This window comes from Cotesia glomerata, linkage group LG10, assembly GCF_020080835.1.
Source record: "Cotesia glomerata isolate CgM1 linkage group LG10, MPM_Cglom_v2.3, whole genome shotgun sequence".
Classification (NCBI taxonomy): Eukaryota; Metazoa; Arthropoda; class Insecta; order Hymenoptera; family Braconidae; genus Cotesia; species Cotesia glomerata.
In genome coordinates this window covers 7099791-7212700 of record NC_058167.1, presented here as the reverse complement: position 1 = coordinate 7212700, position 112910 = coordinate 7099791, and the positions used below count along the sequence as shown (strand labels likewise).

The 112910-nt window shown below is 28.2% G+C and overlaps 3 protein-coding genes and 1 pseudogene across 23 annotated transcripts; 3 read left to right on the top strand and 1 right to left on the bottom strand.

The window, feature by feature from the left end:
• The first annotated feature begins 1141 nt into the window (after positions 1-1141).
• LOC123273023 (hormone receptor 4-like) lies at positions 1142-68388 on the top strand. 13 transcript variants are annotated; one of them, XM_044740125.1, is made up of 13 exons: positions 1142-1379; positions 4214-4477; positions 60911-61015; positions 63437-64363; positions 64454-65009; positions 65099-65309; positions 65399-65839; positions 66890-67024; positions 67121-67384; positions 67462-67654; positions 67764-67772; positions 67845-67972; positions 68096-68388. In XM_044740125.1, exons 3-13 carry the CDS (start codon positions 60916-60918, stop codon positions 68174-68176), a joined length of 3045 nt encoding a protein of 1014 aa, XP_044596060.1. In that variant the 5' UTR covers positions 1142-1379; positions 4214-4477; positions 60911-60915; the 3' UTR covers positions 68177-68388. The 13 variants fall into 13 exon arrangements, with proteins under 13 accessions (XP_044596060.1, XP_044596065.1, XP_044596059.1 ...); XM_044740130.1 differs by lacking the exon at positions 1142-1379 and adding an exon at positions 1844-2035 and having other exon boundaries at positions 63524-64363; XM_044740124.1 differs by lacking the exon at positions 1142-1379 and adding an exon at positions 1844-2035.
• Positions 68389-77479: 9091 nt separating this feature from the next.
• LOC123273391 lies at positions 77480-78703 on the top strand (annotated as a pseudogene).
• A 3404-nt stretch (positions 78704-82107) lies between these two features.
• Positions 82108-84626, bottom strand: LOC123272649 (serine/threonine-protein phosphatase 6 catalytic subunit). The gene is made up of 7 exons (XM_044739589.1): positions 84505-84626; positions 84232-84327; positions 83895-84102; positions 83678-83757; positions 83501-83606; positions 83252-83413; positions 82108-82702 (listed from the first exon to the last, which is right to left on the bottom strand). The coding sequence occupies exons 1-7, from the start codon at positions 84571-84573 to the stop codon at positions 82512-82514; spliced, it is 912 nt and encodes a 303-aa protein (XP_044595524.1). The 5' UTR covers positions 84574-84626; the 3' UTR covers positions 82108-82511.
• Positions 84627-94314: 9688 nt separating this feature from the next.
• LOC123273174 (dynamin) lies at positions 94315-110081 on the top strand. Of its 9 annotated transcripts, XM_044740438.1 has the most exons (19): positions 94315-95026; positions 95706-95779; positions 96143-96292; positions 96370-96573; positions 96647-96839; positions 97063-97272; positions 97692-97891; positions 97997-98142; positions 98236-98393; positions 99234-99260; positions 99860-100031; positions 100095-100340; positions 100845-100856; positions 101144-101350; positions 101428-101603; positions 101740-101745; positions 101935-102123; positions 104599-104691; positions 109128-110081. In XM_044740438.1, the coding sequence occupies exons 1-19, from the start codon at positions 94854-94856 to the stop codon at positions 109189-109191; spliced, it is 2700 nt and encodes an 899-aa protein (XP_044596373.1). In that variant the 5' UTR covers positions 94315-94853; the 3' UTR covers positions 109192-110081. The 9 variants fall into 9 exon arrangements, with proteins under 9 accessions (XP_044596373.1, XP_044596375.1, XP_044596377.1 ...); XM_044740440.1 differs by lacking the exon at positions 100845-100856; XM_044740442.1 differs by lacking the exon at positions 99234-99260 and having other exon boundaries at positions 94317-95026.
• The last annotated feature ends 2829 nt before the right edge of the window (positions 110082-112910 follow it).

The window sequence follows — 112910 nt, the reverse complement described above, 5'->3', positions numbered from 1 at the left end:
CTATTTTGTAATGCGTTAGTAGTTAATAATTAATTTTTCAGTTTAAACATATAAGCTTAAAAAACCCTCAATATTTATTTAAAAATAATAATTAAAAATTGAAATTCATATTGAGCCAATAATTTTTTTAGAGCGTAAAAATAAAAAAAAAAAAGTAAATTGAACTAATGATCGGAAGTTGAACCTTCTAACAACAGCTATACATTCATTTAATTCCAACTAGAATAGAATGAAGAAACCTAAATAGATGGAGATATTTGCTAAAAATAAATGAATCGATTGCAGCAAGTAAACCAGTAGCTTATAGTATAGATGGCAATGGCTATAGCATAGGTCAGTTTACATCGACATGAACATCTATATAGATTAGACTATGTGCATGTAGAAAATCTGAAAGGGTGGTGAATACTTGTAGCAACGTGGGGTGATTGTCAACGTCAAAAAATTTAGTTATAATGGGTGTAAAGTGAGGAGTTGCGGATTAGTGAATATGAAAGAAAGAAAAGCGGTATAGTTAGTTCTGGGGGTGGATAGTGGTGTGGAATCAGGAAGAGAGCATTGCACCGCAAGAGTACACTGTACCAGTGAACCCACCGTTAGATTCCCCACTACACCCTGCGCAATAGCATCCCTCCGGGTCTTCGGGTCTACTATCGGCGTACATAACAGTAGCAGGGATGACGGATACGAGGGAGCGAAGGGATGAGACATATTGACTGGTGGGGGGAGGCGGGGGGTCGCCAGTTACAACGGGAGCAGTGACATCCAAGGGTGGGAGACAGGACCGTATCTTTATCTCTTATCACCCGGTCAATTTTTAAAAAACAAAATTCACCTATAAATTTTTACTATTAACTCATTTTTTTTTTTTTTTTTTTTACGTCAATAAATCCACGGATTGTTTCCACGGATGAAAAAATTTATCGAAATGTTTTTAGTGTAAATAAAAATCAGTTAATAAACGGCGTAAATTTAAGGGGATAAAGGGCTCGGGTGATTTTTAGGTATAAGCAGGACCGAGAGAGGGTAATGACGAGGATGTAGAAAGAGGGCGCTCCGCGGGTGGGTTTCACGAGGTGGGGCAGATGGTTATTTGGTAGAGTGGGGCGAGCCAGTGGAGGAGAGCTCGACGACGGCAAGGAGAGGTCATTGACCTGAGCGGCTCGCTGCCGGCTGCTAGAACGCTAGGCTGCTCGTTCCGCGTTCGTACCTCGTGTGCGTTTCTTATTAACTTGATACCGCGACAACTATCACAGTGTAATACACAGTACAGTACACGGTGTTATTTTTTAACTTTCCCACCCTGTAATTCTTCGGAGTTGTGTTAGATAGATGTTAGACGAAAGTCACTACGTGTCAGCACACAGCTTTCCCTCTAAGTAAGTTTGTAATAGTGAAATCTTTCTGACGTTGTCGTACGGTGAACAAGGTGATATAATAGTCACTCTCTTTTATTCTACCTTTTCCTTTTTTTGCACAAGGTACCCTGGAGGTGGCCAAGGTGCCTGTCTCTCATTAATGTGTTGTTAAATCTTTCACTGCTATTTCTCACTGCCATACAGCTCATACTCATTCTGATTACACTAGTTATGTTACACTAGTGAAAATCTCTGCTGATTAATCACTCCTTTTAATATCTTCTTATTATGTTAATGACATTCGTGGTGAACAAATATTTATCACACCGTTGATATGTCGACCTTCTTCATATCAATATCATTTTAAATAATTAAATAATTAAATCTGTGATCAGTTTTAACAATAATAAAATGATAACTCGATTATAAGTCAAAAATACTGTGAGGAAAATACCTTTTGCGTTAGTGATTTCATTTTTAAATGTTTTAAGTGTAAAAAAGTGAATTTAAATAATAAACAAACTTATGGGTGTTTAGTAGGTTTAGTGTTTAATGAAAATTAATGGATTAAATATAAACCAAATTGTTATGATACTTCTGGGGAATCTTTAAAAAATCTTTAACTGTTTTGCCAACTCTGCCGTTTTGCATGTCATCACCCAAGTGACGAAATTTAAGTATAAAACAATATATGTCTTATATTATTATTATTATTATTACTGCTTACTTTTCATTAATTTCTATTTTAGTTTTTTTATATACTTTAATAAAGTTTAGAACAGTAAACTCGAGTGCATGTAAATTCAGAAGCGATAAAGACACGCGTGATATATGCTCGCCGTCGTAATAGCCGCATTTCTTCGTGTAAATATATCCTTCTTGAGAATTATGTTCCGGCTTGTATTTAGTATTGGACGGCCGTGTTCTACCAACACTTTGCTCTGCATGACCCGAGGTTCAATGAAAAAGAGAGTCTAATAAATAATAAAAGGGGAAATAAAATACTGAATCTGATCATGATCATGACCACTTATATTTAACTTTATATATATATATATATATATAAACATTAACATTAGTGAAGCTGATTTATCCGTAGCCGATTGAGGCGGAAGCGGAAACGTATCTTACTCTAGTTCCACGCATCTAATATATATGTATAAATTACAGATTAATTTTCTAATTTTTATTTTTATTACACAAAAAATATGTTAACGACTATTAATTATATTCTACTTTTTTATATTCTAGTTTTAGTAGATTATTTATCATAAATCTTAAAATAAAAGTTATCGGGATGAATTGCTTTCCCTTTTGACATGTTTTTTTTTTTTTTTTTTTTTTCGCGGACGTGCATCGCGTACGTGATGACGTCTCGTACGTACATGTACTATATACTATAAAATAAGAAGTTGCGTATTAGAATAAGAAGTAATATGTAGAGTTAAAGGCGTCTCGTGAATGTACAAGAGAGAAGCCGGTTGCACGTGCCGTCCGAGAAAGCATGTTACCGTGACGGTACGCCAGCGAGTGGCTACGGTAACACTAACGGGAATGGGAACGGGAATGAACACGACCTAGACGGCAACCGAGAGTTGAGAGTGAGTGCAGGAAGAATTTAAAAGTGAAAACTGCGCATTATTTGTTTTTTTTCTTAGTTTATTTCCTTAATGACAGTTCTAATCATACTTGCCACATTCTATTCGAAAAATTTTCAACATTTACAATTAAATTTATTCATACTGATCGTTTTTTTTGGTTACAATGTCATCAGAATAAAAGTTTCAAAGAAAATGAACATATTTGATTTGTTTTGATGTTATGCAATTCATATCAAATTATCATTTTTCGTGAATTTAATACGCTAAATTATATGTTAAAAAACAAAGTAGTTATTAAAAATGTAATTAGCTTCTCTCCGATAGATGTCACTACTCCCAATGCTTCTCGCAAGTCCTTGTCATTGGCATAGGCTACTTAACCAGTCCAAATTTTATTAGGATCTATCTCTACTTTTGTAAACTTTTTTTTTCCTCAATCAAAACTCATATTGGTCAAATTACTTATAAATAAAATATTGCTTGTAAAAATAAGAATCAAGAATATTAAAAAATATCGTGTCCAAAATAAAAAATAATTATTAAATAATGAAATTTCAATGAAAAGACTTAAAAAAAATCATGATCTATAACATCTAATAAAGCTTTTTTTTAATATTAATAAATTTAAGTAGAATAAAATATATTATTACTGCCAGTAACTAAACCATGTACTAACCATTACTATTATTATTTATAAAAAAATAAGTAATTTAAATTTTTTGGTAAAAAACGTCAACCCGGCTTGTAAAGTAGAGACTTCGTTCAAGCAAATTGCCTCTAGGGCAGCCGCCAGTATTTTATCGGATACCCAAATATTAGAATTTCGTGACGGTACAATTGAATATCGATTGACTTTTTAAAAAAATCACCATAAGTAGTCGCAGCCTCAGTTCAATAAAAAATACTTTCAACGTAATAGTTTGACTTTTAATCCCTCATAAAAGCTATAAACCGGGTGAATATTAAGAATCAATGTCATAACAATTTTAGTCTATGTTCATATACATAAATGTACACTTAAAAAATAGATGGACGGCGATTACTGAATCACGGGTTTAGTTGTCAGAGTGTTAGTTAACCTTCGTAGGGCAAAGCGGGCTATTCCGACCCGTATAACCTTATTTTTAATATTTTTTTTTTTCATTTATATTTATATTTATATTTAATAGTTGCTATTACCATAAATTAAAAAAAAATATATTTTACATTGTTGTTTGAACAAGAGTATCACAAATATTTCGTTTCCTATTTTAGGCACGCAGGATGACGTTGTCAAGAAAAAAGTTAACCAGCCCGATAATCATTACAACTGTTAATCTTTTAACTGCTGTCAGTTGAGTGGTGGTTTTCAGTGTTGTGAACTAAAACACGTCTATTAATTAGTTAAAATAATAATAATAACCATTATCATTCTTTATCAACTTCCTACGTGTTAGCGGAAAAGCTACAACGTAGAACATTACTTCTTTTTTATCACTGACATTAGCATTGATGGCAGATTATCGATTACCTAAACATGTGAGTAAATTAATCCATTAATCGTTATTTAATTACAATTTGATTTTTAATCTATTATAAGAATATTAAAACGAAAGTTTTATTTAAAAAAAATAATTTTCCTATAAATTAGACTATCAGCGATGATCAATGTAACACGTTGCTTAAAATTTATGCAAACCAAAACTCTTAATGTTTTTTTATTTTTACATATTGTATTATATCGTGGAATTATGTATCTTTATTGGTTGCGTAGTGTAAGCGTAGAGCACACAAGTGTGTATACATATGTATGATAGTGATAGAACGGTATGATATGTATACACATTGTGTTAAATAGAGTGTAGACATAGAGAGTACGTATGAGAGTGTTAGAACGAACTAAAGACCAGGAACGCGCGGTCGTTGGAGGTCAATGGCCGCAAGTTCGAGTAGCTTCGTCAAGCTTCGTCTCACGTCGGCACTAGGTCAGTGATGGAGTCACTGGCCGCCGTAAGCGTCGAGGCAATGACACCGAGGAGAACGAACGAACGAACAGAACAGAACAGAACGTAGAATAGAACGAGCAGAGTCGACTCGAGCAAAGAGTACTGTATATAGTGTAGTATATAGTGGTGATCACTCCCTCTCTTTGCTTATTACTCTTTCTACCCCCACCGTACTACAACCTACACTTACACTACTATCTACCATATTACATACTACATACTACATACTACATACTACATACTAAAAGACTAACATGACGTCCGCCCTCATATCAACAAGAGACTTGTCTTCTTTTTCATTCTTCTTATTCCTTTTGCCTTTTTTATTTCATTTCATTCTTTCTGTTCTTCACTTCATACCATATATGAATTCTCTTTTTTTTTTTTAATTTCTCTTCCGTCTCTTTATATTGATCTTGAAAAATTTTATTTTATCAATTTATAAATATATATATTAAAGTTGATATTACGTTACAGTAAAGAAACTCTTTAAAATTATCAAGGTTTTATTTAATTTTTATTTCTACATGATGCATTAAGGTAATTGTTACACGCAAACGGTAGCGGTTTAAATACGAAATGGTTTATGATATTTATTACTCTTTTATATTATTGTTCAAAAATAATGTTAATTTTTAAATAACTCAATTTTAGTATCGATTTTTACTCAGAGAAGGTAAAGATTGTTGAAAATATGTAATACGGGACAGATCAAACCAGGATTTGAACCTGGATCTTCCGATCATATATTTAGTGTTCAACTACTTAAGTTAGATCTTCCTCGCAGTCTATAGCGTGCTAAATACAGTACGGTTTATACTACTTTTTACTCTCTAACTTACTATCTCTTATTCATTTTTACTCCTCAGTATTTTCAAATACTTTGATTTTTAATTATTTGTCAAAATCTTAGAAACTATTTTGTAACAATTAATTAAACCATTTTTTTTAATTTATCTGTTACTGTTAAATGTTAGTCTACTTTTTAATAACAATTTTATTTCCAAAATTGAATTGTTCATAAATTTTTTTTGACCTTTGTGCAAATTAAAAAAAATTGCATCTAGTGGAACAACCAGCTTAAATATAATGAGAAAAAATAATTTATATATGTTTTGAGTTACATATTATAAATAATAAAAATAAAGATAGTGAGCTTTAGTAAATAGTATGTGTAGCGGTATCATGAGTAAATCTACGGAGCGTACTAATAGTGTAGTCTCACTTGTAGGGTACAACGAGCGCCGCTATTTAGCTATGGATAGAATGACTCTTCCGTATTTCTTACTCTTTCTCTTTTCTTCTTCTTGGTATATTATCTTCTAGCTTCAGTTACATTACATTACATTAACTTGCTTGTACTAGACTTTCACCTCTTCGCGACTGTCGAGCAACCGTCCAACCGTTGCGCTTTCACTTCCATTACGCTTCAACTAAAGACTTTTATCCATTCATTGATTTTTCTATATTATAACTGGAGCATGTATTAAAGATTTATGAACGTCGCTCCATCAATAATAAACTTAGCTATTATTTTTGGCTTGTAAATTTTTAAATTAACAACATACAATAAATATTGTCAATGATTTATTGTTTTTACACAATTTATCTGTCGGAAATTTGTTTAGAAAAAAAAAAAAGAAAAGTAAAGAAAAATATTTTTTGAGCAGTTCTATAAATATAATCGACACAAGACTATTGTTAACTCAAGTAGTATTGGACTATAACTGAAATTCTGGTGTTGTACCGTTGGTTTACTTAAGTGTTGAGTATAAATTCCTTTTGTATCGAGACAGCTGTATATATTTAAATTAGGTTACGTTATATTATAACTAGAGACATTTGTGCATCTATTACGCCGTCACTATAAGAAACTTTCTCCTGATGTGGACGATGTACTCTTCTCGGCTAATACCCTTTACTTCTTTTGTATTCTTCCTTTCCTATTAACAAATCATGGCTTATATAAGAACTTATTGATCGTTATTTTTAATATTAAAGAAAATTTTTCAACAATGATGTCTTTTTTATTTTTCCGAATACTTAAAATAGTGTTTTCATTCATTTTTTTGGTGAAAATTTTTCTATAATTGTAATAAGATTCTTTTATTAAAAATTTTTACAGTAGAAAATAAAAAATTAAATTAACTTGATTCAAGAGAAAAAAATTTTTAATTAAGTAAATTATTTTGAGAAATTAGATAATTTTAAATGAAAAGAAAAATGCTTGAACTAATTTAAGTAAATTTCACTTAGTTCGAAAAATTTTTCGCTTGATTTAAGGTGATCTAATTTTTCAAAATGAGTTGAAGATTTTACTCTTTTGAATCAAGTTAATTTTTCTAATAGTATATAAAACTTATTTTTACTGAACACTAAAACACTATAAGTTAGTGGAAAATTTAAGAAATTACCTAAATGAATTTTGTAATTCAAAAGAAAAATATTTTAACGTTTCTGTTACACAATAATAAATTGCAGGCTTATATTATTTTGAATTTTTTTGCTTTTTTATATACGTATAACATCAATGATTACATATTAGGCAAAAAGAAAAAATTCTTCGCAAGAGAACCAATTTTCTTGAAGTAAAATTTTCTTGTCTCAATAAAATTTCTTCTTCTTACACAAAACAACTTAGGTATTCCCATAAATTTTGTTGGCCTCAATGAATCTTTTCACTACGAACATCGTAATAGTTATCTATAGATATTAGATGAAACTTTATTATATTTCCTGAATAAAATTTATAATTAATAATATGACATGCTTACAGTTCATTATTAAATTTAATGTTCGATCGTTACTATAGTAGTAAAATAAAGTGTAATACCGACAGTCAACGAATAAGGTTAAATCCAGGTTAGTACCCTATCAAAAAATAATATCGTCCAAGTTAGATCAAGTAGTTAGATTTTTTTTCTAGAATATCTGATTTTTTTATTAATATTATTAACATTCAGAATCTCTATATCATGGTTTTTTTTTTTAGAAAAATCATACAAAATCATTTTTCATACAAAATCAAAGATCATACAAAAAGATTCATTATTATTATTGTTATCTAATACTCTTATTTCGGATAAAATTTTTTTTAATAATAATAGTATTAAAAAGGAAAAAAACATGGTAATTTTGTGGTTCTTAATTTTTATGATACAGCACTGGATCTTCACGACGAGTAACATCTCTATTCGCTGTTAAAAATACGTTGTGGGAGTTGTGTCTCGACTGTAAAAATACATTGAAATGCAATAGTTTGTTTTTTTTTTTTTTTTTTTTTTTTCTATAGATTTGAAATCCCGTATAAGTGTATAATTAAAGATCAAATTAATCAAAAACTTTTTTTTTATCGATCTAATCATGAATATTGAGAAAAGATTGAAATAGTAATGTATGCTCAAAATCGATGATAAAATACGTAATAATCAATAGAAATGTTTGTACTTATGGTAAAGCGGAGGTCACTATAAATAAAATCAATGACGGGTGTATTTGACTTTTACATATTCGCATAAGCGATTCGTTCTATCATCAACTTCACTCTATTATAATACGCCTCTCGATATGATCCATGGCCCGTTGATCATCTCGTGCCCTATATATATCTATATCTATATATTTTGTATGTATATATGTATAGAGTGTATGGTATAATACTCATGACTCTCATCACACAAGATCCGCGCGCAAACTCGCAGGCATACGACATGGGCATGGAGCAGGGTCAATGACTGGAGCGGGAGAGAGACGACACGCTTCGTTCGTATTTACACGTATATAAATATATACATATATATAAATACGATATACATTGCTCTTTGACGCGTGGGAGTTATTAAAAGCCGAATGTTGAGTTTGAAAAAATTTACTGAGTTGTTTCCACTATTTGATTCTGTTTCTCTTCCTCGTTTTTTCGATTCTTCCATGACCTTTTTTTCGTGCATCATATATAAATAATTTTTTGTCATGCTAAGGTTATTAAATATTTACGTTTTTGTGATTTTTGATTTTCACTTTTTTTTAATTTTATAGATAACTTTTATAATCGTTTTCACATTGGAATTATGAATTTTTTATGAATCATACGCAAATTCTTTGCTGTTATTGAAATAATAAAAACTATTTATATCAATTTTAAAACTTCATTATTGCTTACAGAAATTATTTTAAAAATATTAGATGATTTCAAGGTAGCTGTTTCAATAGATTAATTTTCTTAGGGTTTTTTCAATTTACACAAATTATTTTTGAAGAATTCAGCGCGATCTGGTGAAAAATGAAATTTATGAATAACAGAAGTATAAAATATACCGTATTTATCATGCTATAATCTACGAGGAAAAGCTCACTTTTTTTTGCTTCTGAAAATGATTTTATTTTAAAAATTTTTACAGTCGACATAAATAAGTAATAATACCGTTAAATAAAAAACTTAATCCAAAATATTTTTAGTTTGAATTGACATCAATAATGTGCTTATCAATCTACTCTAATTGAAAAATAATTAAAAATTTTTCTTAAATATTGTTAGTTTTCTCTTATTTTAGTTAAATTACTAAATTTGGTGGTTGTATATTTGGCGCAGTGGAAAAATTTAAAATAATAAAAAACCATAGCTGCAAGGAAGAGCTAACTTAAGTAGTTGAACACTGAATATGTGATCAGGAGATCCAGGTTCGAATCCCGGTTAAAACCGTCCCCGTATTTTTTCAACAATTTTTACTTTCTCTGAGTGAAAATCAAAATCAAATTTGATTTATTTAAAAATTAACAGTACTTTTAAACAATAACATAAAAGAGTAATAAATATTATAAACTATTCCGTATTTAGTACGCCATAGTTTGTGTAGAACAATTTAAAATTACTCTAATGTAATATAAAATAAAAAATTGAAGAGAATACACACGTGACAATAAAATGACAAATGACATTTAGGCTCGTTATAGAAGACTTAAGTTTTAAAAATAAAAAAAGTGAGATGAAACATATAATATATGTATACGTCAATTATCATTACGGATGAAGGAAGCCTATTTTGCGGGAGTCACCGTAACAGCTAGTAGGTCAGCAGTGAAAGTGCCCAGAAGCAGCATGATTGCAGCTGCAAAACAAGTAAAGAGAAGAAGGGGCAACGCTGAACATTCTCGCACTTCCTGGTATATCATAACCAGCTTTATGATTACATAGAATTTACACCATCGAACCTAGAAGTATCTAAAATTAAAAAATACTATTCAATTAATTAAAAAAAATTCAAATCATCATACAATATATTTTATTTATTTAATTTTATTATTTAAACGCATTTATCTCAATATAGTTACACTCAATGTTTTCTTTTAGAATGTCTGTTTCTTTATTATTTTCTTTATCTTCGACGACTGTATCTTCTTCACCTTCGTCCTTTTATTTTTATTTCTTATATCTTTTCTTCCTTGAGTCCGGAGTTAAGGACGGGCATTGACCTCGACGGCATCGTATTGCACCGAAATACATCGTTGGTACTTGGACGCGCCGCTACTATACAGATATGTCATCTATATCACTCGGAAGAATTAAATTTATTAGACAAGAGCATCAATAACATTAATTCAATTCGAAACGCAATTGACAGCAACAATATATGTAAATAAATAAAAAAAATCATTTATTTTCGAAACAAATTTATTTAGACTTGAAAGCTCATGTACATATGAAAGACGTCAATAATGTAGCTTGAACAAATATAAAATCATCAACCGAAATTGATTGTGAGACGAGACGAATGATGAAAATTGAGTAAAAAGTTTTAATAAGAAAACAATTGAATGAAAATTCGGTACAACAATACCGACGATGATTGAACTTTATCGTACTGGAGTTGCCAAAAGGAGTTCAACAACCTCTGGATGCACTCCAAGACGCTTCTTCTCTCCCCTACCTCTAATACATCTCCCTCCATTTTCTCTCCGACAAGCCGATCGATAGTGCCTGACCGTGAAAATGCGGGAAATGTGCAGCAGCGCTCTCCTACGCTCTTATTGGATATCAAGTTTGATAAATATATATGTATATATAGATTTATATACATATATATGTATTTATATTTGTATAGGTTATCTATAAGCGTTTTATACAATCTAATTTCAATTACATACTCCCTCTGTTCCTCTTCCCCTTGGTATTCCCCTCAAATAATAACTTGATAATATTTGATAAAAAGTATTATTGAAAGAGCAATGTCGATGATAGGAAGGTCTTGGTTATTTTTTGTGCTTGTTATAGATGTAGAATTATCGTGATGGTGCCATCTTTTGTGCGCCACAGTGGCTTATCGTCTAGGCTAGGTTCTGAACCCAAAGCACACTCAGAGAGATCCAGCTCCATCTGATGGAGTGAACTTGTGTGTGTCTATGTGTGTGTGTGGGCGATATATACTTCAAGATATATGTGTCCATATGTGTGTGGATATCGCAACGTAGCAACACATTTCAAATTGTTGTCGTATTAGTGTAGAGTAGACGGGTTGTTGACCTCCGATTTGCTTTCCTTTACTATCTACACGTATTTCGATCTACACAAAATACATGTCATTATAATTTTACTCCTTTATTATAATCTATTTTGTTCTTAATGCCCTCATTCTCATTGTCTACATCTATGATACAATCACTTATTTTTTCTCTCAATTATGTTATATAGATATTGATAAACATTTTTTTTAATACTTTTACACCCTCTGCATGACAGTGTATACATTTTTTCCACTTGAAATCGTATGTTTCAGCTAAGAAGTTATTTTGAAGTTGTAGACTATTTTGAAGTAGATATATTTTATAGTTGCGTTTTATAAAATTAGGAAGACAGCATTGACGTGGAAGAAGACATTGATTTAAAACAATTTTTAGCCTTGATGTTTCACTTTATCATTAATACCTAGATAATCTTGAAGATTTTTAAAAACGTGATTGCTTAATAAAATCTACAATTTTTTCTACTCTAAAAAATTAAATAATTTATATAAATTAATGAATTGACTATTTCTAATATTTTACAATAAATTTTTTTCTTTTTTTTTTTTTTTTTTTATAAAAACAATAATCAAAGCAAATTCAAGTCATTTTATTACTGAAACGAGTAATTTCGATTTTTAATAACAATGATTTAAATAAAATAAAGTTGTTATAAAAACTGATGCAACATCTTTAAATGGTTGATGAAAGTTTTAGGACTTTATTTGAATCCAAAAATCTTTAAAAAATTCAATCTAATATATCGAATCAATTTCTATCATGATTCCGCTAATGAGCCAGACAAAATAAAAAAAAAAAAAAAAAAACAAGCACTGATAAAAATAATTAACTTGATTCAAGAAAATAAATATTGAACCAAGATCACTTCATAGGTTTCATTTATCCTGAATCAAGTAAAATTTACTTAAATCAAAAAAAAATTTTACGTTCAAGTTTTTGTTTGCTTGATTTAAGACAAAGACATTTTTCAAAATAATTTTCTTATGATAAGATATTTTTCTTAACTTAACTTTATTTTTTTAATAGTATCAATTTTTGATTTTTTTTGGCCAAAAATAGGTGGAGCCCTATCTTTATATAACTACAAAAAATTGAATCTATCCTTTGTATTTATTAATAAGTAGACAATTGGCATTTGTACCAATGATAAAAAAAAATTAAAAATATTTCATTTTGCCACTATAAAAATAACAAATAATGGTTTATAAAAATAATCTAATAAACTGATTTTTTGAAGTTATCGTCACCTTTCTAATAAATCAAACGATCATAGAAATCAATCAGCAAACAAATAATCATAATAATGTTAATAATATTAATATTATATGAACGTAAAAAAAGCTTTCATAAGTATGTAAACAAACGACAGGAGACTATAGTGGGGTAAGCTCGCGAGGTCACTGACCTCGGGCGTCAAGAGCGTCAGAGAGGGTACGGCAAGGTGGGGAACGAGAGGGTGCAACGAGAAGGGATGTTCAGTTGCATCGACCGGCTCAGCTGTACACAACCCCTTCTACTTTTCTCCTATGCTCCTTGATTATCGCCCCCTCTCTCTTCTCTGCTCCGTGCATCAGCTTTTTGCCCCTTTGGTGTGCCCGGACCTCGCGCAACCACCAAATCGACGCGTCGTTCTCCAAGGAGACACTACGGTACTGTGAACGTGACCCTCAAAACTACAACGCGTCGTCTATCGTCAACCTTTGATAATAACCTTTCGATCTTGTCATCTTAATAGATAAAGAAGACACCCATAATATATTTATTTTCTTCAAATTAAATTCATTTTTTATTCTCAGTTGATGTTAATAAAAATTTACACACACACATATATATATATATATATATATATATATATATATATATATATATATATATAGCATATATATATATATATATATATATATATATATATGTATAAACAATTATTTTATCTTTTAGTGGATCTTGTTATACATCATTAGAGACACCTGAGGCAAATTAAGACAAAATTTTTCTTAATATTCGAATATAATACTGTTTTTGTTATCCAATAGATAAAAAAAATTTTTCTATTAAAAATATTTATTCATAGCTTTCAAAAGAAGATAGAACAGGTTGATTACTTTGAGTATATTGACACATATGTGAATATTTACACACATGCACGACAGCATCTTTGAATCTTGAAATGTCTTTTAAGTGTCCGTACTGATAAAACGAAGAAACTTTATTTGAGAGAAGAAATTTTTAATCAAGTTCATTTTGAAGAATTTTATTATTTTAAACCTAAAGCAAAAAATTAAAAAACTAAGAAATTTCTTATAAGTTTAAACAAATTATAGTTGGTTCAAGAACTTTTCTATTTAATACCAGATCATCAAATTTTTCGGAATGATCTTGATAGTTCAAGATTATTTCTCCTAGATCAAGTTAATATCATTTTTAGTGAAGAATTTTTCTTCAGATATTTAAATATGTATTATAAGTTTCAATACAGCACAAATTTTTTCGAAAACTTGAGTTTCAGATATGAATCATACTTATATAAATTCAAAACAGCACTCAGAGGGTTTCACAAATTGTGCTAAGTCTTATAAATAAAAAAATTAGATAAATGGATATTTATTTGAATTAAATGTATTTGAGCTACCTCTCGCCACCTATCGACCGTCAGGAAACGATTTACCAAACTCATTTTCGAAATTAAAAAAAAAAGTACATTTTGATTCTCAATTAAGAATTGATTTGTTTATATTTTCTTAATTTTACTTATTATTAAATTTAAAATGATAATTCTGTAACACGGTCAAATAAAAAAAATTTATTTTATCTATTTATTTATAAACAATGTTTTTGAAATTTATTTGCTTAGTTGTAAATTATTCAATAAAAATAAATAAAAAAAAATTATTTTCTATGATTTTTGCAAAGCGTAACATCTATTATTGATGTAATTAATAATTTACAAGTTCTAGATTACTATCCTAAAGCTACTTATCAATTTCGAAATCAATGTAGTATATTGTTACTGAATTGTTAAAAAAATTTTTGAACGATTTTATATTTCTAGCCATTCGAGATCTACTTTGCCGATTGAATTTACGCTTTCACCAAGTATTAGTCTAGCTTTGAGATAGTGACCTTTCCCATTGTCGCACAGAGAGCACAGTATTGAGATAGAAAAAGTCGGTTGATTTATGAAATTTATAATACACATACTTAGCCTACACATAAGATATATTTGAATTTCATTTTAGAAATAGCAAAAAATAATCGAATTCATATAACTTTTAAAAATAAAACTTTATCAAGTATTGATTTTTTTTATTAATCCTCTGATGGTCTAGACAATTATTTAATAAAATAATTAAATCAAATTTATATTCTTCTTTTATTTTTTATTTTTGTCTTTTTTATTTATATGTATGTTCATTCATTTTCAATTCAGAAATAGAAAATCAAGTACTTAGACAGTGATTTTTCTTCTTAATAATTGGAAAAACCATTTCGTCATTGATTCAATTCTTAATAAATTTAAGTAGAATCTCTTCACATTCAAATTAAATTATGGTTGCTATTGAATTCATCAAATATCAAATTTTTTCATACAAATGTTGAAAACTACAAATACTATTTTTTCCATAAGTAAGATATCGATTATCATTACGGTGGTAACTCATAGAAAACATTTAAAAAAAAAGTCAACTAATTTATTAATTTTTTATATTCTAGGGTTTCATTGGATCAATTCGGTTACTTTGCCAGCTGGCAAGATGTCTGAGCCGAATAAGATCTATAATTTGCATTCTATGTTTTAAATTATGTAATACTACTTATCTATTTTTTATAACTTCAAATATTTTCAGATATTATGATTAAATTTAGCAAACTATTTCTGGTACATGATTCTATTTTTGAAATACTGCACAAAGTTTCCGTGTAATAGTACATTAAGATACGAGTGGCTTAAATGAGCGATTATGACACGGCGTGAATGATCGCTCATTTAAGCCACGAGTATCTTACACTATTTTGTAGCACCAGTGTCCTAAATTCGTCTCCAGTTTTATTCAAATTTAAATATAAAAATTAATTAAGGAAAAGCAAAAATAGTATATCATGCATAGCAGGACCGCAAGCATTCTAAATAAATAAAATTTAAAATGCTAAAATAAATAATTGCTTAAAAATAGTCTAATAGTATAATCTAATTGTAGTAATCGACAACGTCGCACGAGTTGCACATACTATTTTTTATGACAAATGCGGCGATATATGTGGGCCCAAAATCGGGGTCTAGGGGCAGAGCCCCGGTGGGGTCCAGGGGCGAAGCCCCCCCAGTCCTAAAAACAAATTAAAAGTTAAAAAAAAAGAAACAAATATATATCAAATAATAAATCCAAAGTGATTAATATTAATTAACAAAAAATAAATTTACACATTGAAACAATCAATACATAAAATTAAATAACATTAAATTTAGCTGTCACTTTATAATTTTTTAATTTTCTTAAAAATGTTAATTTCCACTTTTTATTTATTATTAAAATCATAAAATGTAAAATCTTAACGAATATTTATCTTTCTTCTGATTGAACTTCAATGGTGAAATGGCAGTTTTGGAATACCATACATTGAGACTCTTCAAATTTTTTCACGCACAAACCTAAGTCTTGATCATAAAATACTGTAGAACAGATAAATGAATGAGGAGTTTCACAATCGTCGAATTGAGAAGTTGAATTTTTCTTTCTTGCAACAGTATTTTCTTGCAAAGTAGATTAAAATTTTTTTTGATGGCGTAATGTATCAACTTTAACTTCATTTGATGCTGATGAACAAGGTTGGTCAAAGTTTGATGAAACATTATCTTTGGGTTTGGACATTGAGACTGCTTTTTTAATTAATTTTTCATTTAATACTGGTAAAACATTTGAAATTTTTGTAAAATTTTTTTTCGTCGAAACATCTGAATCGGTTGATTTATTCAAAACGGTAATGTTTGTAATTACAGGAGATAGTTTAGTAGATAGAGGAGTGGATCCAACAGTATTTGTTTTTTTATTCAAAACAATTCCATCGGTGATCATAGAATGAGTATGTTTTTTGTTGTTAACGGAATCGGCAATATAACCTTCAACTACTGTTGATGACTTCCAACCACCATGTCTCTTCATCACTGTCATATCACCTTCAGCATCAGCTAACAATGTGGCAGATGTTCGACGGAAACTATGTCCTGTGTATTTCTTTGCATTTTATAATTTTAAAAATTCAGCAATGGTTCTAGGCATTGAACCAAACTTGTTAATTCCTATGGGCTGACAAGTACAGCGACCATTTTGGTAATTAAAAAAAAATCTATCTGTTTCACAGGTTTGGGGCCTAGCATCCATATATTCTTTTGCGTAGTCGTAATATATATCATTAATGGTAAATGATCTTGGCTGATTATTTTTTGTTATCGGAACTTTAATAAATAAAGTGTTCTCATCAATTTTTTTGACATCTTCCAGTTTCATGTTCATGAATTCACTTCTTCTTAAAGTACCAGAAATTCCAAATATTCAAACAAACCTGCAACAGTAAGAATAAAATAAACAAATGCTTAGACTATACAGACATTTTCATACTAAACGTATCAATAAATATTTAATTACCTTTGCAGCAAGATATTTATTATCAGGGGCTTCATTTAGAAATTTTTCGATATTTTCTTTTGTAAAAACTTCAGATTTTTTAGCAACGTATTTAGTGTGCGCGGTTGCAAAATATTTTACTTTTAATGAAATTCGTAAAATCTATTTACTAGGACTTTAAAAAAATTTAAATACACAATGACGCACACCAAGTACGTTCCAAAATTTTTTTCTTAATTTTTAAATTTATAACACAATTTTTTTTAATTTCCGAAAATCATAAACAATCATATCGGTTACTTGGATTTTTTAATTTTTTTATTTTATATATTTTTGTAAAGAAAAAAACAAATTTTTTTTTCTTAATAGTCTTATGAACGTGGACTTGGCGCGATTTTTTACAGTGAAACTGTTTTTGTTCGGATTTTAGTATTTTTTGTAATTATAATAAAAATTTACAATTGGTACCAACTTAAATCTCGCGTTGGTTGCATTTTTTATAGCAAACTATCCCCTTGAAACTACAGTTTATGTAAAAATAATTCCAGCGCACCTTGGCGGGTGTTGATGCAAGCTGTGAAATATCTTTTTTTAACTGTAATTTCCCATCTAATGAAGGATTACTATGCATTCTCGAATTATTTAGTCTGTGGCAGATCACTTTGCCCATCGAAAAAAAAGTCAGGATCGAAATTTTTGCGTTGCTATAGTTTGTGCTGATTAAATTTAATAATTTCAATTAGATTAATTGTTATAAGTGAATATAATTAATTAATAACAGTCAAATAAAGTATGAATTATTGTTATAATATACAATTTAGGAAAAAAAAGTACCGTAGAATTAAATAAAATTTTGCAACCTCAAAATACCGTTCTGCTTACAGTAAACATAGTCGGTAGTCTGGCGCTCCGTTTACAGCAGATTTGAACGGAACTTGGCGCCAGATTCTACCGAATCTGTGGATTACATCTTCAGCAAAAGAATTTGATTTAACATTTTCTTTACGCCATACTTTAAAAGCATTATAAGTTGCCACATACATTCGTCTAGATTTTGTTGGCATTGATTGTAAAGCTATATTCTTCGCCTTTTCTTTTATCTCATCAGAAACAAAATCATTATAATCATCGTCTAAATCACTGTAATCACTGTCCATATTTATTACGGAATAAGATTGTTGTTAAATTAAATAATTTTCAGAAAATATTTCACACCAGAATAATGTTTACGACTGAGCGAAATCGTTAATAAAAAACATTTGAGAATCATTAATAGAGGTTTTAGCATACTTCAGACTGAATCATAACCGACAAAAAGATGTAATTTTAATCATTAATTATTTATTATTTTGTATTTTTTCGGGGCTTTGAATGTTTTTAAATATATTTTTTCGTTTTTTTTTTGCGGTGAAAGTCAAATTTTTAGAGCAGAAATGTATGAATTGATCGTAAATATGAGCCCGTAGCCTAAAAAATTCCTCTCTACTCGTTTCATAATTGTTTATTTAAGTCAACAGTTGAGTGAGTCCTAAATACGAATTTAGGACACGCAGTGCTATAAATTTATTTTTTTTAAACTAAAATAGAACCTAGTACAGAAAAAAAAAACAGAATTATTTCTAAAGTAAACAAATGACGACAAAATTTTAAATATTATATCTTAATACAAGAAGATAAAAAATAGTTTAGATACATTATTAATAGTTTTGAATTATATTTAAATTATGTTCAAAATAAGTCAAAATTATGGAAAAAAAAAAAATAAAACAAAATTGTACTTTCAGACTAGAATACTTTTTTAACACCTGTGATGATGGGAACGTTATAATCTGATTCAAGATCAAAAAATCATTTTGAGAAATTTCTTCGTCTTAAATTCAAGCAAGCAAATTCTTTAGCTAAATTTACTTGAGAAAAAAAAATCTTTTGGTAAGACAAAATTCTTTCTTGATTCAAATTAATGACCGAAATTTTTACAAAATCACATAAATAAAAGTTTACTTAAATCGAGAATATTTCGAGAAATACTTAATACAAATTGATTACAGCACAGGAAAATTTTACTCTAACTCAGACAGTCTTAGTTATCTCAAATATTTTCTTGAACCAACAATGTTTGTTTTATAACAAAGAATTTTTCTTTTCGTGTGATTTTTTTAGTTAAACATTTATTCTCTCGAAACAAACCAACTTCCCTATCAGTGTACGCGTGTAATGAAGTAATTAGTATAGATTAATAAAAAACATAGTAACAAATAAAACAAAGTTTGTATAGATAGTTAACATAAAAGTATTTATAAAAATAAAGTATATTTTCAAGGTATATACCTTCACATTACTTTCGATCTTTGCCTACTGGAGCGATAATTGGGACACGCGTCTATAGTTAAACGTTAACTCGTTATCTGGGACACGTATCTCATGCATCTAAGCTCATATAAATGTCCAAGGTTATCGTTTTATATTTATAGAATATTTATTAAAATTATTATATTAAATCGTCGAACATTACGCTTCTTAATTTTGTTTACTGATTTAAGATATTATGCAACAATTTGAGCTTTATCAAAAATGAGTAAAATTTTATGAATTTACAATATAGTCGTTGGTGATCATCTAGTTGATGATTCAATGTGGGTCAATTGTTTATTTGTTATAACAAATAATTATTGTTATTATAAAAAAAATAATAAAATGTTTGACAATGCGACAAAGTGAAGGGTGTACACACGAACACGGAAAAGAGAGGAGGATTAAAGTGACAGACGTAGTGAGTATAAGAGGGTGAAAGAGTCAGTATATACAAGAGGGGAGTGTTGTGTTTATTGAACCCGGAGCAGTATCGAGCCACTACCCCCCAACAGTGCTCGGACACGTCCAACTCTTTTTATCCATTAGTTTATATACATATAGTATAACGAGAGAATTCTCGTCCTGACCTGCCACAAGACGTTTCACTGTGCGCAGAACCAACGAGTATTTACAATTTTAACGCATGCGCAATTGTCACCCCTTGCAAACGTCATAGCTTCCCTCCCTCTTGTACTCGTGACGATTTTTAGAGCGGCGGGGATGCTAGAGGATAAATACATTTGTAGTGGGGCTTTACGACATACGAATGGTCATAGTAAGAGGCGGTGCAATGAGGTGCATTTCCAGGTGGGAGATTTTCTGCCTCTTCCACTTTTACATTTGCTATTACCGAACTATTTTTTTTTACTTTTTATTTTAGACTATTTTAATCTTTTATGTTATTTTTTTCCTACGAAATTATGCACTGCCCTTATGCTTTTTCGTATCAACGTAAACTATGTTTTTTAATTTTATGTAACTTTGAAATATTTCTATGAATACTTAGTAATATTTCTATGAATAAATCCAAAAATTAATGGAATTTTTAATATTCGAGGTAGTCCTTTGACTAGAAACAGATTTTTAGCATGTTTTAAATTTAAAGTCCGAATTTTTAAGACGCTTATAAGCATTGCGCTGTACGGGACACCGAAAAATTGTATATATAATCAACTTATCATAATTCAAAAATTATTTTCTAAGATTGTTATAAAGAACTAAACTAACACTAAATAACAACTGATAAATTATTTAAAAAGTTTGATTGATAGTGGCAACATACACTGAGAAAACAATTCATTTAAATGAAATGAGGCTCGTTAACTATAAATAAATCTCTTATTTAAATATCACCAGAAATATTTATTTGATACAAATAAATTTATTTATTTTAGACAAAGTTGTAGTATATTTAAATGAAATCCAGATTTGTTTATAGTTAACAAATATTTCTTTGGTGCTAACAATCGTATATTTCAACCAAATCAGATTTGTTAACTATAAATAAATGGTATGTTTGAATATACTCAAAGCAATGATTTTTAGTTTGAAGTTATAAAGTTGTAAAAGTGGACATATCGAACGTTTGGGGTAAAATGGGCACTTCTTTTGGAATTATTACTTATACTGAAATTAACAATGACAATAAAGTTAGCCGACATCTACAAATTTTAAGAATTTTTTTTATTGAAAAAAATTTTACAAAAAAATTTTTTTTTTAATTTCATTTGTAAAAAATTCGAAAAACTGTAAGTGTGCAATTAAAAAAAAATATTATTTAGTTCTAATTTAACACATTAAGCAAAATAAAAAAATAAAAAATGTCGACTAACTTATTTATTATAAATTAACAGACATCTGTAAATTTTTTCGACTTTCATAACAATAAAATTATTATGAAAAAATTTTAATTAAAAAATTTCACATGTTAAAATTAATAAAAATTATAAGTGTACATTTTTTAGGAGCATTTTTTTATTGTAATTGATTTGTTATTAAAATTTTTAAAATTGACAGCTGACGGCTAACTTCAGTATCATAGTAATCATAGTATTTTTATTAGTATTATAAGTAATAGATATATTTTTTTACGAAAATAAACTAATATTGTTATAAAATATACAAATTTTATATTCAATAACACATTTGAAAATTTTCTGTAAAAAAATTATTACTAAACGACACCGATTTTAGGTTAAGAAATTTTTTTTTTCGTTCCAATAACTGCATGAAATATAAAAAAAAAATTTAGTGAAAAAAAAAAATAGTAATTCACAAACGGAAAAAATAAAATTTCTTTAAGATCAATAGGTAAATTAATATTATAATAAAATAAATATAAAAGAAATAGTGGTTGGTCACAAAAAAGTCAAATGTAAACAATACTCTTGCATTCAAAAATAGCGACACCAAGCGTAATTTACTTGAAGCGAGATTTGTTAATAGTTAACAAATCTTTATTTGAATGAAATAAATGAGTCGATTCAATTAAATAAACCAAAACGAAGTAGTATTTGATTCAAAGTAATATATATTTAAATAAAAGAAATTTGTTAACATTAAATAAATATTTTTGATTCATTTCAAATAAATCTGCGTATTTGAGTCAAACAAACTGTTTTCTCAGTGTAGTTTCTAAGAAATTAATAATAAATAAATAAGGAAAGTGTTAGAAAATACTAATGAGTCAAAGTAAATAAGAGATTTAGTATAGTAGAGCGCCAACGAGTTTTTAAGAGATCCAGGTTCAAATCCTGGCTTGGATCCTACCGTATTTTTTTCAACAGTCTTTACTTTCACCGTAATTAAATTTGATTTATTTGATTTATTTGCGAACTAACATTAGTTTTAAATAATACACTTAGAAAAAAATTATTGTTCCTACAAAAATAAAAAGTATTGTGATATCAAAAATACCAGTATTTTGTTCAAAGCAATTCCAAGTTTAATAGTGATCATAATATACTACGTGGTGACACTGCACTGAAAGAAGGATTTATTAGTAATAAAAAATATTTGTTAATAGATAACAAATCATTTATTAGAGACCACTTTTTACTATTAAACAAATATTTTTAACTATAAACAAATCCTCCTATCAGTGTGTAGTTCAATTAAGTATTGAAATTAATAAATTAATTATTGTCCACAATTAATTAATATTGTAAGAATATGAATAAGAAACATTTATTATTTCACTGATTATTTTACTTTTTATCAATTTCAACAGTATACTTTTGAGCAGTATACGTATAATTCTGAGCAAAATACAATATATGTTGTTAGTAGAGCAATACTAATTTCTGTTGTTAGAACAAGAAATATTGTTAGTTGAAAAATACTGATTTTGAGTGTATCATAAACTATACTGTATTTCGAATTCTACAGTTTGTATGGAACAACTGTTTTAATGAGGATAAAAAAAGTTATGTATTTTTTATTGATTGCACGACTCGTGATGCGAAGCATTAAAGAGTGCTATAACATAAAAAAATTTCGTTTATTTCTTCCCCGCAACTACTTTTGTTATGCTATTGTTATCTTACGGAACCAAAATAATCAAGGTTAATTCTTTGATTTTTCAAAATTGAGTAAGTGTATAATAGAAACGAAAATAACATCAACATAAACCAAAACTTTTTTTCTGTCGAGTAATATAAAAAAGTTCGTAGTTTGAAAACACAATCATTTGAAAAAATATCCGCAGTTTAGGTAATTTTTTTTTTAATGATTTTTTAATACGGCATCGTTTAATTACAATTTTAAAAAAGTTTAGTAAGTAAAGAAAAAACCGCGAAATTTTAAAAATATTAAAGTTGAAGTCATTGTCGAGAAAAATATATAAAAAGTTGAAATAGAAATAACACAATAAATCGACACGATAATAAAATCTCTTTTTTTCCACTTAATAAAAATAAATAATATATTTTCTATTAAAAATTATATTAGGATTATAAGTGGTGGACTTTTTAATTTCTTAAACTCTTTTTATTCTTCGCTGTTTGTTTTATACACATTAAATTTTATTGCGAACAACAAGACTGGATTACGTAATAAGTGTCGGTATACAGCCCGATGACAACGCTAACTATACGACCTTCCTCTATGGAAAAGATAAATCCGAAATAGCAACGACCCGAATCTAGGTCAACGTGCATTTACACCGACTGTAAGCTTTTGTGTATTCGAAAAAAAAAAAATTATTATACATACTAGATAGTTGTTGAACAATTGAATATTTTAATATATTTTTTTATAAATAAGTATCGTTTGCTTGGATAAAAAAATAAAGTCGAAGCAAGGGTACGAAGTTAATATAAATAATATTTGGGGTAGGTCGGGCGAAAGCACTGCGCTTGGTTATCAAGTCGAGGACAGCTTGTGTCGAGTACAAAGAAAGAGAAAAAAGAAGGGAAATTGTTGATGAGGGAAAAAGAGACAAGTGATAGTCGGTACAGTACAGTGATAGAGAAACAAATACAAGTGTCGAGCGAGAAAGAGTTAGAGTGGGAGGGAGGACAGAACAGAAGGATGAGATAGAAGGGTAACGGAAGGCGGGAGTGCCAAGTGAGCTTGCAGCGTTCTTCAACCTTTGCCCTAGAATGCCCCGCTCTTATTATTATATTTATATATGTATACACTTGTGTATGCGCCGTTTATTCTAGTTACTATTATACGCCCTCTATACCTTTTACTCTCGTGTTTAAATTCCAATGTAACATAAAAGACAAGGATCAATTAAAAACTTTATTGCATACGAGTCGTTGTACTGCCACTACACGTTCAATTGCATCATCTGTCCTTGATTATATAACTAAAAAAATTAACAAAAAAAAAAAAACAGCAGCAATTTTTAATTTTTATTTAAAATATTATTTTTTACGACTAATATGAGAGAGATATTATCGATTTATTATAATTATGCAAGATTATTATGCTTTGTTCTGGGTGAAATTTTTAAGCACAACAAATATTTATTTATATAATACAATATATAGACACATGCACACATATGCTTTAATAGCAGTGTAGTATTATGTAGAAGAGGATTGGTCGGTGGGGCGAGGCAGCAAAGCGTGCCTAGGCGCTCTGTGACGACTGACCTAGTTACTCTGAGGAGGTAATGACCGATACTGCACCGAACCCTCCTGGAACATACAGCGCTCCGCCTCACTTCTACTCCCTACCGTTGTTATATTACCCTTCCTCTTCCTTCCTACTCGTCGCGTGATCAACAAGGTGAAGAAGCAATCCACTGCTCACTTTTTTTTTATCTTTAAATTATAACTTTCAACGTAATACATCAATTTTTTATTATTATTAATACGCAGTGCGCTCTTTTTATTTTATTATTTTACAATTAAATTTTATTTAATAATTATTAACAAATCTATTGTTAAAATATTAGTTATAGTGCATGTAACTATAATAAATGTTAAGTATATTGAATAGAAATATGACTAGACTGAAAATTACCAAGATCTGGGTCAAGTGATGTTTAGAATCCTTGAATCTGAGCGAGTGAGAAAAAATCATCTAACATATTTTATACACATATATATTTATTGTAAATAAAATCTTAAAGAAGTCACAAATGCATAAAATATTGTATGACCTCGATGATTCATGTATTATTATTAATATCATTATTGTTGTTATTATTAGACAATATCTTTATTTTTTGCAACTAATAATAATTCTAGCTAGAAACTGGCAAAGTTAAGTCAGCACAGAGTAGAGTTTAAGTTGAGCAGTAATTTAAAGATTTAAAGGACAGTCTTCACACGTTGCACTTGCAGTTTTATTTTGTAGGTCAGAGTCAAGTTTCCTCTATTGCGTCGCACTGTTGGCTTTTATTAACACTAACTAATGTATCACTCACCAATGTAATTTTTATTTATTATGTATATACATATTTAACATGCTAATGCAAATATTGACCATGTGTACAATTGTTTATTGCATCTGTAGCTGCATTTATCTATTTATTATGTGTGCTTATGCATACGCAAGCGCTTCAATTAAATGAAAACAAAAATGTTAATTTGCAGACGCAATGGCGAAACAAATAACCATAGTTGATTGTCAGTCATTATTGATAACAAACTAGGCCGACAAAAACTATTCGATAACTTCTATTATAACTGGGCGAAAAAATAGGCCTTGAAAGATTACAGAAAGAGCTTTGACTTTACTTATATTGTATTACACACATACAAGCATGCATACCACGCACTAGAGTGTATCAAAGAAATCGACGATTTTTTTTTCTAAATGATCTTGAACACGTTAAAAATAACAAATTACCCTTTCAGAATGTGAACCTTTAATATTGATGTTTAATCACAATTTTCCGACTTAGATTGAAGATGGAAAAAATTTTTTATTTTATATTTCATTTTTTAGGCAGCGTAACGGAAAGACCACTGCATCATTTTTTAGGAAATTATATGTTCTAAACAAAAGGTCTCTCATGATTTTTTGATAAATTTATCGGTCAAGATAAACATATGATTATAATAGTAATTTTTCCATTAAAATGTCTCCATGCTACCTGTTACTAGTGCAATTACTTTAGCATAATATGAATTATAAAAATAAATACTCGGAAACATGTACATATATATATATATATATATATATATATATATATATATATATATATATATATATATATATATATATATATATATATATCTGTATGAACAAATATACATGTTAACCATTCGTTAAACTACTACTTATAAACATCGAGTTTATGTATATAGCTGTCTTACAGGTCGATGTATTCTCGGTTGTTTATTTAGGCCACTCGTGGAGAATCAACGATTCATATATATATACACTCCAACCACCTAATCTACTCAAGGACTCGCGGCAACTCCTTGAATTTATACTTGTTGCAATACTTGTCATATATTTATACCTAAAAAAAATAATCGGCCTGGATATAGCGTATGATATGAACATATTATGTCTGGTGTCACGAACGTGACTTTGTATCATGAACTCTTTTTCAATCTCCGACAGCTATGTTACGTCGCCTACGCTTTCCGCGTTTCAACAAAAGACAAAAATACACACTTTTTAAATTTATTCACGCCTTTTGAATCGTCATAAGTCATCATATATAATTATTAAAAAATAAAAGTTAAAATTCATACAATAAATATAATATAAATTCAGTACATATAGCGTTTATGATTTATTGTATGCTTACGCACAATATGATATGTAGATGTTAAATAAAAAAACAGCAGCAAAGAAAAGGAGAAGGGGACTGGAGCTGCAGGGGAATGATTATGCAACTAGTGAAACTATCCTGATTGCGTTTACCTGCGTGTGAGTGTAAGTTTATTGCCAAAGTTTTCGAGCCCAATGACCGCATATAACCCTGTCCCTACATAATCAACGACACATAGAATATGGCTTTGCGCATGTGCGCCTGTATACATTTAAAGAATGCATGTATTTACATGTATTATGCTTAGTAACTTATAGATCCATAAAATACAAATACGATTATAACTAAGTAAAATTTTTAATATTTTACCTTTAAGGTATCAAACTGTACTGTGCTAAATACAGAATAGTTTATGATATTTATACTCTGTCATATTTTTATTTGAAACTCGTATTAATTTTTGAATAAATAAAATTTAATATTGATTTTTATTCAGTGAAAGTAAAGATCGTTGGATAAAATACGGGGACGGTTCAAGCCAGAATTCGAACCTGGTTCTCTCGACTACAAGTCGGATATTCTGCTACTTAAGCTAGTTCTTCCATGCAAACTACAGCATGTTAAAACTAATGCAGAATAGTTTACGCTATTTCTTACTATCTCTTATTCACTTTTACTCATTAGTATTTTTTAACGCTTTGCTTATTTATTTAATATTAATTTCTTAGAAATTGTGTAGCAATTATTAATTAAAAATTTTTGTTTTTATTTATTAGTTGTTGCTTAATGCTAATTTATCATATATTTCACTTTTCACTTTTCGACACAAAATTATTTAAACTGTATAAATGATAAAAAATTCTACAAAAATGCATTTGGAAAAAGATTTTACAAGTATCAGCTTGCATGGTGTTCATATAATATGTTATACGTCGGCTCATATGAAAGTAGGTGAGACAGTAAGCACGAAGGTGAATTAAAGAATCACTCGTACATTTACAGGCTGCTGACGTTATAGTGAGCGATATAACCAGTTAAAGAAAATAAAAGTAAATAAAAAATAAAAGAAGAAAATATTTGTGAAGCATAGCGAGTAGATACAGACAAACGTTGAATAATTATTTAATTGGGTTATGTACGAGGAAATGACCTATGCGTTTATATTTTAGTCTAATGCTAACGTACACTAATGTGTATCATACGATGTGTGATCATTTGTCCCATTCTAAATAGATTTCTATTACCGTCATCTTTTTCGTAAAGTCAAGACTCGTGGAAGGCACCGAGAATAGAGCGATCGTATTACCCAGGGTCTCAGCCAATTTCCCATCCGATTCGTGAGCTTCATGTCCAGGAAATGGCTCACAACCGCCAGTGAAAGTCTCAACATTTAGCTATATATACTCGTATTATAAATGAAACACCCAGACCGTCATTTAAACTATCATAATCATTATTACGTAATTTTTAATTAATTGAATATTTATTATAAAAAAAGTGAAAAGAATTTTTGACTGTGAGTCATCCTTTAAGTATATAAATAAATAAATAAATAAATATTTGCAATTTTTTTTTGATAAACAATATAATTAATTTTAGAATAAATTTGTAGGCACGCATGAGTACTGATGTCGACAGTCGACAGGCAGGTATCTATTTAAAGTGTATATCGCAGTTAGCTGTTGGTCTAGTCTAGTATATAAATTTCTATACATATGCCTACTTTCTATGTACTGAGTTGTCGAGGGCGAGGGCGAGGGCGCGCCGTAAAATCGTATAATATCGCTGTAGTGGGGACCTAGCTCGCCGTTTAGCAGCCTCGGTGCTTACTACACTAGGGGGTTTATAGATAGCAACTCATGGCCTAGAAACCATCATGCGGCCGCTTCGTGTTTTTGACCCTTCGCCTAGCTACCGCTTCTGGGCCATTGCAACACATTGCAACTCGACGCACTTATAGAATTATAATAATATTCAACTGTTAGGTTAAAGCTACATCTACATATGCATAAAATAAAATTACTAAATTATAAATATGTCATACTAGTAAAAAACTTATGATAATTTATTTATATGTACATATAAATATAGAGTTATGTATATGTATAAATTGTTGACGAGAAATCGAGAGTTTAATATTGTATACATAAACTGAGTGTCAGTGAAAGTGCCTTGATGTAAAGGTTGAAAACTTGTCTGACTACTATGCTCATGTACCGTTTATATTCTCATGACACCCACCAACCCGTTAGTTATTTTGCACTTCCGTTCCTCATTTTATTGATAAATTTTCATTTTCTATTTGACATTGAATATTTTTCTGTTTTCGAATTTCAATTGCAATTAATTACGGAGAACCATTCAATTTTTTTTTAACAATTATTAATTTTTTTTCCTGAAAATCCATAAAAAAAGAATAATTTAAAAGAAAAAAGTTTTTTTAAATGTCAATTTTTCGATTTGAAAATAAAATTTTATAAAAATTCGGAAAGTATACATTTTTTCAATTTTTAAATGTTAATTTTTTGGTTAAAAAAAACCAATTTTTTAAAAGCTATAAAATATTTTCGAAATTTTCTTTCCAAATTTTTTTTTTTCATACAAAAAAAATAAAATTCTATAAGGTAAAAGCCCCAATAGATGATCACGTACCAGTATATGATCACTCCATGTATTTGTATATCTATATTTACAAATATAAGTATACAAATACATGGAGTGATCATATACTGGTACATGATCATCTATTGGGGCTTTTACCTTAAATCACTTTAGTTATTTGGATAAATTTTATTTACAAAATTTCTAGTAAATATTTCATTGTTTTCACCATCAAAAACTTTAAAACTAATTGAAACATTTAATTTTTGATGATTATGTCTTTATAATTATTATTAAATACACTGTACAAAGAAATAATTAAAAAAAATGAAAATAAACAGAAATGTCAATTTTCCAATTTTTCATGGCCAAAAATAAAATGCTCCCTACTTCTAAACAATTACTTTTCATTACGACATAAAATAACATTAACAGTACTAAAATTTATTTATAATCTAGCAAACAACAATTGTATATGATTGAACATATTTATCTGCGTTTGGCATGTCAACATTATTTTATCTCGTTTATAATTTTAGATTATATAAAATAATTGATAATTGAAATCATCAATTTCATAAATTAAGTATATTTTTTTATGCAATCTTTATAATTGCAATTGCAATTGATACGATAAAAACAAATCGTATCCGAAAAATAAAAATAAAGTTAATGGTGTGTATATAAAAGTTAAATGAAAGAATAAAAATGGATTTTAGTGTTTTATGTTTTATTATTAATAGACTAGCAGTGGTTTATTATTGTGCGATAGTGTGTTATACAAAATCGTAAATTGTCGGTTGCGAGAAGCCAACAGAAACTTTCTCTCCTCTTCAGTGTCTCTCAACCTCGTTTCCTGTTTTATCCCTTATCTAATCCAATGATCGACCTTAATCTCTCTAGTCGTCTGTATGAATCGTTGCACTCTCTCAATAAATAGTTTAACTCTTACAATAAATATGTATTACACTAACTATGTAAAATATCAAATATTAATAGCTAACTAAACTCATCTGTCCATCACCCTTTAAATTATTAATATTGTCCTAGAGTAATAAACTTATAAAGTTTTCATTATATTACGGTGTGCTAGAGGTAAAAGTGATAACTAATTGCAATTTCCAATACTATGACCATCAGATTCTATCTTTGTGATAAGCATGGCAGTTCATGTATGTACATTCCATGTATTGCAATATTTAAGGAGTTTTTATTTAATTATTACTAAAGTAGTAGGTACAAATAAATAAGTTACTGTATATAACGTGAAAACCATCGTGGTGATGGTCGTCGACGTCGAATAGATCACGCTTTTACGTAACGCTAGAAACACGATCGTTAGCGGTGTACAGAGAAAAAACGATCGAGTGCGTTAACCTCGTGGTGCTGCGCAAGCGGTACAACTACAGCTAATCGTAGCTTTCTCTGTTGAATCGCGATGCGACACCAACGCATTTTTATCTGTTCCATCCTAATTTTATCATTTTCAGTAATATTTTACTAAATAACAAGCATTATTCAAACAATAAGACGTACTTATCAAAATCTCTGGATCGTTACATCACTGAAGCGATATAAGGAATATTATAAATAAAATAATTTTTATAATAATCAGAGGTTGTTTCGAACTAATGCTCAATTTTGATTCGATTTATCAATTATCGACAGTATAACAAAAAAAATATACATTTTCATAAATATATTCTCTATTAAAAATTTTTGCAATTCTGAAAAATGTGTAAAATAATGTTGAAATTGAATATGAGCTCTGATTTCGTAAAATTTTTGTAATACTGTTGTTTGACATAGAGCCAATATAAAATATGACTTCTAAATGAGAACGAGTTCTATTTATTTAAAAAGGTGTCAAATTTAATACTTTAAGACACAACTTTACTTCAAATAAATCCTGATTAATTTAAATTAATTTTAATCTTAATGGTTGGAAAAAACGACACTAAATTCTGATATCTTGATAGTGTAATTTTTTTGAGATAAAAAATTTTAATATCAATTCAAGTCTGGTAACCTTATTTATGTGTGAAGAAAATATATTGCTCTTTACAAAATAGAATTGTCTTAGGGCAAGCAATTCTTTTTTGATCAAAATTAAAGTAACTCCATTTTTTCAATTAAAAAAAGCGGTACTTAAATTCTTTCAATTTGGAAAATAACAAACTTTAATCTTGACATTAACAAACAAGATATTTTAATTAAAGTAATATTTCCAAATTCTAAAGTAAAAAATGTTAATTAATCAACTCAAGTTTAAAAACTGAATTGATTTATATCAGTTTTTTAATTATTCACGAATCGAAACTTCGAAAAATTTGATACTTATGGCTAAAAAATTTCAGTCTTTTTTCCTAATCCAAAAATTTTCTTTGAACCAAGTTAATTTATTGTCAGCCAATTTTTACATTATGAATTATCAACAAATATAAGTCATTTATGATAGTAAATTTTGAATTACAAATAAAATGTATTGCACAAGGAGTCGATTCAAAAGCTATTGGATTCTTCTACCATTTCATAAATGCAATTAATAAAAGTTGTAAAAATAAAGTTGAAAGAGCAAAACAAAATTTTTCTTAAGTTTAAAATTAAACTTCATTCAGTCTTTATTAAGAAAAAAAATTTTTTTTTTAGTTTGAATTTAAACCTCATTCAGCTCTTTATATGATAAATGAAAATTTCACACAATAAAAAACTCGTAATTTTAAATGTTTGAGGTCTTAATGAGACCTACTTAGAAAATAATGGTTGAGTTCAATAAGAGCAAAGTGAGGTCTAGATTCATTTTTAAGGCTTTTGGACTATATTTCTAGAAATTTAAAGTCTGGAATAAAATGTAGGTTCTCAAAGGCTTGAAGCAACTTTTTTAAAAAGGAAATTTGAAGTTCATAACAATCACTTTTATTATGAGTCAATTTTTAATTTAACCAAGTTATTGATAAAAAAATTCTTAATAATACATAAGACACAAACAAATTAAATTGTCTTTAACCATTAAAAAAAAATAATTTTAAGGAATCTACTCCTATGTATGGAACTTTTTCTAAATATTTGTCATTTCAACACAAAAAATTCAGCCCTATCTACGGGGTCATTGTCCTCATTTGACGAGACGGATAAAAAAAAAAAAGACAACACGAGGATACGGAATAGCAGGGGTGTGACATGAGGGTTTGGGAAGGACGCCCTTGCCCTTGGCATTGCCGCTCAATACGAGCATCCAGGGGTGTCCAAAACAATATAGGGCTTTCGTAACCTATTCTATAAAAATAGACGATAAAAACTGTTTCATCTAATTTAATCTAAATCATAAAAATTCAAACAGGTTCGATTGAGCAATGTTATACTTGATCTTAATTGAGAAAAACAATTAATTTACTAAAGTAGTAAATTTATAAAATAAGGATCCAAGACGATGGAGTGATGAAGAGATTGCGCAGAGAATGGGGCAGAAAGGAGACGTTTACGCATGCCCTCGGCCTTGCCCTTGGTCGATAGCCATCCCCCTCAAATCTACTGCTGGCCCTCCAGGCTTTTCTCGGGTTCGCCATACATATATACACCACGTGGTGAGACGCGATACCACGTGTTAAATTTTATGCGCAGGTGTAGACAGAGTAAAAATATAACGGTGGTATAGAAAATTGATTTTTGTAGCTATATTTTTGGGGGTCAATGCACTCATAAATGTAGGCTAAATGTCACATTTTTTACAGCTATATCTTATCTTATCTTTTCTCTCTTATTTTCATTATCATCATTTTTCATTGTTTTCGTTGTGATAAATGTTTGACATCCAAAATTTAGATTTTACGTGTTGTAAGGTAACAATTGTTATTCTAACATTATTTTATTTTATTTTTCTCTATTATTTCAAAAATTTGTGCACAGAAAAAAAATGTTCTTGAATCGAGTATATAATTTTGAAGAACTTCATCTTCTTGATTTGAGTAAAAAAATTCTTAAACTAAGAAATTTTTACTTGGTTTAAGTAAATTTTATTTGATTCAAGAATTTTTCGTCTTGATTCTAGAGAATTACCCTCTTCAAAATTATTTTCTTGGTTCAAGAATTTTTCTCTTTAATCAAGTTAATTTTTTTTTCAGTGTGGTACAACTATAATATAATCAAATTTATATAAGAGACAAAATTTTAAACCGAGAAAATTATTTTGAATTAAGTAGAAAAATTTTTTAAGTCAGACATTTTTCTATGAAATTGTTCTTGAACTAAGAAAAAAGTTCTTGAAATGATTCTCTTGGTTCGAAACATTTTTGTGAGTTAAGTTAATTTTTCATTACTGTAAAAAACAGTTTATATAAAATTAACAGTTATTTAAAAACAACATTCATCAATTGTACTTTATTAATTAAGCAACTGTTATTAATTATTATTATATCATTTTCTAACTTTGGTTAGTTACGCATTAAGAAACTTTTGACTTTTAAAAATCGAGATATTAATTGCGTCAATAAACCTTGGGCGTGTTTATTATATAGAAATAAAATTATTCATTGTTTATACTCGGATTTTCAAATACGCAGTTACTAACATGAAACCAAAAAAAATTAAATAATAATTTCTATTAAATCATAAAAGAGTCAATGGATAAAGACAAATACAAATTTTACATAGCGGAGAATACTTTAAAACATTAATTGATTATAAATGCTCGCGCTAATAATAAAAAAATTAACTTAACTCAAGAAAAAAAATCTTAAAGCAAGACGAATTCAAATAGTTCGAATAATTCGAATATTTCAAATAATTCAAACAGTCATCAGGATGGTAACTACTACAATTCAGATGGCTTACATAATTATTTAAATAATATTTACTACTATCGAATTCAGTTATTAGATTTTACCATAACTAGATAGTAAACTCTACTATAAAATTTTCTCCGTGTACTTGAAATAATATTTCTAGGCATTTGAGCTCTCCCAGCTCAAAAGTCTGATAGAAGTTTCATAGAACACTATTTTTGGAATTTTTAAACCGCAATAACTTTTGAATGGATCAACGAACTTTCACGCGGTTGGCGGCATTTGACGCAGTTTTATCATCCTCATAAGTTATTTTCAGGTTTTAATTGATCGAACCAAAAATTTCGGAGTGATCCCGAAAAAACGATTTTTTCGGTTTTCTTTCGTTCACTATATCTGTCGAACAAATCAACCGATTTTGACCGGCTTGGTGGCGATCGACGTGGTTTTTCAAGCTTAAGGGCGAATTAGTTTTTGAAGTTGATTGATAAAGCCGTTTAAAAGTTATTCTAAAAAAACCACTTTCAAAAAAAATTTTTTTCTTATTTTTTTTGAGATTTTTCAAAATTTCTCAAAATCTATCGGTCCGAATCGGTTCAAATTCACAGGAAATCTAAGTTTGAGGGAACTCTTTAGAACGCCTTTTAGTAGATTCCGATCAGTTCAGTTGTTCAAAAGTTATAAGCGAGTCACATAGTCGCACACACACACACACACACACACACACACACACACACACACACACACACACACACACACACACACACACACACACACACACACACACACACACACATAGTGATAACCTCGCGGGGATAGTCAGGGAAGCTTCCTGTGACCTTCAAACGTCGAGATCTGATGAAAACTTTATTTTTGCAAAACGGGGTGAAAATAATAACATCCCGATTTTTGAAAATCTTCGATTTTCTTAGCGGGATGTTAAAAAACTGAGTTGTGATATATGTTTCTCACAGGGTGAACGACCCTTCACGGAAGCGAGTGAGAAAGAATTATATAGAAGTTGTGGCTGTGGAGTAAAGACGTTAAAGAGTTAGAGTAAGTGAGGGATGGAAAGGCAAAAAAGTAAATTCGAAAGAGATGTTTGAGTGGCAAGAAAAAAATAAAAAATAAAAATGAGTGTCACGGCAACCGAGAAGTTCATCACATTTTTCTTTTTATTTCATTCAATATATAAATATATAAATATTTAAGTTTTAGATGAAATAAATTTTTATGAATTAATAAAATTCAGTGTTTGCTCGACCCGTTAGTAAAATATTAACAGAAAAATAATGTCGAAAGAAGTCAACAAACCACTAACAAATATTGCGCATTAAAAATATTTACACTTCAATGTATATTATATATACGAATATCTATATATATATATATAGGAGACTTTCTATAGATATAGATAGTCACTCATCACGATATCTCTGGAACTATAAGACCTAGAGACTTGAAATTTGGCAGGAATATTCCTTTTGCCAAGTAGAGGTCAGCTAAGAACGGATTTCACGAAATTCCACCCACAAGGGGGGTTGCGGGGGTGTTCACGAAAAAAAATTCATATTTTTCAATTATGGCGTTTAATAGTTCAAAACTTGGTCAGAATGTTTCAAATTACATTTAGAAATTTTTTAAAAATGAATTCTGTGACATTCCACCCCCCCTGGCGTGCCCGTGCGTGGGCGTCAAATTAAGAAAAAATTCGTAAATTTCAATCTATAGCTATTAATACTTTGAAACATGGCCAGAATGCTTTTTTGGCGTTTTTGAGCTGTTAAGAATAAATTTCATTAAATTCTACCCCCACATGTCCGTGCGTGGGCGTAAAACTAAAAGAAATTGTACCTTTTAATCTATAGCAGCTAAAGGATTGAAACTTGGCCAGATTGATTTTTTTGGAGTTTTTGAGCTGTAAAGAATGAATTTTATGAAATGCCGCCCTCACAAATCCTTGCGTGGGCGTTAATTAAAAAATTATAAAATTCAATTCCTAAAGGATAATAAGAAGGCATTAAATATAAAAAAAATTAAAAATTTTTATATAAGGTAAAAGCCCTAATAGATGATCATGTACCATTATATGATCACTCTATGTATTTGTATACCTATATTTGTGAATCATCAACTGGTACGTGATCATCTATCGGAGCTTTTACCTTAATAGCTTAGAACATATTTTGTTGTTACATTTATAAAAAATACAGATCCCAATATTCTTTGTTTTTTGATCAAGATTATTATTATTAAAAAAAAATTCAAATCTTTATAGAATTACACAATTAAATTGAATTGATATTTTTAATAATTATGATTTTAACTTTTTCCATTTTATTTGCAATTCTTGCTGCTTTGCAAGCCTCTTTAATTTTTCTTCATTTAATTTTTCAATTATGTCCTGAAATTCTTTAAAAAATTTAAATGTGTCGTGAAGTGCTCGGAGGAAAGATCCCTATAATGAAGATAAAAAAAGTTAGTGTATGTAAAATTCATATTTGTATATTATACTGTAAAAAATATTTAAATAAAAAAATGACAATTACATTTCGCGCATCATCGTACGCTGCAGCGAATGATTCTTGATGAGATTCTTTAAACCCAATGGCTTCGTGAATTCGCCCATCTCTTAAAAAAACTTTAGTTATGGTTGTGCAGCCAACAATGTAGATCCCATTGACTTGGTCGACGTAGTCTATAAAAAAAAAAATAATAAATTATGATTGATGATCACAAGTTTTTTTAACTAACTAAAAAAATAGAAAATAAAAATTTTAATAAAATAATATAATTATGTTTACATTAATTAATTATTTTTTGCTTACCAATTATCTGTTTCTTCACTTCGTGAGACCAATTGTCTGGATGAAAAGCTTTATTTCCATGTATAATTAACACTTCTAAATTTAAATTATTTATGTTCATATTTTAAATCAATTCTTTTTAAAAAAATTTTTTTTTAAATATATAATGATTTTAATGGGTGAACATATATTTAATTACTAGCCGTTACCCGCCCGCTTCGCGTGGCGTACAATATACGCCAGGCGCGAAAAATATTAATTTTGTTATCTAACTACGTAAGTAGTTATATCATAAATGAATTTTATGAAATTTACACACTCAGATAATAAATTAGGGCATTATAAATTTATATGAGTTAAAAATAATGATTGACACAGCTTTCCACATCACCATGGAGGTACTGTGTCATGCGATGCGTCCCCGTTATTTTACATGGCGAGATCCCCAGTAGGCCTACACCATGGATAGATGTGAGCATGAATGTCAGGGTTTGAAATATGTTATTCATATTCTATTTATAAAAATATAGATTAAATATGAAAAATTCAAACTCAGGCTATCATGTTCACGTCTATGAAAATTAATTTAGCAGATGTTTAATAATTTTAATAGCTTTTTAACAAATAAATTATGGCAAAAAAAATTATTAAAAAAAATTAACATCTATAAATTTTAACAAATTAAAAATGCAGTTTTTTAAAAATAACTTTTTGGAATAAATTTGGCGGGTAACGGCTAGTATATAATAAAATAGACTGACACGGTCTGAGTATTCATGCGTTGCATGCTTTTGAATTAGGAGTCTAGGTCGGTCATTCACCCCAATAACATCCCTCGACAGAGAGCAAGCTCCCCTATTTTGACGATGACGATTCAAGAAATGTCTTCTGCAACGGTTTTCCCATAAACTAGGGTCGCTTGAATACACAATACATTTGTGTTTTTCAATTATTCTTTTTCCTCTCTGCTGCTCAATCAATTGCTCGTCACACTCCCCTATTTTATCTAATACTAGAGAAATTACGCCAGTTAAAGAGTGTCATCCAAACTAGATGCATCGTTATGTTTTTTTTTTTATTATACAGTTAAAATTTAATAATTGAAAAAAAAAAAAAATCTATTTTTTTATTGTTTCATTTTCATATTAATTATTATTTAATGACGTTTTTTTCTAACTGTATACGGTGTATTATATAAAGTGTAATAGATATAGAGTCAATGGACTTTTGTCTCGGTTAAGTGAAAACGAAGGGAAATTTACAGTTACGTGTGCCGATTACGTGCGTTCTAGTTTTGTTCTTATCGTTGAAATATAATCATGTGCATGATAGGGTTTTCCGCGTTCAAATATGAAGTTTTTATGTGTACTTTATTTTATTTATTTATTTATTTTTTTCATTATCACATTTATAATTGATAGTTATGGTCTTGTTAAATATTTAATAAGTAATTCATTGATAATTTACTTTTAAAAACCTATAAAATATTCTTATTAAAAAAATTTTGTGGAGTCAACCGTGATTTCACAAAATTTTCAAAATAATTAAAAATTTAATTTTTCTTTTCAATTCTCATTCTCGATATTTTATTTTTTTTTTTAATTCTAAATTGTTTATATCCCAAAAATTTCAAGTGGATATTTTGATTTCCAGAAGTCGCTTAAGAATTTTTTACCTTCGAAATTAGTGTACTTTGGATGTTCTCATGTGACATTAGTTCAAGGTAGGACTTTGGATTGAGTGCTTGCTTTAAAAAAAATTTTAGAGGGATCGAAAAAGAAATGATCATAAAGTTATCAAGTAGCATGGGATGATTAAATAAATAGTTTTCAATTAAAATACAATAAAAATAATTGTATTTCACTGATAAAAACATTAACTTAGTTCAAAAGAAAAAATGATGAACCAATAAGATTACTTAAAAAAATTAGATCACATGAATTCAGTAGAAAAGTCTTAAACTAACAACATTTTTTTGGCTTAAATTAATTTTACTTAATTTAAGATCTGTTTAAAATGATTTTTTTTTTATTTAAAATTCTTTTTTTTTTAATCAAGTTAACTTTTCACCAAAGTATTTTTTATTTGTGTCTTAAGATTTATTTCTATACTTTAATAAGTACACTTTAAGTAAAAAAATTAAAAAATAATTTGATACTCGTGCTCACACAGTGAAAAGATTTCCACCAAATTCAACAACAATTTATGTTGACTTTTTTTACACAAACTCAGTGTTAATTCAACAAAATCTGTGTGTAACGACAAAGAAACACAACTCTGTACTTAAAGTTATACAGCTTTGAATTAATGTACACGGAGAGAAATTTATAGGAACCTTTCCAAAACATTATGGGAATGGTTCCTATAAAATTATGGGAATGACGCACATAATAATAGAAAAATTTTTATTTTCAATCTCTTCAAAAGTATAAAGTAATTATTATATATTTTTTGCTAATAAATTTTGTTTTGTGAATGAAACTTGATCTTTTACTAGAGTGAAAAAATTTCTTTTTCATAATTTTAATTCACGTGTGTACTTAATCTTAAATCGTTTATTCCAACTCAGTTATAATTGTGTTAGTTAATATTGAAAAATATTGTAGCAATTCTAAAGTTTTTCTAATAAAAGGAATATTTTCTCACTATACAATTACAGGAGCAAAATAGATATGGAGATTCATTGTTTATTTTGACAATTTCATTTTATTTTTAAAACAAATTATTTATTTACAATACATACGTTGAAAATTAATTAAATCCACTTTTTAGGTATGTAACTTTTATTGCTTATATGAAGAATATCGACAGTCTAATTAGCAATTGGTCTAACTTCTTATTTTGTAGAGGGTGATTTTTTAACATTTAAATGTAGCAATAGTGATTTTTTAACATTTTAATGTAGCAATAGTCCAATTATAAATTATTTGAATGATCCAAACCAAAATATTATACCTCTATTAGATATTAAATGGTTTTTTTAAGTGATAATAACTTTTTCACAAATTGTTTCTTCGAACAAATGGAAGATTTTCTAAAATGGAGTTAGACAATTTGCTAATTAGAACGTCGATATTAGTTATTTTACATATTTCAAATGATGTTATTGGGAAGCAAGTAAAATTATTGAAATTACTAATAATTTCAAATGCTTCAAACTGGTCAAAATTAGTCGAATGATCAATAAAATATTTATTACGAGTGTAATAACATTAAATTTTCAACGTCACAGAAAGTATCGTTTTTCTATAGATTAGAAAAGTGATCCTTGTACTTTTGTGTGAAAAAATATTACTTCAATATTATAGGCATCATCACTATAATATTATGGGAATGGTTCCCATGATATTATAGGAATGGTTCCTATAATATACGGGAATTGCTTCTATAATATCTAGCGTTTATTCCTATAATTATGGAAACCATTCCTATAATAAATAGGATATTATAGAAACTATTCCTATATATTGTGGGAACCATTCCTATATATTGTGGGAATCATGCCGACAATATGACAGCTATAAGTATAGGTATCGTTCTTATAATTATAGGAACCATTTCCATAATTATAAAAACATTTCCCAAAAATTATGGGTAGAATTCCCATAATCTAAGTAATCGCTCCTAAAATGGTATAGGAAAACACTTCATTAAAATTATAGGAACGATTTCTACATTTTTCTTTCCGTGTGACATTGAAAAAGTGTTACTTAAGTATCGAATAATATTTGTGTATATTAAAAATCGGATCGATCGAACAACACAATTGTGTTAACTCAACGCACTAAAATGTTAAATATTCAACATTAAAATTTTTACACTTTACACCATGATGAAAAATTTTTTACTGTGTAAAGTTCACTACTTTGAAAATAAAAAAAAGTTGTACAACTTCTATAAATCAAACTATCGAGACGAAATTGTCAGAAAATAGATAATTTTTTTTTTAAATAATGAAAAAAAAATTAAAAACAAAATTTGATTTCATTTTCGATGACTTTACAAATTAAAAAAAAATCATGTGTGAACCTTAGAAATTTTTGAATTAAGGTAATTTTTGGAAAATTCTCTTGAAACATAATGAACTAATATATTTTTATATACGAGACCACATAAAAAAAAAAAAAAAATGACTCAAGAAATAAAAAATATACTTATAGGATATCAATATTTTCAATAATCGTAGTTCTACTGTAAAATAAAATAAGAGAAAGATTTCATTACAATATACATAGCAAGATCCTTCCAACTTGCATCAGTTATGTTTCGAATCTTACTAAGAGAAAGTTTCTGACCTCGTGGTCGTGGACATTCTTTATTGGGTTCTCAAACTACAGAATCCTATCAAGGATGCCATCATAAGTAAAATGACGATTTGCTTCCTCGTAAAACAATCATTTTTTATATAATCAGAATCCTATTGTTTGAATTATTTTCTATCGTGTGAGAGTCACTGTAAAGACAAGGCTACAACAAAGTTGAATGCATCCACCGTTTAAATTGTACAATCTTACTTATATTATCTACTTTATTATTTTTTTCATTTATTATTATTACTGCTATAAAAATTAGAATAAAAGTAATTAATGCTGTTTTTTTTTTTTTTTTTAATTTTAATTGTTGTTTAAAAATAATACACACTTGGCATGTGTACTGGAAGATAAAAATAAAAAGATGTACAGTAGCCCTTGACCTTCCGGGCGATCAAAGTGTCTGATGGCGTGCAGTTAAGAAAAGATTTGCGCAAAGCGTATATATAAGAGTTGAGAGTGAAAGGCTCTGCGCGAACCTCCCGTGAAAACGAAAGGATATTATTTAGTGTTACCAGTAGAGAACTATATAGTCTCGTTCATTTGCTTCCGCGCGACTTTCACCATTGTTAAAAAAATGCCGACTCGTCAGTGACCGTCAGGTCAATGAACTTTTAGCTATTCTTACAGTTTACTCTTCTGTCAAGTATAAAATTATTTATAGATTTTTATTCGGTTGAAAGGGTATAATAACTACCGATTGCTAAAAAAAAAAAAAAAAAAATCAAAATCTTATAGCTTATTCATTAACTACATCCTACCTATAGGTTCACGGAAAAAAAAAGTTTATTTGAACTAAGAAAATTTTCAGGAAGACCTAAGTTGTTTTAAATTAAAGCAAGATAAAATTTTTCTTAAGAAAATAAAATCATATTTTAACGCAAGTAATTTTTATCCTCTACAATGTTTTGTTGGTTTAAGAAAATTTGTTCTATAAAAGAATTTTTTCTTTCTACGCAATATTTCTTTAGACATACATAATTTAATTAAGATTGTACTTTACTTTCGTCATATTATATTTACTGATATAAATTTTTTCTAAAAATTTAACAGAAAAATTAATTATTTGTTACTTATGTAATAAGACTTTATGTTTTATACAGAGGCTTCTGAAATTTTAGAAGCGCTTTGAAAAATACTTATAAGAGCATACTGCAAATTATTGCAGTGCCCTTAAAAGTGGAAAATATACACTTACAATGGTAAATATTAATATTTATTTAATAACTACAAATATTAATATAAAATTTGATTATCTGGAAGACAAAAATGATTACTAAATAACTAATACAAAGTAAGTACTATAAAATGATATCTTTTGAAGATGCTTTTACTAGAATTCTCTTAGTGATTTCTTTTAAAGTTTGATTTTAAATTTATTTAACAAATATCGATACTGAAAGCTAAAATTTTTGTCCTTTTGAATAAAAAGAAAGTCCTATTTTTTCACATGAGAATACACTGACAGGTGCATTAACAATACGAAAATTACAAACTTTCAATTGCAGCCCTGATGAAAGGAAAGATTTACACTGCACAGAAAAATAAAACACAGTAGAACTTTCATAAATTTGAGTTTCTCAAATTTGACTTTGAGAGAGAGAAAGAGAAAGTTTTTACTGGCTTATGGTTCAAACTACACAGTAAAAAATTTTGCGTCCTTGCGTCAAAAAAATTTGTACTAAAAATTTTTATGTTAAATAAAGTTCATAAGAAATAACAATAAAAGAAAAGAAATATACGTAAGAGAAAAAGAGAAAAGTAATATCGAATGAGGAAGTAGTTAGTTTCTATAATAAACTTGAACGCGCTTTCTTGTATGCTCTATCTTAACTGTTGAAATGTCGTACAGAGTAAGTACTCAAAGCTTTTAAATGGAACGCGACGGCGTTTAGCTAAGCGAAAACAAATTCACTTTTTTACGTTTATACAGACGCCGTGAACAGTATAGGAGCGATCAACCCCTGCTCCCTAGGGAAAGCGTGTCGACATTAATTTTCCGGGCAATGATTTTATTGAAATATTCGACGTCTTTAGTCTTTGAGTTAGTCTGATCATACCAGATTTGTCTACTTGAATTTAAAATGTGTCAACGACAACTATTATATCTATCACCTGTAATTATACACTAGAAAAATTATACTTGATACTACATGGTAGATTGCGTTTTATCTGTTGTAAGGTAGTGAGAAGATAAAGAAATTTCACTTAGTCTTAAAATGATAATAACCTTGATATATAATCATAAAAAAATTTTAATTTAATTTAAAAGAGAATGTTCGACTTATCAGCATGAAGGAAATTAATCAAACCCATGGAAAAAATTTCAAAACTTTAATATTTTTACGTTAAAATATGGATGATGTTTATTGAATTAATTTAACGGATATGGGTACAATCTAAGCGCAGTGTACAAGAAAAAAAATTATATGAATTTTAGAAAAATATATTCTACAAAAGTTCACTCTTTCAAAATACTCAATTTTCTTCATTTAAAAAATAAACTTTTGAAACAATCAACTAAAACTTTTAGATAAAGAAAAAAAGTTAATCATTAAAGAATTATACCCTTAACTAAATTTTTTCAAACAAGATACACATATATTTCGTCCAAAAATTTTTTTCTCATAGATTATGTTAAGGGGACCCCGGTGGTCTAGCGGCCTAAAATTTAAGCTATTTTAAAAAATGATATTTCTATATGAGGGTAATGACTAATGCTTTCAAATTTTTTTACACTTATTTTATTACTTATCAACCACACTGATAAAACGGTTTGTTTGACTCAAATGCACAGATTTATTTGAAATGAATCAAAAATATTTATTTAATGTTAACAAATTTCTTTTATTTGAATATATATTACTTTGAATCAAATCCTACTTCGTTTTGGTTTATTTAATTGAATCGACTCATTTATTTCATTCAAATAAAGATTTGTTAACTATTAACAAATCTCGCTTCAAGTAAATTACGCTCGGTGTCACTATTTTTGAATGTAAGAGTATTGTTTACATTTGACTTTTTTTGTGACCAACCACTATTTCTTTTATATTTATTTTATTATAATATCAATTCACCTATTGATCTTAATTACAATAAAAAAATGCTTCTAAAAATTTTCACTTATAATTTTTATTAATTTTAACATGTGAAATTTTTTAATTAAAATTTTTTCATAATAATTTTATTGTTATAAAAGTCGAAAAAATTTACAGATGTCTGTTAATTTATAATAATAAAGTTAGTCCAAAGAAACAAAAAAAGGGGTGAACGAGGAGGAAAGAAAATATTTGGAAAAGTGGGACATGTTGGTAGAGGAAGAAGAGATCGAAAGAGAATTATGTACGAAATTAAAAGGCGAAATAGACGAGACTTTCTGCGAAATTTTCCGTAAAGTCGAAAAATTAATAAAAAGTAAGGCAGAAGCGGAAAAAATTGAAGAAGAAAGTGCAGAAGCGAAGCAGAGAATAGAGTGAGGAATGCTGAGGAGTAAAGAGAACGGCAATAAAAGGAGAAAAGGCAAAACCAAAGGATAAAATTAAGTGTTACAAACAAATAATATATTTAAATATATACGAGTTAAAATATCTTTTAATATTTTAAATATCCCAATAAAATAATATCTTTAATATCTATCTAATATTTATATAGTAAAAAAAAAAAACCTTTATATAAAACTTTGTAGAATTATGCAAATAAAAGACCATATATATATATATATATATATATATATATATATATATATATATATATATATATATATATATATATATATATATATATATAATAAAGTTAGTCGACATTTTTTATTTTTTTATTTTGCTTAATGTGTTAAATTAGAACTAAATAATATTTTTTTTTTTAATTGCACTTACAGTTTTTTGAATTTTTTACAAATGAAATTAAAAAAAAAATTTTTTTCAATAAAAAAAATTATAAAAATTTTTAGATGTCGGCTATATTTATTGTCATTGTTCATTTCAGTATAATTAATAATTCCAAAAGAAGTGCCCATTTTACCCCAAACGTTCGATATGACCACTTTTACAACTTTCCTAACCTAAAACTAAAAATCATTGCTTTGAGTATATTCAAACATACCATTTATTTATAGTTAACAAATCGGATTTGGTTGAAATATACGATTGTTAGTACCAAAGAAATATTTTTAACTATAAACAAATCTGGATTTCATTCAAATATACTATAACTTTGTCTTAAATAAATAAATTTATTTGTATCCAAATAAATATTTCTGATGATATTTAAATAAGAAATTTATTTATAGTTAATGAGCCTCATTTCATTTAAATGAATTGTTTTCTCAGTGTACACAAAAATGAAAATTAAGACAAAAAAAAAATTTTTTTTTAAATTAGAAAAATGGTGCTGAAGTCCCCCTCTCCAAAAAAATGGACCTGACTGGGGTGGTGATTTATCTCTCCCTCTGATATGAAATAAAAAAAAAAGACGGATTTTCAATTAGCATAAGTTTAGTTATCGCAGGAACTAGAATAAAAAAAAAAATTTTTACAAAATGGCGCGTAGTTAAAAGTCCATTTTTAACCCCCATTTTTTATTTTTTTTGGAGAGAGGGACTTCAGCGCCATTTTTCTAATTTGAAAAAAAATTTTTTTTTGTCTTAATTTTCATTTTTGTGTAGTTGATAAGTAATAAAATAAATGTAAAAAAAAATTTGAAAACATTAGTCATTACCATCATATGGAAATAACATTTTTTAAAATATCTAAAATTTTAGGCCTCTAGACCACCGGGTCCCTTAAGTGATAATAGTAATACTTCAAAAGACTTCTTCAAATGATTTAAAACCCGAGTAAAAACATAAAATAGCCGCAACAGCGCCGTACGGAGTCTAAGTGCCCGCAACAGTGCCGCATCATAGCCGCAACAAATCTGTGATAAAATAAAAAAATTATAATTGCCGCAACACCACCGCAACACGGCTGCACTATAATAAATATTTCTAAAATATTTCTTAAATCCCGCAACACCGCCGAAACACAGCTGCAACAAATCTATGACGAAATAATAAAATTGTGATTGTCGCAACACTTCCGCAACATCACCGCAACACGGCTGCACTGTCTCGAGTAAAAATTAAATTATTATTTTCTACTAGAAAATAATAAATTTCGATCGACCGCCGCAACACCGCTGCACTACCTTCGTTTGGTGGTATACATTGAAATGAAATATTTGTTCATCATTCAAATAGCTAAACTACATTCTTTTAGTTAACTACGACTTGCAGCGCAGTTGGTAATGTTCGAGACTTTCATGCAGACGATCCAGGTTCGAATCCCATCGCAATTTAATCATTATATAAAATTTTTCCTGGGTATTTCCATAGGCGTGCCGCTTCTGTTCAACTCAGGGGACAAAATTAAAAATATACTTCAATAATACGACTAAAAAGAATCAATAATTTCGCGGTACTTTGGCCTGATTTAAAAATTTTTTTTGGTTTGAATATTAGGCATTTCAATAAAAGGAGATTAAACAATAGGTCTTACATTAAAATTTATGTTCAAGTTATTTATTCATTAATTATTGTGTGATGAATTAATTATGATGCCGTTTTTTGTGAAATTGTAGCTATGCTTTAGCATTGGGGTACAGCAGTGTTGCAGGGGTGTTGCGGCGATGTTGCGGCAACGATTTGAATAACATCAAGCAGCGTGCAGCTGTGTTGCGGCGGTGTTGCAGCGATGGTTTAGATTAAAATTAAGCAGCGTGCAGCTGTGTTGAGGTTATGCAAGTCGAGAATAAAGATTTCGTGTTGCAGCGATTTTGTCTTCTAAACGGCTGTAATGCAGCGGTGTTGCGGCAGTGGATAAAAATTTTATTTTTTAAAAATCAATTTTTATTTTTACTCGGGAATGTACCGCTGAAACCAAAAAATTGTTAAAAATGACTTCTTTTCTCTCTTAAATACTGTTCAGAGTTGGTTAAGAAGGGTTTATACTTTTTTCTCTCTCACCCTCTATTGGACAAACGGAAGTATCTCTGTCATACTTGTCCACCAAATGGAATTTTAAAACGCATTTTATGCATAAATAAATGAAAATTTTCCAAAAAAGCGCTTTGCTCTTCGATAGACAATTTAATTATCAATAGAAGAGCGAAGCGTTTTTTTTTTTAATTTTATCTTATTCATGAACAAAACACGTTTGAAAATTAACTATCAGCCGCTCTTAAAGCGAAAATTTTGTTTTCTTAAATCGATATTTTATTTTTTTTGGTTTTAACTGACAACACTTTGAATGAGAAACTACTGCCTAAAATAAAAGTACACTGAGAGAAAAATATGATCAACTGAACTAGGAAAATCTAGTTAAATAGCATCACCATTATTTAATTGCAGTTCTTGTACCTAACATTATTTATTATATTGAACCCCAATAGATAGTTACTTGAACTATTTTCAGTTATATATCAGCTTAATAGCCATCTTGATTAACTTTAACTCAGAAAACAGAAAAAATAATTCGGATAGCTCGGACCGGAAATCGAACTCGGATCTTTTAGTTACGCACTAAGGGCTCTTCCAGTTTAGCTATCTGAGACGTCGTCCGTAAACACCTTTCAGTCACCTAATAACTTTTTGTTTAACACGATAACAAAAACATATTTATTAAAATATAGTCAATATAACTATTTATCAATAGTTACTTAAACTAATGCATAGTTTGAGTAACTACAAAAAAAAAAGTTCAGAAAACTATATTTTCATAATTGTGATGTTATAATTCAGTTAACTATGCACTTTTTTCTCAGTGTATAGATAAAGTTGTAGATAATGTACTTTTGAATCAAGTATAGCATAGACTAATCTACATCATATTAACTACTTTATTAAATTTCTGTGTAGCGGTCACTTTTTCTGATGATTATATTTATATCTTATTAAACCTCGTTTCAATTCAGGTGATATTTTTACATGCATAAAAACACACTGCTGTTTGAAATATAGGCCATCTCTTGGATCGATTTTTCGATCACAATATCTATGTATAAATTTTTTTCATCGAAGCATATGAATAAAACTGAATGGCAATCGAAAATTGTCATTTTTTACATTTGTCTATTTTTTTCTATTAGTCGAGTTATGGAGTTTGAATGAAATTTCTTTCTTTGGAACTGAATGAGTTTTGAAAAAATATGATAAAGAGAAAAATTATATCATGGTCTACATCTGTACCGAAAACATACTAAACATTTGAAAAGTATGTTTGTCGAGTGCATGCTAGTTATTTCTATTATTCACTATATGAATCGATTTTTTGAATAAATTTTATTCAATGTAAAAAACTGGTGAATTTATTATTTTATTTTAGTTCTGTATGAATTACATTTGTTTATTGTAAACTCAAAATAACTAATGAAGTAAGTACCATGTAGACAGTTAAAAATTTTTAAAAGATGCACTATCGAGATGACATGAAATTTTTATACGTAATTTAACATTAATGTGTAACACGAAATGAATCACCACGAGACATGCTAGCTCTCGATTAGCTCAGACAGGCCAACACTCACCTTTACATGAGCTCGTGTTATTTTATCCCTCCTTAAAAAATATTTTTTTATTTCAATTTAATCCAGCATCAGCAATCACATTTATATTTAATTGATAAATTAGTTTTAATCCTTTAGCGGTCTACCAAAGTGATATATTGTTCAAGTAGCGTGAATGGAAAATTTGGTATCCATTAAAAATCGAGAAAATTTGTCTCATCTTTGTATTAGATCCATATTTGAATACTAATGAGCTTCAAGTATTGTAAATATCTGCTCGAATGTTAAATGAATAATAGTCACATTAAAAATTCATTGAAAGCAAAAAATAACTATGAAAAAATATGGGGATCAGAACCAAGATGGGAACCGAACTTGACCTACCTGATTTCATATCCGGAGCTTTGTATTTGATTGAAAATAGTAAGAGATTTTATTCTTAAGGATAATAGAGGCGATTGAAATTAGGAAAATTAATCGTGAAGATGAGAGTAATGCACAACTTCAAATGATTCGCACAGCATGTGAACGGTGTAAAAGTTATATTCAATAACAAAAATGTTTTATTATTTAGTGTAGATTAGCTGACGATTTTATATTGTATAAGATTTTAAAAAAAATTAATGAATATACAAGTTTTATTGACAAAATGTTTATGATAACCTTTTATATAGCACATGTTTCATTTCGTGAACTTTTCGGTGAGATAATTCTCAGTGGCTTTCGTGGTATAAATTAAAAATTATCTCGTATAAGTATATTTTATTTTTACAATTAAATAATGAGTACATAATAATTTTGTTATTATAAAGTTTCAGTTGAAAATAATATATTTTTCATTAAATTTTCAAAAATTTATTAGAAGAAATTAACGAAAGATGTGGTTACTACAAAACTAAAATTACATACAAAAAAAAACTATAATCAGTTATAATAATTAATCAAAGTAATGAGTATGTTTGTAGATGTCTATCGATTCATAAAATACTTTTGTAGAGAGACTTTTGAGACATGAGACCCATCCTTCTCCTTTGACGCGTTTTCCACCAGTTCTTAGTTTTTTCTTCGACTTTTTGTCTCATTTCTCGGATTGACTAAAAAAAAAAAATGCTTAAAGCTTAACAAGGTCAAGAATAATTTGATTATTAATATAATAACGTAATTATTTTACTGTTTCTATTGAAAATGCTGAAACGTGACAAATCACAGCTATACATCGTAATTTTGATGAATTTTGCAAGGGTTGTAGTAGTTTCAAATAAAATTTTCATTGGATACATGGTATTAAGAAATATTTTATGGATACGGCTATGCAAGTATGGTTGTGAACACCATATACTCTACAAATCTAATTCTTTGTGGAGCCCTTTACCCACATGTACTTAAAATAAGATAATCCTAAAAAACTTTATTAAAGTTGTTTATTTTATTAATTATAAATTTTTACAATTAACAATAAATAAAAAATCAAATTAATGTTATAAAAATTTTTTTTTGTATATTTTGTGACATTCCTAGTTTCATCTGTAATAGAGGCACAAATTAGCTGATATCAAAAAATTTCTTAACCATCTGTTAAGATAAATTTAAAGTATTATCTTCCTATACAATACTTTTGATGAAAATGATTATTGTTTATGCACTTAAAAAAAAATTATTTTGATTGAAGAGAAAAACTCTTGAACCAAGAAAATCATTTTGGAGAATTTTTTGTCGCAAATCAACTAGAAAAATGCTTGAATCAAATAAAATTTTTCAGTTCAATAATTCAGTTCAAATAAAAGTTTTCAAAATAATTTTCTTAATTCAAGAAATTTTTTTTTGAATACAGTTAATTTTTTAATGATTGGGCGATTTCAATCCCAAATTGATTAAATTAAAAGTATTAAACTAAAAATTAATATTTGAGGATGTATGTCATCTCTATAGCTAGTGTCAGGGCACGTGGCCCTGGTCTAATTGTCCACCATGTAATACCACAGAATAATATATCTATTATTGTTGAATTTTTGGTGGTGACGGTGGTTATGAATTCGCGAGGTCGCGGACGATAAATTACCGGATGAATATATATTTTGGAACCTAGAGAAAATAATTGAAGCATGTTGACTTGATTACCAGTAACTACAATTAAAAAGTGCAATGCTACACGGAAAAAAATTAACTGTTGCTGCAACAGGAGGCAGTCATGTTGCAGCAACAGGATTTTCCTGCAGCTGCAACATGACTGCCCCTGTTGCAGCAACAGGAAAAAATCCTGTTACAGCAACAGGATTTTCCTGTAGCTGCAACAGAAGGCAGCCATGTTGCAGCGACAGGATAAAGTCCTGTTGCAGCGACAGGATAAAGTCCTGTTGCAGCGACAGGATAAAGTCCTGTTGCAGCAACAGGATTACTACTGTTATTGCGACTTAATAGTAAAATATAGTTGGGTCATTCCATGTCAAATTAACCTACAGTTGTAATTGACCCCTTTTGATTTGGATAAATTTTGATCAGAAATTTTCTTTTATCATATAACGAACTTCTGCCAGACAAAAAAAAAAATTAAAAAATTTTATTCAAAAGATATGCAAATTCAAAATTTCGCTATTTTTTCAGTTTTGTTTTTGGAATATTTCGAACGTTATAATAGATACGGGAATGGCCTTTCGTTTGTTTGAAAAGGGACACTTGGTGCTATTGAAAAAAAAAAATATTTTGGAAAAAAATTTTGAAAAATGCCAAATTTGTCAAATTTTAAATTTTTGAAAATCGTCAAAAATCTCGATTGACATTAAAATTTTGGCTCAATGTGTTTTTGTTTAGTACCTTGTACTGATCTTAAAAGATCCTGAAATTTTTAGAACTGTGTGTTTTTTTTTAAACATGAATTTTTGAATTTCAAAAAAAAATTTTTTCTTGTTTTTTGCAACTTTTTAAATAAGGTAAAGTTATGCAGATACATGGTATTGTAATTTTGAGTATTAAAAAATTAAATGCACCACGTGGAAATATTAAATAATAAAATAATTTTAACTTTTTTTTATTTTTTTGAAGTAATCTTCGAGTCAGGGTTAACGCATGATATAATTGTTATTCGTCGTTTTTTTACTTCATTTAAATTTTTCGACGCCATTTATCGTCTTTTTAAGATGGAAATGATTTGAAATTTGAGATTGAGCAACATTAATGTGCAGAAATTTGTAAGTAAACAAGTATTCGAAAAAACAAAACAAAATTGATATTCTCATCACATGATTTCTGATTTTTATTGGAAATTTATATCTGTTTGAGTTATTTGACGTTAAAAACTGTTATTGAAGTGAAGAAACGGACAAAATATATCATGCGTTAAAAAAAATAAGAAACTATATCATGTGTTAAGCCTGACTTTAAAATTACTCCAAAAAAATAAAAAAAAAAAATTGAAATTAATTTATTAACAGAGTTTTTTCTGTTGCTGCAACATGACTGCCTCCTGTTGCAGCAACAGTTGATTTTTTTCCGTGTAGGAAAGCTAGAGGAGCTAGTTACTCTAGGAGTTGAGTTAGAGTAGAAGCCCCACGAGAAGGGCTCTATTTCCACTTCTACTGACAACAACTTTTCCACCACCTTTGCTAAAATCTATCCTCCGTCGTCTCTAGCCCCTTGCGCTGTATGCGCACCGTTTGCCCGTGGCCGCTGTCCCAGTCGTCGCCCTACTTTGTCCAAGCCAACTCTGCTCGGCCTGCCACTAGACACATAGACAGATAGACACAAGAGTAACTCTCGTTGGTTTTTAATTTAACCTCCTATCCCACGAATCCATCCAGTCTATTCACCACGGATGAGTGCTGAGTTACTCCCAAACTCAAACGCGGCCACGTGCGTTGGATAGCACGCCCACCGACTGAACATTTTAATTTTATTTGTTATAAACTTTTTTTTCTATTTTTATTTTATCTGTGTGATTTTACTATTTTATTTTTTAAATAATTATTTAACATATTTATTAGTGAAAAAAAATTTTTATATCGTTATTTAAAGTACGAGTATTAAGAAAAAAAAAAATAAACCAGTGTGTTCTAATTAAAAAAAAAAAAAAAAAAAAAAAAACTATTGTTAAAGAAAAGTGCCATTAGGTTAAATTCTCTGTTGATAAATGAATGAAGTGAAATTAAAAAATTTATTTTAATAAAAATAATAATAACTGCCACGAATAAAATTTAAGAAATTATACAGTCAACTGATTTTATTTTTATAATATAATTAATAATTACATAAAATAATTTATAAATAAAAGTACAACGTTTAATGTGTGAAGTAAATGTCCTGGTATACAAGGACATACTTGTTAGTGTAAATACAAACGACTCATGAAGATGAAGAAATAGTTAAAAGGCTGTTTTATTGCTTAAAACTTATCACTGCCACTCTGCTCAGTAGAAAAATTTATTTACTATCTACAATATATCTATATATATTTTGTTATTTAAAATTATTAAAAACTGTGTGATAATTTTAAATTATAGTTAAAAATACTATTAAATAAATTAAAATGATATTTATTTAAACAATAATAAGTATTGTGCACAAATAACAAAAAATTACCGGGATTTATATTCGCATTTATTTGCTATTTAAACTTAAAAATTACTATAGTCAAGAAATAATTCAGCTTTTCGATGTCTTAAGCAGAAAAAAAATGTAAGTTTTATTTTATTCAAACAAATAAAAATAATTATTTATTGAAACATTACAATTAACTTTTTTTTAATATTGTATATATTTAAAAATATATTTATATATTTTTTTAGCGCCAGTTGAGACGTTGACCTCATTGAATTTTCAAAATAAGAAACGTTAAAAGATTTTTTTGAGGTCAGTACAATTTGTAAGAATAAATTGTAAAGGTCTAGGTCAATATCTCCATTTTACTTATGTTAGTTTCCGGGTATTTATATGAACGAAAAATAACTGAACAGATAGAGATATAAAGATAAACAAAAGTATCCATTCAACAGTAATATAAATATTATATTCAAAATTATTATATCATATAGTCACAAAAGCTTTATATCTAACGCTACCAGTAAAATTGTAATGAATAGACTTAATTAGTACAATTAAATTATAACAATATTAAATTGTATTACGCAAGTGGATTGCAGGCGAATGTTGTAATGTAAATTGGACTATAACCACACAAAAATAATAATAATAATAACAATAATAATATTGTAAAAATTAAAATAAACGATGTACCTGATTTTGATGAATATCCGCGCGTCGGAGGCCACTCGATTTGTCGATTTGTTGCTATTGCGCATGCTCTTAGTGTCGTGTCTTCGTTCAAGTATTGAGATAGGTTAGGGAGCTTCACCTATACGCACGAGCTTGTAGACTATACATATTATATATATATATATATATATATATATATATATATATATATATATATATATATATATATATATATATATATATATATATATATATATATATATAATATGTATAATAATAATTAGAAGCGTGTAAATTTACCTACATGTAACAGATATTTATTTAATTAAACTAAATATATTTAAATTCTTGCTTTATATTAATTGATTAACAATCATCAATTATTAATTATTAATTTCACTAATAATTATTTATTGCTGCTTTATTATTTGTATTAGTATGAATTCAGCTTGGAGCTACTGACATTGGAAAAAAGCAAAAGAATTTTCTCGAGGTTCTTCCTTGATTGTTTTCATTTGAGTCCGATACCGTTCGGTGATCTCATACGTCCCTGACAGCTACTGTCTTTAGAGTATCATAACTACAATTATCTTTTGATTTATATACATATATATTGTAATGCACAATCTTGGTTATCGATTTAATCGTAATTGATATAATTCACTTTATCAGCAAAACTATTTTCAAAATCACGTGCCTTCTCTCCGGAAACTTTGGAGGTTTTTGAACGTTTCGAGGTTACTTACGTAATCTACTTGGAGCGTGTTAATGCTTTTGTGTGGTGGTTTTTTAGCTGTAGAATATGCATTTTAAATACACAAACCTTAACACTATGTTAATAAATATCAATACTCACGTATACAAAATTGTTAATAATAAGGATTTTTGCAAGTCATTTTGATTGTATGAAAATTATAAATAATAATAATTTGATTCATTTATATTAACGAGTTTTCGGATTATTTTTTTTTAATTTATACAAAAAATTTTTACAATTTTTTAAATAATATATTTAACATTTAAATCTATTAGTTTATACTTGTAGGACTTGTTAAAAAAAATGAACAATTTTTTATGAGCCTATGTTTAGAATTTGTGTTTATCATGTTCTAAACCCTATCTAGAAATCATTTTCAGTCATAAATTTTTCGGAGCTGTTTATGATTTCTGAAAACTTAAATCAATAAAAGTTAATTTTTTTTTATTTTTAAGTTTGTTTTGCTTATTCTACAATTTTTTGCGTTAAAAATCATTCATGTTCTTGAAATTTAGAGTCAATATTTTAATTTATAGAGGTTGCTAATATTTTTTAATTTTTATAGGAGTTAGATGTTTTCAAGCGACCTATAAACAGTTAATACATAGTAAAAAATTTTTCGTCATTTTGTAGAATGTTAAAATTTGTGTGCTGAATATTACACTCTAGTGTGTAGAATTTAACATTTTCATGTGGTGATTTAATGATTTAACACACTAGAATGTTAAATTCTACACACTAGAGTGTAATATTCAACACAAAAATTTTAACACTCTACAAAATGACGAAAAATTTTTTACTGTGTATAAATATGAAAATTATTTTCCAATTTTTTTCATAAATGTGACATATTAAATAATAGAAATAGAGTACAAAAAAGGATAAAAGACAGAAAGCTAATTATTACCACTGCATTTTTATCGATTAATTTTTATTCGATATTCTATACGAAATTGACTATTTCATATTTTATTTTTTGATTTTTGAAATTTTTCAAAGTCATTGCATTCAATTTAAAGAGCTACCTTGAATTGAGGTCACCCGAAAACATCTAAAGTACACTATTCTAAAAGTTCAAAAAATCTTGAACAGCTTCTAGGCGGAGAAAAATAAATTTTAATCTTTACTATTTCAAATAGTAATACTGAATCTAAGGTTTAACAGCTGAAGTAAAACAAACGCTTGTATTATTATTTTTAATATATTGAACAGTAATTTTCATTAAAATTTTTCGCAGTTGAATAAAAAAATCATGAATTAAATATTAAAACTACAATTTTAACATTTGAAATGATAATTTTTAATAATTAATTGTACTATGACTTATAAAACATAATTTTTTCTATGTAGAAATTAAAATACCAACTAATAACAGAAATTATTATTATTTAATTTTTCCAATTGAGGGATACATTTTATCTTTTCGTCTTCCCTATTTACTATATAAAAGAAATGTCAGGTATTTCCATGATATTTCGTTTTAATATTAGAAAAAAAACTTTCGATTATTTTTTATCATTTTTATTAACTTTAATTCATTTACGAATCAACACATGTAAAACCAAATTTAGTAATGAATCGTTTGACCTTTAAAACAGTCAAAGACCTATAAAAAACATAGATTTCTAACTTACCTAAACGTAAAATTCTACATGATTTATTTTCCCTACTTTTTAAAAATTTCAACTTTTAAAGAAGAAGATTCTCAATTAAACATACCTAAGTTTATATGTATAATGCGACAGAATGATAAATGATAAATAAAATGAAAATAAAAATAAAAAAAAGAAAGTGTTAGTTTGATCCAGATCTCCGGAAGTAAACGCTTTCTCCCCCATAGACTATAAAGAAGACTGACAAATTAAACAGACAAATTGTATTCGGCTCGCGAGAGGGTCAGAGGGTCGAGGACTTAGTAGAGTCGAGAGGCAAAAAAATGGGAGGGACGACTATTGCACGGTCAATGTAGCCACAAGCTTCGTATATGTTACCTGCAAGTAATATGTATCTGTGATATCATATGTATGTATGCGTGACTCTCTATCTCGATACATGAATGCCTGTACACCACCACAATGTTTAGCCTGTGTGATTGACATTAGTAAGTATGCCATGGCCGACCAGTCCGTAACGTGCAGCTACAGAATAAATGCAGTATAACGCCGGCTGCTGGGACCCACGATCGCTGTCTTATATTCTAAACGCTAGTTACTTTTATATCCAATTAAACTACTGTAATTAATTTTAAACAAATATCTGTACACTCGTAGAAAAAAAAATATTCTTTTAAATTTTCATGTCTTATATTTTTCATTAAAATAACTTTTCTTCTTCTCCATCTTCAATTAGATACGTCAAATTTTTCGAAGTATTCCAATGACTTTTACTTTTATAAAAAAAAAATCTTTTTATAATTATGACGTAGCTTGAACTTTCATCACATGTCTTATTGATTTCTTTTTTAGTTTACGTTGTTGAAAGTGAAACATTGAAAATAAAAAATAATTAATTATGAGATAATTTAGATTTATTTTTAAAAAGTTGGGAAGAAAAAAAATAAAACGTATATCGGGAGTTGTATTTTAAAATGGGTGTGTATGTATGTGTGCGTGTGTGTGTGTGGTGATAAATATATATATATATATATATATATATATATATACGGATGAAGGAAAAAAAAATTTTAAAATAGTTAAAAACTGAAAATTACGGAGAAAAGGAGAAGAGTGAAAGTTCTGGGCGGCGTTGAGTTTTTGGCATTGGGCACCTTCTTGAGATTGGGGGGACAACGGTATCGAGGTCACTGTTACCACCACTACTGACTGTACTTTTAGTGAGGCACCGTGATCGCGCGTGGTCCGCACGTAGTGTCCCAAAAACATTTGTGTTGGAAAGGCCCGTGCGTTGCACTCGAAAGATACAGTGATATCTCCAAAATAACTTGCTGAAAGTCGGATCAGGATAACATAAAAAAAATTGTTTATTTAAAAACCATGGAACTTAATCATAATTTTAATTTTAATATGTGTATAAAAAATAATAATAGTAACAATGAATGCCAAATTTTAATATACTTAAAAAATATCATCCATAACTGAATGCATAGGAGTAATAAGTTTATTTGTGTTTTATTTGACACTATTATTCCACTAGCGAATTCGTGTTACAGTGATTTTATACACTGTAAAGTTTTCGAGGATGCCTCCGCCTTTTATATGTGTCCTCGAGCCGATGGAGTTGGCTCGAGAATCCGTTTGACCTCCAACTATCTAGATTGCAATTGCCGTAATTTTGTGAATATTTATAAAAATAATAATTATTAAAGTATACTCTATCGCCGCTATTAAAAATAAATGAAACAAAACTGTGATATACATACGTAGATCTGTTGTTTTTTTATTTTTTTTGTTTTAAAAGTATTTTATTTATTTTTAAATATTGGAAGACAAAAATGTGCGCAAAGATGAGTGTTCTTCAGGGCCGACATTTAGGTATGATTCCGAATAATTTTATTGTAAATTATAATAAATAAAATTAAAAAATTATTAATAAAAGGTCTTTAACCCGTTACTCAATTGTATGATTTGATTACTACCACACATCATACAGCTATCACTCTACTCAAGTGAATGTTACGTAAAGCTGTTGAATTCTCACTTAAAACTCTTTATTTGCAGATCATAAATTTTTTTAACATCTGTTTTCACATAATGAACTAAAATTAATAGAATAATCTTTAAACAGTGATACGATACTGCTTTGTAATAATATTTCAATTTTAATAATAAAAATTCAAATATATAAATAAATAAGTTAAAAGTTTTAAGTGTGATTATTGTTAGTAAGTGAGAAAGGAAAAACTTCCTCGTCCTACTCCTAGTGACTTATGACACAACATAGCGATTCTTGCCGTAGGAAAAGTAAAGTAAGGCCAGTGGTATAATAGAAACTTTCACTGAAAGGTTCAATGTACTGAAGCCTAACTCTCACTGTCCGATTCTCACTCTCTACTATAAGAGTGATAAAAGAGGGGATCACATCACTTAATTGCGTTTTTCATAATAAATATAAATATACATTAATATTAACATATATGTTAATATACATCATTTTATTTTCTTTCATCTTACGGGTGAAGATTTTATTTACGTCTGAGCATCGATAGGTTTTACTACTGATTATTGACTGCGCTCGACTGAATCTCAACCCTTCTCCTGAAAATAACATCACTGTTATGAAAAATTATTTTCGTTAAGAAAATGAAAAAAAAAAGCAATCACGGAAGTTGAATAAAATCTAAATAATTCGTTGCAATTTTTCCGAGATAATTAAATAAAAGTTGTAAAAAAAAACTGAATCGTGGGAGAACAACTTTCACTATTGGCCGTGTGAGAATTCTAGATAAAGATTCTCTCAAGGATCGTTAAGATAATATATAGAATAAAAAGGAAAAGGAAAAAAGTGAAACAATCGATTATTTAAGTTGTTTAGAAAGGAAAGGAAGGTCTTTACCTTCTCTTCCAAGTACGAACATCTGAAAGAATAGAATATAATAAAGTAATAATATCTATATATACTAGAGTTTTATGCTAGTTTAATTCATCAACGAACGACAGTACAGCGACGATAGTTACAACAACAAGAGACAAGCCAGTAGAAGCGCGCGAGCGTGGCATGCATGCATGCATTGGTTACGCAAGAATAGCAGCGTGTGTGAGACTGGTGACCCACATACGGCACAGAGAGCAAGGACCTCACTGCACCATCTACGTCTCCGCCGACACCGACTTAACTACACACCACACACTAGCTCCCGGTGTATAATAGCCCGCGTAAACTACCGAGCCTTACCGAATATCCACGACGATTAAACCGATACAAACCGCCACAATCCTCACATCCAGACATGTGACCCGAGTATTACCGAAACACTCAACAGTTCTATTAATGACGTTAACATTAAATATAGATATTAGTAATATATAATACGGGCATTGCTCTGTTTTTCTGTTCCTCATTAAATTTAAATACCCGATTAATATAATAAGATAATATAAATAATACTAATCGATTTATACTGTGGGTTGAATTGAGAGTACTTGCAAAAAACGACACTGACATATTTTATTTAATCATTTTTTTTTCTATTACTTTGATGTTTTTGTTTTATTTGTAAGAGAAAAAAAAAAAATTTTTTTTTCAATGATATTGGAATCCACTGACATCCGATAATGTTTTGATATACTATTTAATTTAGCAGACATTTTCCAATTTTTATGTTGGTTTAAGCAAATAACTTATTTATGAAAATTTGCACTTATAGATTTTTCAACTTTCTACTTGTGCTAATTTTTAAAACATATTTACTCAAATAAATCATAACTAAGTTAATCTTTTTGAAACATTGCATTCATATTTCCTTTTGATTATCATTTATTAATTTAAAATAATTTTTTTACATTTTAGTTGTAGTTGTATTGCATAACTGTAATAACTTAATAATTTTTTCACACAAAAAGTATGTGTAATTAATGTTATATCGTACTCTCATTATAATATCTGACAATACAACGCAAATAAAAGTTAAATAAATCAATTCACTTGTAAACAATTGGAAACAGGTGATATTGAAATTGTAAAGCATTTGACAATTTTTAGGATTTTTTGTAACAAGTAAATTATTATTATTAAAAAAAGTTGGTAATGATTTCTGAGTTAGGTTCCCCCTATTTTTGGCAATAAAATATCGAAAAAGAGAAATTTTTCTTTTTTTTTTCTTTTAAATTATTCATTTTACAGTAGATTTTACGCGACCGTAAAATACACTTTTATTCGTCAGTGTTCAACCCTTTTATGTTTTCATATTAATAAAATTAACTCATTTTTATGTCGATCGAAAATCGTTATCATACTGTGTCTACTCAAGCCTAAAGATTTCTAGTATTTTTTACCAATAGTGTGAAAAAAAAAAAATTAATTAAAAAACATTTTTAAATGGAAAAATTGACCTTTATAAAAGATTGTTTCTTAATCCCATTTATAATGAAAAATAAAAAAAAATATATGTAATTGTTAAAAATAAATTTGAAATATTATTTTTATGACTTGAAATATTGTGGAGTATAACTTCCAATAACCATTTAAAAATTGAAAAAAAAAAAACTATAAAAACAAATTTCTCTAGTTCAAATAAATAAATTAAAAAAATGTATCTTAAATTTATTTGAAATATAATTAAAATTAAAAATCACAAATATGATTGACTAAAATTTTGTTTTAAATTTTTGATTTTAGGAATTATGACCCTTACGAGCAGCCCGTGTGAGCTAGACAACATGAGCTTGTTTCAAGACCTCAAGTTGAAAAGGAGAAAGGTCGACTCCCGATGTAGTAGCGACGGTAAGGTTTAAACTTATCTTTTATTAAATTGAAAAAAATAAAAATAAACCAGTAAAAGAGATGAAAATACTCGGAAATTTTGACCTTTCAACTCAAACGAGAAACTTGATATGTAATCGACGGTAGTAACAACTTACAAAAAAGCTAAAGCCAGTTGTTCCTTCTATTTCACTGGGGATGCTTTGAATTTATGAATATGCAGGAAATAAACAGACGGCATCGAAGTGGGAGACTCCAACGTGCGTGGGCTGACTAAGAAGGGGAATCACTACTGCCCACGCGGTTTGAACCCAGCTATGCACTGTACTGTTAGCTAGGGTAGTTTGACTGCGTCGTCATTCGCGCTTACACGTTCATGTTGTTATTTTGTTTGCTTATTATTGTTTTCCTTACACGGAAAAAACTAAATTATAGTAAATAATAATGGATTTATAATCATAAGTAATCAGTTGATAATAAATACTATTTCAAACAGTAATGAAAGCTATGTAAATGTCCAAAAAGTTTAAGTACAATAATTAATAATTCCATCTTCAATATTTATCATTTTAATGTAAAAATAATAAGAAAGGTTACTAAATTTCTTTAGTAAGAATTTCACATTTTAATTTAACCAAAATCATCATTTACAAGATACAATAGTCAATTTTAAATGCAACGGTAAAAACAATACTATATAATTATTGACTTGGCGCTTTTTACTGTTTAAAACGATTTTTTTTTTAAAGGTGAGAGTCGTTATTTACTATAGTAACCACTACAAATTACTTTTTTCGATATTAAATAATAAACGTTTAGTTGGCTTCTATACTTTTTTCATTGTGTTTGGTAATATTTAATGTTATGACATCCTGGAGTCTGATGTACCATTTAAAACATTATAAAGTAACCAGAATCTAAGTAAATTTTTATTTTACTATTTAGTTTTTTCTGTGTACTCATTCGCGGTAAAAATTCAAAAAACTATTTTTACGATTACATATCTAGTATTGTAGAATTGATGAATTGCGATACAAACAAAAAGAATAAACAATATAGTGCTAGTAACAACGCGGCGATAATTGTGCAACGACACTATACTTGGGAATCATTGATCTTTATAGACCACGTGAACGTCGGGCATTTGATGAACAGCGCAGTTACAATTTTTTTTATCAATTTATCTTTCTTCTTGATTATTGTCACATGATATAATTGAGTAATTAGAATTGAAGATGAATTTTAATACTATAAATATGATAATGAATCGGGGATTTTTTAATCCATATAATTGTCGGTATGATTTTAATTGCCGGTATCCTCAATTGTATGAAGAACCATTTGTTAGATTTCGTTATTTATATGACTGCTATCCTTTTTATCACAATTCTTATCTGCGGACCGATCATCATGTAATAAATTCACCACCATTTTGGGAAAAACGATATCAAGTTTTGTTAGGTTTCAAATCTATCTCTTTTAATGGTAATAAAAATTATACTATGAATATGAATATATTGATGGTAAATTCCATTTTTACGATAGCCAGTCTGATTTTTTAAAATAAATTAAATTGAACATTAATTTTTAATCAGTGAAAGTAAAAATTGTTGGAAAAAATACGCAACCATTCAAGCCAGGATTCGAACTTAGTTTATTCCACATTTTACTCTCTTATTTATTGTCTTATAATTACTTTTACTCATTATTATTTTCAAATAATTTACTTATTAATTAATTAATTAATAATACCTTAGAAACTTTTCAGTGTCCCAAATGAAACAAAGTTTGAGATTTTCAAAAACTCGAACCTTGAAATCTGTTTATAAATTTTATTTTTATTATTCGGTCCTAAGTTATTTAAATAATCGGTGAAAATAAAAAAAAATGTTAGAAAATGCATCTGGTGGAACAACTATCATAAATCATTACTTTCACTGCGTAAAAATCAATATTAAATTTGATTTCTTTAAAAACTAATATTAGTTTCAGTTAATAAGATAATCTAGCAAAGAAAAATAATAAACTAAAAAATTAGATCGACTATTGAAAAAAAAAAACTGAATTTCCTATCAACATGCTTATTCGACGTTCTAGTTAACAAATTGTCGAACTCCATTTTAGAGAATCTTCCATTTGTACGAAAATACAATTAATTTGAAATTAATTATCACTTTAAAAAACCATTTAATATTTAATAGAGGTATAATATTTTCGTTAGGATCGTTCAAATAATTTATAATTGGACTATTACTACATCAAAATGTTAAAAAATCACCCTCTAAAAAATAAGGAGTTAGACCAATTGCTAATTAGACCGTCGTTATATTGAATAAAAGTATATTGTAATAGATATTAATATAAATGCTGATTACAGCGATATTTGCGATATTTATCGAAAATAAAATCGAAGAGAAAGAAATGTAAAAAATCTTTTCTCAGACTCGCCAGTATCGTTTGGATCAGCAGGATCACCACTTGGGATCCAGCCAGCGGATGCACCTTCACCCATAACCTTTCCTGCTCCAGGGGAAAGTATTGCGGATACGTCGACCTTGTCACCAGATGTAAATATGCCCAGCTCGCCGGGCTGTCCTGTGGTCAAAGTAAAGAGCGAGTTTCTTCGAGGTAGTCCCAGTCCTCGAAGCCCCGGGCAGCGTAGTTCCGGAAGTGTGGTGATGAGTGGGACGAATCTTTCTTATCATCAGCACGATAATCTACGAGAGACTGCATCACCAGATTCGGTGTTCCCCGAGCCAGTGATGAGCTCAACGAGAGTAAATGAAGAAAATAGAGCCCATACCCCAACACCACTTTCGCCGTGCGTTGAAACGAGTCATGCGGTGTCTACAACCCCAATGAGCCAAGAAGAACAACAACCCGGCAGCAGATGCCAGACCCCAGAACGAGCCGGTGAATTATCTTCAGGTCAAACGAAATTAGACTCGGACAACTCAGTGTTTGATGGTGGAGGCGGAGGAGGAGGAACTGATAGAAATTCTCGAGTTGATATCTCGAGACAACCTAGTCCATCCTCCCAGTACAACATTAGCCAAGCACCCAGTCCGAGTAGTAATTCGTCTCACAGTTCTCAACAGCAGCCACCAACACCACCGAGGTCACGAGCTCCTTCAGTTCCAGCTCATCTCCTTGCTCACCATCAGTTTTGGTCCCAGAATTCCGGAGTCCAGGGTTTTGCTGCTCAGAGACTGCTCAATGGAGTTATCAGCAGTGTTGGGTACGGACAAAATCTCACTGGGAATCCCACTAGTACTGGCAGTCCGGCGGGAAATGGACTTGGATCTACTGGCAATGTCGGAAATAATCAAGGTACTAATTCTAACAATACAACATCTTCATTATCTGCGTGTAAGTATTATTCATAATCAGATTATTACTTATACTGATGAGTAACTGATAAATTGATATGTAAAAGTATTATTATTATTATATTTACAGCCGAAGGTATGAAGCCACCAGCCCAAAGACCAGCCCCCTCAGCTCCTCGACCTCCTCCCACTGTGATAATGGGTGAGGTTGGCGGTGTTAGAACAATGATTTGGTCAGCACCTGCCTTGGAACCCGTTCCACCACCTGCAGCTTCTTGGACGACGACAGCATCGTCTGCATCTTGTTCATCATCCGAAGAATCAGCGGCTCAGTTGCTGCTGAATCTCGGACAAGAGTCGCGGGGTAAACCGCCTTGTGTTTCGTATTCCTCTGGACCACCACTTAACATGGAGAGGTTATGGGCCGGGGATTTAAGTCAACTCCCTGCTGCACAACAGTTGCAGGCACTTAATCTAACAGCATCTGGCTCGAATCAGCCGTGGGTTAGAAATGGTGCTGCTGTTAAATCTGAAGCAGTAACGCAGTCAATGCACAGTCAATCACTTGCTACACCTACTGCAACGTTACCTTCTCAAGAGCATGAAGAAGACGAAACACCTATGATCTGCATGATTTGTGAAGACAAAGCCACTGGATTACATTATGGTATCATCACATGCGAAGGGTTAGTAGTTTTTCTTGTACTTATTTCGTAATTGTTGACTTAAAAAGTTGACTTAAAAAAGAGACTAAAATTAATTATTTATTTTACAGATGTAAAGGATTCTTCAAAAGGACAGTGCAAAATAGAAGGGTTTACACGTGTGTAGCCGAGGGTGGTTGTGAAATAACAAAAACTCAAAGAAATAGGTGTCAGTATTGTCGATTTAAAAAATGCATTGAACAGGGTATGGTACTTCAAGCAGTTCGGGAAGATCGAATGCCTGGTGGCAGAAATTCCGGAGCCGTTTATAACCTTTATAAGGTGATTTGAATTATTTTATTTTATGTTCTTTATTAATAATAATATATTTATTTCATTCATTTAATAATAATTAAAATAATAATATTTAGGTCAAGTATAAGAAACATAAAAAAACGAACAAATCAAGTGGTGTATGCGGTAACAATAACTCTAATAGTGGTGTAAACGGTTCAGGATCATTAGTTGGCAACAAGGGAACAAATGTTGCTACATCAATGTTAGATAAACATATGGCTGCTGCGGCTGCAACAACGATGCTTGATAAGCATATGGCAGCTGCAGCTGCAGCGGCTGCTGCTGCTCATCATAGCCAACAGCAACAGCACCAGCAACAACAACAGCAACAACAGCAGCAGCAACAGCAACAGCAGCAACATGCTCAACTTGCTGGATCATTTTTACATCATCATAAAATTTCATCGGATCAACACAATTCACAACCAACACCAAGTCATCCTAACCATCCCTCGCACACGGGGCATCTGGTTAATGGGACGATACTAAAAACAGCACTTACTAATCCCTCTGAAGTAAGTGTTTAATTCTTTAATTACTTTCGTTTTATCCATATTGCTAAAGACGATGTACGGTTGTTTTTATATTTTTATTGTTTATTGGGTGGAATATTGCGACATTGTATATAGTTAAGTCAGAGTAGAGGAACACGATGAGTGGAGAATTTGGTTAAAGGCCATTGCCAAAAGTGAAAACATCTACATCTGCGTTCTGATCACATACTTTTGTCTCTCATTTAAAGAGGTCACTTTCCCTCATACTCACAAACAGGGAGCATTCGTCATCAATCATCGGCGTAATAAATATCTAACAGTTGACGTATTTACATTTAAAGCAATAGTTTAAACAATATAAAGTGGAATGAAAAACGTAGATATAAAGTTGGAAAAACAACGTCAGGGACAATAGAAAATCAGCGGCAACCGGTGCCAAGGACGGGCAGTTCTCTAAGTCTTTCGTAACTCGTGAAAGTTTGCACAAGGGGACACTGACCTCCTCCTCTCATTTTATATTTCTCTCCCTCTCTCTCTCTCTTTCTCTCTCTCTCTCTCTGTTTCTGCTCTGCTGGTACTTTGGTACGAGTCACCATTACCATACTAGTGAATACTTGATATAAACTAAACGGTGTTTGGCTTGTTCAAAGTGCCGCGACGGTCACAACTTTCCCTGGCTACTTGAAGCTCACGTTCATACGAGACTTCGAGTCATGCACTTATACCAAGACTGAATCAGAGTCATGAATAGCTACGACCTAGGTATCAGCCTCAGAAAGGTCAGTGAAAGGCCTCACGTTTAAGATTTAACGTAGGAAGTAAGTTGGTCTTAAAATTTGCCCAGAAACTCGTCTACTAGTCTTGTCTACATCACCCGGTTGTGAAACATTGTTTAATGTTTCTTGGATAATTACACGCAAACGTGGGCATCCACTTTCACTGGTAGTCTCGCAATAAAAATATCCTTTTTTCTTTCATTCCCACCTGACTCACGATTATCCTAGCTATTGTATTATTCACATTACAATTATCATTATTATTTTATGATTGTATTTTGTTTTTGTCATTTAGGTCGTACATTTACGGCAAAGGCTAGACAATACTGTAAGCAGCTCGAGGGATCGTGCTTTCCCATTGGATGCAACACTCGCCATGATACAAACACTTATAGACTGTGACGAATTCCAAGATATCGCAACGTTAAGGGTAATATTTTAACGGATTTATGTTTTTATATTATTTTTTTTTCTTTATATCTATTGAATTGAAGTTAATTTGACAAGTTAATTTTTTTTTCTTCAGAACTTGGATGAACTGCTAGACCACAAATCAGACTTAAGTGAAAAACTGTGTCAAATAGGAGACAGTATAGTTTACAAGTTGGTGCAGTGGACCAAGAGATTACCGTTTTACCTTGAACTGCCGGTTGAAGTTCACACGAGACTTCTTACACATAAGTGGCATGAGTTGTTGGTTTTAACAACTTCGGCGTATCAAGCAATGCATGGTCAGCAAAAGTTTTCAAATGTTGGGCCAGATGGTACAAGTGCAGACTTTGTGCAAGAGGTAATTTTTTATCATTATTAGTAAAACTAAATTTATTCCACTGTTAAAAACTAAAAATAAATATTCACATTATTTAGGTATCAAATAACATGTATACATTACAAACGTGCCTAACGAGTATGATGGGACGAACCATAACCATGGACCAATTGAGGCAAGACGTCGGCCTCATGGTAGAAAAAATAACTTACGTTACACTTATGTTTCGACGGGTTAAATTACGGATGGAAGAGTACGTTTGTTTGAAAGTCATCACCATGTTATCACAAGGTAAATATTGTAGTTTTTTATTGTAATTTTTAAATGTAAGTACTTTCAAAAAAATATTGGTCATAAAAAAATTTTATAAAAATATTTTCATGATTTTTTGCTAACAAAGATACTAAATGTAAGTGTCATTATTATCAATGATAATAAAATCTATTATATTAAATATTCATTATATTTTTTTTATAACTAGCTCGAGGTAGTACGCCGGAATTAGAACAAATTCAAGATCGGTACATGACTTGTTTGAGGAGTTTTGTTGAACACAGCGCACCTCAACAACCTGGACGTTTCCATGATCTTCTCCATCGATTGCCCGAAGTAAGATATTATTTTTGATCGTTTATTTTATCGAAACGGTAAATTGTTCCTTGCCGATTTTTCGAATGTATAAAAAATAAAAAAATACATTGAAACTAAATTATTTATTTTTTATGATTTTAGGTGCAATCGGCAGCTACATTGCTACTCGAAAGTAAAATGTTTTACGTTCCTTTTTTATTAAATTCAGCGATTCAAAGATAGTAAAAACAAAATAAATGGTAATTATGCTAGGTTTATTTGAACACATATAATGCCCGACATATGTACAATGTTTATTTTATAATTTTCAAAATGAAAATTGTATAGAAACATTAGGATATCGAAGAAAATTACACTACTGAGTAATAGGAAAAAACAGTACGAATGAAGAATTAAAAATTAAGACAAATAGTGAATAATTTGTCGGAACGGAAATTAAAAAAAAAAAAAGCAAACAAAACAATTGACAAGAACTGAACTTTTATATCGAAACTAAAAAGACTATACGCAGTCGCGCAATTATTGTCATTGTGTGTTCACGTTGCATAATCCAATCGATAAAATAATAAGACTCTTGTACGCCCAACGCAGATCACTTTTTCGCCGTAAAAATTCAATTAATCGGCTAACCGACGTGATCAACTCACACTTGGATGTATACATATGATATATCAATAAATGACACGCGATTCATTCATAAATGAAAAAGAAAAAAAAATACAATCATTATTGCATTTTGATCTATTTCTTTAGTAATGCTTTTAACATTTATTTTTTATTTTTATATGGAAACAAACAAAATTATTTTTGACTTCTAACAAAAAACAAAAACATTTTTTGATATCGCGTATTATCCAACATAGCATTTTTTTATTGAAATATTGTTAATACTTTTTGGTTAAAAAAATTATTATAGAATATAATTATTTAAAAAGAATAAATTTTTAATACAGAGCCTTAAAAAAAATCATAAATGGCATTTTGTCATAAATTCGATTCTCTAAAGACTGCACGTCGGTACGTGAAAGTACACAAATAGATAAATTAATTCCTTAAGAGTGCGCACACACTTAGCCTCCTCCGATTGGCTCAATAAATTAAGGTACGAGATATTGTAATTATTATAATAATAACTAACAGTAAATTAAAAAAAAAATCAAGTTCAAAATACGGCTCATGCTAGTTAATCATAATTCAATATTATATTGCTTCTTACGTAAATTATTAGCAAGTGTTTTTTAAAAGAATGTATATTTTTTGTTTTTTAATTTTTTCTTTCATTTTATCTTGCCCGTAGAGATTAATGCATAAAACGAAAAATTTATTTTTATCACTGTATGCTTTAGAAAATATGAACAGGTAAATTATTAGTTATTATAATACTAATAAACAATTTTAATATAATAATATAAAATTTGGTTAATTATAGACATAACAAATATTTAATACTATCTGTTAAAATTAAACATTTTCAATCTAAAAAATCAATAAATTAATTTATAGCTTTTATAGAAAATTTTTATTACATTTATAAGAAATGTAACTAAAATAATGCAAATAACAAATTTAAATTATATTCCAGTTATTTTAAAGATATCCAATTATGGATTGTTAGAATAATTTATTAATAATTATATCGTTTTAAGTAAAATTCTATAAAAAGTTATATTAAATAATAAATATTAGATGTAATAAAACTGAAAATATATCAATTGGTTTAAAACCTAAGTGTAATTCGAAATGAAAGATATAATACATTTGTAAACATATTGAATAATTGGATCAATCATTATATGAATACTGACATCAACAAATTTTTGACAATAAATAATAATCAACAATTATTTAAGATGTTGTTGATGTAATTGGAAATTTTTAAACAAAATGAAATTAGATATCAAAACTTTTAATAAAACAAATGTTGATAAAATTAAAAATTTTTAATTATAAAACAAAATTGTTATTATTTGTTGATAAAAAATTGAAAGAAAAATGAATAAATATAAAAATTCGTTATGTTTACTTTGTTTAAATTTAAAAGCATACATTGATAAAAGAAAAATTTTTTTAATTATTCACATACACACTTACACACATATAACCTTTGGCTCATGAACCCAAGGGATACTTGTCCATTTTATAAGACTTAAGTATTCAATGGAATATACTTTATAATGCTGTTAAAGAAAAAAGAAAAAAGAAAAAAAAAGAAAAAGAAAAAAAAATGATGTATATTATTCGAAATCTTTGAGTGCAGTAAGGGCTACTGTATTACCCGATATCGCCGTACCCTCGTGTTCATTCGGACGGTCGGTATAAGGTGTAAATTTTATAATTTAATATATGTTCTACTCTAAAATTTTTTTTTAATTTTCTTTTCATTCATATATTTTTTTTTTCTCAAAATAATTGTCGGTAGTGATAATATTAATTTGTAAATAGTTCATTAGTCAGTACTCAATATTTTAATTGTTGATTTTAAAATAATTATTTATCTTATTATTTTATTTTATTTTTTTGTTTAAAATTGACTTTATTTCGTTATTTCTTTTTATCTAATTCTGTAAATACATAAAAATAAATTTTAAATAACAATGGTAAATAATAGTAATTATATTTATACTATTATTGATAATGATAAGAATAATAATAATTATAATAATAATAATACTGATAATAACGATTATTATAATAATTATGATTAGATAATGATAACATTAATAATAAAGTTAAATTAAATAAAAAGAAAAACACATTGGGCTGTCTTATGTGTATATTATAAATATGTACAAAGGTGTCTGGGAGTACAGCAGCCTTTCACAAGGTTGGCTAAAGCGTTGGATCAGCAAGACTTAGGGCATTATACTACCGAGAGTATTATTATGCCCAACCTTTAATATTTAAGTGAGAGTGAGAGTCTAAAGGAAAGTATGACTTTTGTTTCTGGGATTAACCTTGTGCATATTGTACAACAATTCAATAAATGATAAAATAATTATGTTGAAAGTACTAGTCCTATTTTAAATACTTTCGTCTATATTTTATAATTTTTATTTAAAGCTTATAAAGCGATAAATTTTATATTTTTTTAACAAAAATTAGAATTATTGATGATGATGATAATAAAAAAATAAAAAACAATTTTAAAATTAATCAAATGTATTTTCTTTATGTGAATAAATATATATTTTTAATATATTTATATTATTAAAAAAATTGAAGGACATTAATAAATACAATAATGGTAATACAAATGGTTAATCCAGGAACGACAGGCATATAGAAATGTGTTTCTGCTATAAAATATAATGGCATAAATAAATTGTCAATGCGTGAGTCAAAGTTACCAATATTTACCTACTACGTTTAGAAAGTATACTTTTATTATTCGTTTATATTAAAAAAAAATAAAAAAAAAAGAATACATGAAATGATTATTCCTTTTGTAAAATAAGATTGTGCACTTATAAAGAAGATATTATTCGCTTTGTCTATAAAGAAAAACACTTTATTTTTTTTTTATTTTATAAATTTTATCAAGTACTTTAATAAATTTCATTATCACAAAAAAGAAATTTTTTGAACAAACTAATGTCCAGTGACAAAAGCAGTATTAATGAAAAATAAGAAAATTAATTAAAGATAATTATAAAACAAAAAAATTGTTCTGTAACAAAAAAAAAAAAAAAAAACTTATTTGTATGAGTTTCTATGATAAATGTGCATTAATAATTTTATTTTCATTAAGATTTCATAATACTTTTTTTATTCTGTTGATACAAATAATTGATAAACGTAATTTATTAAGAAATAAAGCAAAATTCATAGACAATTATAATAGGAATCGACAGAGCGAATTGATTCTGACTAAAAGGTGTGTGAAAACCCCCTGTATTTTTATGGAATAAATAAGATATTTTAAAAAAAGTAAATCTGAAGTCTGGTTGGAGATGCCTTTAAATAGGGATTATAAATGTAGATAATATATTATACATATTGAACATAAATACACTATATTATTATATATTGATAGAATATTATATAAAAATAATATTATTACGAATAAACAAACTGATTAAATATTTATTATTGTTGATTATTTAATCCATACATGCTATAAAATGTCATTTTTTTTTCATTGAAGATTCTATATTATTTTAGGAATGAACAAAAATCTTGGTGTAGACCATACTTTCATCATAAAATAAATTATTTTACCAAATAAGTACCTTCGGAAATATTCAAATATCTTTAGGTGCTTATTCAAGTTTACTAAGCTTTCAGCTGGACTGAGTTTATATTAGTATACCTTGCATTGTTTTCTTATAGATATTCTTTAGAGAATGTAGACACTTTTAGTTTTTAGTATAAAATCTGCTAAGATCTGCCAAGAGCTTAATAAGCTTGAACGAGTCCATATTGTCATTCAAATTATAAGAATTTTATCTTACAGTAAATAGAATTGTTATTTATACTTAATTTGTCAAAGATAGACAAGCTCAAAAAATTTTTATTTCAAATGCAGGGTTGCAAAAAATAAATTTAATAAATTTAATTATTGTATAATTTAAAAACTTAAAAATTTTAACGAACATTTTTTTACACGCTTTATATTAGCTTCACTTGTATGTCAGTTTGTCAGTTTGTCAGTATGTCAGTATGTCAGTATGTAACTCTCCGTGGGTAATCTGCGCGCCTGCGGCCTTCCTTGGTTCTGGTAGCCGTTTCTCAGGCTCGCTCTCCGAAATCGAACTCTGATTCCCCGTATTTATAATATTTATAAATAATTATTTTTTATTAGCTTCACTTGTATGTCAGTATGTCAGTATGTCAGTATGTAACTCTCCGTGGGTAATTTGCGCGCCTGAATATTTTTGATAATCAACAAATAATAGTTTAAAAAAACTAAAAAATCACGCTTTTATAAATAAACCAAACTAAAAAGTAAAAAATAAATAATAGTTTAAAAAAACTAAAAACACGCTTTTTATAGAAAACCAAACTAAAAAATAGAAAATAAATTTAAATTAAGAATAGTGTTAAAAATTTCAATAAATATAAATTAATAATAGTGTAAATAAAAAAAATGTATTTTATTTTAAAAAAAGCGTGGGGTGCTTTTTAAGATATTATCAAAATGATAATCACTCTACTCATATCTGTCAATAAAATATTTATAACTATTGACACCATGCACCTCACGCTTTTTTTAAAATAAAATACATTTTTTTTATTTACACTATTATTAATTTATATTTATTGAAATTTTTAACACTATTCTTAATTTAAATTTATTTTATATTTTTTAGTTTGGTTTTCTATAAAAAGCGTGTTTTTAGTTTTTTTAAACTATTATTTATTTTTTTGAGAAATGATTAGATAACTTTAATTGGTGCTTTATTCAAATAATTGAAAATTAAAGATTCGCACAAGAAATAAAGTTTCGACTTTTGTACTGTTGGAACTAATATATGTGCAGTAGAACAATAACGAGTGGGAAAATGGAAAGTACCTGAAACTAATATGAATCATAGAACACAGCACAGTCGTTAAGTCCCGGTTGTCAGCATCGTATTTTCGTTTCGTGGTTTATTTACACAACTACTCCATGGTCATTAAAGGGAAACTATTTATTTAAAACGTTTGTAACTTATTTTTTAAAAAAATCCCATTAAAATATGACATATATCGATCGATGAGTCAAAGTTTCATGTAGCTCTATCCAAATTTGCTAATTGATAAAAAATTTTTGACAAGAAATATAAACAATAGATGATTTAAAAACGGGGTTTTTGGATCTTTGCTTTGGACTTTTATAAAATCATAAAATCAAATTTTTTATCACGGTAAAATTTTTGGTGATTAATTGAACCTTCTTAAACGTAATGATAAAAAAAATTGGTTTTTTCATAAATTATTATCGTAATTTATAAATAATGGTCATTTGCTATTATTTGATCTAATAGAGATAAAAATTTGTTTCAAATAGCATTTATAAAGGGTGAAATATTAAAATTACGTGTGAATTATGGAATTTGCCACTATCGAATCTTCTGATTTATTCAATAGTTCCCCGCCTGCTCCACTGGGCGTATAATGAAATTCGTTCTTGAAATCTAGACTTTAAACTTGACTGAAATATTTCTTTTACGTACTTCTATCAATTTTAAATGTACATGATATGTACATTTGAATATATTATATTTTCTGTACAATTGTGGACTGTATAGTAGCTAATGTTCTCCATCACTTTAAATGTGCAATTGTTATATCATCCCCGTTAGTTTTTTAAAAAAGTGAGTACTCATACTTAAAAAGGTCCTGATGATAAATCCATGTCACGTAAATATAAGGGCCTTATATACCTCCAGGGTAGATTTAAGGATGTTACATTCTGATGACGTAGGTTGACTAAAATTTTTTTACGGGTAAAGTCGTCCTTTCTCAAAAATTTATTCTGTACTAGCCATTATTCAGAATATGTCAAATTTTGACACCCAACGATTTTTTGAAAACTTCTCATAGATTTACTCAGTCTACATATTATGAAACAACTCGACCAAATTGTCAGACGGTAGAAATTATAACTCGAAAAATATCAATTTATTCTTTATACCACTCACCCTTTGCTGACAATATGCCGAATAATTTTTAACTCATTCGATTTAACAGTTCTAAAGACTGAGTGATAAATGCCTTATGAAATATTTTTCTTTCTGTTCAAGTATTTATAATAAAAAGAATAAAAGATATCGCAAAAGAACGTACAAGCAAATTTTCTTTTGCTGCAATTACTTTAGAAATGTTAGGGATGTAAAAATTCAATGAAAACATGAGAAATAAAGTTTTTTATTGAGACACGCCCTTTTGACCGTAAGAAAATAAAATTTTCAAATCCAAAAGATTGCATACAAAAAAAAAATCTGAAAAACAGTTGATCCTGCAGGCCATCCCCGGAACTCCACGCCATATTACACTATACAGACGCTCAAAAAATCCTTGTCTCAAAGTCTTGAGCTTTTGAAACTCAATAATATAGGAAAAATATATTTTTGAACTCAAAGAGATGTGCTTGAAAAATATATTTTTTCAAAATGTTGAATTGCAATACCTCTTTAATGCACTGAGAAAAAAAAATACTTTTATTAAGAAGATTTTCTTGATACAAGAATTTATGTTCTTGAAAATTTTTAAGAATATATATTCCTTAGCTCAAGAAATTGTTAAATTGCACGGAAAAAAGAAAACAGGAATAATTGCAGTATAAAATGTAAAATCGGTCCCGTCGTAATCAAAACTAGAAAAATTACAGTTTGAAATAACGTTTTTCTAAATTCAATTTTTGAATTTAATTTTCAGAGATTTCAATGTAAATATTACATTCTACAATGTAATTCTTATAAAATCTGTAATAGTTACAATCTGAAACTGTAATTTTTCCAGTTTTCATCACGAAGCGCCACGTTGCATTATAAACTATAATTTTTCGAGTTTTCTTTTTTCCATGTGATTGAAATAATTTTTACTTAATTTAAATAAAGCTATTCTTTTGTTTATCTATTATCCAAAGATAAATATTGATATTCTTCTCTTCAGAAATTAATAATTAATAATAATAGAATATTTGATCGTCAGCGAGTTTCTTGAGCCAAGAAATTGTTAATTGAGCAAAAGTATTTTTTTTCCCAGTGTGAATCAACCCATTCTCACGCGGTTTACATTATTCGATGCAGTTTTTTGGATAAAGAAAGATAACATTTTAATTCAAAAACGATGTGATGCAAAATTTCAAAGTTACGTAAAAAAACTCTAAAAAATAGCTGACCTTGTTAATAATCTTTAGAACTTTTCGCTATATTTGAACTCACTCCGACTGAAAAATTTTCTACAAAGTTTTGGGTTGTTCTAGCTTAAAAATACAATTTCTGTACATTTTCAAGTTCTTCTCATTTTTCTATAATGGACACATAACGTAGGAGATCTTTAAGAATTAATTCGTTTTTTTTGGTGATAGATCTATTGTTCTCGAAATACCCCGTTGATTGTTTCAGATCATATCAAAATTGGTTGATCCGTTCAAAAGCTATCAGTGTCAAAAAATTAAAGAAAGGTTTTTTTTTTTTTTTTTTTTTTTTTTTTAAATAACTTCGAAATTTATTTTCAGATCGTTTTTAATGTAATGGAGTTACTATTAGTGCGTAAACAAACTGAATCGTTTATTTGAGAAACCCCATAAGTCATATGGGGTTTTCATGGGGACATCAACCGACATCTATTTGACCAATTCTTTGATGACATCACGGGATTTTTATCTGAGTTTCAATGTCTACTTCTCATACTTGGTGACTTCAATGCTCCTGCCTTCTGCAACCGCTACAAGATTTCTGTTTGCGATCATAAATCCAACATTAGTAGAAACTGACAAGAACATTTTGGACTTAATCAGTTTAACTCTATTTTTAATATTAATCACAGATGTCTCGATTTAATCTTTTCGAATATTAATTGCCTTGTGGAAGGATCCTCTTGGCCCTTAGTTGACCCTGATAATCATCATCCTGTTCTTATTATCTCACTCAAACTAAATAATACTCATAATAGTAAAATATTTCCTGCTCCTAAACATGATATTAATTTTAATATACTTAACACTGATCTTCTCATTAATGAACTAGTTTCAATAGAGTGGAACCGGATCCTTCCACCAGGTGAACCTAATATTCTGTGTGCCTCTTTCTATGAAAAAATTAACTCTATTTTTAGATCATGTAGCCCTACTAAACGACTTAGTAATATAACTACTCGTACTTTTCCTCCCTGGTTCAATTCCAAAATCAAATCTGATCTGAAGCTCAAAGAATCGCACAGATTAAAGTTTAAATGTACTGGGTCTTCCTTTCATTTCCAGCAATTCTTAGAACTGAGAACTTCTATTAAGTCAGGCTCGGCTAGAATATATTAAATCCTCCGAGCTCAACTTTGACAAGCAGCCCTCTACATTTTGGTCTCTTATGAAAAAGCTTCGATCTGACAAAAATAACACGCAGTCTATTGTAATCAACAATCAATTAACCACTGATACAAGTCTTATTGCTGATAGCTTTGCTGATTACTTTGGATCTGTCTTTCTTCCGGCTTCAGATCCGTTCAATTCATGTTCATATTTAATGAATCACTTGGGCTCTGTGGAACTCCCCTTGTGTGAGGTTGTTTTAAATTCTATCCAAAAGCTTCCTGACAAATGGTCGGCTGGTATTAACGGTATTCCATGCAGTGTGGTTAAATCATATGCCGGCTTGTTAACTGAGCCGCTGACAATTATTTTTGGCTGTTGCCTTAAATCTGGTATATTCCCGGACTGCTGGAAAATCGCTAAAATCTATCCTATTCTGAAATCTGGTGATCCGTCAGACATAAAAAATTATAGACCGATTTCCATTTTATGTGCCTTCTCAAAAGTGTTTGAAATTTACCTATACTCAAAAATATTTTCTTATTTTAAACCTTTATTATCTCCGTATCAACATGGGTTCGTCCCTGGTAGATCCCTGGGTAGATCGACGGTTACTAACCTCTTATGTTTTACAAAATTTGTACATGAATCATTTTTAGCTGGTTTGCAAGTTGACACGTTATATACAGACTTCTCCAAGGCGTTTGATAAAGCCAATATCTCGAAGCTTTTGGAATCTCTTGCTGAATTTAATCTTCCTGGAGGCCTCATGTGTCTATTATATTCCTACCTATCTAACAGGAAAAACAGAGTTGTCTTTGGAATTCACTTATCTAAAATTTATCTTTCCACGTCGGGTGTTCCACAGGGCTCAAACCTAGGTCCATTGCTTTTTATTATTTTCCTAGATGCCATTTTAATTTCACTATGTAGTTTTAACTCGGATTGTTTATGTGATGCGTATGCAGATGACACTAAACTCTACTTAGCAATAAAATCCGTCCGTGACTGTTCGAAACTTCAGAGCTTCATCACGTTTTTTGAAAATTTATGTACTGATTATGACTTATTTCTGAATCTCGATAAATGTAAAATTATGTCTTTCTGTAGAAATGTGTCCGATACTATTTGATTATGAGATTGATGGTGTTTCTATCAAAAGAGTTATCTGTCACACAGACCTAGGCGCTACATTTGATAATAAACTCACCTTTCAGCCTCACATTAATAAAGTGGTGACTGGCTCTTGGAAGATGTTAGGGTTTGTCACACGTTCTAGTCGTAACTTACATACCACTAAGGCAATGAAAAGTATTTACTATTCACTAGTCAGATCTCGTTTAGAGTATGCATCGATTGTATGGTCTCCCATATATGATGTCTACTCTAATAAGATTGATAAAATCCAAAAAAAATTTCTTAAATTCCTCTCGTGGAGGATTGATGGAGTTTATCCTGACCCTGGGTCGGACCACGTTAACCTCTGCCGTAAATTCCGTGTACTTTCCTTGGGAGATCGTCGGCTATGTGCATCAGCCATGTTTGTTGCGCGTTTAGTTCAAGGATATATTGATTGCTCATGGCTTCTTAGTTTAATAATGTTTAAGGTGCCAGTGCTTAGACGTGGTCCACCTTTTCATCTTCCAATAGCCTACACCAACTTTGCCACTTCTGCGCCTACTTATCGTGTGATGGACGCATTTAATAAATTATATAATTCCAATAATAATTTGGATGTCTGGCTAATTCCTAATATAAGCACACTATGTTCTACTTTATCTGCGACTAATATGTAATACTGTTGAAGTTATGATTATCGATGTATTCTTGATTCTTTGTATTTGTATTGAACTCTACTATGTCAATAATTTACATTTGAAATTTAAGGAATCCTGTTAATGGCTCTGCTGTTGGGTTCAGTGTATGTTATAAATAAATAAATAAATAAATAAATATAACTTGTGGGGTTTCTCAAATAAACGATTCAACTGTATTGAATGTTGTCATTCGTCTGAATCGGTTGATTCGGCCGTGAGATATTTAGTTTTAAATAGGGTAGAAGTACCGTTTTTGGCTACCTTAGCACCGTTTTTGGTTAGTTAACGTTTAAATTAATTTGTAAAAAATTGTAACGATATAGCCATATTTTTTTTGAGTTTTAAAAAATTTATATTAAAACAAATTGAGTTTGTAATGGTTTATTAGTATAAATTCATTTCTATCGTTTATTTGAACAATAAATGGCCATAAACGGTACAGTGGCCACAAACGGTACTTCGACCCTAATTAAAAAAGAAAAGAACATGATTTTCAAATATATTTTTTCAATTCATGATCTGATCGGATTTCTTTCTGGGAATGTCCGTAAAGCTCTTTTAACCACGCTAAATGACGCCAATCACATAAAAAATGGTTGATTTATCTGAAAGTTATTGCAGTTCATATACTTATATTTAAAAAGTATTTTACTGGATACAGACTAGACTTTTAAGCTCGAAGAGCTCAAAAACGTCATAATAGGTAAAATTTAGAGTGCTTAGCATTTGAAATTCGCGGAAAGTTGCAAGAATGGCCTGTATGGTCAACCGTTTTGCTAATTTTCTTTAAATCAATAGTTAAAAAAAATGTATTTACAATATTTTTCAAAAGGTTGATACCTTAACAAATTTAGATATTGTCTTATCTTGATCATGAATAACCAATAAAATACATATCACCGAATTCCAAATTTATGGATGATGTAAATGATTACAACTATTTATTTTATTTTCTATGGAGAACATGAAAATGTTTCAATGAAATAATTTTCAAACTTGCACAGAATTTCAGAACTTTCAGTCTTATCTGTCGTATTACTTGATATATAATTAACTTTTTTTTAACAGATTTATGAAAAAAATGTAAAATCATTAAAATGTTTAGTTTTTTTTATACGTATTTTTATTAAAGTTCCATAACATACTTTCAAGGTACATGATTATAATTATTACAATGATTTTTCTACCTGTGAGATCTTTAAAAGTTATACGTAATTTTTCAATCCACTTATGTTATGAAGTAATTGATACTACGATGAAATTAAAGCAATCACAGTAAGAGCCACAGAGATGATAGTTGTGAATATTTTTATTGGCACAAAGGTTAATACTTTTTAATTAATTAAGTAAACTAAATTACCTTAGCCAAATTAACATTTCAAACTATCACCTCAATTGGTTATTTCTTTATTCATTTAATAAACTTGTCTTCTTTAATTTCGAAGCTGTCGAGAAAAAAAATTTTTCAAATTAAATCGTTATTTTACAGTTTTATCTACATTCAGGCACATATAAATTCAAGCAAAAAAGAGGAAAAAAGATATTTAACTTGGCAGCAAGTTTTATAAATATTATTATACTATAATACAGCAAACGGAAATTATGTGTTATCTTTGACTTTTTTTTTTTTAATTAATTAATTTAATGACTTTTGAGCTATTTTTTTTTTCTTAAGTGTTTTCACACCATTTAATATTAATTATTTACAATTACTGATAAAGATATGTTTTTCTAAAAGGGATCAAACTAATCAAGCAAATTTATTATTTTTGTATTTACTTTTTTAACGTACTTTTTACTATGTTAAAATGATTTTGTTAAACTGCGTTTATGTGACAGCATAATATTTGCTTTCAAATATTTTTTATTTTGAAAGATCACAAAATTTTAATTTCAAAGTAAAAAGGGTTTGAAGATTTTTTTTTAACCTTCTTAAGCTCTGAGAGTATCCATCTCAAGAAGACGACATTATCTATCCATCGACCGCTTATTTTTTTAATATTTATTTTTTGCATTTTTCATCGATATGAAGCTTTTAATTTTTATTTTTTTAGAGTAGACCGTCTTGTGGTAATAGGCTCCTAAAGGCACTGATCGAAGGATTTACAGCAAAATATTTCACTATTATTTTTTCACATTCCGGATAGTTCTTCATCACCGGAATTTTGTTCACTCATTTATTATTATTTCTTTTTCTTTTTATTTATCTCAATGAATTTTTTGATGGATTGAAAATACCTTCATTAGCTATATCACAAAGTTGAAATAAAAAGTATTTCAACCAGATAGACAATGTGTTTTTCTTAAATAGTCAATGTACTAATAAACTTTTAACACTGAAGTTATACACCTATGTCATCTATAATTTCAATTTGTTAACTTCAGTGGCTAAAAATTAAATTTATCTCAAAATTTTATAGGCTACATTAAAACCAATAATATTTAAATTTAGAGTAAAAAATGAATTTGAAAAAATTTCACTCAGTTTCTGTTTTTTTTTTCTTTTTCTTTTTTTTTTTATACAATTTGGTCTATATATGTATAAATTAGCTGTTGCCAATTATAATGTAGGCACATAATTCAGTATATTGTAAGTGTAATGTCAGTATTTTTATAAATTTGATTATTATAAATTGTCGATAAATCAAAAGTTGTTTCATTACCTAAATAAATGAACAAGATTAATTGGAAATAATTTTTTAGATATTAGGAAGACAATCAAAGGGATCTCTTTTTTATACTTTCTGTAAATTTCATTTTTTACATTAATATCTCATAGTGAAAACATATGAATATTTTTCAAAAACTCAATGTTGTAATGAACCAATCATAAAGATTCCACTAACGAAATTGTAACATACTTTCTCTTTTAATAAACTGTTGTAAGTCTTAGAATCATACAGAAGTCGACATAGTTATGTGAAAGATTTATCATACTTCAAATTATGTGTTCTTTTACAGTATAATCAATTATATTTGTGCAAATAAAGAGATGCAATTATTTCAATACGAAAATAATTAATAATTTATTGTGACCTTAACCCTTTGAAAATGACTGTACATATGAATATCACTAATTAAAATAAATCAAAATTTTTATTCCTTCGAGTGTTCATTCAGAGAAATACGTTGCACCACTTTGAAAATAAAATAAAACATCAGCATAAAAATACTTTAACTATGGTTCAAGTTCTCAGTCGACTCAAACTATCTAAAATGTGAGGGTCCTCTCAAAGTAATAATAATTAATAGAATGTACAATGGAATCTGAATTTAAAATACAATTCATAGTGAAAAAAGTAGGACTTATTCTTTACAGAGCCTTTTTAGTTGCCGGAATGTTTAATGAACAAATTATTTTTTTACTAATTTTTTTTTTTTTATTTTAAATAGTCGTTGCCGACAAACTATTAGTTATTTAAAAGCTCCGAGTATGAAATTTCAGGTTTATTACACTAGACAAAATTTATTGTACTGACGTCTGCATTAATCATAAATATATTATATAAATATTTTTTTAAATATCATGCCGGATGGATTTGTTGATTCGACTAAAAGCATATCATTATTTTATCTCTTTTTAATATAAAATAATGTAAAATTGGTGGAAATTGTTTACTATTATATTTATAATGATAAAAACGATCTTGCCTTATCTACTTCTTCATGATTGAAATCAACATTACAATTAGCAGAATTCATTGATCAGTAAGAGAATTGATAATGAATTAGATCATGATTCCAAGTACATTATTTTCTATTCCAAAAACCGATATTCTATAAATGATCACAAAAAATACGGAGTAATGGTTAAAGACGGTATAACTCTTTCTGAATCTGGCACAGCTTGAAATAATATTGTACTTCTTTGATCAACACTTGTAAAATTCAATATACTAGCTACATTTCCGCAACGATAACAATAATTAGGTGCTGACCATACTGTCACAAGTTTATCGTCAAACATGTACCTATATCCTGAAATGAAAACATAAATATTATTATTTATCTCAGCAAAAAAATTTTCAATTCTTCTCTCAATAACTAAACTTTCGAATATTGATTAACAATTTCAATATTTTTTTTTTTTAGTTCACTAATTTTTACATACTGTAATTCTATGATTAGTTGATAAATTACGATAAAACAGTGTCAAAATTGAAAAATAAGATTTTAAAAAATCAATCGATATCTCAAAGGAGAATGTTATTACAGTTACACAAGTTTTAAAATTAAGTGATAATAATTTTTATGAATAATATAAATTTTCCGTACATGCGTATTTTCGATATAAATGTAAACTTCTGAATTTTCAATTTATGTTAAAAAATTCTGAGTTTTAAATATTTTTAGATTTAACGAGTTGAAAAACAGAGGTCAAAAATAAAAAAAGTATGATAGATAAAAAATAATTTCGGAGTTAACACTAGTTTTGAGCAAATAATTATTTGAATTATTAAATCATAAGAAAATTAATACATAAATATTCAATCATTAATGTAAAGCTTAAAAATTTACGTAACTTACCTTCATGCACCAATTGATGAGCTCTGCATATAAGTTCTAAATCATTTATTTCCATAAATTTATGAGTTACTTTACTCCCAAATAACCAACCGGCACCACGTGGACTTACGGCCCATGCATCAACGTCTTCTGGATCCGACCATAATAAGTCACAAAAAGCTCCTTTAAAAAAAAAATAACAAATTAATAATCCTATACTTTTCGATGAGAAATTTTATGCTTAAAATGATAATTGATGCATTAGTTTACCTTTATGAGGAATTTCTTGATTCCTTTCAATCGTTCTAATTTGATCCAACGTTCGAATAGCTGGAGATAAACCACCATGTACACAAAGTACTCGTTCATCGATCAACTGTCAAAAATTTTATACAATGAAGATATTTTTATTTATACAATGATTAATAATATTTATTTTATACATACGGCAGCCACAGTAAGTAAATCAAATACTCTGCAACAATATTTCCATGGATTCGCATTGCCATACTTCATTTCACATTCATCTATTATTTAAAAAAAAATATTAATTAATGTTTCACCATATATTCTACAAAATAATAGATAACTGACTAAAAAATAATAATGTAATGAATGACAGTACTACAAAAACAAATCAAAAATTATAAATTAATGAAAATACCGTAAAATCCATAAACTTGTGTAATTTGTCGTGATTCATGATTTCCACGTAATAATGTTATTCTATCAGACCATTTAGCTTTGAGAGTTAACAGTCGTGTGAAGGTTTCTAAACTGTAGTATCCTCTGTCTACAAAATCTCCCATAAATATATAATTAGTGTCAGGCACTGGTCCTCCATTCCGGAATAACTCTTCCAAATCATAAAACTGTAAGACAAACAATAAAACATTAATACATTGCTAATAAATACAATCATAGTTAACACAGAACAAGAAAATATACTCGAAAAGTATTAAGAATAAAGATTTATGAAAAAAAATGTTTTCATTGTTTACCTGTCCATGAATATCACCACAAACAGTTACCGGAGTTGATACTGGCTGAATATTGGACTCCTCCAGCAATAAATCACACACAATGTCACAAAGTTTCTATAGATAATTATAAACAATGATAAAACAATTATTGCTATTCATCAAATAAAGCGTTATGATTCTAACCTCAACATAATAGCTATAATTAGTTAATTTCTACAAGAAATAATTAGTTTTATGAAAATAAGTCTTGGAGGTTAGTTGAAATATACTACAATTTAATTAATAAAATACCTTAAGATCATTTTCAGGCAAATATTTGCATTGTTTTGCTACGTCGATCCAGTTATCGATGTCTGACATTTTGGTGTAATAAAAACTACTCAAAGAAGAACTTGTGCTGCCATCGTCACTAACTATAGACAGAGAGAAAAAGAGAGTAGTATTATTTTATTGTTTTTTCTATTAAATAATATACAGAGGGCGACTCTAGCATGGCCTACTCTCTCTTCGATTACCATTACTATTATTATTTATTATAATTATTAATATTGTTAAAGTAGCCTACATTAAGAATGTTGTGTTCAACCCCGCGGATAACATACAAGTAAGCTGTAGCCGGTGTCAGGTGGTAAAAGAAATTAATGATATAATTTTACTATTCTTAAATAAAACTTTTTCAGAAAAGTCCTGGTTTAAAAAGTCCCAATAATGTTTAATTTATTTATAATTAAAAAAAAAAAAATACTTATGTATTTATATTTTTGTATGATAAATGCATTTGTATTTATATATTTATATGATAGTATATATTATGTTTTTAAATAAATTCTACAAATTAATTTGCAAGAAACTATGCAAAAACTCAAAAATGAATTGAGAAGACTTAAAAAATCAAGAAGATAAAGAAAACATATGGAATTATTGAAAATGAAAATTGAAATTTTATCATTTAAAAAGTTTAATTAAAATAAAAGAAAAAATTGACAAATGTAGTCTCCGATATCGAGTTAATAATATTTACAACTTTTGATAGGTCCTCTATTGTTGTATAAAAATAATTTTGGGTACTGAAATCGAGAAAAAAGAGAATGTTAATAAATTTATCTTACAACTGATACCACCAGATTCAAAAAAGGCGACAGTCTGAAAAGTGTACTTCAGCAATCTTTACTCAACAATAGGAAAAATCGATGTTAATCACTACGTCAAGCTAATGAAACATCGTTATATCTATAGCTGTGGATAGTTATCTTGTCTAAGCTTTGAAAATTTTATTAAACCACTATTCAATATATCTGAATTCTTTATTGTCATACTCAATAGGAGAAATTTGAGTTGGTTATTATGTTATCATTTAGGATTCAAAAAAACATTTGTATTGATAATCTACTGAATGCAAATCAGAACATCAACCCGAGTTGAAAAAACGAGCTTACATGAGCTTAAATCAATTGTTTTATGTACCGAATTAACCCATTTAAATTGATTTTATCGATTCAAGAATGTGATTAATTTAAATGATAAACTAAATTATATACCATCGTATATAAATCTCTTCACAATTTGGTTTTAAAAAATTTCAGAAAATACGAAGTAAATATAGCAGTTTTTATAGTGACTTCGTCAACAAGTTTATGAAATGAAGAAAACTACAATTTCTACTTTATGTATTGTAAATTTTCATATAATTTACTATTACTGACTCTTGAAAAATTAGCTCTTCGTTTAGGATAATTCAATGGCCATAAAATTTTGCAAGCTGAATTTTATTAAAAGTTTTTGATGTATGCTGAAATTATTCAGTATAAATTTAACAAAGTTATTCAATTAATGAAACTAAAAGGAAGTGTTTAATGATTGAGATTAAAATTTAAATTTATAATCATCTTCATTTAACTATCATAGAGCGAATATTTGATGTTTTCGGTGTTGAAGAATTGAAACTTTAGAGATACTAGGTAAAGAACCCGGGAAAAAGTAATCAAAATCAACAAAAATCTAATTAAATTCATATAGATAATGATGATAATGATGATGATTGTTGAGAGACTTGAATTATAATCTAATATCCGGGATTAAAAAAATATACCCTCATCTGTTAATTAGATGAAACAATTTTTATAGGCTGATTTCAATATTATGAATTTATAAAAACAACCTCTGCCACCGAAAGTCTGTTGAAACTATAATTCTTATACGCTGAAATTAATTATTTAAAAAAGAAGGTTTAAAATATTTGTTGTATTTATTACTATACAATTATTATAAACAAATGACAAATAGAAAATTAGTGTAATTAAATTAAATTAAATTAAATTAAAGTGTTGAAAATAATTGTAAGGCGAAAATCAAATTTTATTAACCTTTAATATTATTATTTTTGTTAAACTTATTTCATATTTTTAACTTCCCGCTAAGAAAATTGAAAATTTTCAAAAATCGGGAAGTTATTGTTTTCACCCCGTTTTTCGAAAATCGAGTTTTCATCAGATCTCGACGTTTTGAGATCCTATAAGAAGCTTCCCTGACTATTCCCGCGATGGTGTCTGTATGTCTGTATGTGTGTGTGTGTGTGTGTGTGTGTGTGTGTGTGTGTGTGTGTGTATGTATGTATGTATGTAAACCTCTCATAACTTTTGAACGGCTTGACCGATTTGATCGCAGTTGGTCCCATTCGAAAGGGTTCGACTAAACTTAGATTTTTAATACAAGTTGGACCGATTTGGACCGATAGATTTTGAGAAATCTTAAAAAAACTGCGAAAAAAAATTTTTCCAAATGTTTTTTTTTAATAACTTTCAAACGGCTCGATCGATCAATTCCAAAAACTAATCAGCTCTTAACATCAAAAAACCACGTCGATCGCCACCAATCTGGTCAAAATCGGTGGATTCGTTCGTGAGTTATCGTTGACGAAAGAAATCGAAAAAAAGTGTTTTTTTCGAATTACACCGAAACTTTCGGTCTTATCAATTTGTGTTTAAAAATGTATCATAGAATTTGAAAAACTGCGTCAAATGCCGCCAACCGCGTGAAAATCGTTTCATTGATTCAAAAGTTATTGCGGTTTGAAAATTAAAAAAATAGTGTTTCATTAAACTTCTATCAGACTTTTGAGGTCGGAGAGCTCAAAACTACACGAAAATTATATTTTTGAGCTCTTCGAGCTCAAAAACGTAATAGGTGCAATGTTGAGCGCTTAATTACGAAAGTAGCGGGAAGTTGCAGGGATGGCCTTCAGGGTCAACCGTTTTCCTAATTTTTTTTTTCTATTAAATTTCATATGCTATTGTTACAAAATACTCCGTACATATCTTTTGTATTATCTTTAGGCCGTTAGAGGACTTTGTCCTACGGTCTTTTCAATAAATTACATTACATTATTATTGCTTGTCACTTGTAAAATATCATCAATAAAATTGAGCTGTCTTGCCATGTTTCCCATTTATCGTATCTTGACAATAATTTTTATAACCGTGAAGAACTTTATCAATTAAATCAGGTAATTCCATATATAGCATCGTTTAAACCATAAAAGTGTCTTATCTGAAGTATATAGAAGATTTTCACAATGTTGAAACAACATCTCCGGACTTACGTTGCTTTCAGCTAAATATTGTTCCAAATGTATTATTTACAATACAGCCGATGTAAGGGGATGAATCCTTTTGCACAGATTAAAATGTTTGCTGTCCAAAAAACTATTCATCGAACCTGCAACTAAAACTTTTGTCTGAACGAGAATATCAACTAAACCACATGATTCAATGTATTTTCCGATGGCTTTAAAATATGCCATTTGCAAGTGTAGTGCTTCCAAATGGACAAAAATGTTATGAGATTGAGGGCTTCTGTTCTCTTGAATTTGCATAGCCATTTTTGCAATAGCCAAATCATAAGTTACAATCATCACTATACACAATTTTTTTTCGCAATGGACCAGTTGAAGCTTCAATAGTTATTCGATCACCAAAAATAGTTAAAATCTTCTTTTCCAAGTGTTCAGCTCTGTAAGATTCAAAATCAGCCAAACTAACCTTACCTTCTCCGAATTCTAGCAGTGAAGCTTTGTATCGCGATAATAACTGCGTTAAGTAAAACACTTTCTTCATTTTAATAATATTTTCCTCGATGAAGTTTCCTATTGCATTAAATGCTTTTTTATGAAGATCTCTGTTGTTATGCCATTCACTATCGTCAACACAGTCCGTAAATTGGCGCTTAAATTTAATTAGATATGTAGAAAAGCATACTGCATGATAAGTTATGATTTTTTGGTTGCGGAGTTTGGATTGCAATCGAATATCATTAAATACTTTAGACGCTTCAATCATATTATCAATATCAATAGTAGACTGGTCTCTTGAGTATATAACGTTCAGCTGTTTTTTACCACTCCTTTTGGTGTAACTTCCACAAAAAATGCACGCAGACTTTTTTTGTGGTGCAGGAACAGATGAATTATTACAATAGACATCATTTGTCTCTCCAATTTTTATCTGACTTACATCATGCAGTTGTAAACTTTCATCCACAATTGGTGAAACAGTCTCTGAAGTAACATCATGGGTATCCATATTTACATCTTGAGATTCTGATGTCGAAGATTGAATCTGCAACAAAAATTTTAACAATCAAATAAAAAAAATCAGAAATTCCGATTATTTTATTTTAATCATTGAGTTGGTAAAGTTACGTTTATTACCACATTTCGATGTTTTATCGAAACAAAATAAGTAATAATGATAATTATTAATGAATAATTATTTTTTAAGTAATAACAATGGGACACATAATTACTTTTTTAACAATTTTTAATTGGCCATCCCATCCATTTTCAACAATAATATTACACTGATGTTATAGTGAAAAATTTAATAGTGTAATTGGGAAAAAAATAAGTATTACAAATCAAACCCAAGAAAAAATATGGTTCAGGTCGGGATCCGGATCTCTTCATTACGCGTCAAGTATTATAACCATTGAACTACCGGACCCTCACCATACTTGAGAGGGAGTATTAAAAATTGTTACAACGATAATTATTAATATTATAATAAAAATATTTGTTATATAAAACAGCTACTTTGAAAATCTCCATAGGAATTGTGCCTGTTGTGAGATTGTCCTGAAGTTGTTGTGGCGTAGAAGCGATAGCTTCTCTTTCCTAAAATATTTAACAAATTTATAAAATAAATGTTGAAATGTTTAGTATATTTTCAGTAGAAATAACAAATATATCAATTTATAATCTGCAATATGCATAAATAATTGTTAATCTAGCAGACCAATTAATTACTTAAAATGAAAAATGAGTAAAAAATAATTTAAGAATGTAAAAATAAAAAAAAAAAACACTATTAGTTTTTTTTTTATTTTTCCAAAAATATTTTTTTTTTTATTATTCAAATAAGCTAATAGCTGCTAAATTTATAGTCGTGATTTATGAGAATACATACTTTATTAGTAGAAGACGTTGATGGACCGAGATCACCAGAAAATATAAAGAAATTTGGAATCTGTAACAAATAATTTTATTGAATTTTGACTTGAAAATAAATGTCCTATTAATTATAAACAATTATTTTTTTTACATACCTCTTGTGATAGGGGAGAAGGGGGTCAATTGAACCAAAAAAAGTTTAGTAATTTTTTACTATTCGAATTAAAACTAAATAATAATTTTTTTTTTCTTGGAATCGTAGTTTATTAAGTCTGCTATCATTATCAATACATAAGTTAGTCAATAAACAACGTGAATTTTTAAAAATTATTAATTTATCCGAACGCGTCAAATGGTTCAAATGACCCCCGCTCGGGGGGCAATTGAACCAATGATATTTAAAACTCAAACCCGAACTTTTAATAAATAATATATTAATTGTTACTTGCTAATATTACTGTTGCACATTTTTAATGCACAGATATTATATTAAATAAATTAAAAATCAATTTAAAAATAATTTTCATTATAAATTCAGTTCATCAAATTGTTAGGTTATTTCCCTGAGTATTTTTCACGTCGAGTCAAGATGCGCGCGCATGTCCCATGCTTCTCCGTGTGGTTCAATCGTCCCCGGGACTGCTGGTTCAATTGACCCCTTATCATTTTTAAATAATTAATAGTAAATAATAAATAGAATAGTCTGGCAATGGCCTGGTCAGCTCGGTGCTCGCTTTTCGAAAGAGTGGGACCCGGGTTCGATCCCAGCACGCACCAATATTTTTTCAGTGATTATAATTAAAAAAAGTTTGGAAAATCCAAAAGTGCACGACTCATAATGCTCATTTAATTATGAAATATAAAAAAAAAAAAAAAACTTAAGTCGTTCAAAATTAATTGCCGAAAAAACAGCTGTAGTAGGAAGGTACTGCACAAGCGCCCCTGGTGGAATAAAATGTACATAATATCTATAGATATAGATATATCACCATCCATGTTAATTTTACATGGATATATATAGATATACAGTCTTGTAGTTTTCGTTTTTTATTAATTGTAATTAAACGACACTGAATTAATTAACTATTCGCATTCAGTGACCTACAATCGTCGATTAGAATTTAAAAAAAAAAAATTTAACTCAAATAATTGATTTTTTCACAAGTTACAGTGTTTCCGGGGTTTCATACATGACGGACAGGAAAATTTTTTGACCTATTTTGATGTTTTTTTCCGTTTCTATTGCAGTAAATCAATTTTTAGAAAGTATGGAATTAATCTCCATTAAATTATCTCGACAATAGTATGCAAAATATCTTGATTCCGTGAACTAACAAGGCTATAATACTAAAAATAGTTGCTAAAATGAGGCGAAAAAAATTTTTCGATCGTAAAGCACTCTCTGATGCTTCGCATAATGAGTCGTGCAATATGTGCGTTACGTTACGTTGCCAGCCTCTGGAAGTGGCAGAGATAGCCGGGCGGCACACGTCTGACTTGGGCGATCACACATTTAAGCAACAACTTGAATGGGTGACTACTTTAGTCAGCGTTGGCTAGCGCGAGGGATCTCTGCACACTAGGAGAGGGGCCTAATGCTCCAGTGGTCGATAAAGAAGAGTTTCTTATCAATCACTGTAGACTTAGCCCAGTTTCGACTGTACTATCATGGGTTTTCTCTGTGGTTTCCCCATGTTTCTGTTCCAATACCCGAGTGGTAAGGACCAGGGTCAATGCGGTACAGAAGGCACAAGTCGGTCCACAGCCGCATTAAGAAGTGTGTGTTGGGAATGAAAAAATCCCGATATGCAGGGGGGTGGGGTCAAAAGAAGTAGTGAGTATAATGAAGTGATAATAATGATGGAAGTAAATACAAAGTAGAGCTGGGAAAAAAGTGTGTTATGTAACAAAGGGAAGTGAGAAATAATACCTCTTGCACGAAAAATCATATCGTCTGTCTCTTTTATCAGAATGTATTCTTCTTAAATTTTCGAAATTGAACTTTTTCTTATAAAGACTGCCGATGATTTTAATGTAATTACCACATTTAAATACATTTAATTTTTTTTTTATTTTCAAATTATGCTCGTAATTTTTAATTAACATGTGAGGGAAATAAGCTACATTTATTTCCCTCACGGTTTTGGAAATGCCGTAAAGATTCGGTATTTATACGATATAAATGCTGTATTTTTACCGTAATACTTCAGTTATTTTAGCCAGTTTTTTTGTCGAATTATTATGAAAAAATTACGAAATAAATTCAGAATATTTATGGCAATACAATAGAAAAATTACGGTATATTTACAGCATTTAAACCGTAAATATACCGCATATTTACTGTATATCTGCGGCACTATTGCAGCAAAAAACCGGAAAAGAAGATCTACTTTCTATTACCCCTACTTTCTATTACCGGCAAAATACCAAAAATATGCTGCTTTACTACTATTTTTCAATAGCTTGAAATTTTTTTTTATAATATTATAAATTATTATGAATAATTTTTAAGAGGTTGATAAACTAATTTCTCGATTATTATTATTATTAATAATTTTTTTTAGTTTAGACCGGGATTCGAACCCGGATCTTTTAGTTACGCGCCGAAGGCTCTACCAGTTGAGCTATCAGAGACACTATCCATATCTATTTACTCAGTCACCTAATAAGACTCACCGAGTAATAAACACAACCGTCCATCTTACGGTAGAAAGCATTATATCTTTAATTATATCAGTACAAACGCGGCAAAATTACAGTATATCTTTGGTATTTTTACCGTAGAAATACGATTTTATTATTGTAAAATTATAGTAATATTATAGTTAATACATAGATTTTTTACGGTAAAAGTTCTAGAGTTTTACAGTAATTTTATAGTATTATTTCTGAACTTTGCAGCAAAAGTACGGTAGAAATGCTATATAACTATAATAAAAAAACTGGCCAAAATGACCACAGAAATACCGTATTATTTCAGAATTATAACGGTAAATTTACAGTACCTTTTCTCACCTGGCAGCAGGTAAGTATTGCAATCATAGAGATGGGTGCCTATACTACAGTAAGGCATATAATATAAAATATTGACGGTTTTAGCTTAGTACGTGTAATTAACATGAGAAGGGAAAAATTATAAATAAATTAGTTGTTAATTATTTAATTATTATTAATTGTAGCAGACTTTTGATGGCAGAGGTTGTTTTTATAAATTCATAATATTGAAATCAGCCTATAAAAATTGTTTCATCTAATTAACAGATGAGGGTATTTTTTTCTAATTCTGGATCTTAGACATTACTTCTTCCCGGACATACTCAACGTGAGATATTTCAATTGTTATATCAAGTCCTCAGAGGAGGCTATATTTGGTGGTAACAATTCCGCGATCATCATCGCTCGGAACGCATTTTCTGTAACTGCACTTGATATTTGCATAATTATTACTATTATTCAAATTTTCTTATATTCTCTCATTTTTAAGTAAACCATAATAAATATTTCGTTGGTTAACTCAATTTAGTATTTAATTAATTTTTATATTTTAATTAAAGTATACATTATTTCGCGTAAGAAAAATCAATATACAATACGTCTCTATGTATTTACTACGAGTAGTAAGTAAAAGTTAGTACATTTAATATTAGAATATTTTCTATAACCTGAATAATATTTTTATGAATAAATTCTATTCTATCTTTTGAATATTAATGATCAAGAGAATCGTTTTTTTATCCACAAATAAAACTACGTGTAAGGTAAAAGCCCCAATATATTATCATGTACCAGTATGTGATCACTCCATGTATTTGTATATCTATACTCACAAATATAGGTATACAAATACATGGAGTGATCATATATTGGGGCTTTTACCTTACTTTATTTAAATGATTAATGAACTCTTATATTGAGTATCTAATTATTTAGCAATCAATAAATATTTGACTAAAATATTTATTATGTTGAAAATACTTATATATATTTTTATTTGCAGGAGTCCGTAAAAAAAAAATTTATAATGTAATATCAATATTTTTACACGACGATACTTATATTTGTTGATATTAAATCTTTAGCACGATTCATAATGCTAAGCATTGTTTCAATTTACATTAAAATAAGTTTAGTAAATTTCCTTGATTTCTTCTCAAGACAAATTAAAAAAATTTTTTCAATTGTTATTTTAAAAAATAAATTTTTAAATATAAGTTTTACTGTAGATAGCGTTATAACAATTAATCACGCATTTTTGTTTAATTGGCTTTATGCATAGTCGGTTACGTAGAACACTAATTATCCGGTTAAAATCAACATTAAAAGGTAATAAATATGGTTAAAATATACATAGATAATGAAAGAAAAATTAAAAAATGATAATTTTTTATCACTATTTTCTGATAAATAAACAATACATATTATTTATATTCATATTTATATTATTCATATTGATATCAGTACACATACAGCAGCAAGTAAATTAATAACAAAATATGTTGTATTTGACAAAAACTCATACGATAAACCGCGAGGGTTTAGAAAAAAAATTCGATTAATGTAAAATAATTTATAAATTATTAGTTTATATTAATTATAACAATAACGAAAAAAACTAATTTTTATTAAATTGTTTCAGTAAGAGTAATAACGATTGATCATCTACTGAAAGTAAAATATGGATTTTTATCTGGACATTAAAACTAGGTCATGGGTCATGACAAGATTCTCACTGCGCACGCTTCTATTATCGATTGAACCGTTCTCAATGTGTGTATATGTAAGATACTACTAACACGGTGGTAAAAGGAGAACCTCAGTGCTTGATTACTCTTCTTAGCCATTATAATAGTAAATAAATAAGTGCTCCAATAGTATTACCAAAATCGTACAAAATAATAATTAAAATAGTGAAGATGTGGTTAAGAAAAAAAATATCTATTCTATAAGAATGAATGTGACAAAAAAAGTGATATCGGCCATTTTGCTAATATCCACTACCGCCAGCGAATAAGAAGAGAGATTTCGTTTAGTCGTTTTACAAAGAGGTGGTGGCAGTAAAATCTGTAATCACAAGTAGAAGTGGACAAGCTCGATTAACGTCCACGGGAAGAGTATCATCAGGACGCAAGTAATAAACGGCGTAAGCCGCGGTGATACGTCTTCTCCTAGTTGACGATACACATAAATTTATAAATTATGTCGAGTACCGTGGGTAACGTGGGTATGGAACAATTGATTCCAATTGTTAATAAACTCCAAGATGCTTTTACTCAACTTGGAGTGTCTATGCAATTAGATCTTCCCCAAATTGCTGTTGTGGGTGGTCAAAGTGCGGGAAAAAGTTCTGTTTTAGAAAATTTTGTTGGAAAGTAAGTTATGACATCTATATATTATAAAAAATTACTTTATTCATTACAACTTTAGCTATCATTGTTTTTATATCTAGAAAATTTCTGACAGTATGGAGAGCACTTCTATTGATTAAAAATCTTGTCCTCTTTCTTTACATCTTTCTATATCTCTCTTTTAACTATTGAATCTTTATATTTAATACAAGGCGTGGCGATTAAAGTTACGGCGTAATGGAATTTTTTATTTTTCATTTTAATCATAAGTAATTATTAGTTTTGATATAATGTCATTAGTACGTATTTATACAAAATATAATTTGTGTGACATTTAATATAGATTTTTTAATCAAAACTCGACTAATGGTAAATACATTATTAATATGGAGCACTTATATCTCTATCGGCAATATCGGCCCAAGTTTTATGACGTCAAAGCGCCCATTCGTGGTGGCCTGTCAATCGTTTGATTCGCTACTCAATATGTTTAAATACTCCATAAATTTATAGTATATATTATTTTATTAAAATTATTAATTCATAAATATTTTTCATTATTTAACACAATTTTCTATATTTTTTAAAAAGAATAATTCGATTTTTTAATATTTCATTGGGTTTTTTATTATTGTCATTATTATTATTAATTAATTAAATTTTATTGATTGATGAAAATATTAAATGATACTATTATTTACAGAGACTTCCTGCCAAGAGGATCAGGGATTGTAACAAGAAGACCACTCATTTTACAACTCATCAACAGCACTACTGGTGAGTCAGTTGTATGATATCATTAAATAGTATTTTTTTTTGTCTATTAAAACGTTGCATATGTGCTTGTGGCAATTAAATAGTAAATTTTTTTTTCTTTATTTATCTATTTAAGATTTAAGAATTGTAGAAATGACTTTGAATCAATGAGTTCTTTTCTATTTGATAAATCTAAATAATAAAACTTCCTCTTTGATTATCGTTCATTCATTATCTTACATCCTGGATGCTTCAAATAATTGATAATAAAATTATAAATATAATTTGAGACTAATGAACTTGATACTATGACAAAAAAAAATACTTTCAATTTTTTGTTTGATTATTTTTGAACATAAAAATTTTTTAAAATTATTATTACAGAATATGCAGAATTTTTGCATTGTAAAGGCAAAAAATTCGTGGATTTTGATGAAGTTCGTAGAGAAATCGAAGCTGAAACTGATCGAGTTACAGGAAGTAATAAAGGAATATCGAATGTACCCATAAACTTGAGAGTTTATTCGCCAAATGGTATACATGTTTTCGATTTATTTTCCTAAATCTTTACTCATTCCATGAACAATCATTTAATGACAATATCTTTGCAGTCTTGAACTTGACTCTAATTGATTTGCCCGGTCTTACAAAAGTTCCAATCGGTGATCAACCTGCTGATATTGAAAATCAAATTAAAGGAATGATTTTCCAATTCATAAAAAAAGAAAATTGTCTTATATTAGCAGTGACACCAGCAAATACTGATTTAGCTAACAGTGATGCTTTAAAACTTGCCAAAGAAGTTGATCTTCAAGGTAAAAAGACGATTAATGTTATTTATTTTAATTTTGTTAAATGGAATAATTAATAATTGTAAAATTATTACAGGTGTCAGAACAATTGGTGTTATCACTAAGCTCGATCTTATGGACGAAGGTACAGATGCACGAGATATTTTGGAAAATAAATTATTACCCTTGCGACGAGGGTATATTGGTGTGGTGAACCGAAGTCAGAAAGATATTGATGGAAGGAAAGACATTAAAAATGCTTTGGCAGCTGAAAGAAAATTTTTTCTCAGGTATTATTTCTACTGACGTAAAAAATAAAATATTGAAATTTTGTAGTAAGGTAAAAGCCCCAATAGATGATCATGTACCAGTATATGATCACTCCATGTATTTGTATACCTATATTTGTGAATATAGATATACAGATACATGGAGTGATCATATACTGGTACGTGATCATCTATTGGGGCTTTTACCTTATTTATATAAATTTAATTCTATTTTTTAATTTAGCCATCCATCATATCGACATTTGGCAGACAGATTGGGAACACCGTATTTGCAGCGAGTTCTTAATCAACAATTGACTAACCATATTCGAGATACTCTACCTGCATTACGTGATAGATTACAAAAGCAATTGTTAACTTTGGAAAAAGATGTTGAACAGTATAAGCATTTTAGACCGGATGATCCTGCTATTAAAACAAAAGCTATGTTACAGTAAGTAAATTAATTTGTGTTAATATCATTTTTTAAATTTTATTTTTAATAAAACCGATAAATCAATATAGTTTACAATTGATACAATCAATATTAGGGTCTTGGCATCTACTGGAGTCAATTATTTTGTACTGTTTTCAGATCGATTCAAATGTTTATGTAGGTATTTTATTTTTCGCGTTTAAATTTTTGATTGGGAGTTTTATTTTTATAATTTTTAGTTATTTTATTCTACCGCATGGTTATTTTTATTAAATTGAATAACTTATTATTACGTGTGACATTTGATTTTTCTTTAATAACCAATTTGCTTTAAGATTTTTTTTTCTTTTAATCGACCTTTTAATGATTCCAAGGCTCTTACCTTACAACATTATTTAAACAACAAAGTATTTAATTTGAACACTTATTGTTTTAAGGATGATTCAACAACTACAATCAGATTTTGAAAGAACTATTGAAGGCTCTGGATCTGCTCAAATAAATACAATGGAATTGAGTGGTGGTGCTAAAATAAATCGATTGTTCCACGAAAGATTTCCTTTCGAAATTGTTAAAATGGAATTTGATGAAAAGGAATTACGCAGAGAGATTGCATTTGCAATCAGAAATATTCATGGTAAATTTTATTCCATAATTGAAAGAAATTCGTTTATTATGTTTTTTTTTCAAGCAATATAATTTTTAAACACAATTTCTTATTTTTATTTAAAAATTTTTTTAGGTATTAGGGTGGGACTCTTCACTCCTGACATGGCCTTTGAAGCTATTGTGAAAAAACAAATAAATAGGTTAAAAGAGCCAAGTTTAAAATGTGTTGACCTAGTCGTGCAAGAACTTAGTAATGTTGTGCGCATTTGTACAGATAGGGTTAGTTTAAATCAATAATAATTTGGATGAATTTATTAAGATAAATATATTAAAAGTTTTTTTGATATTAATATAATTAAATTAATATTTTAGATGTCACGCTATCCTAGACTAAGAGAAGAAACTGAACGAATAATTACTACTTACGTCAGACAACGAGAACAGCTTTGTAAAGAACAACTTATTCTTCTCGTTGATTGCGAGTTGGCTTATATGAATACTAATCATGAAGATTTCATAGGTTTTGCCAAGTAAGATATAGTTATGTTTATTTCTTTTTTATTTTTTTTTTTTTACTGTTGAATTCTATAGCTTAAGCATAGGATGATTTTTTAATTGGCGCTGCTTTTTTCATTTTTTTTGTGATATATTTTATATTTGTTCGTAAGTCAATTCATCATATATATACTTTCTCATTCAATAAATTTGTTATTTTTTTATTGTTATTATTTAAAGTAGATATTTTGTTGTAAAACTTGGACGTAATTGTAATTTTTTCACGCTTGAAAATACAGTATATTTCACTGCATCCATAATATTATAATTCTATAACTCGTAAATAACTGACACATAACGAGTGAATCAAATTATTAATTTATTTTATTTATTTTGTAGCAATAATTATATGTAAATACAGCAATAAATTATTGTTTTATAATTTAGCGCTTTGTTTATTTCAAAATTAAAGTAACTACTGCTTTTCTTTAGATAATTGGTTGTTAATGATTAAAAAAAAAAAGTATTGAAGTTGACAGAAATGAAATATAAACACCGTTGCATTAAAATCAATGAAGCACTTGCACTAGAATCAAAATAATCACTTTATCACATTTATACTACACACAGGCATAATTTAGTATTAAATAATATTGATTTTTTTTGTTTCAATTATAACAGCTATTGGTTAGATATAATTTTTATTTAGAATTTTTAACAAGCTTGAGAATTTTAATTTTTTTAATTTGCATTTCTTTGCTATCAAAAATGATGCGTTTTTTTTAATTTTTCTATCTGAATTTTCTATATTTTTCATACTTCGCTATGCGTTAAAATCGTCATAAATAAAAACAATTATTTAATTATATTGGCAGCGCGGCCGCCAGTATTTATAATTCAAGGTAAGAAAACATCAACATCAATCGCAAGGAAATAATATTTTTTTATTTAATTATAATCTCTAATTATTAATTATTTTATTTTTTATCAATTACTTATTTTTTAATTTTTACTGTTATATTAAATTTTTTTTTCTTTCTTAATTTATTTTTGATTTTCATCATATTTATTTTTCATGAAAAGTTGATGCTTCTTTTACAATTTGGATTGATATCATAAAAGCAAATTCATACCAACATGAACAACAATAAAATCATTGAAATTGTTATAGTTTAAGTGATTTAGTTGGATCTAGTTAATAATTGCTTAAAACTTTAATTTGCTTTTTTTTTTCGTTTGCATAAAAGTTGTTTTTTTTTACGTATTGAAATTAATGTACTTACTGATAGTTGAAAAAAAAACAGCATTGTGAAATTCATAATTTTAATGCTTAAAAAAAAATAATTTTCGTTACTATTATTATTTCTTTTAATTTCATTATTATTATTTTTTTATTATTATTAATTTTATTATTTTTATTATTAATATTATTACATAAACAATTATTTTTTTTACACATAACTTTTAATGAAATAATAAAAATATTTTTAATTTGTTTTAGCGCTCAACAATCTTCCGAGAACGCTGTTAAAGCTGGACGTCATACACTTGGCAATCAAGTTATTCGTAAAGGTTACATGTGTATCCATAATTTAGGTATTATGAAAGGTGGTTCAAGAGACTACTGGTTTGTTTTAACATCTGAGAGTATATCTTGGTTTAAAGACGAAGAGGTAAGTTTTTAAAGAAATTAAATTTTTTACTGAAAACTCAACTTACTTTTCATAAATTTTTAGGAGCGTGAAAAAAAATACATGTTACCACTGGATGGCTTAAAACTTCGTGATCTTGAACAAGGATTCATGTCACGACGTCATTTATTTGCGCTATTTAACCCCGAAGGTCGCAACGTTTATAAAGATTACAAGCAACTTGAGCTTAGTTGTGAAACTCAAGATGATGTTGATTCTTGGAAAGCATCTTTCTTGCGAGCTGGTGTTTATCCTGAGAAATCAACAGAAGCAGCCAATGGTGATGGCGAGGTAATTATCACTTACTATTTTATAATCACTTATTGTTATATCGACTTATACTGAAATTAGGAATCTAGATGAAACATTTTTCGTACCTTTTTTTTTCATTGAATTTCTATTTATATTCATACAAAGATTATATTATTTGTAGGATAAAAAAATTTTGGTGAGTCACAATTAAGGATGTGTGGATTGAATAATTTCTTTTGAAAAATAACATAGTGATAAGACTTTACCTCCCAAGATTAATCTATCAATATCTTATCTCTAACATTTAATTTAAAATCATTCTAAATTCAATTAATGCATCATTTACATTTTTTTTAAGCGTATGAAAATTTTAAAAAGACAATTGTCAAATAAATTGTGTTACTCAGCATTTAATATATGCACATACAATTTTTTTTTATATTTTTTTTTCTTTGCATTAACAAATAAGTAATTTGATTGCAAAGTTATTTATTTTATTATTAAATTGATTTTGTTTTATTTATGAACTTTGAACATCGAAAGGAAGGATATGAGGTTTGTAAAGTTTGATCAACTTGACAATGATCTCACAAGTTAAAAGAAACAACTACACACACGCCACTTAATGTATTGTAAAATGATACAAAGCTTTAAGAACATAAACAAACACATTTTTTTGTAATTTACCCGGCTAGCACTAAAAATATATGTATCAATTAGTGCGTATACAACAACTATCTATACATAACACGAGTTTAGTTTTTTATTTAATACTAATTGGTTTTTAGTAAATTAATTATTTAAAGTAAATCATTTTAATGTTGCAATATAATTATTTGAAGGGTGGTAATGAAGGTCAGTCCTCAATGGATCCACAATTGGAACGTCAAGTGGAGACGATAAGAAACTTGGTTGATTCATACATGAAAATAGTTACAAAGACTACTCGAGATCTTGTTCCAAAAACAATAATGCATTTAATAATCAATAACGCCAAGGATTTTATAAATGGAGAATTATTAGCTCATTTATATGCCAGTGGTGATCAGGTAAATTAAAAGTTATAAAATAATTTATTTAATAATTCTTTATTATACTTATACTAAACAATATCAATTTTTATTAGTCTTCAATGATGGAAGAGTCACCGGAAGAAGCTCAGAAACGAGAAGAAATGTTGCGAATGTATCATGCATGCAAAGAAGCTCTACGTATAATTGGAGATGTATCAATGGCTACTGTATCAACACCTGTGCCACCACCAGTGAAAAATGATTGGCTTGCATCGGGTGAAAACCCAAGGTAAATAACGCGTTAAATTATTAGCGATTCTAACTCTACATAACAAAAAACAATTTTTAAATTAAATCATTTTCTGTCTTCTCCATATTGTTTATTATGTGTCTTTGCTACATACTATCAAACATCAATGTCACAGTTATGGGTAAGACGATTACTCGATATTTTATTCTGTTTTAAATCGCCCGATTGTAGAAACCCTTCACGAATTATTGTAACTAGTTTTTTAGTAACACCAAGAGCAATAAATGAAGAACAAAAATTTTAAATAATTTAGTTATGCAGTAATTAAATGATCAGACATGTGTTTAATAAACATAAACTATTGTTTTAGATTGTCGCCACCGTCACCAGGAGGTCCTAGACGTGGTGTGACTCAACCTCCACCACCTGCAAGTTCACGAGCACCACCACCAGTACCAGCAGGTGGACGACCAGCTCCAGCTATCCCCAACCGACCTGGACCTGGAGGTCCACCACCATCACGTGGAACACCCGGGCTTCCACCTCCCCTAATCCCATCGTAAGTACTCAAATAAATAATATATATCTTATTTTATATTTTTTTATCCTTTATGTCACAAGTGCCCACGTGAAAGCATCATTAAAAATATTCTTAATTTCGGCACTGTGTTTAACTTGTTTTTTATTATATTATTATAAAACTAATAAACATCGCGCAAATCATTTTGGGCTTTGGTGCTAACATCACTTTCTATTGCAGGCGCCGACAATAAGTCTTCGCACTAACACAAGTCCTTTCTCTACTAATCAGTATACCCGTTGCATTTAACTAGTCAACATTTCGGAAAAAAATTGTAATAACTTGATTTTAATAATCCTACAATTTTTTTGTTTCTGATCGTATTAAACCATCCATTTATTTGTTTTATTTTTAATTTATATTCGGATAAACTATGATTAATGATAACAATAATTATTACTATTAATTAATAATAATAAGTACAAAAATGTATGTACAATAAGCAGAGTTTATATATTTATTTCTGAAATGGAAATTAGGTCCAGCGATACAAAATAATTATGATCAGGACCTATTGAATAATATGTTGTACATTTTGTTTGTTTTGCTAAAAAAATATAAAAAAACTAAAGTAGACCAAAAATGCTGGTATCATAGTTTTCTATTAGCTTTAAAAGAAATAAACAAGTTTATTTACTTACTAACAGCATGACAGATTTTCAATATTGTAAATATATATATAAAGGCCGTAGCCGGGTAAAGAGTTGAAATTTACGTTTTATTAGCTTGGTTTTTTTTTTTTTTTTTTTTTTTTTTATTTATTACTGATATAACAAGTATTTTTATGAAATACCAACTCTTTAAAAATATGTATTTTTAGTAAAAAGTTGAAGGAGTTAAAAAAAAAATTTTTTTATCTTCTCAATAAAGTTTAAACTTTAAAAAGCCGTTTATAGGCATTATTAAAATACTTTTCCAAACAAATTAAGAAAAAAAAAGTTTTGAAAATCCAAAAGTGCACCATTCATAACGCTCACTTAATTAATTAAAAAAAAAAGATAAGTCATATTACAGATTTAGTTGTATTACATGGACAATTGAACAACAATACAAAATAAATTGAGATCTGAGATAAAAATGGCGTGAAATGTTTGAATCTAAAATTAAAACACAATTTGTTCAATTGTTCAAAGAATGAAAACAAGTCAGTAATACGACTGATTTTTTTTTTCAAAAATTAAATGAGCGTTATGAGGTGTGCATTTTTGAAATTTCAAAATTTGTTTAAATATACTAGACGGTAGTTGAATGATTAAGTATTTTTTCCGAGAATTTCTCCATAAAATGGCTTGAATGATACAGTTTTATTTGTATATTTTTTCTTGGTTTTTTTATAAAGTTTACTTTCTCCTTCCTTATTTCTTCCTTTTTATTCCTATTATCACCATTAAATTATGGTTGCAACTGCCTTTAATTACCGCAAAGTTGTCTATAATAGCACAGAGACGAAACGAATATTTTAACTACTACTGGATCCCAAGAAGCTATTACTGACCGATAATCGAATCCGGAGTGACAAGTATACTAATTACTCAACCACTGGGACCGACTAAGTTTATATAAATTTAATTATTTATGTTGACGATAAAAAAGATTAACTTTTGACGACGCAAAATAAAAAATGCATACGATAAATTACTTGTATACTTATTATTTTTTTAATGAATGCAAATTAGAGAGTTAGATAACAGATTATTACAAAATTTGAAGTATGCAGAAGAAAAAAATTTTGTTTTTTAACTATCGTCTAATATTTAAAAAATTTTAAAAACATACTTTGGTAGACTATTCCTAAATTATGATATGAAAAAAGTTGGTATATTTTTATATATATTTTAATATATTCTTTAAGTAAATGTATAGATGTCTAATTCTTAGACGCACTCTGTAGCCTAAATACTTAATTTTTCAAACAAGATGTAAACCATTAAATACAAAAAGTAATATTTTGGAAATATCATTGTGAGAGGATGAATGACCTGACACGAATCGACTTTTTCAACGTGAATTTTCTAATAAAACATAAATAGAAATTATATCAGTAATAAACTAATGTTATTAAATGTGAGGTATACTTATTTTACATTACACGGTTATGGCTTTTTTATGCTTTATTTTTAACAAATGGTTTTAGTTTCTTTTCATAAAAAAAAAAAATATTCTTTTACGCAAAAGTTAAAATCATAAGTCGGTGCCTGCATTAAGCTTAGAATTATCGTTTAAATATTTTGATGCTTAACTTTTGAATATCATACATTGTTCAATTAAAGTAAAAATTTTAAGAATAAAGATAAAGACTTTTTTTTTTAAACGATGCATTCTTCTGGGTGTTTTCTATAAGTATAAAAAAAAAAAACAGTAAAAATCATGAGTTGACGTCAAATAACATAAAATAAAATAAGAAATAAAAAAAAAATAAGAGCATAGTTCAAAGTTTATACGTGATGTGTTTAGTCGCGGAGGTATCCAACAAAGAGTGACTCAAGCCGCGACACAAGCTGCTGCTAATGCTGCTGTGAACGAGCTGATGGATGCATTCAGGATCAAGTAAATAAATGCAATACGATGGCTTTCAATATATTTTGTTAATAATTTTTAATTTCAATTAAAGAATATAAATAAACAATAATTAAGTCTTCACTTCTTGTCGTAACAGAAGTGTTCTACAAAATCTAATTACGTAGTACGGTAGACTATTCAGGGTTGCAAATGCACTAATACTTTTTATTTCTGTTTTTAAAAATGTAACAAGTTTGCGAATAACTGCTCTTTCTATTTGCATGTCTCCAAACTTGATTAATGGAGAAGGCTTCTTTTTTAATTTTGTTAGTATAAACTACCAATCCAAAAAGCCTTATGCATTCAAAAATTTATAATTAATTAATTACCAGAAGTATTTAATTAATTTCCTGAAAAGTCTACTTAAGAATCCTGGTATTATAATCGTCTTTAAAATAGCAAAATCATTCCACAAGCATTTATACTGTGTTATTAAAACACAGACTAAAATTATGTATAAATTATTGAAAAGAAACAAAGTTTTATTGTAAAAAAAAAATTATAATAATAAATAAATAATTATAACAATAATAATTAATTCTGTCATGCTGTTAGTCGTTTTAAAGTATATATGAATTGTTCAAATAAATTATTGGAAAAAAGTGTTGCGATAAACACTTAAAACTATTCACGCGTTAATCGGAATTTAAAACAAAAAAAATAATTTGTGCAGTCTTAATCTATGGAGACAATTTCATTTAAACTAATACTTTGTTATTTGAAAATATTTTTCAAATTTGTTGATGTTGAATTCTTCTCAGATGCAGATTATTAAAAATAATGATAATAATCATTATAACTTTGTATATTTAAACTTCCACTAATCCATCAATTATTTATTAAAAAAAAAAAAAAAAATTAAATGTAGTAAAAACGTTTGAAAATAATGACAGATAAAGCAAAGTAACGTTGTAGAAATTATCGATTAAATTGAAATATACTTTACACAATTGTTTATAGTTGTTGTAAAAATACAGCTAAATGAAATCAAAATATTGGAAAGATCAATGATAATAATGGACAGAATAAATTATATTTTAATTTAAATATATTTTTTGCTGGGCCTAATAACTTTTTTTCTATCATAAAAAACGACAATTGTCAATTTTTTTTTACTTTTATTGAAATTTGATGTACATAAATTTCTGATTACGTATCAATGAATATTGATAAAATGAAGATAAAAAAAAACAATATATGCAGATACATATTATTTATTTTCTAATGGAAAATGATACCAATAAAAAAGAAAGATAAAGAAAAAGAAAAATAAATAAATAAATAATGTTTAACTGTAATCAGAAATGGATTATTGTAATGTTATTGTACAGTGAAAATTAGTACATTTACATTCCATGCACTGGTATACCTGAGTTAAATAGATCAATAAGAAAAAAAAGACATTAAATAATATACATATAAATAATGATATTTCAAAGCTATAATTATTACGATAATTGTTGTTGCAAATAAATAATTAAATTGTCATGTCCCATGCTTGTTAGTGAATAGTACATTTGATATTAGTTTATAAACTTTGACATTGCGAAATATTATTTTATAAATAATAATAATGGATTGATAAAAAAATGTCATAGTAATTTAGGTACTAATTTTTAGTGTGGGGCATATAAAATGGCATATCAAGGAGTTAATTTTATGGGTACACTATTGCACTTTCTAACTTATTCGTATTATTTATTTATTTTATCGTGTTTTTTTGTAAATTTTAGTTAATATTTGACAACGAAAATTTTAGTTTTTGTTTAAGGGAGTTTTACTGAATTTTATTGTTTCATCATCATCGATAATAATGTAAACATTATAACATATGATCTGATGAACTTTAGCAATAATAAAAGTATTAATTATTTATTTAATATTGATGTTGATGGTATTTTTAATTTTTATAAACATCGTAGTCTTTCGATTATTTTAATATTATATAGTAGCCAAAATAATATGTAATATTTATTTTCGACTTGTCAAATTTATTCCTAGATGTATCTATAATAGAGAAACGGATTTTAGTTAAACTTCCAGCAATTATTAAATAATAAAACTGTGCTTTATAATCACAGATTATTTTTTTTTTTTTATAATATTTATAATTTTATTATTTCATTTTACAAATGGTGACACTGACAAGTCAATTAATCGATTAAAAATTTAATAAACTTAATGTTGAAATAAATAATAATAAAATATTATAATATACATACTTGCCTACTTTATAAACAATATAAAAAAGGAGTTTAAATTTTATGAGGGTGTAAACACTAATAGGGGCTTTGATATATCTTCGTTATCATTGAAATATAATGCACTAAATTTATCACTTGCTTGTGTAACTATGTTGACACAATTACCGTAAGACAAGATTTGAAAATTTTAAAAGTATGCTTATAGCTTAGTTGTTCAATCGTTGATTTCATTGAATATTAAACGGTCATTTTGTTGAGAAATTTTTATTTTTTTTTTCTTCAAATTATTGAGCATAAATTATTATATTAAATTAATAATTAAAAGGTTTTTTTTTTTTAATTAATGGTTTTACTTTACAAAAGTATAAACCATTCGTAAAACCCGAAACAATATTTTTACATAGTAAATAAAACATAATAATTTTTGTGTGTATCTAATTGTGACTGAAGTTTGTATTTTTATGAAATTTATATCATTGCAAACAAAATTTAAAACGATGGATGAATTACAAAAATTTTTTTTTATAAAATAATGGAGGCTAATTTATTTTATTGTTTTTAATTTAATGAAATCTTCCAGTATTGAACTGCTAAGTTCAAAAAATAATGTTAATAATTATTTATAGAAAGTAATATAATCATTAAATAAAAAATTAGTCAAAATATAGTCCCCCAATGTAAAATTACATTATAGCTAAATAATAGATCTCCTTGGAATGAAAAAATAAATGATAAAAAATTTTTTTTTAGTTGAAAAAAAATTTCACATGATTCTGATATAGCTATTAATCGATAGTGATTCACGCTTCGTAATTTATGCTATAAAAAGAGAAAATAATTAAATAGATAAAAAAATTACTGTTTAAAGCGATATTGCTTTTGTTTAAATTAATAGCCTTACATTTAATGCACTGCGAGGATCATTTAAATTTGATCATTCATATGTTAAACGAATTATCAAGACACGCGATAGAAAGTCAAATCATTGAACAGAAATGGTTGTGTTGTATGCCAACTAAGTTTAACACAACAGACATGATGTTATCATACTATGAAAAAAAAAATTGAAAAACCATTACCGCCTTTTTGAAACGCGTATTACCACGTTAATAAATATTAAAACTACAATGAAAAGCAACAAAAATGAATAATGAAATGAAATATAATAGACAGATTGAACAACAATTAAACGTAGAATTATGGATATTATTATTAGCATTACTTTGCAGAATCAGGTTATGCCTTGCTACGGAATATTCTCATTACGAGAAGTATATCACTATTTTTTGACAAGTCATTTTACTTTTTATATGTAATAATAAGAATTAAAAACTGTTTTAAAAATAGTTTAAGTATTTGAACTAAATAAAAGTGACTTTAATTGTGGTTTATTTTACAATCAATTTTCAATAAACTTTTATTTTAGAAAATAATTAAACACTTCAATTTGATGATATGACGTTAAAAATTGTTATCCTACTCGATTAATAATAATAAAAATTTTTAAATTATATTTTCTTTGACTATAGAAATATATGATCACTAAATTCAAGAGTAAAAATAATATACATATGTACAACATTGATACTATTCAAAAGTAAAACGACTTGTCATACTTTTTATTGCAATGTAAATGTATATATAGAACATATAATATGTTATAGAATATATATATATATATATATATATATATATATATATATATATATATATATATATATATATATATATATATATATATATATATATATATATAAGTAAAAATAAGAGATGAAAAATAATAAAAAAAAATAATCATTATGGTGAATGCTGAAGTACGCATTTTCAATTGTAAACATACAATATTACAATTTACAGTAAAGAAATGTGAATTTACATTCTATATATTTATTGGCACCTGTTATAGTTTTCATCCTTTATTTCCTTATACAGATTGTTTATTTATTTTATTTGAAATTTTTTCTGCATGATTACTTATTTTATTGCTTCGATGCTTGCGTTTGTTTTAAAGTTAGTTTTTTTTTATATTATTATTGTTTTGTAATTATGGCATTTGTGCTTTTTCTTCTCTTGCAGATATGCAATTTTTCTTTTATTTAAGAATTAATAGCATTACTTAAAAGGTTTATTTCTATAAAAAATATTTTATTATATGTTTTTTAGCTATTTAATTAAAATATTTTTACAATTATTTATAATACATCTAATATGTTTGTTTAGGCGCCCTGTACCCAATATTCCTCCCCGTATTCCTGATAGACCATATTCTGGCCGACTTAATTGAACTAAGGGATTTATAATTTTCCTGCGTAAATGCCAACATCAAGAGCTGTTTCAAGGAAATCAACGAATACAACAAGTCCAATATTTTAAGTCTTCTTTTTTTTATTTTATTTTATTTTTTTTTATTTCAAGTTTTGGCAGCTAGTTATTTTAACATAACTTTATAAATAGACTTACGTGGTATAAACATTAAAAAAAAAAGTAAAGCAAAAAAAAACCTCAACGAAGACCAAGACCATCCCTTGGTCATGACCAAGACTGCTAGTAATCATAAATAATTCAGTAATTCCTTTTGTGATTTAAATTTTTATAAATTATTAACTTTTTTTTCATCAGTCATGGGCAATTGTTATTGATATATACATCACCACAGGATACATGAAAAAAGTATTATGATAAGCGATATTATAATAATCAGTCAAGATAAATATTTTGAATCGTTTCACTTGTGTTAAGAATAAATAATGGCTGTTTATTATTTTTTTATATCATTATTTAAATTATAATTAATAAGCCCCTTAATTAAAACACTCATAATTTATAATATATTTTAAGTAAATTAGTTTAAATTTAACTATTAATAATATACTTGATAGTAATTTACTATGTAGTATTGTCCAAAAATCTATGTAAATAAATATTTTGTATACTTATTCTTATCAATAATTTTTGTCAATGGATAAAAATCTTCATGGCTATCTGAAATTGAGAAATTTAAATTATACGACCAGTATTATAGCCATTTTTTATTTACTGGACATTACTAACAATTAATCTTGACAATTATTTGAAAGAAACACAATTACCTCGATTGTTATCAAGAGAAACGCTTATTTTCATGAAAAAGACGATTTTTTTTTTTTTTTTTTTTTTTTTTTTTTTTTTTTTTTTTTAATTACTAAGTTATACAATTTCTATAAATAATTGTATTATATTGTCGATTAAGCGTATTTTGTTCTATAAAACACTCAGGTAATTGAGGCCGCAATAATTAATAAGAGAATACTACGTTGATGTAAACTAAATTGAATTTGTAAATTTAAAACGTACTGATATGAATAATTGCACGACTCTCAGTCACTTAAGGCAAATGATCGGGTGTGAACTATTGTTGATTTCGATTTCATAATTTATGTATAGATAAAAGTGTTTTAGTATTAAAAACAATATTCCTTTTTAATTTACACAAAAAAAAAAATAAATCGTTTTCGAAGTATAAAAAATTTTGTTTTTTTATTTTTTTTTCTACTCAACATAGTTATTCATAGTTACGAATCCTGAAAATCATTCCAAAAAATATTATTTCTGGAAAGTAATTAAATTTGAATCTTTAAATACAAAATTTTTTGATATACCCGGGTAAAAAAGATTATATATAATTATACATAATTATATATGAAAAATGGCCCTATATAATTATATAGAATTAGATATAATTATTTCTATAAAAATAAAAAAAAACTCGGAGTTCGCGGGGATCGAACCGGGGACCTGACGCTTGACAGACTGACGCGCTACCTGTTTACCTACGAGACTTACTTGCAGATCAGAGCTTGAAATAACTACAATTAATGCAAATCGTATACATAATCAATTTTTATAAGTTAACTTAATTAATACAGTTCCTATTATTTCATCCACAAAAAATACTGTAGATTAATACATTATTAATCATTAGAGTAGCAGACTCTGAGATAAAAAAAATTATATACAATTGTATATGATTCATATATAATTATATATGATTTCTGTATAGTTGCACTGATAGAAGGATTTGTTTATATTTAATAAGCTTTATTGAATGTTAATAAATGATAGATAGATAGTTAGATAGTTAGATAGATGTGTTTTATTTGTATCACAAAAATTATGTGTTTTACAAAGAATATAATTTTAAATATATTAAATATTTAAATCTATGCGTTTATAAAACTACAGTAGTTTTTTAAACTTTGAATTTCTATAAGATAATATAAATTAGTATGGTCATATACATATACTTCATACATGTTTTTATGTGCGAGCACTCATACATTTAGCAACCACTTTTATACCATCTCACAATATTAGCTCTCGAATATATTGATTCTATCTTCCACATTTTCTCTCTTTTCCTTCTTTTATACATACAATACATCTCGATTTTTAATTTTCAAATATCAAATTTTAATTTTTACTCATTTCAACGACATTCAATCTATACTTGTTATTCATACATTCCTGATCTCTATCACTTTATCACTGATATTTAACTTATGTGTCTCTATCACTTAATGTTTTTATTGCTTTTTCTTCCTTTTTTTTTTTTTTTTTTTTTTTTATTTATATTTAAAAAATAAACACTTAAAAATTTTTATTCAATTTTTCAGCATTCTGCCTAAACATGCTAATCATTCATTCTCGCTCTCATTATTCTCTACCACTTTATCACTTTCATTTAATATTCTTTCTATTTCTCTTAATATTTTACAAAAGTCTTTGCACAGTTCCTCACTTAGCTTTTTTATTATTTTTTCTTTTATATTGTCTCCCTCACACGTTCCCCACCACACTAGTAATTTGCTCCGTTCTTTTTCATTCATATTCTCTGATATTTTCTCACAACCACACAAATGCTCTAGCGTTTCATCTTCCACTTTGCAGGCTCTACATTTCCAGTCCTTGTAGCCTTTCTTGCCAGCTCTTGCTATATTCCCACATCTAGCTCTCGCCCACACTTCCTTATCTCTTCCTGATCCATTCTTTACTTGCCAATATACTTCATTTTCTTCATTTAATAATATTTCTTTATAGAGTACATTATATTTTGATTTTTCAATTTGCTCTTGTTCATTTTTCATCCTCTTATTTTTATATATTTCCAAACCACTTTTAATTCTGTTGTCGATTTCCTCAGGATCTATATTGTCATATATCATCCTGAAAACTTCCTCGCATTCCATCTCTTTTGCTATATTTAATACTTTTTTACCCCATTTGGTTGGACATTTGTTTATTATTCCTCTGGCTTCTTCTTTCAGGCAAATTTTCGGCCACCTATTCTCATCCATTCTCATTACATCCACGTATCTCCACAATCTTTCTCTGACCACTATTTCAATTTCTTGTGTCCCTGTTTCTCTTCTGATTATATACCCTGGGGTATTTCTCGCTACTCCTAGTGCCATCCTGTTGAGTTTATTTTGTATTATTTTTATTTTTGATAAGTTCTCACTTCCCCACGTTTCTACTCCATACATGCATCCCGCCCTCACTAGCGAGTTATATAGATAGATTCGGTCCTTCATACTGTCTCTCTCTGTTCTTCTTATCACTCCCCATGTCGCATTCTTAATTTTGTTTGCTTTGTTTTTCATTTCTTCTAAGTGTCTCTCCGCGCTATTCTTTGTAGTGAAAGTATAACCTAGGTATTTAAAGCTGTTCACTACCTCTAGTCTCTCACCTTTGTAATTCCATCCTTTCTCCATATTTCTTCCGCCATTTCTAAATACCATGATTTTTGTTTTTGCTGCATTTACGATAAGTCTGTTTTTTTCTACGTATTTTTCTATTTCTTTGATCATTTCTCTCAGTCCTTCCGCTGTTTCTGCTACTGCTGCCGCGTCGTCTGCATATTTTGCCATATATATCTTCGTTTTATCAATGACTGTCCCGCCCACCTTTTTTCTTATGATTTCGTCTTCCATGTCATCAATAAAAATATTAAATAAAACTGCACTT

What these genes read in the sequence shown, in the direction of transcription:
- LOC123273023 (XM_044740119.1), top strand. Translation starts at nt 62,230, where the DNA reads ATGAATTTTAATACTATAAATATGATAATGAATCGGGGATTTTTTAAT. An exon ending in AAGATATCGCAACGTTAAGG is followed by an intron (nt 67,025 to 67,120) that starts GTAATATTTTAA and finishes TTTTTTCTTCAG; the next exon opens with AACTTGGATGAACTGCTAGA. An exon ending in GTGCAGACTTTGTGCAAGAG is followed by an intron (nt 67,385 to 67,461) that starts GTAATTTTTTAT and finishes CACATTATTTAG; the next exon opens with GTATCAAATAACATGTATAC.
- LOC123273174 (XM_044740438.1), top strand. Translation starts at nt 94,854, where the DNA reads ATGTCGAGTACCGTGGGTAACGTGGGTATGGAACAATTGATTCCAATT. An exon ending in AAAACAAAAGCTATGTTACA is followed by an intron (nt 97,273 to 97,691) that starts GTAAGTAAATTA and finishes TATTGTTTTAAG; the next exon opens with GATGATTCAACAACTACAAT. An exon ending in TATATGCCAGTGGTGATCAG is followed by an intron (nt 101,351 to 101,427) that starts GTAAATTAAAAG and finishes AATTTTTATTAG; the next exon opens with TCTTCAATGATGGAAGAGTC.
- LOC123272649 (XM_044739589.1), bottom strand. Translation starts at nt 84,573, where the DNA reads ATGTCAGACATCGATAACTGGATCGACGTAGCAAAACAATGCAAATAT. An exon ending in ATTTACTTACTGTGGCTGCC is followed by an intron (nt 83,607 to 83,677) that starts GTATGTATAAAA and finishes AATTTTTGACAG; the next exon opens with TTGATCGATGAACGAGTACT. An exon ending in TCAAGAAATTCCTCATAAAG is followed by an intron (nt 83,414 to 83,500) that starts GTAAACTAATGC and finishes TTTTTTTTAAAG; the next exon opens with GAGCTTTTTGTGACTTATTA.